At 39.7% G+C, this 131,185-nt stretch overlaps 10 protein-coding genes and 1 long non-coding RNA gene across 19 annotated transcripts; 4 read left to right on the top strand and 7 right to left on the bottom strand.

Moving 5' to 3' along the window:
* The first annotated feature begins 3,616 nt into the window (after positions 1-3,616).
* Positions 3,617-5,220, top strand: LOC137873982 (troponin I, slow skeletal muscle-like). Its single transcript, XM_068712523.1, has 5 exons — positions 3,617-3,661; positions 3,751-3,882; positions 4,004-4,093; positions 4,308-4,484; positions 4,884-5,220. The coding sequence occupies exons 1-5, from the start codon at positions 3,653-3,655 to the stop codon at positions 4,986-4,988; spliced, it is 513 nt and encodes a 170-aa protein (XP_068568624.1). The 5' UTR covers positions 3,617-3,652; the 3' UTR covers positions 4,989-5,220.
* Positions 5,221-11,206: 5,986 nt separating this feature from the next.
* Positions 11,207-17,279, top strand: LOC137873981 (troponin T, cardiac muscle isoforms-like). The gene is made up of 11 exons (XM_068712522.1): positions 11,207-11,224; positions 12,300-12,323; positions 12,471-12,492; positions 12,594-12,657; positions 12,759-12,875; positions 12,963-13,040; positions 13,293-13,394; positions 13,480-13,589; positions 13,680-13,770; positions 14,744-14,784; positions 16,821-17,279. Exons 4-11 carry the CDS (start codon positions 12,613-12,615, stop codon positions 16,858-16,860), a joined length of 624 nt encoding a protein of 207 aa, XP_068568623.1. The 5' UTR covers positions 11,207-11,224; positions 12,300-12,323; positions 12,471-12,492; positions 12,594-12,612; the 3' UTR covers positions 16,861-17,279.
* Positions 17,280-17,834: 555 nt separating this feature from the next.
* On the bottom strand, positions 17,835-28,083 carry pkp1b (plakophilin 1b). The gene is made up of 13 exons (XM_068712521.1): positions 27,796-28,083; positions 26,369-26,463; positions 25,104-25,525; positions 24,844-24,985; positions 23,619-23,826; positions 22,890-23,058; positions 21,475-21,592; positions 20,655-20,831; positions 19,924-20,094; positions 19,526-19,679; positions 19,121-19,307; positions 18,874-18,958; positions 17,835-18,460 (listed from the first exon to the last, which is right to left on the bottom strand). The coding sequence occupies exons 1-13, from the start codon at positions 27,989-27,991 to the stop codon at positions 18,386-18,388; spliced, it is 2,199 nt and encodes a 732-aa protein (XP_068568622.1). The 5' UTR covers positions 27,992-28,083; the 3' UTR covers positions 17,835-18,385.
* A 1,629-nt stretch (positions 28,084-29,712) lies between these two features.
* smpd2b (sphingomyelin phosphodiesterase 2b) lies at positions 29,713-37,930 on the bottom strand. Of its 2 annotated transcripts, XM_068712519.1 has the most exons (11): positions 37,712-37,930; positions 36,631-36,745; positions 36,433-36,529; positions 36,160-36,236; positions 35,627-35,720; positions 33,770-33,859; positions 33,596-33,678; positions 33,271-33,403; positions 32,351-32,455; positions 32,058-32,241; positions 29,713-31,167 (listed from the first exon to the last, which is right to left on the bottom strand). In XM_068712519.1, exons 2-11 carry the CDS (start codon positions 36,678-36,680, stop codon positions 30,743-30,745), a joined length of 1,338 nt encoding a protein of 445 aa, XP_068568620.1. In that variant the 5' UTR covers positions 36,681-36,745; positions 37,712-37,930; the 3' UTR covers positions 29,713-30,742. The 2 variants fall into 2 exon arrangements, with proteins under 2 accessions (XP_068568620.1, XP_068568621.1); XM_068712520.1 differs by lacking the exon at positions 36,631-36,745.
* A 1,066-nt stretch (positions 37,931-38,996) lies between these two features.
* On the bottom strand, positions 38,997-57,842 carry LOC137873977 (transcriptional enhancer factor TEF-5-like). 4 transcript variants are annotated; one of them, XM_068712514.1, is made up of 13 exons: positions 57,761-57,842; positions 50,507-50,571; positions 49,504-49,566; positions 46,274-46,285; positions 45,126-45,251; positions 44,938-44,978; positions 44,683-44,739; positions 44,166-44,221; positions 43,929-44,065; positions 42,868-43,041; positions 42,067-42,210; positions 41,751-41,903; positions 38,997-41,160 (listed from the first exon to the last, which is right to left on the bottom strand). In XM_068712514.1, exons 1-13 carry the CDS (start codon positions 57,765-57,767, stop codon positions 41,047-41,049), a joined length of 1,149 nt encoding a protein of 382 aa, XP_068568615.1. In that variant the 5' UTR covers positions 57,768-57,842; the 3' UTR covers positions 38,997-41,046. The 4 variants fall into 4 exon arrangements, with proteins under 4 accessions (XP_068568615.1, XP_068568616.1, XP_068568617.1 ...); XM_068712515.1 differs by lacking the exon at positions 49,504-49,566 and adding an exon at positions 49,294-49,356; XM_068712516.1 differs by lacking the exon at positions 44,683-44,739.
* A 46-nt stretch (positions 57,843-57,888) lies between these two features.
* LOC137873978 (uncharacterized) lies at positions 57,889-72,007 on the bottom strand. Its single transcript, XR_011103261.1, has 3 exons — positions 71,862-72,007; positions 71,404-71,564; positions 57,889-58,015 (listed from the first exon to the last, which is right to left on the bottom strand). It is a non-coding gene; the product is annotated as an uncharacterized lncRNA (long non-coding RNA).
* A 3,100-nt stretch (positions 72,008-75,107) lies between these two features.
* tulp1a (TUB like protein 1a) lies at positions 75,108-88,705 on the bottom strand. 4 transcript variants are annotated; one of them, XM_068712508.1, is made up of 16 exons: positions 88,602-88,705; positions 88,444-88,476; positions 86,628-86,715; positions 85,947-85,995; positions 83,799-83,931; positions 83,556-83,672; positions 83,329-83,460; positions 80,279-80,398; positions 79,976-80,110; positions 79,819-79,901; positions 79,541-79,705; positions 79,317-79,429; positions 79,117-79,225; positions 78,896-78,994; positions 78,344-78,515; positions 75,108-76,506 (listed from the first exon to the last, which is right to left on the bottom strand). In XM_068712508.1, exons 3-16 carry the CDS (start codon positions 86,672-86,674, stop codon positions 76,373-76,375), a joined length of 1,608 nt encoding a protein of 535 aa, XP_068568609.1. In that variant the 5' UTR covers positions 86,675-86,715; positions 88,444-88,476; positions 88,602-88,705; the 3' UTR covers positions 75,108-76,372. The 4 variants fall into 4 exon arrangements, with proteins under 4 accessions (XP_068568609.1, XP_068568610.1, XP_068568611.1 ...); XM_068712509.1 differs by lacking the exons at positions 88,444-88,476; positions 88,602-88,705 and adding an exon at positions 86,828-86,905; XM_068712510.1 differs by lacking the exons at positions 88,444-88,476; positions 88,602-88,705 and having other exon boundaries at positions 83,799-83,942; positions 86,628-86,637.
* A 12,248-nt stretch (positions 88,706-100,953) lies between these two features.
* On the bottom strand, positions 100,954-104,889 carry LOC137873976 (adenosine receptor A1-like). Its single transcript, XM_068712513.1, has 2 exons — positions 104,489-104,889; positions 100,954-104,219 (listed from the first exon to the last, which is right to left on the bottom strand). The coding sequence occupies exons 1-2, from the start codon at positions 104,815-104,817 to the stop codon at positions 103,562-103,564; spliced, it is 987 nt and encodes a 328-aa protein (XP_068568614.1). The 5' UTR covers positions 104,818-104,889; the 3' UTR covers positions 100,954-103,561.
* Positions 104,890-112,203: 7,314 nt separating this feature from the next.
* On the top strand, positions 112,204-115,136 carry LOC137873974 (adenosine receptor A1). Its single transcript, XM_068712512.1, has 2 exons — positions 112,204-112,670; positions 113,650-115,136. Exons 1-2 carry the CDS (start codon positions 112,315-112,317, stop codon positions 114,284-114,286), a joined length of 993 nt encoding a protein of 330 aa, XP_068568613.1. The 5' UTR covers positions 112,204-112,314; the 3' UTR covers positions 114,287-115,136.
* Positions 115,137-118,481: 3,345 nt separating this feature from the next.
* On the top strand, positions 118,482-120,701 carry rplp2 (ribosomal protein, large P2). Of its 2 annotated transcripts, XM_068712507.1 has the most exons (5): positions 118,482-118,567; positions 119,875-119,998; positions 120,086-120,134; positions 120,226-120,321; positions 120,575-120,701. In XM_068712507.1, exons 2-5 carry the CDS (start codon positions 119,876-119,878, stop codon positions 120,649-120,651), a joined length of 345 nt encoding a protein of 114 aa, XP_068568608.1. In that variant the 5' UTR covers positions 118,482-118,567; position 119,875; the 3' UTR covers positions 120,652-120,701. The 2 variants fall into 2 exon arrangements, with proteins under 2 accessions (XP_068568608.1, XP_068568607.1); XM_068712506.1 differs by having other exon boundaries at positions 119,875-120,134.
* A 2,859-nt stretch (positions 120,702-123,560) lies between these two features.
* On the bottom strand, positions 123,561-127,793 carry LOC137873525 (apoptosis facilitator Bcl-2-like protein 14). Its single transcript, XM_068711755.1, has 6 exons — positions 127,473-127,793; positions 125,967-126,580; positions 125,676-125,777; positions 125,280-125,341; positions 124,304-124,564; positions 123,561-124,110 (listed from the first exon to the last, which is right to left on the bottom strand). The coding sequence occupies exons 2-6, from the start codon at positions 126,568-126,570 to the stop codon at positions 124,072-124,074; spliced, it is 1,068 nt and encodes a 355-aa protein (XP_068567856.1). The 5' UTR covers positions 126,571-126,580; positions 127,473-127,793; the 3' UTR covers positions 123,561-124,071.
* Positions 127,794-131,185: the final 3,392 nt, after the last annotated feature.

Genomic DNA, 131,185 nt, shown 5'->3' with positions numbered 1-131,185 from the left:
TGATTACAGAGTATGCAATATATGCAGATAGGTTACCTAGGAAAAATCTGAATAAATGAGGAACATAATGCAGAAGAGTTCATCGACTGGTTTGAGAAGAATGAAAGTTATGTAAATCATGAGCTTTGGCCTTCGACGTCAACTCAGTTTAAAACCTATTGAAGAATTGCGAGTGACATGTTTGATTGGACTCTCCACCACTATCATCATCCTAATACCAAATGAAGGAATATATTTTGGAAGTATGTGCATCTGTTCAGTCAGAATCTATGCAAGGTGCAGTGAATCTGTTCTGCCCTCACTAGTAGCACGTAAAACACTTAAATTAAGTGTTCAACGGGAAAGTTCCTTTAAAGTTTTTAATGGAAAGAGTCTTGAAACTGTAAATATATGTATTGGATAGCGGGTTTAAAGGTGATTAAAAAATAGCATAGAAGTGCTAACGCTAATTAATGACGTACTAACCTACTCTGCTAATGTTAGCAACACTGATTTTTATAATGTTACATTTTAGAATCGTGCATCTCCTTCCAACCTCTCTATCACTATTACGCAGCGTTTAAAGATGACCAGCTGCACAAATACCAGCCTGAAAAAGATAAAAAATATGAACGATTGAGAGTCTGTGAATCAGAGCTGCTTAGTTGTCAGACCCTGTTCGGCGCTTGCCAACGCCACACTGTGATTGGCCAGTCTGTGTTGGAGGGCGGGACTTAGCGAAGGGCCAATTACATCTCTAACACAAACACAAACCAGACACAAGTGATTTTGTTGATTCATACAAGGCCTTGTTGCCCTTGCATGAGTGAATTGAGCACTTAATCGTGTGATCACATGAAACAAGACACATTCGTCTGTGTTTACATTCTGCACACACAAACTCCAAATACAAAGCGTGCACTCATACAGTACGAGACCCAAAATCAGAGAGTGGCAGCATCACATGGCCCTGCAATTTGTCTATGTTTAGTTGTTGGCCTTAGCTAAATGCATACTGGAAACTGCATTCCTGCCTTAAAACCACGGCTTAGCATCGTCTGCCGCTATTATCCTAATCAGACCAGCGGGGCCCTGCACTCTCATGGGGGACAGGGCACGTCTCCAACATCACTCTCAGTAGCCAAAGAAAATCTCAGATAATCATCTACAGCAACAAGACAAGCTGTTTGGCTGTGTGAAGTTTGCTTCAATATGGGGTAAAAAAAAAATTAAAAATCTAACTTGAACTTTCTACATACACATATAGCCGTCTGTTAGGATGAAGAAAGCTGGTGTACAAGAGTAAAGAAGATTCTACCTCGAGCTTTAAATAGTTTATACAGCGTGAAAGAGGAAAAACAGATTAACAACTGACTGAAGACTGCCGATGGGAAAGTCGTTTATCCTGTCCTGCCGCATAGAAAAGTTCACACACATTATTATAAAGAAGCAGAGGGCATTGATCTGTCAACACAACACAAGCATCAAAACCACTGCTAGCCCGAGACCACCCCTCTCATGTGTGTGTGTGTGTGTGTGTGTGTGTGTGTGTTTCTATTTAAGTCTACTTGTGATAAAGAGGAGGGACAAAGGGAAGCAGGAGATAAATATTCTGGTGCACTCTTCTCTCCATCGCTTTGTGTCTGTCTGCATCCACAGCATCCACACAGAAAGGTAAGGCTGAGAATCTCTGCTTCACTTCACGAGGTAAACTGATGTGGTATTATACTACATATTTAACAAAAAAATTGTATTTTTGTCTCATCGAAAGTCCAAAACCTTAGTTTACTATCAGAAAACACTGAAAAACGTCAAATATTCACATTTCAGAGGCATTTTTGATTAAAAAATTAATTGATTTTCTGTTGAGTAACTCATTAATTAATCAACTAATTGTTTCAGTTTCCATTATATTAAAAAGGTTTAAAAAGAAATTGCATTGCTACAACAATAAGGACTCTCTAAATTACCGTTAATTGGACCTAATAATCATATGATCACAAATCACTTAATTGTAGAACACTGAGTGGGCAATATAGATGCCATCTTCTATTTGCATCATATGTACTTTTATTTTTCATTATTGATGTATTATATTAATATAATAGTAACATTTCAGAAAAATAAACTGTTCATGGACAAAATAACCAGACAGAAATGTTTTTCGCAGTTTCATGGAACAGTATCTTGATTTGTCAGATATTCCAGCAAATTCATGTAAAAAATAAATAAATAAACAAAATTCAGTATTATCAACAATCAGTCATCTTCATTGATTTACAGCATTGCCTACAAAAAACATAAAGATATTAAAAAGAAAAAATACCAACGTATAAACGGTATATTCAAATCTAAAGTTGAAATGATAAGCTGCAATAAGAAAAAAATAATAAATGGTTTTGATAATGAATCAATAAAGTAATTTTACAAACAAAAAGTCAAACAATGACTTATTCCAGCATTTAAATTGTTAAGATATTATGCTTTTCACTGTCTATCTTTTGTATTTTTAAATTTTTTTGTATTTTTTTTTTATTTAATGTATGATTTACAAATCATTGTTAAAGAATAATAAAAGCCATGGAGTAAAAACTAACATTAGACAACAGCTTTAAAAGATCAATGTGTCTCTATATACACTGTATATTTCCATTCTTGTAATACTATACGGGCGACTGTGTGGTGGAATGTGTCTATAGTGGAGCTAAAAGGGAAACCATAGTTAAGACCCGCTGGGGGCTCGACCCAAGTGGTCCCCACTGTTGAGCACTTCAGAGGCAAAAGGTTTTATTTTTGTCTTCCAGGGGGAATTGAAATAGCCAAGATGCCTGAGAAAGCGTAAGTGTATTGTGTTTCTGTTATTGTTTCCATTTAGAGTATCATATAGCAAATAGGATTTATCTATAGAAACTAGGGCTACGGCCAAAATCTTCCACTACAATATAGGTCATTTCATATCTCAACAATATACTGTATATATCACGATATGTAGCATGTTTTCTGGTACTTCAATAAAACAAATAATCTATGAAATAACCACATGGTAGTATTTTTGTATAGTCCTGTGTGAATTAAAAACATGGCAAAGTACTGAGAATTACCTGAAGGGCAATATGAACATAATAATTTCAAGTCAAATTACAGAGAAAAAAACGAGTAAATACTTTCAGCTACACACTGACTACATTTACATGCATGCACGCAAATACAGAATAATCAGATTAAAAGAATAGTTTGACTTATACTAGGCTATTCCAATAAGCAGAATTAGCATCAATTCCGATTATCTGAGAAATTTTAGTTAATGTGCGTTTATTATATTTAGACGATGTAATTGGTTATCACAATATCTCAGAGCATGATTTCATCACGATACAACTCCATTGAAAGATGATAAAGTATCATATAGAAATATTGCATAACTGATCATTGAATGTGATATGCCAACAATCATCAAAAGTTTGTGCAATCTGCAATTGGATGCTAATGCTACATTTCTGTGTCCTCTCTTTATTTCCTTCCCACAGACTGGAGGTAAGACTTCACAAGACACTACTCACTAAGGAATTTAATAATATAACAGATTATCCCTGGACTACTAAAATGTTGCAATGAATTTTACAAATATCTATTTTGGCAGAGAAAATCTAAAATCTCAGCCTCTCGGAAGCTCATGCTGAAGGTGAGTCCTCAGGCCAATTGTCAATTTGCACAGACTGCGTCATCACAGCAAGTCAAACAGTGAAATTGACTTTGATGGTGGTGTTTCAGAGCATGATGGTCGCAACGGCCACGGAGGAGCTGGAGCAGGAGATGGAAGAAAAAGAGGAACAGAAGTCAAAGTACCTGGATGAAAAATCTCCTCCTATACAGATCTGTAGCATGTCCTTAGATGAGCTGCAGGTAGAAGATCACGTTCACCACAGAGTTGTTCATATTTGCAAGCTAAAACTCTAAAATAATGATGTTTTTACACTCAGGAGGTGATAAAGTTGACATCCACCTCCTCTTATTCTCTGTTTAGGCATTGTGTGAAGAGCTGCACGCCAAAATAGACGTGGTGGACGAGGAGCGGTATGATATTCAAGCCAAAGTCTCGCACAACACCAGAGAGGTAACTCAACGCCAGTTAACAAAAAAAGATAACAATGAACAGCTTTGATCATTTCCACAGAGACAACACAAAGATAAATGCGTGTTAAACAAGTAGTTTCTGTCCAAACATCAATACAGTTTAGTTTTAAATTGGCTGATTTTACAATGGGACGGTTAAATCGATGTAGAATCTGTAGAAAATGGCCGAGATTAACTTCCTCTCTTCTCCACAGATCAAAGACCTGAACATCAAGGTCTTGGACCTGCGAGGGAAGTTCAAGAGACCCAGCCTGAGAAGGGTGAGGGTCTCTGCTGATGCCATCCTGCGCTCCCTACTGGGCTCCAAACACAAGGTCTCTCTGGATCTGCGAGCTAATCTCAAATCAGTCAAGAAGGAGGACACAGAAAAGGTGGGTTTGGGGAAAAATATACAAAGATATGGAGATGCTTTCAGCCAAAAGACACAATCCTGATTCATTTAACGACACACAGCGTGCAGCTTTTGGCAGAGATGTTTCCCATGGTGGTGATTTATGTTGCACATTTGCACTTTAAGCCTTTGACTGATTGTCAGCCTGACAGAGTGTGACACTGACTCATGAGCTTACTCAGCTTTGCCAAAACAAAATGAAAACCACCGGTGCGAAGGTCGAGATATAATGTTTAACACAGATTCCTCCGTACCAAGAGTGTTTGTTTCATGAAGAGGCTCTGGCTGAATAGAAATGTCATGCATACAAATGTGCAGAAAACCTTCAGAGCAAACACCACAGTCTTTACAAAAACTCTCTGTGTTGCTCTCTGTGCAGGAGAAGACGGCGGAGGTGAGCGACTGGAGGAAAAATGTGGAGGCCATGTCAGGCATGGAGGGCCGCAAGAAGATGTTCGACGCAGCAATAGGCCAAAACCAGTAAACGTCTGTTAAAAGAAACAACTGTCTTTCATCTTACATGAAATACGATCGCTTGTAAACCAAAGAGTGCAGAATGCAGCACAAAAGATAAATGCATAAACTCTGATGCACTTGGTCACAGAGATTTTGGTTTAGGTTTGTTGATACTGTGTGTATCTGTGTGTTTTCTTTCATTATCACTGAAATAAACAAATCATTTTAGAGTCATAGAAGTGCCTGAATAAAGAAGCTGTATGTGGAATAAAAGACAAATAAATGAAATAATCTATTTCCACTTTTTTTTGGTCAATTCGATATTCCTCTTTATATTTTCAAAATTATTTTCTAGTCTTTTACAGATTAATCCTCGGACTGCGTATCTCATTTGCATTCACTCATGGTGAGTCCATTTGGTTGTATTTCTTTCTTTGAATATCAAAAGAGGTAAAACTTTGCATTCATTCACATCCATCAGCTGTCGTGATGAACCGTGATTTAGCCTCAAGTGAAGCTGCAGAAACACAGCTTACATTCTAAATGTAACCCAAGTCAGCTCTGAAAGTTGCTCAAACTACACTCATTAAAACAGCATGCAGAGTGAAAACTCAGTTTTCATCTAAATACAAGGCGTAACAGCAGCAAGTGAGCCAATAATTCACCAAAGATCAAGAAAACGCACATATAACGAAAGCTCAGCCAGTACAAAGAATTGGGTCACAATTACTACCAATGCAATAAGGTAGGCCAGCAGACCTGCACTCAAGAATATGGGATGTGTTGTGAGCTAGCATAAGTGGTTAATGTAGCCTGGTGAAGTGAAGCAGTGATAGATGGCATCTCCACGAGGAATACATCCTGTAAAGAGAGACTGGTATTTGCAAAATGTACAAACAAACCCACAACTGAAGAGGTAAATTGAAATATCATTGGATCCACATTGATGGCATTTTCTTATATTCCTTAAAAGAAATGATTTTGTATTTGGTGTCATGTCAAAATTAAACTAGGTTGGGGTTCGGGATGAATATTAATTCATCATTATAACTTTTTTTAAATCCAGGGTACAACCTTGTACACTATGCATGTATGTTAATGTTTACATTAATGATTGATGAATGTATAAATTACAACAACAACTTTCTCATATGATACAATCTTTCCAAGATGCACAAAGACATCGTTACTATCTATAATATGGAATAATCTGCTGGTTATTTTTTCAATTAATCAATCTTTAATAAAACAAAAACTTTTTATTCTCCCAGATGAAGTCTTCCAAGTGCTTGTTTTAACCTTCGGTCAGAAACTCTTAAGTATTCAATGTACAATGATACAAAATAAAAAAAACCTCACATTTAACAAGCTGGAATTGTTTGGTATTTTTGCTAAATTACTGAAACGATAACTCAGTAATTTAGAATAGTTGTCAATTTCACGAATTCCACTTCATCTTAGATTGTTTTCATCCTGCCTGCTTGTTTATCTAACTCTCCAGTCATTTCAGGTCCTGCCACTCACACCCTATCATCACTCATTCCCCTCACCTGGTCCTCCACGCCCATCTCACCTGCAGCCCATTCCCTCATTAGTCCCTCACTATTTAGGTCCGCTCACTTGCACATGATCCCTGCCAGATTGTCTTCTGTGTTACTACCAAGTGCTCAAGCGTTATCCTCATTCTACTATCTGATCTGTCTGTTCTGATCCTGTCTGCCTGTTTTCAATTCAACTAAATATTTCACCTATAATATTTGATCCAGCTATTTATTTCACCTATAATCCAATATATTTGAGGTTAGTTTTAGGTTTCTACAGTAGGTTACTATATCAATTGATAATTCTTATTTGTATTCTTTTTTTAAAAAATATTGTGAATCTGATATGGATATAAAGAAAATGACATACATATTATTAAGTAAGAAAGTGCAGGTTGATGTTTCCACCACAAGGTGTCAGCATCAGTTCATAATCAGTTTACTGAACAGGTTTCAGCTACTTCAGTTAAAAACTGGATCAAAGTATTGTTTGTGTCTAACTAAATATACAGCTTATTGTAAAGATTATATTATTAACAGATCTTAATAGAGACAGTGACTCTTGTTCGAGCTGATCATCCTTGTCAGGGCTGCTGTCATATCAAGATTTACTTGTATTAGTTTTAATAGCTTTCTCTTGTTTGTTTTAGTTGACTCAGGTGCCAGACGGGTGGGGTTTGCAACAGTACAGTGAGGAAGAGAAAGTTGTATTAAATCAAAGGAAAGTAGGTGAGGCTTAATACTGTGATTGACTTCCAAACACTTTTGATTTTGTTTCACTCCACTCAATGGATAAAGCAACACCAACTGTAAACATGTAATCACATACTTCTTTCTTTAAGGTGTTTTATTAAGGGATTGAAAATGCATCATGTGTAAAGCAGAATACCTGCATTACATATTAATGTCAAAGGCCTTTTCTGCTCATGAATGACTTCTTTGTGGGCTATTGTTGTGAATCAGTCTTAAATTACAAACATGTTGAAACAGAAAATAGATCAGTGGAGTATTTGTGTTCAAACACCTTTCGGCTTTTTGGAGCAAACCAAAGTTTATGTTTTCTCTAATATGTAAACCACCGCTGAACAAAAGAACAGTTCAGATATTTGAGGAAAAGATTCCACCAGAGGCAACACAGAAATCTATATTTAACACACTGCTGACTTCTTATATAAGAGAGAGAAGTGTCAGCATTGTGTTCATCTTATAATGTAAAAGATGCATTACTTCCTCTGCTTGCATATGAAAAAAACAGTTTAGCTCGAAACAAGACTGTAAAATATAAATGGTCCTAATTACAGAAATATTATACACCACAACTAGTACTTACCCAATTCCTTCATGTACGCTCTGTTGCATCGAAGTAGACTACTTTAAATCATTCAAACAAAAGCACATATCACCCAAAAACTAACAGATACACACACTTATAATAACAATTAATCGTTTCTAAATGTTTCTGGAAGCTGGTGCTTCCCTCGGTGGTGTTAAAGTGTCAAATAATTTGAGCTCACCCCACCAATGTGAGGGAGTTGGCAATACAGTAGGTCTCCAGTGCAGAGCAATGCATTGCTGACAATAGCGACAGATCAGCACATATTCTTTCATGTGGACTCAGCTGTCTTGTCTGGTAGTACTTAATAAACAAAATTAGGGACGTATCATGATACCTGCACATATATTACACATTTCTAAGGACCTTGAGTCCATGTGCGGATTATGAGTCAATGGGCTCCTGGTCACAGACATGCAAAAGGCCCCATCACCCCTGCTACATAGGCGCCTGGGCTACATAGGCACCTGGGCTGTGCCCTGTAGGCCCGTTCAGTAATCCATCCATGCTCGAGTCAATTCTTGCTCGAGTCAAGTCTTGCTCACATGATTAATTCATAAAAGTGAACATCTAAACACCTACAATATTTAGTCATGTGAAAACACAAATAACATATCTTTAAATAGAAAATGTTCGTTTAACACTATTCTGCATGTCAGCCTTCAGATATCAGATCCTTTTTTTTTTCTGAAGACTCGACTGATGTGACATGACTTTCAGTAGTCCAAAACAGCTTGAGACTTAGCTTTGGGACTTGCTTATACAAGTTGTGAAACTCAACCACCGAAGGCTTCAAAACAGCATCAAACAATCAAACAAAGCCAGAGTTTAGATTGGTAGAGGGAGAACTCCATTCAATCAGTCCCATTTTTGGCTCACCGGAGACATCTGATGAGTCATAATCCCAATTGTGGGGTCAGAGGCAATGTTAACAGCAAACACTGGGAGTATCAAAAGACTTGGCATGGTCGTAAAGGGTGTTGTTTATGGCACGTTATTGCATGTGAGGGCAGAGATTAAAGGCGAGGTGCAGGAGACGGTGCCATTTGAGTTATATTTTACTTCTTCCCATGGCAACCTGCTATGGGAATAATGCTCACTGATACGGTTGCCAAACAAATCCAGTTCAGGGGAAAACGTTGTTGCTGTTTTATGATGCTGGTATGTAATAAATGTGGCATTGATCTGCAGAATCATAATGACTGAATAATAAGTATCTTTGCTTGTAAATCAGAGGAGCTTGAGCCACCTCTCTGTGTATTTGCTGCACACAAGAGGTTTACAAGGATTATTTCTAACCTTCCTCTTGTCTGCCAGACTTGAGTTGCTGAAACCTTTTGAGAGGAATAATCCTGCGCTGTTCAGCCTAGGTTTGGCCGTGTAAAAATAGACAATGCAAGTCCATGGAGAATGCCTGTTTTCCCATTCTAGTTAATGCCATCTGCCATCTGTTTGCAGGTATGTGCCCACCCATTGTAGACATGGGTAGCTTGCCGCCATGTGATCCACTACTGGGTTTAAAAGCTTATGGCCCACAGAGGAGGGCACAGTACACAATTCCCCATTGAGCCCAGTCTGAAGCACACATCGCACTATCCGGGTAAGTCTGTGTGCTCTTCTTATGTGTTTTTAATCAGTAAATTGAGACTTGGGTTCATTTTAGCATTCATCATATCACCTCAGGTTGCCGTTGGTGCAGTGTCACTCCTTATCGTCCTTTGAATTTGGACTTACTTGTGCAGGTGCTGCATTCTAAACATGTCCGACACAGAAGATGCCACGAACGAGTGAGTAAATGGATAATTTCCGTCAAATAGAGAGTGATAATAACAAAGTGATGCCAGCACCGGTGAAATCAATTGTAACAGAATATTTTTGGTGTGCGTTTTTCTTTTTTTAGGGGTCAACGTAAGTCAGTTTCTCGGTTCAAGATGAGTCTTCACAGTTTGTATTTGAAATGTAGTGAATAGGCTGCAGTTTCAGGCAGCGGCTTGTTTATTCTGACTGGCTGGATGCTACACAGCTGCTTCACGTGAAAAAAAAAAGCATGAATATTGTGTCTATGCTGCATGTTTAACCTACATATCAGAAATGTCCATGCTCATGTTTAATATACATGTGAAGTACATTCCCATAGTTTACAACGATATTGTTGGTATGTACTCTAATACAAGCAATATCTATGAAAACTGCTTCTAAATCTAAACTTTAAGAGGCTGGTTGTATTTTTTCTGTGACTTTGTTACCTGCTTTACACACTTGAGCCTTGCATTTATCGTTGCTTAACACACTGCATCTGCTAAGCTGCTGGCTTCACAATACAGCATACTGTATTTTTGGCGCGTTGGTGCCACTGTAGAAGCAGCTGCTGTCCTTGAGCTCTTTGGCTAGATTGACCTTTGTCCTCTCAGTCAGTCCTCTCTATCTGAGACTGGAGACTGTTCACTTTGTGTAAACATCCCAGTGGATCTGTCCTTCCAATTCAAATGGTGCAACAGGTCGCCATCAGAGAGGAAAAGGGCTGTCCCTCTATTTCTGTCTCCTTTGTGAGGCTGTCCATGTGGACCACTGTACAGCCTGGCTGTCCCTGAAACTAAGCGGCACCTGTCCCCCCTCTATGTGGAGAGGGATCGCTGTTAGAGAGCAATGTAGGTCAGCTTATGTTCTCAATACGGGACCTTGGGGAAGACAGCGACACATGCACAATACCCACTTTCATTTTTTATTCCTGTTAGAGGTCCTCTAAATGCAGGTTGGCTTACCTTCTTTGCAGTGGAAAGAGGTTGAGTTACCTAAAGGGACTCTGACTAAAGGCTCTGTGTGACTTTTTCCCACAGAGGAGAGAAAAGTCGAGAACAAAAAATACAGAACTTTGAGTCCTTTGCAAATAGTGTAAAAGCTAAATGCAACTGTGGGAAAGCTGGTAGCAATTATTTCCCTACTTCAGTGATATCCAAATTGTTGAGATGGTTGGAAAAGTGTGTGGGGGGGGAGGCTAGAGTCAATCCCAGCTGACATTGGGCAGAAGCAGAGTACACCCTGGACAGGTCGCCAGACTATCGCAGGGCTGGACAAAACATCCCAGATTGAATTATATAACACAAATTTTAAAATACAATGAAAACATATGTGTACAAATGCTTTTTAATAAAAATATAGCTGTAGGTTTTAAAGGCACTGTCAAAAATACACAGAAATAATTTTGAAATGAATGCTGTATGAAATTTTCAAATTGTTTGCTTGCTAACTGTACATGCTTGCTTTGCACAGAAGAGGTGGAGGAGGAAGAGGTAGCAGAGGTGGAAGAGGAGGAGGAGGAGGTGGAGGAGGTGGAAGAGGAGGAAGAGGTGGAGGAGGTAGTAGAGGAGGAGGAAGAGGAGGAGGTAGAAGGTAGTATTGCTTATGCTAATATCTGTTTGCATGCCAGCTGTAAATAGATGACTTTATTCTTAACACACTGTTGTCAACCATGTAGTCTAATGCCAGTGTTAGTGTACATGTACAAAAATAATATATTGTCGCTGTCCAAGGAAAACCATGTTTCTCCAAAAACTGTTCATCAGGTGAGAAAAGCAACCTTGTTCCCACCTTAATGACAATGTATTTTAATGCTAAGCTGCACTTCACACTCTAATTTACTAAGAAATTCTTGTTTTTCACTGGACAGTGATGATGATATACAAGTCTAGGAATATAATTTGATTCTATCTCTCTGTTCTACTAATGTACCTTTATATCTGCTGAAAATTCAGTTAGTGTTTAAATTCCAAATTTGAGTTGGGCAGTTGTGGTATACTCAGTTAAATTCAACACTCAAATACAAATCCCAAATCATGCAAGTATTGCATTTCTCTGTGTCTTCTGTTGTTTGACTAAAGGACAAATGACTCTGTTAGTCACTGGGAGGGGACTCGGGTGGAGACAACATATAGTTTATCTGTGATGATAATCTAAAGCCGTGTCCTCTAAACACACCTGCATTCCTCTCTGGATAAGTCCATCAGCACTGAAAGGAGATGGTCGGCTATGTTGCCTTACAAAGCATTTGACTGAGGTCATTCCAACTCCAATCATTATTGACAACTTCCTTTAACTAGAGACCAGCAGGAATGCAAGAAGTGTCAATCAAAAATGACACTTCATTTATTGTATTCGTCGTCAAAATAAAAATGAAAAAAGAAGAAAAATAATAGCTAATGTAAAATATTGGTAACCTAATTGTTTGAATTACTGAAGGGATTCTATTAATTTTATTTTGTCTCTTATTACATTTTAAGTAAAATTTCCGTGTCATGATATTGTGGTGTTTACATCAAACTTAAAACTAATTTTGACAATCATATATACTTTTAAGATTTAAAATTTACATTGAGAATCACGTGTGTCCCTGTTCATCAGTGTCATAATCCTCTACATGTCAGTGTGAAATGTTTGACTCTGCACTGACCCTCTCATCTTTTCGCAGATACTTCAGAGGACAATGAAGCAGGTATGGACAGGTTATATAAGAAGTGTGTTGTGCAACAGTATAAAAATGTTGCCCTGTGGGTTTTTTCATGCGTTTCTTTTTTTTTTTAATACATTGCCTCGTAAACTAAAGATTTTACTTTGCTGTTTCTTTTTTATGTGTACATAGATGAGGCAAAACGCAGGTCAAAGTAAGAGCAGAGTTTATATGTATTCATATACATGTAACTTAAATTATAACTACAGTCTCTGAGAGATGAAAAGATTTCTATTTTTCCATCCTGCTCATCAGGCCTGGTTTTGTGCCCGGCATGGCACCTCCTAAAATCCCAGATGGAGAGAAAGTGGACTTTGATGTGAGTTCATCTCAGTGCTGATCAAAGTTGCACCTGCAAGTCTTTTTTGGAAGGCAGATTATTGGATGAACTCAGAATTCAACTTCTTGCTATAATTTTAGGACATTCATCGAAAACGAATGGAGAAGGACCTGACTGAGCTCCACACTCTGATCGATGCTCACTTTGAGAAGCGTAAGAAGGAGGAAGAAGAGCTTCTCAACCTCACAGATCGCATTGTATGTTTATATCTCACTCATGTATCACGTGTTTAGTCTATTGTCTATTGTTTTGGTCAGTAAAATATATTTTCCTTCCTACTTTAGGAGACACGCAGGTCAGAGAGAACAGAGCAGATGAAGATCAGGGCAGAGAGAGAAAAAGACCGGCAGAACAAAGTAAATGTATGTATACGAAGACGGATGACATCCATAGGACATACTGTAACTGTAGATCATCTTCCTTAACCCTGCTACCTGTCAAGGTAGCTGTCAGCCACTGCCTTTTAAATATGTCAAAGTACCATTTGGATGTCCTACCCCAGGCCAACCTATCTATAAATCTTTCTTACATTCAATTAAACCAAGTTCAGACAATGTCACACATCAAAATACTGTAAACTAAGTGATTAAAGGTACCATAATGTTTTCCACCAGGAAGAGAAAGCGAGAAAAGAAGAGGAAGAGGCGAAGAAGAAAGCAGACGTCGATGCAAGGAAGAAGATGATTCTGTCCAACTTGAGTTTCACTGGATACATTGTGAAGATTTTCTTTATCTTTAAAAATACACAAGCATACTGTGTATATGTGCACAAATCACTTCATATGCCCTCTTCCTTAACAGCAGACACAGCCTGGCGCGAAAAAACAAACGGAGAGGGAAAAGAAGAAGAAGATTCTTAATGATCGACGCAAAGAGTTAGATGTTGATCACATGAAAGAGGACAAACTCAGGTAAAATATAAACACAGTGACAAAACTATCCCTCATTTCATTCCAAATACGCTTGCACGATCGATCGCTTTCTTGTCTGTACTGATGCAGGGAAAAAGCCAAAGAAATGTGGGATTGTGTTCGCCAGCTGGAGGCTGAGAAATTTGAACTTCAGTACAAGCAAGCTAAGCAAAAGTACGAGGTAAGGTATCGCTTCATCATGTGTAGCATATATCACCAACCTGTTTTGATTCTGGGATGCAGGCCAACATATAAATAGACCATGACAAAGAGCTTTATGGGAACACTTACTGATGTTCTGTTTACACTATCTAAATGGCCTACCAGTTTGTCAGTTATCATAATGGGAATTTAGCCCAAGCGCACGTGTCTGATAAAGACGAAGCAGTAGAAGAATAATAAAAAAGTGAGGAGAGGTTTTATATACTATATAGCCTACCTAGACTGCTATACTGCTCCACAAAAGCAGAGAGCAGTACTAACAGAAACAGTGAGGAGAAAAGAGTTAAGTTTTAGGTGAGCTAGCCAAACAGTTTAACAGATAAGTTGAATATTAAATTAATATTCATCATCATCATTGCCCTTTATGCCTCCTGGCATGTAGAGCAGGAAAAATGGCCTCCAGGTTTGGGGGTTGGGCCCAGGGTTGACGGCTCTGTCCTGTAAAAAGAAGTATTGTTACGGAATCAGCAATATTTATATTAGAGAAGTAATATTAATATCTTACCTCTTAGTTCAACTAATAATGTGTAAAATTAATTAACCTTTAATTTGAGTCATTTCAAATATGTGATCTAAATGTGGTGCAACCATTTGAGACGGCAGTTATTGCTACTCTTAAGCTAGGCTAGTTTAGCAAGACTAGCTAGTTTAGCAAGTGTTGGCCTACTTTTTTTCCCTCCATCATAACGATGGGGTTCGACTGAACTCATGTATGTGGGATGTCAAACTGAAATACGAACATAAATCATCAAAATTAATTTCTCCATTAAAGATAACAGGTTGGGAATATGTTGCTAAATTTAGCTTCAGCTAACGCTAACTGTGGCTATCAAACCAGAACCTAAAGTCAGATTCTGGTTTGGCCAACTATTTGCAAAATTGTGGCTTCAGTAGGCTGAATGTCAATACATTTTTTAACATCATTTCCACAGATCACGGTGCTGAGAAACCGGGTCAGTGATCATCAGAAAGTGTAAGTTTATTGTGTTATGGATATTCACATGTTATGATTTGAAGTGCCTTCTAACACCTGTAGGCTACTGCATGAAAGCAAGAAGTAGTGCTGTGGTGAATTAATGCATTTTCTTTGTCTTGATTGTGACGAAATATCACTTCTGTATAGTCTATCGCCTCTTTTCAGTGAGATGGAAGTAAATACATTTAATGAGATAAATAAATAAAACTTAGCCCCATATTTACCAGTTGAAATATAAAAAAATAAACACATTTATGCATTAACAATTATAATCCAGTGATATAGTAAATATTATAAGTAGTTTTACCTTTTCTACTTCAAGTAAGTTTTGATGCTCATACTTTTGTCCTACTTTTGCTAAGTAAAATTTTTACTTTAACTTTACTTGTAACAGAGTATTTCTGCACTGCGGTATTGCTACTTTTACTTTCGTGATATATCTGAGTAGGCTACTTCTTTCACCACTGCAACATAGACATCTGACATCTAATATGTATCTTTGAAACAGGATGTTGTAGGATATGTCATCAAGCCTGGTAGAAATAAAAAAAATTGCAAAACCATACAGGAGAATTGAAAAGGCAGAAAGTAACGTTCAGGTAACCAATAATCAATGATTTCCTGATGACACTCATAAGTCTGCTCTGATATAAACCTTCACCTAGTGACCTCGTCAAGTCTCCAACTCCTCCTATTTCAACTTCCCCTCAGCTTCTCTCACTACACTGATCTCTGTTTGTTTGAAGCGGCATCAGTTGCAGCCTGTTTGTGTCAGCTGCCTAACAGCAGGACTAAAGTTTCCTGAATAGCCAAACAGGAACGGGAAAACAAAAAGGGGCGAACCCACGAGAGGTGTTTAAACAAAGGGCAAGCTGGGGTATCTGAACAACATACAGTATATGCACTCTATCTTGAAGGAGAGATGGGGGTTTAAATGCAGGTACAACAGCTGGGAGATCTTATAACTGCTATGTGATACCATCTGTGTTAATGTAGCTCACAATAAAACAGTGACCAGACCCTGCTGCCATCCAAATCATGTGGATCCTTCATTCCTGATGTAGTCTACAATCAAGGTTCAGGCTCTGAACAAAACTTAAACAGGCTTATATTGTTTTTCCTGCAGAATATGACATTGCTTTTGCAAACCAGTAATACTATAATTCTGTAACCGATCATTTCAAAGAGGAATCCCTATGAAATAGAGGCTTGATTTTATAAAAAAATTTCAGATAAAACAGCCCTAATTCATGTTCAGAAATTGTATCATGTCAAACAATACAAAAAAAACATAATTTGTCCCAGTTTCACCTAAAATGTATAAATCTATGTGCTCATAGTGAAGCTGCAGGGATCAGGTACCTCGGTAGCAACAGCAGATAAAGATAGCAGTCAACTATTTGGAAGCAAATCCCCTTACAACAGCAGACAGCTATGACAAGCTCTCAGCGCAGTATCTGAGGCCAGCAGCAGACCTCTGTGGAGCAGTGGTTCCCAACCTGGCGGTCGGGACCCCTGAAATGAGTCATCATGTCAAATCATGTTTATTTTTCTGTAATCTTTGCTATTTTAGAATTAGAAAAATTGTCACCTGAGAAAAGAAAATCTCCCTTTGATAGAACTTCTCACAGTGCGAGAAAACGTCTAATGGCCACGTTCTGAACTATGAGGATAAATTGCTGCAAATAAAGGGTTAATGACAATAAAACCATAAAGTTAAAACGTTTGAGAGAAGGCTTGTTTGTGGTCTTATGATGTCTGAAGTTTCCTTTCTGCGAAAAGAATTTCCCTAAAATAATTTAAATTTCAAATGAAGCCACAGCGACTTATTTGCATCACAAGAAATAATACAATTTCTGAAGTTCATTCGAATCAAAAGAGCAGTGAGACACACAGCTCAAATTAAAGGCTTCAACACTCAACTGCATTTACCATGGGAAGGAATATACAAGGTTCAGTGTGTTCTACAGGTTAGGCTGGTTGTGTGCTGGCTAATACGGCGACATATCTGCTGACTTTTTCTTTATTCTCAGATCAAAGGGTAGCAGAAGCAAGCGTGGCCTGAGGAAGTAACATGTGACGTCAACCTGAAGGAAACGGCCAACACCTGACAATAACCGCATCATAATGTTTTTCTAAATACTTGAACATGCATTTACAAAATTACAAATGCTCTTAAATATGGTATCTGTGAAACAAAGTGCATGCTGAGTTTATCTGCAGGAATGTAGCATTATAGTAGTAACAGACTGAGGTGTTACAGCGTGTGGTTATTAAACAGGGATTTGACAGGAGATGTGTAACTCATTAAAATGACTTTACTATCTGAAAGGATACCACTTTGACAAGATTTACAACGTAATCCTAGTTCTATGTCCTACCACTAAAACATTTTTAGACTACTAAAAGTGAAGTTGAGACTAATTCATTAGTTCTTTTGTGTACGAATTTGAGGTTGCAATGAATTAAAAGAAAATCTTTGTTTAACAAACCAGAAATGGTGGCCTCTGTCTCTTAAGTCTTTAATTCCTTCACTTACTCCACACACCTTCTTTAATAAGGACAAATTGTGTTTGCCAAATCCAGACAGCCTTGATGTGTGTTCACTGTTTTACCTATGACCAAATGATCCGGTACGAGACCATATATCTATCAGTGTAAAATTAGTTAAGGTGTCACCCATGATTCCAGAATTCCCTTTTGGCCGTTGGGTGAACTATGTAGTTTGAACTGTTCTAAGGACCAAAGTTCAAATCCGGTGAACAATTACATAATGCACCGAGTGTGACAACAGCTGCAGTGTCTGGCTCTAAGAACTTGTTCATAAGCCTCATAAAATAAATTATATGGGTGGAGTAAACAGAATTTGAAAGATGTGTTGCTAATCTGCCCAGAAGCATTTCAAACTCTGCAGCCAAAAGCCCAGAGGAGGTGTGACGAGATGTGAGCGAGGTCTAATGAAACTCTATCATTTATTCTGCACAAGTGACTTTGACAAATGACGAATAATTAACTCAAGTTCACGGATTTAGCGACACGGTTACAGCTTAAGGAGTAGAGCTCTGTCAGCTTTATTAATTACACTTTTTGGGGACATTACAAATATTTCATGAAACAATATGAAAAATAAATGGATACATCACCAAAAAAAATTGTCAAATGTAAACACACATCACTGCGTAAGACAAGGTCACTGATTGTATAGCAAACTCATAAACTATAACAGAAAATGTCCTCTGTTAGCTTTGTTCATTTTACATGATCATTTAAAACTTTTTTTTTTACATCCGGTCATGATGTTAAAAAAACAATCTGAGTGCAAAATTTAATCTTAACCCTCGAAAAGCAAACAATGACTGTCTAGTTGCTAACATGTTACAGCTTAGCCTTTCTTTCCTACAAATAAAAAACAACCTTACAGTATTTACAGGGATACTGCCAGTTGATGGAAGCATTATGTGAACACATTCACTATGTATTAAAACTGTAAGTCTTTGTGATATTAAAAAGGATGTCGCTCAGCCTCAGTGGATGTGCAGCAGACCTTCAGGGGAGTTTCTCTGTCAAAATGACTTCCAGCCGTCCATCTATGCTGCTGTTAATCGACAACTTGAACCGACTTGTGTGCCGCCGTGGTGGTGTCATTCACAAACGAGGACTTACTCATCCCTCGCTGCAGGACAAATAGTGAAATGAAAAATCAGTGCACCACTGCAGTAAACACACTGAACTTACAGCGAGTGACAAACCCGTGAACTTAACTGCACTGTACTCATGGCTCATTTCTCAATAACACACTTTGAGTTGGAGTCAAAAAGGGAGTCATGATGCATTGTGCTAATGTGAGGTCATACATGTGCCAACAGAGCTACTGAGCTACTAGATTCCTCGGCTGTATCACTTTAAGAGCCTTGATCACACTCACAGGGCATTCCCTGAGAACGTTGCCCAATCCAAACTTTCTCCCTCCGTTTCTCACAAATACCTGCCAGAGGCGTTGACACTTTTGAGTTGAAGGTGCAAAACAGAGAGGACACACCCAAACCCTGACAGGTCTTGTCACTCTGGGTTTAAGCTTCAACTCACCTTTTTCAGGACGCTTTGTAAATCTTTTTCTGACCACAGGTTGTGGAGAAGCAGGGCTGCAGCTTTGCTGGATTTGGGGAAATATCTTTATAGAGGGAAAACAACTGTTAAAGAGCCGTTTGGACTTCTAACATGCTGGAAATCTAACAAGCATGCAAAATATAAGTCATAGGTAATCCCTGTATCTTGAATAATCATATCTTTTCTTAAGAATACACATTCTCTCTCCGCTCACATGGAACCTTACCCGTTCTGGCTGAGATCTTTCAGTGAGTTAATCAGGTTGTTGTTTAACAGGTGCTTGCCCATCTCAGGTTCCTTCATAAGCAGGCAGTTGGTAGTCTGGCAGGCCATGGCCAGCGTGTCGTCAGACTCATTTCCTTCCTTGGTGCCTGCGCTGAGGATGCCCAGCAGCTCTGGGAGGGCTTTACGAGCTTCAGTATCAAGGCAAACAAAACCACAGGCTGTTTAACACAAGCAAACACTTGCAAAACCAAAAATGATTGTTTAAGGTAATGCATTTCAAGTTACTGACTCAGATCTGACATCAGCTATGAAGCACTGTAGATTCTAAATACATCTGAGTACTATGCTTAATCATATTTATGTTTAAAACAAGCAGGTGACATGGTTTTTGTGCCACGCGTCTTACCTATGGCACTGTGCAAGTTTGAGTTTTGGGTCAGGTTTCCTACCAAAGCCACTGCGTTTCTCTGCATGTTGACTTTCTTTGATTTTATAAGGGGACTGATAACTTGCAGGCCATTCACTTTCTGCACAATGGTCTGGCTCATTACACTGGAGACCTGTGAAGACAGAAAACCACGTGAATTCAGAAAACATTAGGCTGAGTGCAATATACCAATACATGCATATAAAAAGGTGACCTAGAAGTCTTACTGCTAGAATTTTTTTTTTTACAATGATAATTATAAGGTTATCCAAACTAGTCTCCATGAGCAACAACTGCTCAGATAATCAAATGTAGTTTGTTGTTATTTTTTTGTCCTGGTCAGTGTGTAACAAACAGCGCAATTAATTTTTTCTTACAATGCTTTCTTGTGCGGTGAGGTTCTGCAGGGCTCCACAACAGGCCTCCTGTGTTTCTTCTCGCTGGCTAGTCTCAAGCAGAGACAGGTAACTCTGCATAGTTTGGGAGTGGATCAGCCAACCGGCCCCACTAGGTTGAGGATCCTCAACAACCGGGAAGTCAAAGTGGTGCTGGACAAGAAAGGGGGCAGAAATGCTGAATTTGTGTCTGTGTGCAGGACAAGATGGAGGAAAGCTTCTGTTTAATGCCAAGGCAAGAGGCGATTTCTCAGTTGAGAATGGATGGATACTAATACATATTAATAATCAAAATTTCACTGTAGGATTTTTAGAAACATACGATGAATCTGAATGATTCATGGGATGCCATGTCATGTCATGGGAATGCAAACATGCAACACACTGACGATTTTTTTTAACACAAAGTGAAAGGTAACACCTACTGGAGTCAGAGCACAAAGTCTCGCACTGTCAGTTCAAGCCTTTCAAAAACTAGAAATGAATTACCGGCACAACCGCCATAATGTCGGTACAATTATTGGACAAGTCACGCTGAGGAGTAGGATTAATGAATGACAGACACACTGACAGATTCTGTCTAGACAAACTGAACCCTTTTAGGAAGTTTCGAAAAGTATTTTCACCATGCCGTCATAATTCAAAGTATCCCTTGGGCCCTGTTTTACATCGGTACATACACTTGTCTCTGTCGGGCACCTTCCTCGTCTCACCTCGTGTTCTGACGTTTTGCTCGGGGGACTGAAGCAGCCGGTGGAGCCGGTGTCGCCCTGGCTGGGTCCCTTGATGGCAGTCTTGGCCAGCGCCGTGATCCTGCTAAACAGAGCCGGAGCCTCGGCCTGCAGCTGGAACGTCAGGTTGTGCAGGATGCACACACAGTTTTCCACAGACTGTTTCAACAACACACGTTTAATTAATAAGACTCAGACACACAAATAGCAGGGAGATATTTCTCCACTAATAGATCTATAGTAACGTGGTAAAACATAAATAATTGATCAGAGAAGGAAAATGTAACATATTTTACTGCCTTTAGAGCACAGACACATTTCAATATCCCATTTTTGTCACAGGGAATTGATAATTACACAAAAGAGGCAAAAACATGATTTAAAAAAGCAAAAAAAAAAAGTTGTTGAATTGAAAAATATTTTGTGTCAAATGGAGCGGTCATCCTGCTCACTGGTGACCCGTTATCACAGCATTTTAATAATTCACAATACTGTACAATATTGAGCATCCCTAGCTTCCCTGTTCTGTTCAAATCGTGAAAGGCCACATACTACAGTAGGTAGTTTTCTAAGCAGCTGAGAACATTATGACTCAGCTGTGCCTTCTGTTGCAGTAGAACCGCTCTGTGCAAAACTACAATAGTAGTTGGCTAACTTCATACTGCAGCTCTGTGCTATTATAATGACTGTTTTTTTTCACGTTCCACTTGAGGGTGTGACATGTGAAAAGAGGGTGCAGACAGACAAAGAGACAGAGTGCAGTGTGAATACACATATTATTTTCTCTCTCTCTCTATCTTACCTTATCATCTGGTGATCCTGCATCCATGCAGTCTTTAACATAACTGACCAAAGAGTCGACCAAACCTCGACATTTTCTCATCGCCTGTCTGTTGCTTTGCTTCGTGCTGCTTAGGTTTCTGTTTGAAATTAAATATCACAAACAATGTTCTGATCCATGAAAGAGGTATTCTTGGCAAAGAACACACATTGTGTTTTATGACAACCATATCCACTACAGTCAGTGTGTATATGTAGTTATGGAAACACCTGGCAGCAATTTAATTGTCTGATAATAATTTCGCCCTGCCTTAAAGGTCAACAATAGCAATCTTGCTCACTCAGGGAAATGAATAAAACAAGTCAAGTCACACAACTACAGCTTTTGTTTGCTGATGTAGTAAGATAACTGACTAACATGTTAATATCACCTGTGGTTTGATTGATGGTGATGTTCTACATTTACATTAACAGGTACAAGTATTAAAACACCTCTGCAGCCGGACACTCCTGCAGCTTCTGTTTTTCTTTTAAAAGCATCAACTGTGACAGAAAAGCGTATTCATGGCTGCAGAAAGACTTGTAAGGTTTTGGAAAGACATTGAAGGCATAAAGGAATAAAGTTTATAAATAATATCAGTGGAGACACAAGATCAGTATAATGCAACACATACAGTCTCGATACAGTTCAACAGCATACTCTAAAATCACAAACTACATGTACTAAAATGACCTTAAAGTTCAGTCAACATCTCTGAAGGCTGGGCTGGTGTTTGAAAATAAATTAGTTTTGTGTGTTAATTAAGTGTACCTAATAAACTGGCCACTGAGTATATGTCTTACTGTGATGAAATTCAAACTTAGTAAAATATTACATGTATTTCTCACAGAGGTGACATAAAAACAACCTTCGACTGTGTTTTTCCAGAGAAAAATCTGCCTTGAACTCTGCGCACCTGAACATCACATTAACCCCACCCTTTGTAAAAACACGGCAGATTAAGAGAGTGCGACCGATGGTAGTAGTAGTAAAAGCAGTAAAGCTACTGCTATCAGTAAGCTAATAGTTTGCAGTATCGGTCAGTGTTCCAGTGTCATCTGTCTACATTTACATCCAATATATTGACTAATTCAGGCCTTTCATGCTGTTGGAGCAAACCGATACTGAACCAGTTTTTTACTGACCGTCCCTCATCATCATATTCATATGAAAATAAATCTCTGCAGGACATTCCTAAAAGCATGTTTTACACAATTCCCTGGTCCATGTTTGATATTTACAGCTGTTGTGATGCATGGACATCATGTATAAATATGTATTAATGTGTCTCCTGCTTGGTCTAGTGTTACGCATAAGCGATAGGAAGCTGAGCCTTATGACAGCTGAAGCAAACACACTGGCGTGATATCAGGTGCTCAGTTGGATCTTTTGCTTGCCTTAGACATCCGGTGGCATTAAAGAAGACCTCGGGGTCTTGGCTGTTACTGCTGGTGCGGTTGGGACCTGTTGTGTACGGCAGGATCACACGCTCCATTAAGACAGGCAGAGCACCCTTTAGCAGGTCTGGCTTCACGCTGTCTACAGAGGACAAATTCCACAGAAGACCTGGAAGGAACATGAAAACCTCAGCTGTTTGAGCGACACATCAATCAAAAATTAATTCACAGCATGTGGGAAAAATATTAAACATCATTGGGATGTCGACATTATAAGGTGTGTGAACATTTTACTTTTCTATTGCATGTTTAACTACGGGAAAACCTGAGTGTTGGCCTGGTAACTAAAACTTGATCTTTTTCGGATGTTTGCAATGTTCAGATTTAATCACAGTATAATCATTTAACACAGTTCCACCTAAAACAACATTTAGCTGTATCATTAGAACAGCAGCGAAGTGATTTTGGCAATATGCTTCAACACTTGGCAGAATGACAGCATTCAAGAACGGCTTAGTGAGTGACAGGAGGATCTAAACAGTATTACAGTATGTAATGCAACACACAAGTGGCTCTCTGTCTGACTTGTTTGCATGGATAGGTGTGGGTGTGTGTGTGTGTGTGTGTGTGTGTGTGTGTGTGTGTGTGTGTGTGTGTGTGTGTGTGTGTGCGTGTCTGTATGTATACACACATATGTGTCAGGTTGCATCTTGCAGAGCTAACTTGTACCTGTCAGCTGTTTCTGTATCTCTACAGAGTCCGTATCTCTGAGCAGAGCCGCAGCCTCCGTGATGCCACCCGAGCGATGCACCTGCTCCTTGTTATCGTTGCTTTTGAAGGACAGGTTACGGAGGGCAGCCGAGGCCGTCTGGCTGACTTGTGAACTGGAGCTGCGCAGCAGACCCACCAAAGGGTGGATCCCATTGAGCTTCAACACCTGCGAGACGAAAGGACTTCGAGAGTTAGCACAGTAATAATTTATCATAATCCAAATGATAGGGATTTGTTCAACATGAAGCCTGTATTTTCTATGAGGGATTACGACGAGTTCAATGATACTTCACGTCAGCAGCAAGGCTGCAATACAAACGGGAAAAAGAGAGCCACAGCCAAGGGGCCGGAGACCCCCAGGGACCAACAAAAAACCCAGGTTTACTGAATGTTAAAGATACAATCATTAAAAGGGACAGTTCGCCCCCAAATTAACAATACATATTTTTGCTCTTACCTGTAGTGCTAATTATCACTCTGTGAGTTGCCTAATTTGGGAGATATTTGCAGTAGAGATGTCTACCTTCTCTCGAATATAACAGGACAATATGGCCCTCGGCAATGTCTCTTTTCAGATATCATGAGCCAGTTACTCAAGATAATCCACACACCTTGTTGTGAGCATTTTCATGCAGGAACTATTTTTTTTTAAACCATAGTTTCTACATAAAACTGCTCAACAAATAGCACTACTGTTAAGAGGAAAGATATGTATTTTTGATTTTATGGATGCACTTCCCTTTAAGATTTTCATAAAACTAAAAAAATTAAATGAAATGTTTTTGTTCATATTTAGGCTCAGCAATAGCCCTTAAATACCTTTCTATCCTGTAATTACTTATCTAAATGTTAGTGTTCCCCGTTAGTGCTGGAGACATTCCTATGCAGGATTCAAATTACAGATCCAAGGATGAGGAGCTCATGGGAAAGCTCACATTTTATCTCACAGGTATCAGACGCACTGTTTACCATCACAGTGTCACAGCTGTATTAAGTTACTGCTAAATCTTCGGTGGAGTTTTGAATGACATGGGGTGAGTGGGCAATGACTGAATGTTCATTTTCGGCAGGACAGTACATTTGCGCCATTTGTCAAGATCTCCACACTGAATGTCAGATTAAAAATGATGAATGAAATGAAAGCAGTGTGTCAACATGACATGAAGATAACAAGACAAACCACCTCCTCTTTAGCCTTGTTGTCGATGAAAGTGTTGTGCTGTATGTAGGAAGCGCCACAGTGCTGATATGTTTCGTCATCGTTATAAAGATACTCAACAGCCTCCTTCATAGTGATATCAGCAACTCCACTGTTGTCGTTTGACCTGTAAGAAAAAAAAAATGTAAATGCTATTTAAACACACTGAGAGGATGCAAGAATCATTTGTTCAGTGACAAATTTGATTCATATGATTTGAAATTAGGAAAGTGTAGCCAACTAACCCAGAATCCCCTTTGCTCTTCGGAGCACTCTCAGTAACGGGAGACTTCGGGAGTGTTTTGGTCACGTTCACTTGGTTGCTTATGAACTGGCTGTTTGTTTTGGGCTGAGCTGGTCCATCCACAGTGTGCACAAGCTGCAGTTGAGGCTGGGATGCGGTTGTTGTTACAAACTGAGTGGTGACCTTATCTGTCTTGACGGTGCCCCTGTTGGAAAGGAGCCTCTGCGGAGGAACGGAGCGCTGTGTCATAAAGCGCCGACTGAGCAGATCAGAGTCGCTGCGGCTGGTGTTGGTTTGACCGACCGCCATGGAGCCCAGAGGGGCATAAACCTTCTTGCTCTGATAGGTAACCGTGTTCTTCTTCACACTGGATTCCTTAGTGTTGTTGACTACCTTCTGGTTGAAGTTTTTCTCTTGGTTGAGCTGCAGAGCCAAAGAGCACATGGGTTTGCAATGAAAGATAATCTTGTCTCGTGAAGGCATATTTCACCAGCAATGAAGCAAAGAGACAGAGTGACTGATATGAAGCTGGCAATGGAAAATGTAATTGTAATTGTGAAAGAAGGTTTTGGTGTGCAGCCCTGTGGGTTGGTTATATCACGGCTGGCAGCTTCTATGGGAGAGGCTGGTAAACAACATATTTTTGTGAGAAGAGAGCAAGTCTGGATGAATCTGGAAACGTAGAAAAAGTCTGCTGAGGACAACAAATCTTTGAGCCTGTTTCTTATTTTTGGTATTAGGCTGCCACAATATGGTAAATACAGGGCCGTACTAAAGTGACGCATCAAATAGTGGTGAAATAAAAACGCTTTCACTTTGATTCATTGGAAGTTAAAGTCAGTCGTAATTCACAGGGCAGGGAACGATTTAAAAAATATAGAAAAAAGGTACAAACTTAGTAATTCTTGTTCTGTAATTTGGACAAAACAAGCAATTTGAAGACACCATATTGGCTACTATAATGGGCATTTTTTCACAAATTTCTGACACCTTATAGACAAAACAATCATCAATTAATTCAGAAAATATTTGACAGCAAAAATAGTCATTAGTTTCTGCCCTAATCTATATCCAATCTATCTTTTGGTGTTTAAAATTTAAAAAATAATAAAAATTCTAAGATATTAACTTCTAATTAAGATCCCTCACAAAACACTGTAATTTGTGCAGTCTTGTAAAATGATTGGTAGCTACGGCCCTGCCTCATTACCTATACAACTAAAAATGAAGATAAACAAAACAATATTAATAAACTCCATAACCTACAGTTTTACAAAAGCCATTCCCCAAGAAGAGGCCTCCATTAGATGTGCTGGACTGTGGCTTCAGAGCTTCTACGAAAACGGAGTCCCACGAAGGAGCTGAGGAGACATGAGGAAGGTTATCAGCTGTTATCATATACACAGTTCATACCTGAGATCTTTTGTTTAAGAAAACTTATTTATTGGTTTATTTGATAATGGACATTAATACAAAATTGCTGTGAATGCGCTAGAGTTAGTCAAGAGGCTATTTTTCATCTGTAGTCCCAAGGCAGATGTTTGCATTCAAAAAAAATAGTGCCCATTTGGTATTAAAGAAAAACTTGAAAGCTAACAGCACTTTAGACTGGTAGAGAGCAGGAAACAGAGGCCCCAAAGTGGAAACATACAAGGGAAGGTATAGATTATTGCTCATTATACCTGTAAAGGTCACACTGCCAATCTTATTTCTATATTCAGCATTATTTGTTGTCCTTATGTTGTGATCAATAATCACTTGTGTCCTATATTGAGATAGAACTCTATTTGATTTAAATAATACTTTTTGACATGGTGGACATTCAAATAAACTCTACTAAATTACTGTTGTTAACCTAATTTAAAATGATTTCATCCCAAAAGTCAGATACAGACTGGTCTCAAGGTTTCAAGAGTATTTTCTTTTTCTTTAATAAATTATTCTGTAGGTCAGTTAATGCGATTTCAAAACGTAGAGGCCAGGGCCATAACTAGAATTTTAGAAATACGGAGTCCACCGACGAGCCCTCGCCACCATAAACATCTGACCACAAACCAAAAAGAGTTTTACAAAGTTTTGTTATTAATGTTCATATCTTATTTTTCAGCTCTCTGTTCAGTTACACTTCCTGTAAATTAAATATCCCAACACAAAAGTCTAAAAGGTTTTTCAAAGTCTTTTCCACACTGCCAGAGGGGGTGAAATGAAAACGTCCCCCAGGCTGTTGAAATACTCAAAACAAATTCACAAAAATAGATTAATAAACAAACAGATAAAGCAAGCTAAAGAGCAACAGGTGAAACAGGTGTACACAACCTCAGTATCCTGCAGGACCGTAGCCATATATATATATATATATATATATATATATATATATATATATATATATATATATATATATATATATATTTATATTTAGAAATAATCAGTCTTTCCACATTACTTATTTAGATTATTCTAAATTAGCTTTTAAATTATCATGATATCCACATTATATGTAAATGGAGCAGTTCTTTAAAGGAAAGTCCCCTGAAAATCAACAACTGCAACAACAAGAGCTTTGTCTCCATTTTCTTTGACCTGTAATTATTCCCAGATTGCATCACCCCCCCCCCCCCTAATGAATTGTATAATGTAAAACTCTCTTCAGTCCTGGGTTGTATGCAGGGCCCTGGTGTATTGGCTGCTCTTACATGTTGGAGACAAAGAAGTAGATCCACTCCTGCTGCTGCTGCTGCTGGACATCCTCGACCTGGTCCTCCGGATAGTCTGCACTTGTTCCATGACGCGCTGTTGGGCTGATCGACACTGGTGAACAGACGGCAGTGCCAGCGACGTGTCGTCCACATTCCCGATGGAAATGGCCGATTTCAGCGGATCCAGACTCATTTTGTTTCTGTACTGTCCGGGTGGTCCGACTGCATCCAGAGGAGGCTCGTGCTTAAAGCCAGTTAGCTGCGGAGTGTCGGGAGTTCCCAGAGGAAATAAAAGCGCACCTTGCCCTGCCCTGCCCCATTAGACCGCACCCATGCAAACACAATACACCACCCTTTACTGCACTTTCACTTGCAATAAAAAGCAACCATCCGCTCAAGCGAAACTATAAGGTACTTGTAACCTACTTGAGTATTTCTATCTTATGGAAGAAATAATAACAAGACAAGTAAAGTCCCACATTCAAAATCGTGCTCATTTAAAAGTACAGAAGTATTATCAGTGAATCTACATAACTGGTTTACTGTCAGGCCTATGACATAACTAGATGTTTAATCCAGATAAATCAATGCTACGCATTATTTCCTGTAGTAGCTGGTTGAGGTGGAGCTACTTTACTTTATATACTAACTCGGAAATTTGGTCCAGTGGTTCCCAATTCAGAGACAAATCTAACTTCAGATAATTATTGGAGCAAGACAGAGAAAAAAAGTTATGCTAAACAAATAGGAATTCATTTCATGAATTTTTCTCCTTTTTTTTGGCAGATATTGTATAATGTTGCCGCTTTGGGACTTGTCATTCAAAATAAAAAAAATAATAAAAAACACAGCTCAAAAGACACCTGAAACATTACATTTGACACAGTAATAATGTCGTTTTATGTAAATACAGAAGCTGAAAAGGCTACAACAGCCACAACGAATCACTTTAACTACCATTAATCAAAAAAAACCCTGTCAATAAACACACAACACACTAGATTAGGACAGATAAGGGAAAAATAACTCGAGAGGTGGAAATGTAGATAATAATCACGCAACCCAATCATAGTTCAGACCTGTTCACGGTGCATTTCCTTTCTTCTTACCTGCCATGACTGCAAGGGTTAGAAAATGATGCCATCACAAGACAGTAGTACACTGAAAGACCAAAAGGGGATTTGTTTCATGTATTTATTTAGCAAAAATGCAAAAAACGCTTAAAAACCATGCAAGACAAAGAAACAAGCCTTTTGTTGAAAATTCATGAGTAAAAGTAGGAAACAAACATACTTACATGAAAATTTGAAAGGCCAGGGTTGCACGAGAGATGTGTGGCAAATACAAAGTATTTCACCCAAAACAACCCCTCATTTAAATTCTATTCTGTTTACAACACACATTCATTATTCTCACCTTTCAAATAATACTACATCAATCTTTTGAGAAAATCCAATGACTGATTTCGGTTTGTGCAACAAAAGACTTAGCCTCAAGCTTACTTGCATTAGGTGTTGTGTATCCTACTTTGCATAGAGCATATGTGTGCATTGGGTTTAGGGATTGTGTCATGCAGTCTGAGATGCTTCTGCAACTCTACCGATTCTTTGGTGTTCAGTTTTACTGCAGGTAATGGAGCGGTTATGGTTAAAATGTTGGCCTGGGAAAAAAAGATGAAATATGTACCACACCCATGGGTGCTCTTGCCCCGAGGGCGTACCTGTGCCAGCTGACATGTGCGATCTGGCAAATGTCTCTCCCATGCTTTGCCAACTTTGTCTTGCAATTCCTTGTAAGAAAGCCAGTCGTGTGGCCCTGTTTGGAACGTTTCCCCTGTCACATGTACTTACATTGCTCTCTAGTGGTGAATGTGTAAAACCCATCACACACGGACTAAACACATTTCTCCAGAGCCACAGAGTATGAAGTCTTTATTATTGCTTTCATAATCATGCCTATCACAATTTTGGAATGAACACCAGGTATTATTTTAAAACCCATATCCTTAAAGTTAAAAACTATCAAGTGCTTTTCCAACATCGAGGTGAAAGATTAAAGTTTAAAAATGATCAGCCATTGTTCGGCCGTTGGTGAGTCATAATACTGTTTTACAGCCATTTAGATCATTAGGTCATTTTATATCTTACATAAAAGGAAGTGGTTCATCGGGTTAGTCAACTATGTGCACTGCACACTTTCTACAGTACACTTTCTACAGTACATGATACATGAAGACACTCTGCAGTGCAAGACAGTGAACATGAGACATGCCGATAAAGTTTGTCTCTTTCCCTTCAACACGACACTGAAAAGTGTTAACTGGTGCATAGGATCCTTGATTTTAAGTGCCACTGGAATCTCTCTACAATCGGTCCTGCAGAGAAAGAAAGGTTACTGACCAAAATGTAAATCTTCAACGTTCGGAGTGTCTGTTTCTTCAGTGCAGTGGAGACCACAGGGCTTCTATCTGAAAGTAAGTCAGCAAACAGTCTGGACCCACGACAATTCTGTCCAAAATCACAAAAGGGAAGCATGAAACTAAAAATAACAGAAGCAACTGGTCCCGCTGACACTACCGGAGGGTGGAATGCAGGTCCGACCTAAGGCTTAAGAAACACAAAGGGTCCCCTGTAAGACCTTTAGGAACAGCAGCAGCGCAGACGTTTGATACTATGTAACAGGGAGAGTGTTAGTTGAGGTGCACTGAGGGTAGGGGGGAACACGGATGAAGACAAGTATATAAAAAGTACAAAAGAGGTCAAAGCATGTGTCCCGCACTACTTTCAGAAACGTTCTTCGGAAACTCATTCTGCAGTGCAAATCTAAATCTCAAGAGCATACAACACATTCACCGGATAAAACCTCCTCAAACATCCATCTTAAAGCTCACTTCAGGGGCTTCTTACAGTGAGCCCCCCCCCCCCCCCCCCGGTCTGCTCCTGTTTTACTCCTCTGGGTTAAAGGCGCTGGGCTCAAGACCCTCTGGGGGTCTCCGCTGGGCGTTGTGGGGCTGAGCCAGAGGAAAACCCCTGAGCTTCTCTTGCAGACTTCCTACAGCCAGCCTCATCTGGTCCTCGGCCCCCTGAAGAGATTTCAGCTCCATGGTGTAGAAGACGTACAGCAGAGCGGTGGTGAGCAGGATGGCGAAGCACAACGCAGCCAGCAGGTAGAAGGAGGTGCGAGGGAAAGGTTGCTCTGCTCCCAGGGCCAACCAGGGCACGGCGGCGATGGCCAACTCCAGGAACAGCAGAGCCAGCCCCATCACTCCGGTGCGTGTCGCTGTGTAGCGCATCCTCTCAGCACAGTGCAAGCCCACTTTGACTTCAGTACGCGCCTCTGTCACAATGTCGACCAACTCAGCCAGCTTCCCTGAAGACATGCAAGGGAGGAAAGACGAGGAGAGAGTCAATGACGATGATAGACTTCAACACAAGCGGCACGGGTGAGTTTGAAGTTGAGCAGTGACGTACCACAGAAAAAGGAGTCTACAGGGTGTTAGCAGCTCTGTGAGGCTGTGTTTCAGCTCCATTCCAACAGGGTTAACATTACAATATAACATTAAATATTCAATGTGCTCTTTGTTAATTAAACTCATTGTTGCGCACAGTAATTTCTGTTTTAAAGCTACCGCAAGGAACTTTCATTTTGTGTTGATTTTGGCGGTCCCTGTGGACAAAAGTGGTAGTGTTTCCAAGCAGCAGATTCCCTTTAGAAAACCTCTCATTTTACTGCAGCAGGAATCTTGCATGGAATCTAACGTGGCATCGATGAAAAGCATTAAGAATAACTGAATAGAAAAATAGTTTTCTTGCCGATTGTCTTGTTTACATGTGGGTCCTATAGATGCATAAGTAATAAATTGAGACTGTGTCATAACCTGTTAAAAGTTCCTCCTTTAACCATGATAAAATAAAAATATGTGGACATTCTGCAGGACTAGACAAAAGACTGGACCGGTACCTGTAACTGACATTAACGGCCCATCTGATTTGCTTTTACGGGATCTTGCTCTCCTACTAACTTCAGTTTCACTTCCCTTTTTCCCATCGTCGTACTGGTTCCCAAATAGGCCTACACATATGTTGGTGTTAACATGTTTCAAACTGTTGGATTAGCAGTTATTCAAATTCATGCTGAGGGAACCATGAATGTCACAGCAATCCACCCATAACCGTTGAGGTTCTTCAGTCTGAACCAAAGTGATTGACAGACACTGGCATCACTAGAGCCCCTCAGCTAGCATGGCGTAGCAAACACACCTGCAGCAGAGTCCTGGTTCTTTGACGTTCTTTGCCGGTCACCGTCCGTCTCAGTTGGAGATTGTGTCTCCACTCTTAATCCAGCGGTCAGAGCCTCGTGGTCCGAGTACGGGAATGGATGGTCGGGGACGGAGCCTTTGGTGGTGGACATGAAATCACAATAAATGTCCGTTTTGGAAGATCCCTAGGAATTTAAAGAAAGGGAAATGTTGTGGGGGTCAAAACACATCACACATTCACTTGATGACTCTAACATATTGATGTGAACATGAGGGGATACAAAGTTGTCCCACCTTGAACAGGATGTAGTCGATTCGAATTCCTTTCTCAAAGGGACCGAGCTCCTTTTTACCGATGAAAGGGTTGTCAGCTATTAGAGTCATACCATCCTCACATCCCTGAAAAATAGTTTGTTTTTAAAACATTTATTAAAAACAAAACACAAGTTAAAAAGGCAAAAGAAAACTTTACAACCTGACTCTTGTTTTCATAGTCTTGACCATTATTACAGTTATGATGACATCTAACTTGCCATCTGACTGCTTGAGACATGAGGCCACAAAGACACTGCTCGATACAGCGTTACAATTTTGCAACTACTTTCTGACCAAGAAATGTTAAAGTGTCATCGATGATAATACCAGATGATAATATGGTCACCTGACTTTTACATACACATAAACGTTTTACAGAAGTTTAATTTAGGGACTTTTTAGCCATCCGTGCTGTTTTAGAGCCATCTACGACTGTTGTTACTTCCAAAGTTAAAAGTTATTAAAACCAATACAAATTATGGCCAAAACTCCAAGATAAGGTCCACATTAAAAACTTAATTTTCCTTGAATTGATATTAAAGTATTTTATCAGAAGAAAACAACCCTATTACCATTGTATTCAATAATGGGGTTGAACTATTTGGAAAAAAATAGGTAATTGCAATAATTTTTTACTGATATCGCAATTGTTAAATATTTTGTAATATTGGAGGGATTGATCTTACGAGGACCAGTACCAAACGGAAAGGTTTTCTTCAGTCCGAAGAATACAATGTGTGTGTCAGGATGCCTCTGTAGCATGACAATATTTAATACAAAAAAATTGTATTTTGACACACTTACTGCTTTTAACAAATATTTTAATTGAGAATTGCCGTCAGCCATATAGTGGTTTTGATAAAGTTTTGTTTAATTGTGCAGCCCTAGTCGCTACCTACGTCAAATTTAGCAGACTCTACATAAGAGTCTCGGAGTCCAGTGTAGGACATCAGCAGTCTGCTCCCGAGGTCCTGAGGGTGCATGTTGAGGTCGCCACCTAGAATCACCACATCTGCTCCAGCAGAGGTGTGGCTGATAGGCACAGAGGAAATACACTATTAGCACAGACACAAACAAGATGAAACTTAATTAACAAGTATTAGAAGTACACTTCAGTAACTCCAAACAGCAACAGGTGAAGTTCACCTCAGAAAAATATGCAAATATACTCCAGAGTAGACAAAAAGTTGCCCAAACTCTTTGTTCAGAATCAACAAACACTACCGGACAAACTGCTGCAGCTCCCAGGCCTGAACCACTCGGTGAGGTAGATACGAGTCCTTGTCTCTGCAGTACTCCGCATGCAGCTGAAATCAATACGCAGAGTCGGCAGCACATTGATCAATAACTGTATATAACACACAGGCAGGGCTGAGAACTGATGTTAGGAAACCTCACATGAGTCACGTAGACATTTGCAGTCAGGCTGCCGAGTTTTAGGACCGCCATCCCAACAGCTTTACCTCCGAACCAGTCGCCATGTTGAGCCTAATTATTGGGAAAAACACAATATGTTATGAGAGACAGTTTGCCACTCTGACTCTGGAGGTGATGTCTAAAGGTGAAGCTCTACATCGGTTGCCTGTATGTTTAAGAGTGGTTTTCACAGTTGTAATGATCTCCTATACGACAAGTATGGGACTGTGCCCAAATGCAGCCTGGGATCCCCTAATTGGTCTCTATTAGAGGCAAGCTGGCTCTTTATCTAAGAGCTGCATTTCTTATCTCTGCTAAGGAGGTTATGTTTTCAGTTTGGTTTGTTTGTCAGCAAAATTATGGAAAAACTACTGGCCCAATTTACTGAACAGAAAAGTTTGCCTTCAGGGGTTTTTGCAAGAAAAGGTTTATTATAACCTCAAACATGATCTTTTCCTAAACCTAACCAAATAAGTTAGTTTGGTACCTAAATCTAAGGACATTTCTGTCAGAAAGCACTGAGGGCAAACTTCTCGTATGTGCTAAATTGGTGGAAGAGTGTAGCACAAGCCGAGGAAGAACACATATCATTTCTCAACGTGTGTAAATATTGAGTTACTAAATCATAGTGGTTTGTATATGTATTTTTTAAATACGCCAATTTAAATTTGACTCAAGTAATTAATTCACCTGCATTTTTTCGTAACAACTGTTTTTTGATAACAAGCTGCCATGTTCATGATGCTGTTTTCTAGATTTAAACAAATGTATGTGTGATATTTACAATTTAAAAGTACTGTAAATTCCGGTATATAAGCCGCTACTTTTTTTCACACGCTTTGAGACTGCAGCTTTTACAACGATGCGGCTAATTGATGGATTTTCACAGGCTAACTAGCTTCCCGCCGCCAACACATTTAACCTCGTCATATCAGACCAATGAAATTACCGAACAGGTCACAGTGGACCAATGAAACTGTTTTGGCAAACTCACTCACACTTAATTCTTCAGATCACCCATTTTGCGCTTCGTGCACGCACCCTCATCATGGAAAAGACACGAAGAAATGCATATAATGCGGCTTTCAAGTTAAAAGCGATCCGTCTGGCTGTCGAAGAAGGAAATAGAGCTGCTGCACGTACGCTCGGCATCAATGAATCGATGGTGAGACGCTGGAGATGGCAGCAAAAAAAAAAAAAAAGCATTTGCGGTATGTATGTAGTTGTGGATGTTACCGGCATTTATTTAATTAAAAGTTTAAAAAAATCTTTCCTGTAACATCTTGCCGCGTTAATATCTCATGTTTCAACGGGGACACCTGCGGCTTATAGACAAGTGCGGCTTATTTATGTACAATTTCTTTTTTCTTTTAAAAATTAGCAGGTGCGGCCTATATATAGGTGCGCTCTATAGTCCGGAATTTACGGTACATAATAAATGCACAGCTGAGATTAGCTAGCCACAACCATATTTTGGCATAGTTCTAACAGTTTTGAAAATATATACAAATATATAGAGTGGTTGCACTTGCAGATTTGCATACCATTGGCTTTAGCAGAGTGCCCTTCTTGTCTGAATTTTTTTTTATTCTGTGCATTTACTGCCTTTGTTCAATCATCTGTTCAATTGTTCTTTATTGTAATCTTGTTTATATTCTATTGCACCGTGCATCTCTTGGTTTTATGAAGCACTTTATAACCATGTTGTGTAGTAGTGCTGTGTGAGAATCTTTTTGTGGCAAATAATGAGACTATCTTTTTCAACTCTTTTGTTCATCATTGTTCACTTTCATCAAGTCGTGTTTGTAATGTACATTACAACACACTCTCTGGACTCACCATGTAAGGATAACCATTCAGTGAGTAGCGATACAGAAAGGTCTCATGGATCCTGTGTTTGGAGAAAATGGCCAGTCCACTGCCGATGACTCCACTGAAAAAAAGAGAAACGGGACATTAAAAGAAGTTGCACGTTCCACACACCAGTTTTAGTAGTACGTGTTTATTGTCTAAAGGAACAAGTCACCACCCTGGTTCCCATTCAGATCTACATTATTCTGAAGTAAGTTTGTATGATCTGATGTAGATGTGAGAAGTTATCTACTAGAGATTACATTTTTGTGAGCAGCAAAGGGGATTAGAAAGGTAGGGCCTTTGATTAAGCTCAGTCTTGTGCTTTGGTATGGAGGTCAAGAAAGAATTAAGCCACTAAAGTTAATCCTTTAGGTACTGCCTAGGCTTCACTTATAATGTGGGTCTTTGGATCAAAGCAAGTACATTTTTTTTCTGACACTCACTTCAGGAGCCTTTTGATAATATGAAATGTTAATTATGAATTTTAACCTTGGATTGAAAAGAGAGAAGAAAATTACCTTTTGAAGTGATGAGAATGAGGATGACTACAGGCAAGTTTCTTTTTCAAGGAGAGGTAGTCTTTCTCACTCCACACCTGAAAGAAAGGATATATGTCACTTGAAAAGTAGAATATCAGCCATCTTTGCATAATTAATATTGTTCATACAAGTTTACAAGAAGATTTATGACTTATGGTTGGTCTTCATTGCAAAAATAAATAAATAACTGAGTGCACGAGCTGAAAAACTCAGTAGACAACTTTATAACTCTGAAAGATGGAATGCACCAACCTCTTGCAAGAAGACAATATCATGCTCTTCCTTGCACAACATATTTCCAATCATGGCATAGCGCTGAGGAGTGTGTTTGCTGAGGTAGCGGATTCCCCTGAGGAAGTAAAGGAAAACAGTGTTCTTGTATACATGTATTGAGACAACCAAAAAAAAAACCTGGTGCACTTAGAATCACTACAAACCACAGCCACTGACCAGCAGTTCAGAGAGAAGACCCGGACATTGAGCGAGTCTGTGTTAGCCATGCTGGCAGAGCAGAGGATCAGTAGATGATGGAGTGTCAGATCAGGTGAGATGACTGGGACAGCTCCTAATGCGACACGTGAAATGATTGTTGTTGTTATTAATAAGGTCAATTTTTGTTATCCCATCCAACACACATTAGGTGGCATGTCTTGAGTGCACAAAACATTCCAATGAATACACATATTATTGTAATAAAATTGGAGTAACTCAGCACGGAAACACAATTTGAGAGTTGGACAACTGGAACTTGCAGACGTTGTGTTAACTGACCCTGGCAGGCATTACTGTGTCATGCAGCGGGAGATGTTCAGTTGTTTTTCAAAAAGAGACAAAGTAAAGAGGCGGTTGCATTCCCTCCTTTCTCCTGGGAGTGCAACAATACACCGGTCCCACACAGAGTGCTGACAGGGCTTTACTGTCCGGAGAGAATAACGGGAAGCAGCAATGCAGTGAAAACCAAGCTGAAGAACTGGTTGTTCATTGTTTGTTCATACAGAAAAAGCAATAAATAAAATAAACACTTTCCTTACAATGATAAGGTTAAAGTTGTACAGAGCATCTGTCTGTGTTTACCTATAAAGGGAGTGTAGAGACAGTGTGTGTCGTAGCCATATTAAATGTTAATGCCACAGACACTGGACTTTAACCCGGAATGTGGTTACACTTATTGACACTATCTACACAATGTGGTAACATTTTGTCACGAGAGATTCCCTGGATGTAACTTAGCACACCCGAATCAGCATTAAATACTGCATGAGGTAGAGCACCCTATCGTTAGCGTGCAGACAAGGTGGATTACGTGTTTACGTATGTATTACCACATGAGTTCATTATTATGTTACGTTGACGTTAGCTATAATTTTCGACCGTTAATTACTACAGGTAACCAGTTCGACGACGGTAACTGCTGAACAACTCTAGCTTTGGCCATTTGACTAACGTTAGTCTCTACAACGTTAACGGCTCCGGTTATAGTTGTTACCAAAATGGTTCATTTATTTATTAGCTAGCTAACTATTCAACTCACCTCACGAACCTGTTGACGTCAGCTGAAGTTAACTGGACCGTTGGACCGATTACTGTGCCGTAATGTTAGTTTAGCTTTGGAGCCAAAACATTTCCTTTAAGCGCGCTAGCTAGCTAGCTATTAATGTAATGCTAGATAATTATTATCGAAGTCGGTTGGTCAGCACCTCAGAACACTAACTCAGCGGAGTTTGGCCGCTATGTGCGTTTCCTATCAGCGTAAAGTCAGCTGGGATAAAAAAGACATTTGTGATTGACCTCCGGTTGTGTTTTTCCCTCCAAAGTAAAACAGGAACTTGAGTCGCGTCTGTATTTCACCGACATTACTCCCAGAGTAAATGTATATATAACACATTTGTACTGAAGTGAATTGTAGCTGTGAATAAGTTAGTTTTTAAAAAAGCAACTCGATTTCAAACAAGCAATAATTTATTGTGCAAAACTTTAATTTGGAGGCTATTTTCAAACATCCGGTTTTATTTTCGCTAACATAATAGTCATTTCCAGTTTGATTTCGGCAACCGCAATTACCTCTGGGAGGTGAAGTTCTTTTAGTCAAACGCTTGGCACAGGCAAGTTAAAGTCCTTAATTCAACACCCTATTTAAGAACAGAAGTATTATTACCTAAATGTACTTAAAGTATACAAAATAAAAGTGTATTATTTTAAATTACATTATTAAATTGTCAATACTGAGTCATCAATGGATTTATTTTCCTTTTCTCACAGTTTAGAGAGGAAATCACGCTTTTTGTAACGAACTACAAGCCAAAAGGGGTTGTGAACCAAAGGTGTAATCTTCTGATGTAAAATGTTAATTGGAAAAGTAACCAGGAATTACAATATATGTGTCAGATGAATATAGTGGAGTAAAATAAACAACTAAAAAGTCCCTTTTTAATGTAGTGAAGTAGAAAGTAACAGAAAAGCTATACTCAAATACACTACATGAGTAAACATACTTGTACATGCACTACATTCTGTTACCTGATTATGAATTTTGGCTAGAAACATTTTATCTTACTTTAACACATAGCCAACTCTTGTGATTTCAGTGAACCAATATCTTTGGCCCTCGTGACACTAAACTTTAGCATCATGAAGCCACACCTGGGACTCCATGGGCACCCTGAAATAAATGTTACACTGCACCTTTCATTCAGTGAAACGGCTAAAAAAAAAAGAAAGAAGCACAAGCGAGATTATAAAGCTAAATTGTGAAAGCCAACACTAACACAATTTGCAGTTTCTATATGTCTCAAAGAAAAGATCCATCATGGACAAAACAAATTTACAAACATGTTTAATATGTTTTCTGGGGAAAAATGGCCCCAAAGGCACCATGCGTCTTTTATTGTTAGATACATTTGTTTGATTACATAGTCCAACCTCTACTTTGAAGTATAAAATTGCAATGCACAATGGTAACAAAGACAACAATAAACCACCTTAAACCAAAAACAAAACAAAAACAAAAAAACTGCCCACACCATTCAGAATATGACACATTAGATATCTCATTAATAATTATCAATATCAGCACAATCACACATTATTTTCAGTGAGGCATATGGCAAACACTGAAAGTCAAAAGACAACAGAATCAAAACAAAACATGAATCTTGATAATGGCGAAAACATGTCTGTATAAAAGATAAATTGAGAAACCTGCTAGAGGAGGAGTGTTATTGTATCTAGCTTGTGAAATATGACATCCAAAGCCAGGTGCAATTATCCCACCGCACAATATCTTAAATTTGAACTTTTATAACACAATTGTCCAGTGAACCACACAGAGTAGACACTTGTCGAGCAGGATCCACGGGATGACAGTTCTCCTGTCTCTAATATGAGTCCTGCAATACTTTTAACATCTCCATCACAGTGGAAAACGATCAATACATCTCCAGTGCCCCACCCTGCCCTCCCGCTAATTCTCTTCCAACCCTATAAATAACAATCAATGGTCATACTCCACAGCACAGAGACAATAGCTCTCATTCAAGACAATGATTTTGTTTGATTTTTTTAAAACTATTTTATGTTTAATGTCAGTGACAAAAAAGAAAAAAGTCTTAAATATCAAAACTGAACTTTAATCAACGAATGCACCTTCTCCACACATTACAACGGAGAAGGGTGAAGCAAATGAACCGACTTCACAGCATACAATCTCTTTTTTAAACAAAAGAAACAGTGATTAACTCCCCCCCCCCTCCCACTTAAACCATGGTCTCTGTGCTGAGTTACTTGAACACAAATATGAACAGAAAGTCCCCTCCCCTCCAAAAAAATACTCCTATGACTCACAGTACAGAAACATTAAATTTTTTTTCAATTGGGCTACATAACTCAAGGCAGAAAATAAGCACTGCTGTCGCTTCACCTCCCATTCTTGATCTTTTAAGTGCAACCAAGCACACGTCTTCAAACAGAGAGAATTAACAGGGGATCTCGTAAGGATGGCAAAGCCCTGGCTTTATGTCAGGCTAGCATTTTACAAGGCATCCCTAGTGTCAAAAGTCAGTTATAGATAGATGCTTGTAAGACCTGATTTTTGAACTGTGTAGTAAAATGTAAAAAGCAGAACCTTAATAGTACGGTAACACAATAGACCTTCTCCCGATACATGTAGACTGTAAAACTTGGGATGATCTTTATGTAAAAACAACAGGCTACATGAAAATGTGTTATCCCGTCCCATTCCACTGTGTGCCCAAATACAAAAAAAACGCCTCAATAGATGTAAATCTGAGAGGTTTCTTTCCAATTCTTTTGGACAAAGTACACCTGTCTGACTGTTTTCTGTTCGTTTAAAAACAAGAGGTAGTAAAAAAAAAAAAAAATGCAATCCAAAGTGGCAGGCAATGATATAATCTTTGGAGACAAGGCACTTGCTTTCCTAACAAACCTACTGCAACAGAACCACTTGGCTCTGGTTTTCCCCTTCCGTGGTCCTGTTCTCTCTATACTATAAGAGTCTTTTCAACACATTCTCATTCCCTCAGTAAAACATTTCACGCTCCATCAATTACCTTGGCAAAAAGTGACCCACTTCATCTAAAGCATGTTGAAACACATGGAAAATAGCTGGTTGTTTCGAAAAATCCGTAATTCTTCAAAATGTATTTGCGTGTCGGCACATTGAGATTCGCTCTTTTTTTTCCCTTGCAAACAAGACTTTTTAAAGCATAAAATGTGTCCATGTTAGTTCGGTCTAGCATTGTTTGAATGTCTGGTTTTTTTGTTTGTTTTTTCCTGGATGGTTGAGCTGGTCGAAGAGAGATTGTGTCACGCTTTATTTCTGGCTTTTCCGAAAACCTCCCTGAGGAGCTGTTAGTCTTTAACAAGTCTGTAGACGTGATACTGAGCTCCATGTTCACTGGTGGAAACCTCAAAAACAAACGCTATACAGAGCAAGGTCTCCTGGGTGTCGCGGTTCGTCACTACCTGAGGGGCAGAGGGAAAATGTCAAGTGAGAAACATGAAGCAGTGCCGTCTGTTTAGAAATACTATAGTGAAAAACTGTTAATCATTTCTTAATTTGTTAAAGGAATATTTTGACATTTTAGGAAATACTGTTATTGGCTTTTTTTTGCGGAAAGTCAGATGAGAATATTGATACCAATCTCACATCTGTGCCCTAAATGTGAAGCTAAAACCAGCAGCCGATTAGCTTAGCTTAGCATAAAGACTGGAAACAGCTAGCATGGCCCTGTTTGAAGGAAACTAAATCCTCCTACTACCACATCTAAAGCTCACTAATTAACACATTATACTTTGTTTAATACGTACTAAAACCAGTGTAAAAACAACTAATGTAGTTTTAAAGAGTATTATGAGCCGAGCTAGCTGTTTCCCCATTTTCAGTCTTTGTGCTAAGCTAAGCTACACTATGCAGCCGACGGCTGGAGCTTCTAATTGACCGTACAGACTTGAGAGTGGTATCTATCATCTCATCCAACTCTTGTCAAGAAAGCGCATGTTACATATATTTCCAGAAACGTCAAACTGTTCCTAAAACCGAGTGTTTGTGTTACCTGTAGGATAGTGAAGTTTTCAAGAACACTGTTCATCATGTATTTTTCAGGCAAGTGTTTGAGTTTGTGGATAAAGTTGATCATGTACTCGCACATAGGAGAGCGGTGGATCCTGTAAACACACCTTCCTCCCTCCAGGCGGGCGTATTCTGTCTGTAACACACACACACACACACACACACACACACACACACACACACACACACACACACACACACACACACACACACAGTCAAAAACAACCCAAGTAGTGAAAGTGAGAGGCCGTATATCAGTTGTTTGAGAGAAGAATACAGAATCGATTGCAAGCTCTTACCTCTACTTTCTCTACAACCTGCTTGCCAAACGAGCAGACTTTGGTTGACACAGTGATCGTCATGTTCTCGAGGCTGCTGTATTGGCTGCTGACGCCGTAGAAAGAACCGGGGCCGTCCTGCATGCCGCTGCTGTTCAGGTCGGCCTGCAGAGGGGAAACATTTAGTCAGATTGGTGGTGGTGATCACATACTTGGATGTAACTTAAATTTCCTCGTGGCACATGGATTGTGGGGTTGCAAGAAAACATTTTAAGGTCTTTTAATGGTGTTTTGTTTTCAGTGCAACGACTAGGTTTTTTGGCGAAAACATAATGCGTGCAGAGATGGTTTCCTAATATAGAGAAATGTACATGATGAAGCAATTCATTGTGAAATGCCTTCTGTATCTGTTTTATCTTGAGATAACATATTTCACTTTGCTAAGAAAACCAACTCTGTGTCATACAAAAAGGAAGTAGTTTGCATACTGTGGTTTGCATACTTTGCTGCCAAATTGTGAAGTTAATGGTTATAGAAAAATCTGCACTGGTCTTAATATAGGTTCAAAATGTTTATGTATTCTACCTTCCATAGCAATACTTTAAAAATCGTTTTCACAGTCAGTCATGTGATTTTAAAGATGGGTGTTTTAACTGATTACTGATTATTGTTATTGCCTCCCATTGTGTTAAAAGGTTGCACATAAAGATGTCACACTTTTCCGTATTGGGGTCATGTTAGGCATAAACCAGACAAAGTGATATACAAATGCACAAGAACAACTGATAACTGGTAGATGATAATACATAAATAACAACCCACCCAGAATTTAACTAGGAAGAAAGCATTCTGAGGGCCTTTCTCGTAAAGCTCTTTGAGCCCGCCCTTCTTCTCAGGGAACTTGTCATAGATCTGCCTGATGTCCACGGCCTCGAGGAGCGGGTCGCTGTACGAGGGGTTGGTCTGTCCAATGTGGACAAACAGGTGTTTGCTGTACTGTGGTGGACAGACACAAAAGAAGGGAGGACGTGGTTAACTTCAAGAACATCAGCTGCAGAGCTTAATATGACATGCTGTTCAGTTTTGAGAATAAGGAAAGAGGAGAGAGAGTATTGCATTGTCTACCAAACCCCACTGAATATTCTGTTGTTTTTAACTGTTTGTTGTACATTAGATATCAGTTAGTTTTACTACATCAGGACACTCCAGACGGGGTAAGAGATGCTGTCAATGCATGGCTGGACTGTGAGACAACAGGCCCCTGATCCACACTGACAATCCTCTACACACATATGCAAATTACTACAATGTTCTCTATGAAATATTACAGGACACGTTCAAAGGAAGATGCTGAGATGCTGGTTCTACTTTCTCAAAGCATATATGCTATTACTGATTGCGACTTTTACTGTATTTTCATAAAATGCTACTGTGGCTTCAGTATGTTGTGCAGCTGTACTACTTTAATTGGCAATAGTAAGCTAGAGGGCCCTTTCTGGCAGAAAGATTTTGGAGTAATAGTAATAGCAATACAAAAAGCAAAAAGTATGTGTAGGGAATATATGTGTGGAGGATGAATGGGTCACACTCAAGACTTACATCTGTGAGACTGGGGTTCAAGAGCTGTGAGAAGCTTGTACCAACACGAAGCTGACTCATTGCTTTCAGTTTTTTTTTTCAATTACATCTAAAACTTGATCAGGACATGCCTTCTTTTAAATGAGCTCCGTGACTTTCTGAAAGGAAATCTTTACTTTGATAAGGGGCTCTGGCCCAAAAGGCCCCCTGACCCCTCTGGGCCCTGGACCAATACGAATGGTAGGCCCTTTTAGTAATCCATCCGTGTCTGCATGTGAGAAGCCCTGTTGTACATTTTCACTCACATTGTCTGGGTCTCTCTGGACCTCCATGAAGGCTGAGTACTCCAGCATCCGCAGCTTAGAGGAGGCGATGGTCCGGTCCTGCCACACCGGCACAGCAGTAGCAGATGGAGGAGGAGGAGGTGCCAAGGGCTCATAACCTGGATGGCACACACATACACAGACACACACAAGCGTTTATAAAAATAATTTCTGGTTTAATTTAAAAAAAATTCTCCCAGGTTTTTACTTGATACTTACTTGGTATGGATGGTGGTATAGGACCCGGGTACGGGGGCTGTGCAAAAGGTTTGATACTGAAAGACAACGAATGGTTCAGTGAGACAATGAGCTCTACTTTACACAGATGTGCATGGCACATGGGTCCTTCTATATTTGTATTTCTGATAAATATTGTGAATAACTGTTAGTGTCAAAGCGTAAGTATGTGTTTTTGCACCAGCTAGGCGTAAGTCCACCTGCTTCAATGCTTCTTAAAGATGCAAAATAGCATCAATGAAGTCTGCGTTTACTGACAAATCTAAGAATAAGAAATATTTAGGTTTTAGTGCTTTTTTAGTGAACGCAAGACATCGAAGACTAGGAGGATTTATCTCCCCTATGTTTTTTTCTCAATCAAATTTGAAGCAGTTTGTTTGCCCAGTGGTGGGTTTTTTTTTTTAAAATCAGTGCAGGAAACATATAGTATAATACAGTGTGCAAAAAGAGTTAGTTCTACTTTGTGCTCACAGCTGGACCTCGGCTAGGGGGAACTTACGCATGGCTGGTGCGGCCAAGCCCAGGAGTCCTTCCCGGGTTGAGATCTAGAATCAGCCTGGTGTGCAAAAACGTGATCCGTTAAACATGCCCTGCAATACCCACCTGATGTCAAACCTAGGCCCCGCGCTGAATCAGTCACTCTTTAGTTAAGCTCTACTCATCTCTATCACATATCTCTGTTGTCGGATATCTAAATACGCCCTGATGTCACCCCACAAACATCTTGTGGGTTCAGTAGAAAGGGTTTACTTACTCCTGAGAGGGTCCAGGCTGTCCTGGGAGAGAAGGCCAGAACTGGAGAGCAAGAAAACATTGTTAATTGTCTTTGTAGGATTTATTTGTTGTTGTTTGTTCTCTAGGTAAAATCCGATGCAATTTTTATGACTTGAAAAAATTTAACGAAATGTGTTGTATTTGTGAGAAAATGAGTGGTGGGCTAACTCTGGGTGGTTGGTAGTGGGCAGGAGGCAGTGGTGGAAGGTGATTCTTTATCATACTCGGGGAGACGATCTGTGCAGATGACAGCGCTGCCATGTTCTGCAGGGCTTTGTCCTTAGATGCCTGATCCTACAGAATGAAAGAGAGGAATAACAAGAGTCAGCCACAAGGTGGCCCTGTAACCTAAACATGACCTAATGTTGAGTTAGAGAGTTGTGTATGAACTGCCACACTACACTGTATCTATTTGTATCTGTTTGATTAATACCTAAAACATCTAGATTCTGAAATGAATATGTTTAACAATCCTGAGGAGAGCGTTTAAGGGTTTTCTGATTAACTTCACAAACTTGGGTTTAGCTTAACAAACAATTAAAATGCTTATTCTAATTATTCTCAAAAACTTAATAAAGCACTTTTTTTTTTGAAAGAGCAGCTTGACAGAATGAAGCAAAGAGTAGAACGGAGAAGATGAAGCTGCACTGGTATTTAAGCTCAGGCCACGAGACTAATTGGATGTCATTATGTTACCAGGATCACCACCGGAAAAAAGAGAATAAAGAGAGTGCATTGGTTGGAAATGCAGATTTGCATTTGCGTTGCGTCGAAAGGTGTACATCAACAAATTAAATTACTGCTACGCGGATGAAAGCGGCACAATGTTGGTGAAATACAAAGCAAAAGATATACAAAGCCAACAAATTCCTATCCGTGGTGCATGACACATACTTCATGATTTACGAACACATTAAAAGCTTTTATTTTAATACACCAAACTATTCTAAAAAGCTTCCCCTTGCTCTTTTTTTCATGTTTGCAAAAAAATGCACTTAGGCTAATTCTGCTATGACTTTGCAATTAAAGGACAGATGTCTCAGAAGCGGGACCCCGAATCAAAGAGCGACACCTTAATGCAAAGCAAGCAAGACTTTGGCTTTCCGGTAGAGACTGAGGGGATTACACTACATCAGGCAGGGTGCGCATCAGTATTGTGTTCAAAGCGTGGCTGTTTCCTAACTAAGCATTGCTTACAGGGTAGTAATGGGGCAGGGACGCCATGCCAGCAGAGGGCCATAGCAAGGGGACAGTGCACTGGTGCTGCCAAACAAAGCGGAGGAGGGAAGCATATTGCACAAGTCAGATCCACTTACCAAATTCATCGCCTGAATCAAAAAAGAGAGAAACCATTAGTACGGTACAGTTTCTAAATGATGTGTTAAGATTAATTAATTAATTAAGTTTTGGTCGACAAAAAAATTGCCTCTTTTGTTTTTACACTCTTGGCAATAACATACGTTTGTTTAGCGGTCACAAGGTTCAGTAGGGGCTAAGGTATTTGAAGAATGCTTCAATACAGAATTATCACGGTATTTTTTAACCATATTGGGTAAAGAAATGTTGCCAAAACTTTTGCAATACATTGGGTAAAGTAAATTCATATACTATTGTATTATTTCATTGGAGAGCAGGTTGAAACAATACACATTCACACAATCATCATCAAATCATGTATGACGACTACAAAAGCAAAGTGTAAGGTTGTGTGTTTTTTTTGAGGATATTCTTTCAGTAAGTTCCCCATTAATTATCTGCACTGTATAACTGGGGAGCACATTGCTTCATAACACTGGACATTTCCCACAATAGAAGACCAACAAAGGAAACACATGATAAAAAAAAGTTAAATTCTTGGAGGTTCATTGCAGCACAAGCCTTTAGTGTGTTACGTCAAATGCACCACAGTATGTATATCCATTTTAGCCATCACATGTTTACTTCCTGTTTGTTCAGCTGATGCTGCAATTTCTCTTTATTCTCGAGTGGAAATGTCAGCCAACTGAATGTAGAGATTTGCTCGGAAACTAGTTAGTTGAGAGCGTTTTTCTCTCTGGCAAATAAAGTACTTTGGCTTGACTTCCTAGATGCCTAGATTAATACTTGAACATGGCATTGCTACTGCATGTACACTTTATTCATTGATATCTGACACTTAAAAGCTACAGGGGGGAAAAAATAAAAGGAACAACAGCATTGAAGTTCTGCCAATACTATCATCCAACTAAGGTGAACTCAGGAAGCATAAACACAAATGACTGAACTAAATCACATGTTGAGTGAACAGTTGAAATTTAAATATGTATTTGTGAAAGGGTTCAACAAGTATACGCACATAAGCATGAGGTGATTCAAATTATTCATATTAATTTTGCCACAAAATGTGTCGAGTCTGATATGTCATGTTGTGTGAAGGAGACGAAATTCAGATTGTTGTGTGTGCAAGAAAAGTAAGAAGTGAGGAGAATATGATTCACCCCTTCAAGCAGAGAGAATTGAAGTCACCACACGAGACGAGACATGAAAAACCTAAAAGCTGATTTTACAAAACTGCTGTCGGCAAATGTTTAAAGCGCAGTTTCCACAAAATATGTAAGACGAAGCGTGCCAATCAGATGTATGGTTTAGATATGCAGACCCCAACAAAACAACAACATGAAGAAAAGGTTTTTGGAAGAAGACGTTTAAAAAAACAAACAAAAAAGCAGAGAGGATAATGTGACGGCCTTTCTTTGACAGTCCTGTGACTTCACTGGTGAGGACTTCTAACTTATGAACAGTGGAGGGAAATTATGGCTCACTATTAGGGGTGGGGAAAATGGATACAGCATAGTATATATATATACATGTATATATATATATATATATATACATATATATATATATATATATATAGATATATATATATACATATATATATATACATACATATATATATATATATATATTTATAGATATATATATATATAGATAAATATATATATATATATATATATATATAGATATATATATATAGATAAATATATATATATATATATATATATATATATATATTTATAGATATATATATATAGATATATATATATAGATAAATATATATATATATATATATATATATATATATTTATAGATATATATATATAGATAAATATATATATATATATGTATCTATATATATATATATTTCAAGCAAAATTTTGCATGGCAGTATCAATATACTGATGCCAAGTATCAATCTTTTATTATGTAAACTATTAATATTGCACTTAAAGATTTAACCATTTGGTAATAATTGCTTTATCAATTCACTAAATTGCACTTTTTTTTGTGGACCAGTTTTTTTGTGGTGCGGTCTTAAAAAAAAGAATACCCAATACTTGACATAAAACAAAATGTATAAATCGTAATAGGATCGTATCGTGACTTCAGTGTCTTGATTATATCGTATAGTGGGGCCTCTGGTGATTCCCAGCCCTACTCTATAAGTTTGGCATTTGTGTCACTGGATGAACAAGTTGAGTCTTCCTTCTACAAAATAAGTTACTTGTGGATGCTGGTGTTCACTGCAGGATTAGTCTGCATAAAAGGGGTTAATTTAAGTTAAAGTTAGCACTAAAGAATGCCACGTTTTCTTTGATATTTACACAAGTCTGCATTATGTTACTATTATGTTAATATGCAAAAAAGATTGTTTTTTAAAAGCATGAAGACAGACCAGAGGGATTGAAAGAACTACAAGATGAAATCAAAAGGTGTCATCTGATGCAGATTAATGTGTTTCTTTTTCTTTTTTTTGTGAATGTTCAGTTTTATAAAACACATCACAAACAGACACATTAGAGGAACTAAAAGTATCAAAGTAGAAAAGAGTTTTAGGGAAAGAAGAAGTCTCAGAGAAGTACAGTCTGCTGCAGAGGCATGGCTGGCCCAGAGGACAGATACAGAGCTGGAGCAACATGCAGCTGAATGATCACTGGGCTCATCATAACAGCTTGTGTGGCATTCCTTTAAAGCAGCTACTATACTTTCACTACGGAGTGGTGAGATTAGTCTTACAGTTTATGCAACTCTAGCGGTTAAAATGCTCTCTCTGTTTATACGCTGCATGCATGCTACAGAAGCAGTACTATGGGTGTGTCAGAGAATTAACTCCTAAACAATGGTTATATTATCTGATTTATCCTTAAACAGTGTATGTCACTTGCCAAGCCCACATCCACTTATCTAGCAGGAACCGGCCTCAAAGCGAGGACTGATAATGATATGCACAAATAAGGTGGTTAGTGCAAAGCCAAGCCTTTACCAGACCCCGCCGAGCCCGCGGTGAAGCGCATACCTTTAGCTTTGACTGGATCTCGCGAGATTTTCTCCGGGCGAGAACCTGCAAGTGGCTAGAAACCTGCACAGAAGAATAGCCAAGAGGAGGGAAGAGGAAAAGGAGGCAGGGAGAGAAAAAGACAAGGGAAGAAAGAGAGAGAGAAGCCGTAACCAAAGAGGAAAGAGACGCCCAGCCAGTGTTGCCGGGAGGCAGGTTGGTTGTACCTACCTTTATACCCGCCTGGTATTCACGAACTTTCTTCCGTGCTAACACCTGTATGTGACTAGACACCTAAAGGGGTGTGAAACAGTTTTTGAGCATAAAAACAACATGCACTCACAGATGCAAGCACACACACATGCAATACGCGTGCGCACACACACACACACACACACACACACACACACACACACACACACACTTACAGTGATAACACACACTGTGAGAGCTCTTAAAAGTTCATGCAAACAATAAAAGAAAATGAGGCTGGCCATATTCTATACTATTCTTATTAGCAATAAATCCCTTGAAACGACCAAAACCATCAATGAACTGACCCTACCAACATGTACTGCCTGTGTAGCCTAAAATATCTTATATATCCTCCATTGTTGACAAATGGAGGATGAATTCACATGAATGAGCCTCACTGTTACAATGGGTGATATGTTTCATCATTATTATAAACATTAGCCCTTCAGTTTATTGTGAGTCAATCCCACATACACCAACCTGCTGCTATAAAGATTTTAATCCAGGGGGGAATTCTTGCTAAAAAATTACAACAAAATAAGAAGAATAATAAAAGTTGTGTATTAATCCACAGCTGAAAATAGTCCCCAATAAATGCACTATATGTGCTAAAAACTACAATAACAGCTGATAGGATACTGTGATGATGCCACATCATCAGTTGCTATCTGTTGAAAGACGAACTATCACAGTGTTGTTTTTTGTTTTTTTCATGGGATTTGTTGACAATGAGAAATATACATATATAATAAAACCAGGCTTCATCTTTTAATTAACTAGTTATCTACTTTTATTTGAAATTAGGCATGACATCAGGAGCTACAAATCCCTAATAAAAGGATATTAGTTATATAAAAGTTATTGCTGTTATTAATGGCTTTCGCCCATCTGGTGTTGTATCTGTTATGTCTTGTACTGTCAGTAACTAAAACCAAACTCATGCGTGATTATTCTGATCCAATCATCAAATCTCGTTCACCTGTTTTCTTGTGCGGGTTTTGCCCGTCCTCAGCTTGATGTACCTTGCTATCAATTCATTGCGACCTGTAAGACAAAACAAAACAATAAAAAGAAAGGTCACAAACAAAATAGACTACATGACAGAGGATTTCATATTTGCACATATGTGATAATACCCTGAAATGGCCAGAAGGTGGCACTCTTGCCATACTCGTATTTCAGCAGCGTGACCTTTCCCAGAGCTCCTCAGACCCAAGGCAAAAACACTTTTGTCACAGGTCACAGGCCATAATAACACCTCTGTTTCCTACAGGAGACCGTATTTAAAATTCTCCTTCTTCTTTGAAATAAGGCCTCTTATTAAAAGCTTGATTTTCTTGCTTTACCCCAAAGTTTTCATTAGCTCGTTTCACACCTACTTATCGTCTGCTCACGTGGCCCTGAAGCCTAATTATAGAGAGTCGCTTAGAAAACAGAACCGTGTTTTTCATGACACAACATCTACTCTCGACATTCTGCACAAACAGGTTGTGCAGGGAACAGGCTTCTATTCAGGGCTTTCAAATGGCCCTCTTTACATTGAGCGCCGTGCACAAGATTTTCAGCAAAGTTCAACTAGGATCAAACAAAAGTCATCTTCAGGTTAAAAGAAGTGCAAAAAGCATTACTATGTTGTCTCCAAGGCAAATCAGTACATCAGTCTTTTTCATCTCTTGTCTTTGCCAAGTCCCGTTTACTGGGTTTCTGTGGTTTAAAATTGGGCCAAAGGGAGAGGTTGAACCGCGGTATCATTACGAATAATGACCGAAGCTCTCCTAAACTTGCTGACAGAAAGTTTAACCGACAAAAACTGGTCAAGATATGCCTTCTTGAACACAATAGACTGTATGTCTAGGAAGTTTAACAGCCTTTAGAGTATCCAGACACATAATGACAGGAGAAATAAGTCCTGTTTTTTCACACACTCTTTAGCACTTGGCCTCCAGAATGCCCTGGTTAGTGCAATTACCATAAAAGTACTGCAGACCATCTCCAGCAGGGTTGCAGCGCTCACCGTACTCTCAAAGCGGTCGACCCGGCAGTCGGCCAGCAGAGCAGAGCTGAACTGTCTGCCGATACTGAGCTAGCCCGTCCCCCCCTCTGCCCCGGGCCAAGGATGGACACGCCCGCTCCAGCGCCTCCGCATTCCTAGCATTCCTCTAAGCCTGTCACATCTGTGCTAGCCAGTCTGATTGGCCTGGGCCAGCGAACACAGCCAGAGCCTGGGCGAACACACAAGCACTTCCAGCTCTGGGAGAAGCATGGGGTTAGAGCTGGGGTGAGGGCCATTAGGTTGGGGTAGGGGGTCGTCGGTTAGAGGGGGCAAAAGGGGCAGCTGATGCTGTAACTCTTGGAAGAAACACAAAGCCATAACTGTCTCTGCCAACAACTGCCACCTGGCAGCAAAGCAGGCCCCTTCTCCCAAAACAACACCACCGTGTGACCCTGCACTCAACGGACAGCAGCACCTGCTGCCGGCCATCCCAGCAGAGGATGGCAGAGAAAGAACAATGCCAGTTCGACCCCCGCGCAACTGTCACTCTCAATCTCTTCAGCTGAGGAGCAGAGGGGGGAAAAAACATTACATCGTCCCGACCACAGAGTTCTGCACCGGATTTCACAGATATCTCGTTGCTAAGTACTGTAGCATGAAGTTTGAGTAAGAATTAAAGAGATAAGAACTTCTCTGGTGAGGTGGTCTCGGTGTTGATGGTCAAACTGTAAATTCACAGTAGACCTTCAGGACTCCCCACATTGAGGTTCACTTAACCCAAACTAAATCTCTCCTTCACAATATTATGGAAATTATTTTTTATATAAAAGCAGACCATTAAATGTTTTTGTAACTTGCTTTATAACAGAAAATACATTGTGTGGTATATCAAAAATGTCATCTGTTAAACAGTGCAGTCCTGTGGTTGCGAGCTGAGATGATATCTCCACTTTTTCTCCAAAACATCTGGTTGGTTTCGTGATATTTCAAATTGCAGCTTTTGTTTTATGCGACATACTGTTTCCTGCAGAGACGCCACTTTGAAGCCGGTCGGACAAATAACACCAGTGTTTGATTTCAAAGTTTCAAATAAACTTTTTTATACAGTTGAATGTTAAAATGAATTGCAAGACATTCTCAGGCACTACTTCTTCTGCTTTGTGGAAGAACACAAACTGGATCATGACATTGTTGCAACACAGCCTTGATTTTTATCTGTTTGTTACATCCATAAACACGCTTATTTACAAAAAATAAGAGCTGGCCAAAGGATTTTAGAAACACTTAGGTAATCGGTCCCAAATGCCTCATCCTCCACTTCACACCATAGCATAAAACACATTTTAAGGGGAAACAAGCACTCAACAGAATGTATTCAACCGCACTCTTTAAGGCACAAAAACAACTGCTGAACAGAACTCATTCAACAGGCTCTGGATCACTCAAATCAGGAGTTGATGCCTGCAAAAAAAAAAAAAAAAAACTGTTTCTGGATGTGATTTAATCACAACATGACATAGAATATATATTTAAAAAGTCAGGTCTTCCAAGCAGCAGCCGCATGGTGTGTGCACATGCACATTTTTATGTCCTGTTTTCCGGGAACAGTGACCCAGTTATACACACCGACTGGTTATATCAGTCGGTCGTTTTTTTAGAGAGAATACAGAGGACATGATCTCTGTGGTTGTTAATGGCAGCTGCAGCCGTGGCAGACGAGATCTGCTCAGACTTGACGTGGTGGAGGTCAGAGAGACGGTAAAAAAAAAAGGGCTGGTCCTCGCAGCAGCAGGGGGAACATGACAGGTGCACACAAACAGACAAGCATTCACAGCCTCGCTTGTCCTCGGCCTCTTCCTGCCCCACAATGGCCGTCTCTCCATCCCTCTACTCTCTTTTTGAGCTGCTTATGATCCCCTTGTTGATTGCTCAACACCCGCTCAGATCGCTGCAGGCTTCCATTCTTAACCTCTTCCCCGACAGGACACGCCTATCTTTTTTTCTTTAACTACATGACCGCTGGAATTTTCCACTTCCACGCTAAGATAGTGAGCAAAAAGGTAATCTCTCCTCACTCTCCCCGCCCTCCTCCTCCTCCTCCTCCTCCTCCTCCTCCTCCCTCTCTCCCGCTCTGTCTCCCTCCTGAACCCTTTCTCCACCCATATTCTCTCCCCACCTCCCTTCTCATAACATTGAGGTAATCCTAAATTGCTAACATACTGCTCAGCCATGACTGAAAACATTCCTAACATCTCAGTGAGGGGGCTGACAGTGAAGGCCTGCTCAGTCATCATTACCCGGCGCTCAGCCCCCTCTCTTAGACCTCCACACACATCTTTTCGCACAACTTTTTTTTACACATCCACTGAACCTACCGCTAATTCCTAATGCAACCTTCAAAGGTCAAACAAGACATAAGCCTCCCACCCAAAATCTATCTCTTTTTTTGTACCCAGAATGCTTTGCAGTCGTGACTGCTGCAGGGCTGAGAGAGAGGCCTTTGTGTGTGTGTGTGTATATGTATGTGTGTGTGTGTGTGTGTGTGTGTGTGTGTGTGTGTGTGTGTGTGTGTGTGTGTACCTGTCAAAGCCATAAAATGCAAGGGAACAACATGTCAGTACAGCCCCAAAGCAAAACAAGATGGACAACATTTCTTTTGACACACAAACTTCCTCTTAACTTCGGTTGTAAAAATGTGCCAACTATTCAATTTCACAAGGACCGAATGCCTCTGAGCCGCAACCATTCTTTGGATTTCGAACACAATGTGTAAATGACTTTCTGAAAGAATATGAGCCGAAAATCAAAGGAATCAATGGTTTGACGTTTTTTTAAGTATGCAAGTTTGTTTTTCTCACAGAGAAGATGGGTACCACTCTCACATTTGTCTGTTTAATATAAGGCAACACCAGCAGACAGTTAGCTTAGCATAAACACTGTAAACAGGGGGAAACAGCAAGCCTGCGTCTGTCCAAAGGAATAGGAAAAATCTGAATTATAAACGTTTCATCTTGTTTATACCAGATAACCAGTACATAAACCAAAGTTTAAAAATGTAATTTTGTGGTTTTATGGGTAGTATGTATCGGGTTATTTCTTGGCAAGGGATCCAGCACAAGGAATGTTGAGACATTAATTTGGAGATAAAACCGCTAACATTAGTAAGAAATAATCCTTGCGAAGATGACAAACGGGTAACTGAAGTTTTTGGTGGGTGGCAGCAAATGTTACAGACTCTTTATCTTAATCTTTGTCATGATTTACATATGTGCTAGCTAATAATATTGGCTAGATGACCAGTGCAAAATAAATCACTAAAGCAAACTGAAGGCATTGCATCATACAGTCAAGATGCAGTTTGGTTTAAAGCTATATTTGATAACTATAATGAAAGTACCTTTGTGTCATTTCTGCTCAAACTATTACTATTATCTTGAAAGTAGTACATGAGACCTGTGAATAAAAAAATCATCACTGCATTACTTATTTCTAAATGAGAAAGTTTGCCATGACCTTGTTTTTACACGGTGTACAGAAGATGTAACTTGTTAATACTACATATATCTATTCTACAGTTTCTTTGAGTGTTGTTCATGTTCTGGAGTGATTATTAACATGTGTGACTTATTAAAATAAAGTGTTTCTTTGAACTCTTTGTCACCCCTGAGCCACGTACATGACTGGTAATGCTTCTGGGAAGTCTAGACAGGTTTGAAGAGCAAAGAACACACATGTATCGAGAGTCATCTTTCTAAGGCAATGGAAATTTGCAAAAGGTTTCCCACCAAATGAAAAAAGCCTGGCAGAAAAAGTGGAATTCCCAATGGGAGGGATGACTTGCCTTCCTTTAGAGGCCACTGGGAGTCTGAGACTGCAAGGTAGACAGTATTACACAGTGCAATCGTTAACATTCCCCCAACCTCACGTCAGGGCAGCTTTTAGATGTCTGAGGTAATCACCTTGTGAGACGGCTTCTTCTGGGGCATGCCTTGGCCCTGCCAGCAGAGCCTCAGATGACTTATTGTAAACGGAGAGGGTGTTTAGTGCTCTTGAAAAAAACAGGCCTCTAAAAGGGGTCCTGACAGTTTGTTGCTAAGGGTGCAGGTTTGTGCACGGCCGGCCTCTTTGTTGACATTCTCATGGCAAATGTATGGAGCAACACTGCACTGCTAAACAGGCCTGAAGAGTTACTTAGGTACATTTAGAGATGCCTGTAGTGATTTGTGCTGAAGGTCTATGCACCAGTTAAAAGCATGTTGTGAACTAGTCATTCTGAAAAATATAGAATAAGTTTACTAATACTCTTTTAAGCATGTCCCTTAAGTCTGCTTAAAGTTTCATCAGCATCATGACATCAATAGTTTAGTCTGTTTTTCTTTCATGATAGATTGATCCGTCAATTCATTTTATAATTAATTATTCTTTTAGTCTACAAAATGTTAGAAAGTAGTGAAAAATGTCTGCCTATCCTTGAGCCCAAGATAATGTCTTAAAATGCCTTGTTTTGTCTAACCAAGTGACAATAATCCAAAACAAAGAAAAGCAGCAAATCATCATATTTGAGAAGGTAGAATCGGCAGATGTTTGGCATTTTTGTTTGATAAATGACGTAAACAATAAATGGATCAGAAAAAAACAAGTTAATTTTCTGTTGTCGTTCAATCACTACTTGTTTTCTAACTACTACTGCTCCTTAAGACGCGATCAGAATAACAGAAGCTGCAATAATGGCTGAGTTATCTCAGGTATGCGCTTGTCCTTGAATATCCAAATCTGCCTGACGAATGAGTGAATGGGATTCAATCTCATGTGAATCATGCCGAAAGAATTTCATCTGACGTCAAGAGCAGAAGAAAAACACCCAAAAAAAGAAAAGTGATTTAAAAACAAACACTAATGCTTCTAAAATATACAGCCCGACTGAGACTTCGGTGGCAATGATTGATGGTTTTTATGGCCGCCCTGAAGATGGAATCAATTGCAAGTTTTTAAAACATGGTGGACAATAATTAAAGGGAAGAAAAGTCTTTACAAAGCATGAGCTTGAGGGAGTTGAATTACGATGGTGAAAATAACACAATTTCACAAAACCAAAAAGAGGTTTGTTGAGGACAACGGCATGTAAAACAGTAAAGCGATTCCTGTCAATCAACATTTGTTTCTGTTCAGCAACATTCCCAGCTTCAAATGCTAAATCTAATTAGGAGAGCGTGCTCTGTCTGAACAACAGGAGTGGGAAAGTGGGATCAAAATAATGAAAGACAAACACGTTCAAATCCCTACACCTGGATGTCAGTGATTCTACCAGAGACCTTGCCAACATATCCATCTGGAGTTTTTCAGGGCATTAAAGGCTCAACACCTGCAATTTAATGAACACGCTGCAGGAAACAGCATAACTATTCTGAAACCATATGGATGTTTAAAATCTTCAACATGCCAATGTGATGTTTTTGTTCCTGAGTCTCCATTCACGCTGTGCTAATTATTGCCAATTTAACCGAGCCGTCCGGCATCAAACGCAGCACTTTTCCAGAAACCGGCTCCAACTGGTCACATACAGGCAAAAAAAAAACAACCTCTCCCAGCGATACCGGTTTGTGGGGAAACATTACGTTCAGCGATAAAACACAAAGAGTAGGTTTTGCGACTGAAAGTGCAGCGTGGAAGAGAGGAGGCCGTAAAACTGTGAGCATAAAAAGCGGGCTGTAAAGAAAAACACTGGAGAAAAAAAAGACAGGTGTAAATCAGACGGAGAGGAGCGGAGATGCTCTCAGGACAGCAATAACCAGCTCCGAGAGCACTGGTGCGACTGGAAGAACCCGCCCCTGGGTCACAACTCAACAGGTACAGACTTGAGAGAGAGCTCTGAGTGGAAAGAAAACACTCACCTCTGTGTCAAAGCTGTGACAATGAGCACAAGAGGAAGGAAAAGTATTTTTCTAATTTTTTTTCAGGGCACTATATATTGTTTTAGCCACAACTATCAGTGGAATGTGTGGTATTCTAATTTTTTTCCCATTCATTATGGGACTGATTTCCATTCAGATGTTCTTTTGTGTCTTATATATTTATAATATTTACTGTATTATATTTTATATCTTTGTATAGTTACAATTTATTTTTCTTTCTTTTATGGAGTCTCCCAGCGAAAGCCCTTCGCACGATTGAACTGGTATAACCGGAGTGACTATAAACATCTGGACACTTGAATCTCTGGCTGTGATCCAGCGTACTCACCATACATCTTTCCCTCATCCGACAGGATGATTTTCCTCCTGCCACAGGGAGGGTAGATGGCGAGGGCCTCCTGGAAGCTCTGCTCGATGTCCGGGCTCCACACGCCCTCGGCGTCCCCGTCAATGGCCTTGTCCTCGTTTTCCCCATCCAGCCCATCTTCTGGGCTACCGTTGGCGCTCCACTCGTTGGACGCAATGGTGGCGGCTCCCCCTGGGCCCGACCCCGAGCCCCAAAATCAAAGGATCTGTGGGAGACCTGCGAAATAAGGATACATCAAGTTGCTCAGCTGTTTTTTATTTCATATTGATTTGAATTCTTTTGCAAATGTTCATCATAATTACACACTAAACCCAACAACAGTGTTAACAGTTTGAAACTTGGGTAGTTCAGCCTTCTTCACCCAGACAGCGTGTTAAAGGATTTCTTAACATCAAATCCCATGACAACACCAAATCAACAATGCATGGACAAATAATGTCTGTGCAGCCAAAACCCAATGTAACTTATTTGTTATAGAGTGGTACAGGAATGAGTCATAAAATCCTAAAATGAATAAGGCTTTTTGGATTTCCGGTTCCCTTGGCTTAATGTTTTATTTTTATGAGTTTTGTTTAAATGCCTGAAATAAGGTCTGTGGTTAACACAAGTTTAAGAGATTTGAAAGTTTTGTTCAATGACATAAAATACATCAGCAAATAACCCTCTTGTGAATTTTGAAGAAAATCCCATTGGCTTTATTTGTCGTGGGAACCAGTGCGCTGCTAACTTCTGGTATTGACCTACAATAATACGTCATCTCTTCACCACTCTACAGGACTCTATTGTTGTCTAAGTAAGGGATAATGTACAGCGAGCCGGTCATCGTTGAGAAATAATCCCAGACAGGATGTGCAGGGCCTCAATATAAAGCAGTTCATTAGTCCGCTTATTACACAGCTACTTACAAAAGAAAACAATTGTTTGAAACAAAATATTGATTAAAAAAATATCCTATTTATTTAGAAATAATTTTATTGCTTCCGCCAAAAAAAATAAAGTCCTCTCGCTGTTTGCAGAGATCTGAACTGCTTAGACCATAGAATTCCGAAGAATCGGAATCGAGAATCGAGAATTAACAAAGCTGTATAACAAAATCATTTAAAACATCTTCAAACATCAGTGAGCCACATCTTCAATCCAACACACACTACCCAGGTGATGTAAAAATACTTTGCATCAATTCTGTATTGATCCGCAGCTGCAAATAGTCCCCAACAAATGTGCTCTTTACTCCTGTTTGAGAACCATTTTCTAAAAACTACAGTGCCCAGCTGTTCTAGGAAATTCCTTAGTCTTATTTAAGAAGGAAACTTTATATGTGTGACCCATTTTTTAGGATTTATGCCTCGAGTAGGACTAAATGGGCTTGGGTCTGAGTGCCACAGACAGTTGTGAGAGACCAACTGACGCATTGTTGGTTTTGGTCCGTTCATGTCATTTGTTGCCAATAATGATACAAATCTTCATCCATTAATGCTTACATTGTTTATCTGATATGAAAACAATCACTACCAAGTAAAAAAGCATACTGTATTCAACCAAAATTTCATATTTAAAACCAAATTATGTGCAGCTTTGCAATCCTACTAAAGTCAGTCAAAGTTATTTCTAGCCGGCAAAATGATCCAAACTATTGTATCAATATCGGTCTTGAAGCCACAGTTGGAAATGTGGGTCATGTGATGCCATCTGGCAAACAAACCCATTATTATTACAACATGTAAAACAAAACACACTCTTTCATTAGATCGATCATAATGTATAATTACAAGCCACCATGTGTCTTATCAACACATTATCTTTGTGACATTCATGTGTGGAGGAATCCTGAAAACCTTTATTGGCGACACTGTTGAATGAGCAAGTTTCATGAATCTTAAAAAGCTGTTTTCAGACTGCATCCACTGCTGTTTCACTTTCATCTCATCACACTGAACTGGAATAACCAGTCAGCAAACATTAACAGGCCAGCGCACTGAACGGCTTTCTTATCGTTTCCTTGTTTTAAATGTATGATTCAACGCCTCCGACATTCACATTTCAACTGGATGCTTACCGGAGCAATGAAATACAAGACAATGTGGATTTCACTAAAATTAAATAATATTTCGTCTCCAATTTAAATACCACCTTCTTCATTGAGTGAACTTAATCCCTACTAAGTTTCTCTACTGTTTTGCTTCCTCTACATCGGTGACAGCTGCGGCCAGAGGCGTGACATTTTCAGGTTGTCCATGTCCATTCTCGTGAACGCGATATCTCAGGAACGCCTGGAGCAAATTTCTTCAATATGCCACAAATGTCCTGGACTCAAGGATGAGCGCATCAGATTTTGGAGGTCAGAGGTCACTGTGACCTCACAAAACACATTTTTTGTCAAAACCAGGGGGCAACCTCCAGTTCTAAAAAGTGAAGCCATCTCTGGCAATCAGAGGAAGACTCCTCTGGTTGCGAATAGAAGTCTGATTGTATAGAAGTCTATGAGAAAATGACCCTACATCTCACTTGATTTATTACCTCAATAAACATTGTGAACAATTGCTAGTTTCAAGTCTTCTTCAATACAGCATGATGTTCATTTAGAAAACGATGATCCCATATAGAGTCAAATAGACCATAAAGCGGAGTATGCTTTAGGGCGGGCCACCTTGTGATTGACAGGTCGCTATATCAGAGCTGTATACCAGCGTCTCAACGTCACTCCTTCAAACAAAGTCACTTCCGCTCACTGGTTGCAAAAAACCAAGATGGCGACGGCTAAAATGCTGAACTCAAGGCTTCAAAACTGCAGTCCACAAACCAATGGGTCACGATGACTACGTTCACCTCTCATTTACAGTCTATGGTCACATGCTATCTAAGAGGATAAAATGATGGCATTTAGGACGGACATGGTTGTAAATTGCAGCGTTACTGGTTGGCGGAGGCATACAACCACGAGGCGATAATTCTACTCTCCTTATAAATATACATACAGTGAATTATTTGTGTGTCTGCAAAGAAGGCCCAGAGCTGTGTGAGTTCATGTAAAGCATAATGAGACTGGAAGAAGGAATGTCATTCATCTATAGGTCACTACTTCGGCTTTCTTTGACATTTTGTTTTTTGCAGTCGTTACATTTTTATGAATAAACAATGCTAACTGTAATTATTACTGTAATTCCTCAATTTTATTCCTCTGAACTGGCCAAATGAATTCAAGCTATTCCATAAAACGAGGTTTAAAGACCTCACTAATCAGCGCTGGCCTCAAAGAATTCTTGTGGTCTGGGAACTGTGTCCCAGTGTGGTTGTCTTATGGCTGACTGCAGGCAAAGATCCTAAGTATTTTTCAAGCTGCCTTTTCAGCATCGTATTGTTTCTGAAAGGGAAGTCTATGAGGTAACCACGAGCCTCCCAGGATGCTTGTGTTTCTGCTTTCTGCATTTCTGCAGATGCAGACAAAAGTAAAGTATAACAGATAAATACAGAGACTTTTATTACACTTACATCGAGAGTTTATATGATAGAATGATTCGTTACATTATCCTTTTTCAGCTGTTTTTCTTCAGTATGAGCAATATTTGACCTCTTTTATGAGGTTTTGTACAGTTAGGTAGTCAAATAATACCAGTATGGTTCTTGAGAAACAAAAATCAACCCAGAAATTAAGTTTCAGTCTAGAAATGTGATTTGTAAAATAATATCAAGCATAAAGAAAATATCTATACAAAAATCAGTGAAACTCTTGTTCTCAAGGTCACATAAGTCTGTGTGATTATCCACTGTGTAATTACACCGAAGCTGTGCAGCCAAGAAGTTGTTTTATTTTATCTAGATATATTTATGATAATAGCGTTGAAATCTCTTGGTTCATCTCTCAGTACGTAGAAAGAATCATACTTTATAATCGCTGCGAGAACCACAAGGTGGAGAAAAAGCAGAGGTGGAGGATTAGCAAAGCTTCCTTTCTCTTCCTGTCGTCATATAACGGGAATTAAAAAGATCAAAGGCGAGTAGATCATATTCTACCACACGCCACGTACAACATAAAATTCATGGACGTCACTGAACTCAAACGAGAGTTTGACAACTAACCACAAGTCAAGCTGCTAATTTTAGCTGAGAGGGTATTGGTTATGGCGGACCCTTTGCAACAGGGTCACGGTGTTAAAACTCAACACTGAAACTCAGCACTCATCAGCAGCTCAAGTGATCCACGTCAGTCCTCACAGATCGCTCCCGATTAACAACATACGCCTAGAGTTAGGGTTAGTTTAATCATTATCTGCACCAGGGTAGAAAATTAAATAATTTTCATAGTGGAATTTTGGGCTATCTTTGCCCCGATGTTTTAATTTTGGAGGGACTTACATACACAGTCACACAATGTTATTTGCCCCATCAATTTGCTTCATGGGGAAAACACCTTGAATTTGGGAGCAATTTTGCCTTATGCCCCTGATTATTTTTATTTTATTTATTTTCTGATGCTGACTTGTAGTGATACTTAATACAAATCGGTCCCCTAAGACAATAACAAAAAATAAAGAATTTTGAGTAAATAAATCAATAATAATAATAGAATCAGAGCTGCAACGATTAGTAAATGTGTCGATTAATATATAAATTGGTATTTTTCAAGAAGGCCAAAAATGATCTTGTTCCAGCTTCTAAAATGTGAGTATTTCCTTTTTAATTTTGTCTTGTATTATAGTAAACAGAATATTGTGTTTTGTTGCAGAAGGGCTGTAACGAACAATTATTTTCTACAAAACTAAAAAAGAAATTGAAAAATTCCAAACATCATTTCTAACAGCACAATTATTATTTAATTATCAAATTAGTTGCAAATAATTTTATTGACTAACAATTGTAATATGTCACCTTCGACTCTTTTTCTCAAGGCCCACATAAACATGTGTTTAAATGGTCATAACAACATTTACAGCTGCCTGTCAAGACATCAGCCATAATTATTTTAGCTTGATCTTGTTTCATTCTCCTGCTGTCAGCAGCCGGTTTGTTGGTACAAACTAAAAACCGAAACATCTTTAGGCACAAAGAGCCATTGACATCAACCAAAGTGTAACCCTTGAATAAACACTTCATTCTCAGCCCCGAGTGCAGCAGATGTCCTTTGTGTGGCCTGGTGTAAAAATGTATTTCAGGCGGCCCAAAGTATTTCATTAATGAATGCACAGGTGCTGCAGGGCAACGGCTTCAGTAGAGCCGGGGCAACAAATCAAAGACTGGTGGCACAGTGAAGGAGTGAGGGAGGGGCGGCCGCTCTTTTGTTTATCTCCAATTATAGCAGAGAAAACGCTGCAAAGCTCCTCTGCACTGCGAGCTGTGAAGCCAGCGGCGTCCGGTGCAACGCGCGAATCACGACGACCCCCGAGGGCTCACGGGAGAGCGTTCAAATGAGGTGCTGCGAAAAGAGAGGCTCTTCACTGAGAGAGGGGCCTGAATTCCAGACATGTCCTTATTAAGAAAGGGCTGCGAGCGCTCACTGTTTCTCCTCCTGCCTCCCTTGTGTCAACCCAACGCCCTCCCTCCTCTGCCACCCCCAACCCCCTCCACCCAGCGCTCAGAACGTCTCTACCCAAATAAGGACAGGAGACCAGGGATGCGTGTATGGGAGGAGTGGGTGGGTCGGTTGGTTGGTTGGTTGGTTGGAGAGCAGAGGGGGGGAGGGGGGGAGGAGAGGGGGTGTGTATGTGGGGTGGGGGTGTTGTCCAATTTAGGCGTCCACTTTGGGGTCTGGAAAACAGTGGGATTGTTCCAGCTGGAATGCAACATCAGCAGTGAACACGCTCAGAGCTCAGACTAGAGGCAGGGCATTGTCAGAGGAGCCGGTTTTTTTCAACACATCCTCTAGTGGAGTCACAGGATTGGAAATCTGGACGATAGTCGTGATAGAGCAGTAAATAAAGCTAGAAAAGACAGTTTAATGGACTCAAATGCAACAGCTTGTTTGTCTCAAGATGGAGGCCGTTGGGATTCGGCTCTCCGACGCAATTTAATTTACTGCCAGCACGTCATTTGAAAAGAAGAGCTGTTGTAATTAACATATTGATTACATTAGAACAGCTGTTATGAAGACACTGTATTGTCTCTTTGAGCCAAGTTTGGTTGAGGAACTCACAACAGAGTAATGACTCACACAACAAAATAAACTGCAGATTACACCGAGCTGCTCAAGCCAACACATACAATCAATGGAGAGAAAATAAATCGTTTTTTAGCTTCTCAAATGGAGGATTTCTTGCTTCTCTCCTTTTTATTTGATAATACATCGATTATCTTTAGGGTTTGGGGCTGATGGTCAAATTAAAAAAATAACATTGATGACACAAATTAGCCTTTAGAACTTTTTTCACTGTTTATGTACAAAACCCAAATGAGATTAATCGAGAAGATAATCTCCAGATTAATGGATAATGAAATCAATTGTTGGCTGCAGGCCTCGTCCCAAGCACAAACCTGTGCGCGAGATTGCCAGATGGGAGGGGTTTATGGAAGGATCTCTAATGAATGACACGCTGTTCCCACATTTAAGACAAAAGTCAGGGACACACCTCCCCTCCTGCTCTTTGGGAGTCAGGCCACGGGAGCAACATGCTACAGAATTCCAACGTGCAGCAGGAACAACGCTGCAAAGCTTTATGCGCCTCGCACGTTCATTCAAACGCCACCATTCATGCAGCACAATCCCTCTTCTTCCCGTGTTCCCAGCCCTGAACAGAGCGATCACATTGCGGTCGGTTTTCAGGCTTATCTCCGCTCCCGACTCCATCCACGAACCAACCAACCAGAGTTTATTGGCACCGCACTCAGTTTCCCTTTTCTTTTTTTTCCTTTTTTAACTTCCTAGACAGGATTGTGTGCGGTGAAATGTCCCAATGAATTCCAGTAATTCTTCTGAGTCACTGTGAGGCTGCCGGGTCACATGGAGTAAATCTGTATTACCTAAACCAGGAAAGGGATTCCATTGCAGGCATTTGTTAAAAGGTGCCACAGAATGTAGGAAATCCCTTACAAACACCTACAGGCAGGAAAGCAAACAAGAGGCCGTGTGCTTCAGCAACAGCTAGTGGACGGCACGACATTCAGGAGTGGGCACTTATTCACTCAGAGAGAAAGGATTTTATTTTTTTTTCTTCACATTGCCACATTTTTATTCCTCACTTTTATCTTCCACTGAACATGAGATCATCTTGGTGCTCTCAAATGCACCAACCAGATGGGTTTCTACTTACGCAGTGGAATTCAAAGACGACAGTGGGGGCAAGACCTTCAGTCAAAACCACTCTGTCATGTCTCGTCGTTTTTTAAGGCCTGATGGCAACATCGCGTCTCCAGTCTTCTGGTGAGAAGGGCAGATTTGTCGAAACTCCCGACGCTTAAGACCAAACAGGATGGATCGTAGAAATATATTCAGAGACTAAACATCCCACCGTGGGAGCCAGTAGTACGAGAAAACCGTATTTGACAAACGTTTGATGTTTTTTGCTGTTAATTTCACTCGCACATTAATTGTTTAGTTCTCAAAGTGATTCCTAACTTTAACTGCCGTTTCTCAAAGCAACTGAGTGACCCTTTCTTGTGAGCAAAACAAAAGTCAGAGAAACTTGTATTTTAATGAAAAAAACATGGCCTTTTTTGATGTTACTTGTAAAAAAAATGCTGTAAATACCAAAAGGCATGTCAACAAACAAACACAGACAGAAAAGTTGGTGCAGAAAAAAAAAGTCTGGTGCTTTTTGCATTGCGGGACGGAGCAGGAGCATCAAATGACAAACGACTAAAAGAGGCCACCGTGTTTGTGCACCTGGTCCGTCGGACTGAAGCAGTATGGAGACACATTTGGTGCTTGGTGGTAAACAGAAAACTGATACAGTCATTGGGGAGCTAATGTTGCTCATGTCTGCGGTGTCTCTCGAGGGCTTTCGAGTGCGCCAACTGTGATCGAGCAGCTTATCTTTGCTCTACTGTACGTGTACTCGAAACAAAGTAGTAACCTGATTTAACAAGTTAAAATAGTTAATATTAGTTTTATCTGGAAATCAGGCAGTGTAGACTTGTAGATGTCTTGAAGTCCTGGTGGTAGTTTTTTCACTCTATCATGGTTTTTCATTGACTGATAGATAAAATTGGACAACTTGAATAGTTTTCTTTCCCTCTTCTTTTAGCTCTGTTTTGGTCTCCACCAACACTCGAGGGAAATATCTGTCTCTTTAGCTGCTAAATGCTCCGTCATGTTTACCAGTCAGTTGATAACTGTGTCTATCTGCTATTTGGTGTTGAGCAGGTCGCATACACTGAGTTTATCAGAGCTCTTTGCTAAGAACAACGCTGATGAGAGGATTTAAACTGAAACAAAACAAGTTGCGCGCGGGTCACAGAATCAAAACAATGAACTCAAAGACGTTCAAATGTTTCTGCAAAGCTACGGTGATAATCCTCCTGTGGATTCTTCACTACAAAGGAATCCTTTCATGTTACACAAAGTCATTAACATATAAACATGCTTTAAGAATTAAAAGTATTTCAGAAACAAAACATTTCTGTTACCAAATCTTTAATGTTATTTCTTGGTATAATGGTAGATTTCTGGTCATATCAAACACGAGGTAGAAATCAGCCTCCCTCTCTTGTCCGTAACTCTGAACGCCCGCGTTACCATGACTCAATTCTACTGACTCATGTCGCAGATTGTTAACAGATTCCCTTCAAATCTGTCTCTTCCACCGTGGAGCCATCAAGCCTGTTTGTGTTTGCCTCTCCATCACATGCCTACTGGCATAATGTTTGTACCTCCGTCTGTTTGTTAACCGATGCGCTACGAGATTTGTCCCTTGTCTTTAAAAATGCAGCCTTTTGTTAGGCCGCTGCTTGAGTTGGGACACTTGTTGGCAAAGAACAGACCCCTGCTGGCAACCGAAAGCCCCCCCCCCCCCCCCGCTTTAGCCGAGAGTTAAAATACACCTCCACCAAACTTCACATTTTATACACAGCAACAGATCCTCAGCCTGAAACTCCTCCACACGTCTAAGGTTGAGGGGCGCACAGATGTCACAGAGAGACATCCCCCCATGCACACACACACACACACACACACACACACACACACACACACACGGCGACAGCCACACAAACACACTCTTGACAGGGGAAACAACAGGACTTGGTGGCAGCTGCTCTCTAGGGTCAGATTACAGATAAAGAAAACATTTTAGGGTCCAGGCCAGGAAAGCTGCACTCTGACGAGAACAGGAGACGCTGCCTTATTCCTCCTGACACAGATACACACTCAGATGTATTTTCAGCAAAAAATGCAAACGTTAAACCTTATCACTGTTCAGAAGAAATTAAAAGTGGCTTGAGTGTCTGCTCAAAGTTTGCCGCCAGTGCCTTCTTCAGACTCATGAAAGCATGAGCCCAATCTCCCCCCAAAGAAAATCCCCACCCTCCGTCTCTCCCTCCCGTGTCTGTGTTTGGCCCTAATAAATTCTCTCCAGCTCCTCCAATAACTTCCTCCTACTTCCTATCTGGCACAGCGCTCAGGAAACAATCAGAGCTGAGAGCGAGAGGAGGGCCGGACGGCCAACAGCTCACACGGCAACAAGGCAGAAAGAGAGACGAGAGGGAAAAGTTGAGACGAAAAAAAAACACACGCACACGCACGTGAACACACGCCACATGCTCCCCTTGTCAAGTCAAACATTTGCAGTTTGATACCAGCTGCATGCCCAAGAACAACAATAACGCTCGGAGCGACGCCTCGCATGCAAGAAACGAGGATGTGTGAAAGCGATCCCAGTTGGAAGAGTCTGACATATATTTTACGCTATAAAGCTCACCGCAACTGATTTCTATTTGTTGTTTTTTTAGTGAACAAATCTCACCGCGTGGAAACAGGCTAACTCACTTTGAGGTGAGGAGAGGCTACTGGTTTCCCCAAATGAGTCACTGATGAATGGGTACCACACGTCGAGCCAGAGCACGAACCCAAGGCCCGGTTCATTCATTCACTGTTCTGTTTGAACGCCTATGTGGTCCACCTTGGATCGTCACACTTTCAGAGAGTTAAGCCTGAATCCAGCTGAGGAGGGAAAGACTGACACAAAACGGTTGGAGTGCGCCAGAGTGCTTCTCTCTGTTTTTTTACTTACATCCTGAATCAGCATTTTATTCGGAAATTTTCCAGAGAAAGCAGCAGAGAAGCCATTCTAGCCTGAATTGGTCATTTTGTGGTGAGGGGAGCGGTTTGAAGCCATAATCTGTGAAACCTTTAAGACATGCATAACTTTTGCAGCAGAATGCGCCAGCCAATAACTCATCCCACCATATAAATCGTGGAACAAGGCGATAAAAGCAGCCACGGCTTTGATCAGGGACATATAGAGGAGACTTTCACGAGGGAAAATTATGATTAGACATAAAAAATATGAACCGGACAGAGGAGACTCGTTGTACTGTTGCACATTTAATGTATGCCCACGGGCTCATAAAGGCCCGGTCACCCACAAAATCACTCGGGACACCTGTGTCGTTTTATATTAGGAGCAAAACAAATAGCTCTGTGCTGCAGAGGGAGATCATCCCCCGGCCCAAAACACTCTGAGCAAAAGGATTAAAGGGGTTTCACATGAGTGCCCTTGGGTCACTGGAGCTCCAGTGCGACAAACAGGCCTCACACACACACACACACACACACACACACACACACACACACACACACACACACTCGTCTCTGAAACAACAGACGTGCTCAGTGAGCCTCATGTTATCTGTAATGGAGGCTGGAGGAGCCACAGACGCTGGCACACACACACCCCACACAGACATTTCTTCCTCTTTTACAGAACATTTGTGTGGAACATCACTCCTAGCAGTCGGTCGCCAGAGAAAGAACAACTACAACGTTTAGCAACTTGGGGACAACCGATACAAAGACCATACTGTTCTAGGCCACTCCCCAGCTCCTCCCCTGAGTGGTCCGAATAGCAGGCCAGGAAGCTTATCGGTTAAAACCTCATGGTTTGGAGGATATGTCAACATGTGCAGTGCATTAACGTGAATACAATGTTGATCGATTGTGATGGCTGAAGAAACCGGTGTATGTTTAAAGATATATCTGGCTGGTGCTTGAACATGCAGCATTTAGGTTGTATCCCCTTAATAAACAGCTCGAAGCGCAGCGTGCTCCTCGACGACACAACTTTAACACATCCGCTGCTGGTTAGCGTCAAGCTGCATATTGTCCTCCAGATTGCCATCGATGCCCTTCTGCCGAGAGCTGCAGGCTCTTCTCTGAGGCCCTCTGTGTGCTCGCCACGCACACATAAGTGGTATTTGTTCAGATCTGGGCTGACAGAGGGGCAAGTGTCCACCATTTGGACGAGCACTTCTGGGGATGGTGCTAAAAAAAAAAAAAAAAAAAAGCGGCCAACGTCTGCACAAATGGGCAAAAGCTCATTAGCCGCCCTTCTGTGGGTTTAACACAAACGGGTGAAGCCGCTTCGCCGACAAACGGTCAACAGACCTGCAGCCGAGCAAACACTCTGCAGAGCAAAGAAGGGATGCACCCTTTGCTGGAATCGGCAGAGCGCCACATACGACTTGAAATACCTTCGGCGTCTCTACAGATTGTGGTTCAACTTTTTTAAAAAGCGTAAACATCGGAGGATAACATATTTATTTTCTCCTCCTCATGAAGAGCGCACATGCTCATTAACTCTTCCTTTCCGACAACGGCCCCAAGGAACACAGCTGGGGAGTAAGAAGAGAGAAAACGGCCACTTTAAGGGGATATTACCCCGAGTAATCTAATTGACCTCCATGACATGAGTGGAGCTGTAAAACTTTCCCTTCACATTTAACTCTCACACGGCGTTCATGCTGAATCCACAACGGCTTAGGAACATAAAGTGCGTTCAAGGAGAGAGAGAGAGCGAGAGAGAGAGAGAGAGAGAGAGAGAGAGAGAGAGAGAGAGAGAGAAAAAGATGAAAAAAAAGAGACCACATTGTACATTGGGAGGCCTGATGCATTCATGCTGCATGAAAACAATGAAGGGGAATCTGTCGGAGCAGCAGAATGCTTAATCCTTTCCAGATTTACCCATCAGCATCGAAATCTATTATTAGGCGTCTTGGCGTGTCTCATTTACCAAAGACACATTGTTCGGTGGTTCTGGTTGGTCGTTTCGTCTCAGAACATCATTTCCACATGTTGATAGAAAGCTATAGCTCTAACTGTGGATTGTTTGCCTCTCAACCATGGCCTAACATGACTAACAGGAACAGAAAGCTTCCAATCCGATAAGTGATCATCCTCTTCGTCAGCGCTGCATCGAGAGATTGTGTCTCCGACAACACCGCCCGCCTTCAGAGGACCTCGTATTTACACTCACAGCCGTGAGCTGTGAAAAACTGTTTCCACACATAATTGGTGAAAATATTTTCAAAATGTAGGAAATATGGAATGAAAATACTACATTGCACAACATTACAAGGAACGCTGCTGCAGGAAAAGAAGACAGTAAGAGGACGACAGCAGAGGAACTTTAACAGGTTTTTCTTCTTGCTGTGACGAACCTGACGGACTGCATTCTGTTGTTGTGTAAAACCTGATGACGGGCAGTGATTGAACTCTCTGGCTTTACAAACTAGCATGTCCCTTTTTAGCTAATATACCAAAACATTTAGCTTGGTCTACCCAAGCCTGAACTAACAACACAGACTGAGAGCAGGTGTAGCCGGAGGTGGCACTCATATAATTATACAATTAGCTCGCATACATATCCATGCATCTCAAATCCTCACCTCTGAATTATGTGCTTAGTAGGACTTTGCAGAGTATCACCACTTCCTCTGTTTGTTGGCACGGAAGACAGAAGTAAAAAAAAAAAAGATAGATAGATTATAAAAACCTCAACATACTATTATATAGCTATTAATCAATGCAAAGGACATTATGTTTTGTGTAATTCACAAATGTTTTTACATAACGTTAAATGTTTGAGTCTGTCACATATAGTTCTTATGGCTTCAGAATTTCTTCTAAATTGACAAAAGTCTCACTTTATCAGATAAAAAACTAATACAGGAGGTTTGGTATTTCTTAATATTGACATAATAGCAGTGATGTAACAGACATGATGTTGGGAATGCAGAAGTGTAGTCACTGGTCTACATGCTGGCATCCCTATATGTTTCTCATTTGTTTGTGTATTTGTAAATCTGCTGATATTCTGTGATTTTAACTTTATACTATTGAGTTTTGGGTCCATAAATGAAGTCTGTTTAAAGAATTGAATATAAAACTATAGAATGCAAAAAAGATATATATTTATTATTCATTAAATGACTCTTGATAAACAAGTCTGTCTCTAAAAGAGCTGGAAATGTTGTAAAAATGGACATGTATTTATTAAATTAAAATATCATCAAAAACTAAAGGGAAAGAACATCTTCGTTGAAACAGATTATTTCATAATTTATTTATTTTTTTGTTGTAAATGTGTCTTTTTCTTTGTCTGATAAATGCATGTGTGCCGTTAGCTCAGGAGCACTTCCCCTTCACTTCACGATGCTGACAAATTCAGAAGTTGTCTTACCTTTGGGATGCAGAGGTCCAAACCACACTTAAGTTGTGTATTCCTCCAAATGGATTTGTGTGCGCGTCTCTCTCGCTCTCTCTCTCTCTGTTCCTGTAGGTAAAACTGTTGGATTCCTCTTGAGGAACAAGGCTGGAAGTGTCGGCTGATCCAGGTATGAACTGAGCGAGACAGAAAAGAAACATATTGGCCCCACTTCTCTGCTGTCAAAACGGACGCTACCGGTCGAAATATGATTGTACAGAGCCTGTCAAAGATATCCATGCACACTGGGAAAGTCAAACACAATACACCCTCAATCTGCAAATGTTTTCTTCCCTCCCAACGCAGGGAGCTCCGCGGAAAAATGTAAAAAATGACAATGATCTGAAAACTTCAGCGAGACGAGCGGCATGAAAAAAACTCACCCAGAAAAAGGGCTCTAAACAGAAAAGAGGGAACATTAGTGGAGAACTTACCTTTTTTATTTTTAATCTGGCAGTCACCTTCTTCTTCTCAGTGAGAGCAGATGATCACTTTAGTTAGGTTCTTTTAATTTGGCGCCTTGTTTTTTTCCCGTAATATTTCTCAGAGGTTTGACAGTATAAGTGGAATGTTAAGTATGACTTTGGTATGAAATCAACGCACTACACTGGAAAACGAAGGGGGAGGAAAAAAAAAAAAAAGAGTCGCGAGGAGGAGCCACTGGTGCGCGTCAATCAACAAGCTTGGGGGGCAGGGACTTCCCTCCAGGCCCCGCCCACCAAAACCCTGCAGATCGAGATGCAGCTTCCTGTCCCAAAACCAGCCTCTCAATACACAAACACTACCAGCCTCTATATCCCTAAATCTAAATGCATCTCCTGAAGTATTAACGAGCAGTTTTTAAATACTGGTACTATCATGAATTTTAGACTTTTGCAGTGGTGGAAGATCTTTTTTTAATTAAAGCAAAAGTGAAAGTGTGTAGAAGTACTCTGTTACAAGTAAACGTCCTGCATTTAAGAGCTAAACTATGAGAATCAAAATAAACTTAAAGTACCAATAGTAAGATGATCCATCATGCAGAATGACCCATTTCAAAACAATGTATATTATATCACTGACTGTAATTATTTATACATTTATGAGTACCTCTATGTAATGTTACAGCTGGTATAAGTGGGGCTTTTCTTAACAAATGTATATACTGCTCTTTAATAATACATCATAATGCATTTGCTAATTATATTTTGTATTACTAATCTGAATCTGCAAAGTAACTAAAGATATCAAATAGATGTAGTGGAGTAAAAAGTAACAATAATTCCCACTGAAATGTAGTAGAAATATGTATCACTGCAGTTTTTTTACAAACATTGCTCAAAACTGTATTTAGGGTAATGTGTATGAAATGCATTAGTGGAAGAATTACTTAGATTCTTGAATAAATAAATAGTGTTAACATATTCAAATTAAAAGTGAAAGAAAAGAGTTATTAATTAGCAAATTGTGCTGTTCGTATGGAAAGTAAAAGATACATATGTATATGTGTATATATATATATATATTTATACATACATCTATAAATCATATGTATATATATATTATAAAGTAGCATTCATTTGGATTATAATTACCTTAAAAGTGTACTTAAGTACAGTTAATGATGATCAACAAATGACCATCCACATCTCAGACCTGTTCAGACATTCAAAAACTTAAATTAAATGGTGATTAATTCTGATTCTCCAGCTGCAAGGCATCTAAAATATTTGCATTTGATGGAATAGAGCAGCAATAAAACTACATGTTGAGTAGTAAAGATCATATAGCTTAAATAAGTGGTGCAACAAGCAAATAAAGAACAGACACTGTCAGACAGTGTGGAATACAATGGGTTTTTTTAATCTTAGAGCTACTTAAATGGGAATAAAAGGGTCAAGATGTTATGGTTATCTGGGGTGTGGATACTCATTAATATACGTGATTTTATTTAAAAGGTACTGAGCTGTAGGTCAAATCCAAAGTCGATGGAGTAGCATCATTAACTGCTGAAATATTTTAATAATTAAGCACTCTGAAAGGGATGATACATCACAAAGGTGACTCACTTTGCTAATGAAGTACTTTGAAATGACAGGTATTTCACTCAAGTAAATATTTCACCGACTTTAACTTTAAATGGAGCGTTTCTCTATTAGAACACTGCTACGTGAATCTATTTTCCAGCACTGTGTACGTATGACTCAATACTGAACTCACTGTGGGATTATTGAATTGAATAAATATGATAAATACTGTAATTATTGTTACTTCATTTTCGGAGGGAAAATCTTTAACGACTGAGAATTCCTTCGTCAGTGTGAACAATATAAACTTAGAACCTTGAACACATGTCCATCCTGCAACAGCTCCTTCTGTTGGTCAACAGCATGGTTGCAACGTTTGAACAGTCGGCTATTCATCTACCACTGAGACACTAAAGCAGAGCTGCTGTACGTGCAGATGGTGTGAGAATGATTCACTGGTATAGTAGATGTGTTTAAGAATGTCAACAGTGTTTCTTGGCAGTTGTTTAGCCGGAATGCACGTTACAGGAAAAGACAATGAGGGAAGAAGAACTCACCTTGCAGCATCTGTCCAGAAGAGCCGCCAGCTTTAGGCTTCGTTTAATCTGCGAGTTTGGACAACTGCCTGAGCAGGTTCAGGCAGAATACACACCTCTCACTTGCTCTCGAGGCCCTCGGCTCAAACAGGTTTTTCATCCTGAGTGAAGCTCTCCTCGCAACATGTCAGACAACTGCAGAACAGCGTGGGTGTCTTTCATAACCTGCAACTGGAAGGAGTCTTTCTGATTATCTGCCAGCTCATAGAGGATGTTACAGTGCTGTTGTAAAACATATTTTAAAGCTGTTTACAACAGATGACGAAAACCTACAGTGTAGTATGGGGATTTATCCAGAAATTATGGGTGATTTTTCTCTTAAATTTGTCATTTAGCACTGACTGTCTACAAAATCCATGTTTTTCTTTTGTTTAAGGTTTCTTTTTGTCTTTATTTGAAAAGGGACAAAAGAGAGATATACACAGGACATGCAGGGGGAGAGAGGGATGAAGTGCAACAAAGGTCTGTGGCTGGATTCAACCGGCAGCCAATTCTTAACCAGTTGGCTGCTGGAAGCCTAAAATCCATCAATTACCAGCTGCGTCAGTAACGTTGGCACTGTCTTATTGTGATTGAGTCATTATGACAAAATGTGGTCCTGGAGACACCAACTGAGAAACCTGCTGAAGAGGTTTTGAGTATTTTGCCAGGTGTTTTGATTTAAGTCTGTCCGTCTGTCGACACATATTGTCACCGCAATAGCATCACAACCGTGCAAGATGCAGTTATGAAACTTTACAGGTGTGTAGTTGAGATCAAAATGAAGGATATGATCGAATGTGTGTGTGGTCCAGACAAGGGCGCCGGAAGTAGGGGTGTAGGAAGTGTGCCCCTGGCCTGATTTGGCATCACAACTGGTGTGATCCCACGCTGGTCTCTAGTTTCTATTACTGTAACATTTAAGCATTTTGTAACACTTACTAAGTGCAACAACGAAAGGTTGACAGAACATGTATGTATACAATGAATGTTGACTTCAAGAAAATTAATTTCATATATATGTATATTAGTTTATATTATTACATTTATTTGACCATGTACAAAAACAATCTCATACAAGGAGAAGAGATGTACCACATTCAGCTGCAAGCTAATTTCCATCTGCAGTGCCTGGGCAGGTGGACACGAACACTAACAACTAACGCAGTTAAAGGTGCAGTGTGTAAGATTTGGCGGCATCTAGCGGTGAGGTAGCAGATTGCAACCAACTGAAACTTCCTCCGAGAGGAAAACTAAGATGGCCGACACCAAAACACAGAAAAGTATAATGGTCCTATCTAGAGCCATGGATTGGTTTGTCCGTTCTGAGCTACTGTAGAAACATGTCAACCAGCTCCTTGAGGAGGACCAGGACCAGATATAATATACTTATAATATATGTATTAATAGTATATTCTATCTCTGTCAATAGATCCTCCCAAATGCTACACACTGTACCTTTAATACAAATATAAGTTCGAAAGTTCACATGCTTTCTTAAATAAGCCTAGAAATGCAACAAAGGCAGTGTATAGAAAAAGAAATACATTTTATAAAATTTTGGAACCAAAAAATACATAATAGAAAATCCTACTGGAGCTGAAATCATCTGCGATAGCAGAGAAATCTTCTCTATTTAGTCAAAATTTCACATTAACACCAGATATAAGAACTAAAGACACTCCTATTCTTAAATATTAAACTTCTGTGTATGTCACTCTAACAATACCTGAAACCTGGAATTTATGTTTTGATAATAAACAATGAACAGTTGTTTAAGACCGCTGACTTGAGACTTGAGACTGTTTTCCTGAAGTTTGACTCTTTAAATAAAATCAGTTTTGTACCTTAAAATAACAAGACATTCTCATCCTGACTTAATCTTTGGTGTGCTTTGCCTCTCACAGTCACATGTGACACAAGACATTATAACCAATTGGTGTTTTAAGTACAAAGCAATACAATACAGCACAAAAAACTAAAAACACAACACAGTTTAACATTGTTTAATGATGTTAGGAACCTTCATAATCCAGGTGTAGCATCATCCCCTTAAATTCCCTTAACTCTTCAGTCACTGGGGTCCTTTGAAATGGAGTGTGTCTTTCTGTGATTCACAGAAATCCTGACATTTCCACTGAAGTTACCGAGACAAAAAACCAGGACTCTCCTGCGTCGTGCCGTCCAAGATCAGATGATATTAGGAGACCGGAGAGCAGCAGCAGGTATTGTCACGTTCAAGGAACCGTCATTCGTTATCGCCGCCAATCACAGGAAGTGTTAAAGGCGAGTCCGAAGTGTTGTTGTGATGTGGGTGTGTTGCATACTGGTTTCAGTGTGAGAAGACAACTGGGAATCTTTCTATTATTCACAGGCGATTTTGCCGTCAAAGCTGGAGAGTGCGATGGCAAAGGCCTGCGTGGCACACATCGGGTAGTTGAAGTCCAGCGTGAAAATGTCATCCGCTATTCGTCCAAACTGCATCACAATGTAGTCCACTGAAAAAGGCAAGGAAATGTTTAAATAGGTAGGTAGATAGATATTGAATAACAAATATTAATTTGTTTCAATTCAAATATTATAGGATCATATCAAGTGAAAGTTAATATGTAAGACGACTAAGAGTCCACAGTCATGCCGGCAGCTCTGTGAGGCTGTACTTAGGCACATCACTGCTTACATCTAAACAAACTCAGACACAAGAATAATAATAACACAAATACTTGGTTAGGTTTAGTAAAAGACCATGGTTTGGATTAAAGTAAGTACTTTACTTTTGGTTTCACACAGAACACAAACATCAGTCTCCTGGGTGAAAGTCTCATGTTTGATCCAACCATCCACCCCATCTAAGGAACATGAATGTCTTCACTAAATTTCATGGCAATCCTTCCAACTGTTGTTAAGATATTTCAGTCTGGACTAAAGTGGTGGACTGACTGAACTTGCCATCCTTAAAACCATGCGATACTATTAACCAGCACATAAACATTATGTTATTATCCTTTGTGCCGTAACATCAAAGTGAGCTCTCATGGAGGCCCAGTTATTGTTACATACATTTTGTTTAATGCCAACAACAACTTCATTTTCTGGAAGCCTTCAGTCTGTCACTTATTTCTAACTGGGCCAGAATTCCTTCTAAATTGACCCAAGTAAGTAGACTCTTAGGAATAAGGGTTCCAAACGGGTTCTTCCTGACATACTGAGGTTCTATCCAGAACCATTTGCTTCAACAGAACCCTTTTTGGAGAAAGGTTTTTTATTAAGGGTTCTTTGTAAGACGTTTGTAAGCGTTAATTAAGTACCCTTTTCACCCGAAGAACCGTTTTTGCAGGGAAGAGTTTTATTAAGGATTTTTGAAAGCATCGGTGTTAAAAGGGAATACACACAATCCAGCCCATACATCCTCGAAAACTAGGATAGTAAAAAGTGATTGTTGTGGGTTGGGCTGCACCACATCAGCCCCGGTCCTTTAGGGTTTGAAATGAAACCCCTGGAATATAGCAGGGTTCTAAGTAGAATTCCCTGGGTGGGTTCTTGTTAGTACTCCTAGAAAGTGGAAAGCTTCTGGATAAAACTTCCAAACAGGGTTCTGGGTGGAACCATTACCCACGTAGAAGGGTTGACTGTGGAGTTTCTGGGTGGAACCTTCCCCAGATGGTTCTAGATATTGTTATATATATATATTTTATATATATATATATATATATATATATATATATATATATATATATATATGTTATATATGTTGGGTTCTAGGTAGAATAATTTGTAAAGGTTTAACCTGAAACCCTTTCAAAGGGTTCTATCAGGAATCAAAAACGGTTCTCCAATGAGGACAAGCCGGAGAACCCAAAGTAGCACCTTTAGTTCTAAGAGTGTAGTTATGTAGTTAGTGAATTTCATGTAGTGTTTTTTTGCTAATAAACAAGGGGTTATTTCTAAATAAAACCTTTTGGCATAAAACTTAATTTTTGGTATGCAGAAGTGTAATACCAGATCTGTTAAGCATCACACAAACAATGGTGAGAAAGGACATGTTTTATGAATGAGTGCTTTGATAAACAGCCTTCAAATGTTTGACCCCATGTCTGTATCTATGAGACATTCAAATGTTATGAAAATAGTTGTTTGTGGTCCTCTTATAGATTTAAATCTCCTCATTTCCAAACAAGACTAAAGAGGAAGTACATCCACATAATCAATCTTTGTTATTTTACAAGGTTGTAAATTGTTGTGAGGTTCTGTGACTTGGCAGTAAACTGCTTTGTATTTCTTGGTCTACTAACATCGAGTTGTGAAGACAGATAGATAGAAACTGTGGATACTCACAGTCTTTGCTATGGACTATCTGGAAGTTCTTGATGGAGGCCTGGGTGACCCTGCCGTTGAAGTTGAGCACATGAGATGCAGATTCGTCATTCCACACCGGCGTCTTGTTATGAAGCTCGATCAGATTTTCCATCCTTCTATTCTGGTGCCTTGTCAACAAGCCGTCACATTCCTGTGCAGATTTGGACGAAACATAAGTTGGGAAAACAACAGCAAAGCGTAACAGTATTTTGTGTTGCTCCCATGATAAACAGACAGCATATCATAAAACAAGCTGTGAGCAGTATGGATATAATCTGTTGACATGTTGCATAGCAGCAAAGGGATTCTGGGATGCCTGTCTTTGCTAATGAGTCATCTGATGGTTTTGCACACAAGAAATAAAAAATATCCAATCTGAGAAGCCAATTACACATTTTTATATAAATACCAAATTATGAATTGTAACACACAGTAAGAACCCGGTGAGCTGGTCTGTTCAGTATGTCATTCTGTTCATTTTGCAGTTTTTATGTTCTACTCCGAGCAATAAAAATAAAGTGAAATTCTTGCATTTCTTGGTCGTAGAGGTATTCGCTCGTTGTCCTTGTCCATTCCTGGAATGATAATCGTCATCCTTCTGGGTCCTTTCATCCCCAAGACATTTGTTTCCTGATGCCAGAAATAAGTTAAATCAGGATTGTACCACTTTGGTTTTTAACTCAAACGTACACTTAAACTGCATTAATTTAATTCAACGAGGATAATTTCTGATGAGCTGTGTCATAACTTACATAGATGATGCCTGCTAGCTCCTGCCGTGCGTTAGACATGTCTGGAAGAGCTCTCTCTGGATTCAGAGCGTTGTCAAATACGGTGAACTTAGTACCCATTAAATTGGACCTAGAAAATATAAAAAACAAAAAAGTTAAATAGTCCTTACACATTTGGTATGCTACTTTTATGAAGTTAATTAATAATTTTTGCGATGTACCTCAGCTTTCCAACAAAATTCTCTCCACCTCTCGATAAATCTGTGGCATCAATGGAGATGAGGTAATTTGAAGTTGCGCATTTCTTTCTTTTCCTGCCGGCCAACAGGAATGTCTACAAAGAAAAAACAAGAAGACGAGTAGTCTAGTTAGATTTTTAAAAAAGAAAACAATGTGATGTATACAAATCCCTGAATGTACACACGAGGACTCCTCATTGCCTGACCTTCTTTGCGTTGTCGAGGTGAAGGTAATACGTTGGGTACAGGCTCTTGTCCATCCCTCTCTGGTCTCGAGTCACTCTGCATTTGATGGTCACGCCCTGCGGAGCCGGCTCCAAAATAAACTTCTCCAAGTTGTCAAACTCAATCTCAGGTGACGGAGATCTCTCCTGGCCATAAAGCAATAATAAGTTAAAGTTTACTCTGTCACACTGAAGTTAAATGTTGTCCGTGTGACACTTCACAAAAATGTCTTTTTTATCTAAAGGGAGATTTGAGATACCTTTTTCTTCTTCCCTTTGCCCTTTTTCTTCTTCGATTTTTCTTCTTTTTCTGAGTCGGAATCATCGCTCTCTTCTGCCTTTGCTTAAATATACAACAAAGATAGTTAGATACTTGTCAGTGACTCAAAAGTAGAATTAATGTGCTGGTAAACATGCCTTTCTTCTTTGTTTTCTTCTCTTTTTCCTTGTCTCCTGATGTTTGGAACATGGACAATGAGGCGGCGGTCGATTTCTTCTTCGATTTGGTTGACTTTGTCTCCTCTTCACTGTCATCACTGTCTGATTTGGCAGCTGCTCAGGAGACACAAATAAAGATAAGATTTTCATAAATCTGTGAGAACTCAATACAGCACACAGTCTATTGTCAGCTAGGATGCGAAGTTTCATTCTCAATAAAGGAGGTTAAACAGCTTAGGAAAGAGCCAACCATAAAGTTTTGACAGTTCAAAATGTAATCACCTTTCTTCTTGCTTTTTGAGTCTTTTTCTTCAGTTATCTGGAACATTGAAGCTGGTTCTTTCTTCTTGTCTTTCTCCTTTGACTTGGACTTTTTTTCTTTTCCATCAGAATCTTTGTCCTCTGAAAATTGAGAATTAAAAAAATGTTATCCGTCCTTGAATGTGATACCAAACATAAAGAATTATGTGAGCACACACCAAGGAATTTAATCTATTTTATTTTTCAAAGGCAAATAATTTAAATCTCATTCCTTTGTGTATTAGACAGTGATACCGGGACTGACTTGTAAGAGCAGCATTTAGTGTGTGCTCAGTTTGAAATTTGCTCCTGTTTCTTCCTGCTGTTTTCTAAAATTCTGAGCACTTGAGAAAGTGAGAGGGATTCAAACTTCACCAGGACCTGCCCACATCGGACTGCTTGGTTTATGTTTGGGTCATATTGTTTTAAAGACAGGAGAAAGCTGATGAAGCACACTGGAAGGTAGACTGACATCACTGGCAGATTTTTGCTCTGCTATCACTCTGTGTTTGCATGCACAGAAAATAACGGAGAGCACTTAACTCGGACGATATCGAAGCAAAAGATGCCAAATTATTCACTCGTGTCCTCAAAACCTCGATTACACTCACGATACTGTCAACGCTCACTCTTTAAACCTGCTCCTCAAAGACAAATCTGCCCAAACATGAACTCATATCTTGACTTGCTGACTGATCACTGCTCAAAGTGGTGCCTGTATATTTTTGGGATAAATGGACTTACGGAATTGAAGACATCTGGTTAAATATCTGCTTAGGTAAGCGCTTAAGCATGGCACTAATTTCTCAAAATATGTCAAGTCACTGGTTAAAATAGCCTTGACTGGTTTAGTCTAAACGTTAACTAATACTTTTTCACCTTCAGCTAAATACACAGTGACTAAAATTAAAATACAAGTCTGAATTCACAAACATAAATACTGTTATTGTAAAAGAGACTTACTAATAAAAAAGATATTACCATAGCTACCATAAAATAGGCTTCTAATATAATAAAATCCATTTACATAGTGACAAAAAACTCGAGCACCTGGCTTTCTTTTACTCTACAAAAGTAGCAAGGAGCCACAAGCTCAAGTTGCAGCAGGTATTACTGAAATGACTGACGGCTGATCTGAGGTGAAGAAAGGTTAAGTTCAGCTCAGAGGCAAAAGCTCTGGAAACGATCCAACCAAAGTAATAGAAAAGAGCAGCAACACTCTGGGCTCTATCATATAGTAATGCAGTGTTGAAGTGACAATCAAGTTGTATCTCTGCACTGATAAGTAGCTGATTTTAGCTCAAGTCAAAGAAGTAATGAGAATCACACATCTAAAGTTGTCCCTGCCCACACTGTAAAAGACAGGTGTGTCATGTTCAGATAGTTTTTTTCCAAATGAATACTTAGTGACATTAGATTTAAATCTTTAATCTGATGTACTGGATTAATATTTCAGGACTAAACTGGTCTACAGCCATGCTAAAAGAGTCTGTGAGGCTGTAAGTAGGCACAGCATAGACTGTAAATAAGAAGTGGATGTAGTCACCATGACGTTTGGTTTGGGGACTATCGAGTTGACGCCTCGATTTCGGCATTTTAGCTGTAACCATCTTGGTTTATTGCACCCAAAAGGGACACGAGAGGGTGGAGCTAAGTACAACTGAACGCCGAATAAGACATTTTAATTTTAATTTACAATTAACTTTCATGAACTAAAAATAACACTGTGAAAGGGTAAAAGTTGTAGGATAAAAACACAAACAACTCCCAGACAGCACAACGCCCTAAAGCATACCCTGCTTTATGGTCTATTTTACTCTAAATGGGACTATAAATTACTAAATGAACATCCAGTATTGAGAAGACTTGGACTAGTGATTGAGACCACAAACTCATCTTCAGAATGTTTTCTGAGGTAACAAATCAACTGAGAAGTCGAGTCATTTTCTCATAGACTTCTATACAAAGAGATGTATTTTTGCAACCAGTGAAGTCGCCCCAGATGACAATTAGAAAGAAGGCACTTCCCATCGGCTTTTCAGACCCAGAGGTTACCACCTGAGCCACTGCACCGTTTTGAGCTAAATGCTATTGTCAACATACTAATGTTGGTGATTTTTAACAGATGTAATGTTGACCATGTTCACCATCTCAGTTTATCGTGTTAGCATGCTAACATTTTGTAATTAGCACTAAACACAAAGAACAGTTGAGCATGACCAGCGTGTCATCAGTTTGGAAGATATTTGGTCATAAACCAAAGTATTGGACAAATAAAAAATTTGGACCGGATGATGCCAGTTGATGAAAAGTCAGAGGATATCACCAAAGTTATCACAATTCCCTCTGATGGGAAACATGGTTATTAAACCGAATATCAACCTCATGGTGGAGCTACAGGAAAGCTCAGGGATCAACAGAGTCGGAAGAACTCTGGGGACCACAAATTTCTGTACTAAATTTCATGGCAATTTATTCTAAAGAGCTTAAGAAATGCTATTGGAACCTACAAAACAGCCGCTGTATGTAGTCCTCTTTCAACTCCAACTGACACTAAAGTGGAGAAAACCACGGCTTCACATTTCAGCTGAAAAAAGACTCATGGTTCACTGAGACATTCACAGTCCTCAATTATTCCTCGCCAGAGTTATAAGTTAGCAAGTTTGTTGGCTAATCAGTGTTTTCTAATTACGTTTTTACTAATTGAGAATGTATTCAACAATTTGGAAAGAAACTACTTTCTCCAGATCTCCTGCACAGTAAAAGTGCTACAAAAGGCCACAGCAGTCTGGCCAAACACCATTGTTTGTCCATTGTTAACTAAAGCAGAATAGTAGAATCGCTTAAGGGCGAGCTAGTCATTTGATTAAAGTGTTTTGTTGCCTCTGCCATGAAGTCAGTGCTTCCACTCACTCTCCATTACACAATAAAATCATTTAATCCTCTTAACAACATTAGCCTGGTCTCATAACTGTTGTTTAGATCACGCTGCTAATGCCTTTACAGAACTGTTTTCCTGCTTCTTGCCATACCTTTAGATTTAGATTTCTTTTCTTTGGCAGAAGTTGCAGATGGTGAGCTGTCCTTTGTTGTCTTTTTCTTAGCCTTTTTTTTGGAGGTGTCTTCATCATTGTCATCGTCGTCGTCGTTATCTGAGCCTGAACCTGCAGCGATGTAAAACATATTCAGTGGTATTTTCATTTCCAAAACATATTTGGTTCATCGTTTTACAGGTTTTCACATGCCACCAATGATGTACCTTTCTTCTTTTTTGGAGCACTTTTGGCTTTCTTCTTTGGCTCTTTCTCTTTTTCTTTTTCCTTTTCTGGTTCGTCTTTATCTTTTTCTGGTTTCTTTTTCTTCACCTTTTTTCCATCTATAATGTGGATAAGGAAACAACAGTTAACCAATGTGGTAGGATCAGAGTAGAGATAGAGACTTTGTTATCTGATTTCTTCTTAGGAAATGCTTAAACTATCATAATCTCTTTAAAGTTCCTCACTTTGGATGGCAGGACTGTCCTCGTCGGATACATCTTCATGTTTCTTAGTCTTTGTTTTTTTGGGCTTAGCTTCTTTCACAGTCATCTTGGCTTCTGTTGTGCCATTTGTCTCCTCTTTCTTCTTTTTTAGCTTCTAAAGATTTCCTGTAAAAATTAAAAAACATAATAGAGGCTCAAGGAAGAAGGACAAGAGAGCAGATAAAAGATGACATGGACTGGAGACACAAAAAAAACGGTGAAAAAAAGAAATATCTTGGAATAATCACGAAAAATAGATCCATTCAAAGATCTTCACAATAATAACTCACCGTTTCAAAGATAGATGTGCAGGGGAGCGAGGGGCCGAAAGCAAAGATAAAAAGAACTGTATTGTTACAACTTCTACAGCTATTAATATTGTTGTTCTAGTATAACATAGAACTTGTCATTTTTTGTAGGACCAATGATGCACGCAAACCTGGATTTTCTAGAATTGAATAAGTATCTTTGATAACACAGTTTCGTAACACAAGCAAAAAAACAAGTTACACAACATTTTAATGTAATTTGCTCAAGCCTCCTCCTGAGTACTAAGAAAACAAATCCATCACAATCACAGTGAATCAAAAAACACACTTTACATCACACATATTAGAGGACACAAAATGGCAGGTCAATCCCTTTATGAAAGAAATCAATGAGGTGCAGCCGGGGAGGAGGATATATGAATAAATGAGTTAATCACTGAGAAAAATTATAAGGAGAGTCAGAAAATGTATCTATTGAATCTTTCTTAGAGCTCTTTCTGTTATTCTGTTTCTAAAATAAACTGTCTTCTGTGCATATTCTGTCTAAATGTAAACCCTCTCTCCAGGTTGCTCTTCTTTCTTCATCCCCTGCAATATAAGCTTTCATCTTGGCCGTCTAGACACAAGCTTAAGGTGAAGTCTAAAGGGGGCTCAAACCCCTGAACCTTAGTCCACCTACATGTATTTGTCTATATGAGGATTTTGATATGCCGTGAAATAATCTAATGTATCCATGTTAGAAGTGTGAAGACAGGAACAATGTGTCACTGAGCCGAGACACAAGGAGGTCAGTGTGATTGCGTCCAGCAGAGACAGCAAAGGTAATCCTATTAGATGTAGATCCTGCATCCATGGACGTCTATTTGTGTTCTCACACAATCCACAACTCACAGTTATGGCAGCACATTTGGCATTTGTCACATTGTAATGAATTGTTGTGTTAAAGTTGTCAAATGTAATTTTTCACTCTACCCAAAGGAGCGATTGAACATTGATCATTGTTTGTAGAATCCTTCAAAGACAACTTTTAAAAGAAATGTTACAAAGCAGTATGTGGGTCAGATATTGTCAACATAATCATTCCTTTAAATGTCTTTGTTTCAGATATAAATAACTGAAGTATTCTACATCACAAACTGAACACACTCGTGGATGCTTCGTACCCGAAGTCTAAATTCTGCATTTGTAGTCCAACTTTAAATATTGAAATAAATAAATACATAAATATTGTTGTGTGTAAAAAGTAAAAGTGTTATTCAACCATTTATCCATTTATCCCATGGCTCTCTCTCTAAATATCATTTCATGTCATCACACATGTAAGCACATCATATTTGAAAGTTAATAAAAGAAGAATCCACAAAACCACAACCCCACCCTTTTACCTTCTCTGCAGACATGGCGAGGCCTCTGGCTTCAGCGCTACCACTGCTTTTCTTTGTAGGTTAGAAAATTAAAAAAGCAGGCTTCTCAGCGGAGATAATGAAAGAGTAAGAAAGCCCTGTATTCACTGAGTCTCCATCAGCAGAAAGTTGTTAATAGGATTTATGTGTAAAGCCATCTGCTCGGTAGAAACACGTCAACGGGAGAAACCAACAAAGGCTCGGGAGGAGGGAGAGGACTTGTTTATCATGCGTGGCCACTATCCACAGACCAAAAACTCATGTCTGCATCAGGGATAGTTATGCGAGCTTCAGCACAGCTGTAACAAGAAGTTTGTCCCTTTGTCTTTCCGCCTCCCCTACTGTAATGCAGGTCAGACGGCCAGCAGTATCCGGAGCTAAAGGTTAACATATGTTTTCACTGTTTTCAGTTTTAATAGAGAGATTATATTTTTTTGAAATTCAAATAAAAGATGTACCTGAACTTGCAGCTGCGGGGTCGGCGCAGAATCCTCAAGCTCTTGAATCCTGAGGTACAAACAAGTAAATGTGTATGTTAGTAATGATGATGGTAACTTAGCTGTTGTTTACAGAAATTCCATTGTGTCATTTTGGTGTCGACAAAATACTTAATGTAGGTAATTTGCTATATGTGATCACATGTGTGATTATGGAATAGGACGGTAACAAACAATTAATCTCATGGTCAATTCATCTATCAATTTTCTTGAGCCATCGATTAATCGTTTGGTGCGTAAAATGTAATATTCATATTCACCAAACAATATCTAATTTCATTCCATAGAAGACAAAGAAACCAGCAAATATTTTCCTTAGAGGCTGGAGTGAATTTTAGGCCTATTTGCTTAAAAACAATTCATTGATTGTAATAAAAAAAAGATGCGGATTGATTTTCTGAAGCAGGTCTGCCTAACAACCAGAAAAGCTTTCCCGTGGCAGTTATTGGTTTAGCACTACTTGGCTAGTACCAGCGGAAAGTGGGTGTGGTCAAGCGAAATAACCATTCAGAAAGTCGCAGGGCTTCAGGTAGGAGTAATATGAGGAGCATATCCAACACTTACATGGCCTCATATGAAAAATGCTTGGACTACACATACATTTGCAAAGTTGTGTGTTGTTGTGTGTTAATGTTGACATACCCATCTTGCGTCCAGGCCTCTTTCACGATGTGATCGTGGAGGGGCATGGCTGATGTGTAAAGAGGCTACAGCACATCCAGATTTTGGTCTTTACGAGCAAACACGAGAAACAGAGCGTCAGACAGAAGAGCATCCAAAGCAAGTCACTGCATTTCAACCTGCATGTACTAGTAGGAACATACATGAATACAATCCCTCACCACGTATGTTGTGGTTTTTCTTGGCAGCAGTGTGATTGTCTCTATCCAGCTTGAGAATGTTCACAAGGTGCCCGGTAGCCCACAGAGGGGTCACATGACCCGACTTAAGAGGCTTTTTAACAAAGCAACAGGTCCCCCCCCCTCCCCCCCCATAGGCCACACAACCGGTACGCCCGACCCTTCAACTGGGATTACTGTAATCAGCCCCTCACCATCTGTGAGCATTTCGGTGGAGGTTCGTCAAGAAAGAGAAATACTGGGGGAAAGTGAAATGAATCTAAACAAGGATAAAAGTGCACAATGCACAAATAGCCTTGAAATTAAATGTGGTTTATGACTAAAAGGTCGATATTTGGATTCCAGACAAGCTGGGAAAGAAAAGGTGAAAAAGAAACGTTCACTTTACTGGCCTGTATTTTTAAGTGTATAACAGTGTGAGTGGATGGCAGGGTGATGTTACAAAAGTGTGATTTCCTCAGTCAACCACTAGATGCTGCTGTGCCTCAAGAGACAAAAAAAAAGCAAGGCAAGAATCCTCTGTGAGACACCAGGGGGCACATGGAGGTACATAACTGGCTAAACTTCCAACAGTATTATTCCAAAACAGTTCAGAAAACACAGTTTTCTGTCGTGAAAGGTGGTTCACTACAACCACTACTATCTCAGTCCTGCCTGGTTGCAGCCTCAGAGCTCACAAGAGGAGTTGGAGGAGAGCATGAAGTGAACAACAACACATGTGATAGGAAATAAAGAAGGAAAAGCGATGTGTGTTGTAGTTTTAAAAGCCCGGGCCTCGTGTTTCTCCACATCACTGTGCTGTTCACGCTGTCCAGTCTGCTGACTGTTGAAAAGGCTCCAGACTAATGGCTTTGCTGGCATTTCTGCAAACGCTTGACAGTAACATGGCAGTTGGCAGGCGGCCTAAGGAAGGCCAGCGACCTCAAGGGAACAGCGGAGAAGCCATCGAGATCTTAAAGAGACAGAAACCACAGTGTGTTTCTCACCATACGTTGCCTTTCCGATCCACTTTCGTGTCACATGTGTTTTATTACAGCAAGCAAGATGGTAAACATCGCTGAAGCAGCGAGAAGCAGCAGGAGTATACCAGAGAGGCCGTAAAAGCAGCTCTTACTACACCAACAACTGTAACAACAAGCCTGAATGAAATGAAAACACATTAATCAAAGTTACGGTGAAACGGGGACCATTCAAAGCAGTTGTACAAACACTAAATCAGGAAAAATTATGTTAAATACATAAAAGGTAGAGCTTTCAGTGGCGTGGCCTGTGTTGGAGAAAGAGGCCGGTATGACGATGATATTTTAGTTCACCCATGGGTTGAGTGATGAAACAGCACATTGTTGAGGACGTGAACCCGGTGGCACTGTAAAGCCAGGTGAATCATCAACTCAGAGCGGGCTCGTATCTCAGGAAGGACAAACAATGCGGACGAAACAGGAAAGTCTGGGTTAAATGAGTCTGTCCCCAGTGGAGGGATTGTTCGAGGAAGGTGGAGGGGTGCAAGAGAAGACAATGGCAGGAGGTGTCGTCCAGTCATTATAAATGAAGAGATGCTCGGCAGGAGTCTCTTGGGTTGAAGATAAAATGAAACTCACAATCTCACACTGTTGATTCAACAAGGTCACATCCTGCAAAATGGAGAGACGGGGTTACTAATCTTAGATTCTTCAAAAAGATGGATTTAACATTCTGAACATGAATGTAGCAGCAAACAACTATTTGCTATGTAAAGACATAGTGGAGTAATGTCTACCTGATCGGATAATTAAGTTGTTCTCCCTCTGTGTGTGTTGTCATCAGAGCTTCTCCGTGCTTTGTTGATATAACCGGGCCGACCCGCGTGCTTTTAGTGCATGTTAGTGCACGTGAGCGTGCTCCACTGGTTAGCTCATGGCTCTGCATTGCCCTCATACAGCGGTTACAGCTGATAACTGATAGGGCCGTCCCCACAGACAGCGTCATCATGGAAGCGTAGCACCAGCCCTCCTAAACGCTGTGAGCTCTGTCAGCCCTGTTGCCGTAGCTTGCACTGTTAGCACAGTGAGCTATGAGTCGGAGGCTCGCGGTTGACATGTTGAGAGAAGTTGGTAGGCAGTCGAGATGATCACAATTTCGGATCTGGCACCTTTAAACACTGGTGCCCAAAACAGCATACATGTCGGCCTGAAGGTGGCGCTAGCAAGAAGGCCCGAATCGAAATCAGAATAAGCTCGTCAGGCTCAGCTCTGACCTGTCAGACTTGGCTAAATTTTAATTAGCGTTACTTTCTTCAACGTCAGCTAAGATACTGGAAATGTTGATAATGTAAATAACTCTTTGCTAACAGTAATTAATCACGCGTATTGAAGCTATTGAGCTATTGAAAAGCTGTTTCTTGTATATGCACCAGTTTTGATGGCACCGTTGCACCACAGCCACCACAGTCAACCATAGTGCATCATGACACCCACTGCCACCCACTGGCCAGCCATTGTAAGTGCACACAAATTTCAAGATGGACGGCCAGAAACGCTGAGCAGCTCGGGAATACCTTGTCAATCCTTTTATAGTATATCATTTTATTCAAACTCTTGCTCTTATAGCATGCATATAGTGGGTTAATATGAATTGTATCACCTTGTGGATAAGTACTTATGTTGACGTATACTGTTTCAGCATGCTGCATGTAAGTATCAATCTCAAAATACAGAGGCTGATGACAATGCGTCCATTTGTTTTAGAGGTACCCTTTGATAAACTGAGTTGTTAAACTAGAGGGATTTCTAACCTGTTGGTGACTCTAGATGACAAGACCAAAGTCTTCAGGGGACCATGCAAGTCTGAAACATTTTCCATGGCAACTTCACATGACAAAAGAAAAAAATAAGTTGTACTAGGACAGGGTTTCCTAAATATTTGCACATGTAAGGCCTCAGTACTGTATTTCATACAGTTTAGTTATGGGATGTAGTTTGGTAAAAACAAAACTTAACAATTGTTCTTTCTCCGTATGCTGGTGAAGTGAAATGTCTAAATTAAACTGCACATAAACATAACGCTTAAATGAAACGACTCCTCTTGTACTTGTGAGTACAGTCCCCCCTGAAGGGACCCTGGGTTTCCAACTTTGTTAACTGTATTAGAAGTTTCTGCTGCTGTCTCGGGGACTAAGATATCAAGTTTCTATTCCTCTCAACACAAAATGATCTCTTTACTTGTACACATGTGGTTTTCACTGGACCGAAGGGTAGGCTTGGTAAGAAGATAGGAGACAGCAGTGAAACAAAAAGTTCCCCATGAAGGCTGGAGCAGCAACGTCCTCGAATCTAATAAAGAGCAAATTGAGAACATCCCTTCACTCACTTTGTTCCTTGTTAATAAAATCCTATCAGCAACATAATAAGGGATCATATTATGGCTGTACACAGTGCATTGCTTGCCCTTATTAACCCATAAGAGAGAAACATTGGAGGGCCAGTGAAATACACGAGGGCTGTATATATATATTTTTTCCTTTTGTAGGATTTCAAAGTTTATTAATTTGGTGCACTTTGGGAGCAAAATTAAATGGCTAGATCTACGACGAACGTTGTGCTCTTGTAAACAAATTTGTGTTCATAAACACATTGGTTTTATAGCTATGAATTGTAACGACAGGGCTAAAAAAGTCCCACTCACAAAGCATGGTCAATGAGATGGGGGTCCATGTGTCAAGACGGGTCGGGTGGGAGACCCCTGACCCAGTCGTGCTATATTGGAAGCAGGCTCTCAGCTGGACGGTCCCAGTGGACATGCCTACGTGGGACCACGTACACTGTCACCCATTGTGATGTATGGGCCTTTATGGACTAATTACATCTAATATTTAATGTATTAAACAGCTGGAAGATAATGTTTTCACATAGTATTCAGTGCTTTTGGCAGTGTCCTGCATGTAACTTGTAACCTTGTACAGTATGTTTACTGAGAACTGTATTTGTATGACCTCTGAGAATGAGCAGTTGTTTCTTGTCGTTTTCACATCTTACAATAGGCCATGTGATCTTCACACCCTTCTGATTGTGTGGATAGCTGTGTGAAGGGTCAGTGGGTTTGTGAAGTACAGACAACAGTCGTCTAAACCTTTGTAGTCGAGCAACAACCAGAGAGGAAAGTGTAAATAATGTTTAACTTTTGGGCACACTGGGGGGGGGGGGGGGGGGGGGGTATTATTTCACACAGATGTCCTTCCTGCCTGTGCACAGCGCTCAGAGATCTGTGTCCTCCATGCGATACCTGCACAGAGAGGCTTTACAGTAAAGTGAGAGGGAGAGCTTACCCTTGTAACATGAGAATAACACTAGTGAGGGTTAAATAAAATGTGAAACCATGGGGTTGCGTTAATACAAACCTACTTTTGTGCCCTTTCTATCATTAAGTGCATTATTCTTTTTAGTAAATGTTGCAAGGAAAAGCATGGCGAAAGAAAGAAAAAGCACATTTGAAGTGTCTGGAAGGGAGCAGCGTGGAAGGTCAGATGAGATTCCCTGAGCCACAAATGAATGGCAAAGCAGCCAGAACCTTGTGCGAACTGTAACACAAGCAGCGCTGAGCCTCGTGAGAGCTTGACACACATTCTGAAATGGAGGACAAAGTATTCAGGAAATAGTGCTGTAGCTTGCATTTCCTATTCTCTGGGCGTTTGCGATGGAGACCAGCAAGCGGATACCTAACAGACCAACAGATGCCCCAACGGCTGAGCTGGCACGAGGTGGCATTACCCTGAGAGGAGAGTAAAAGTCCATGGGGGCGGTCACTGCTCCGAGTCCCAGAGAGAGAGAGAGACAGAGAGAGGGTGACAGGAGAGGGAGTGCAAAGAGCCAGCGCTCCCCTCTCAGACTTGTCCCCTCTGGGTTTTTTTCTAAAACAGGCAGTGCTCTTTTGAAACGGTGCCAATAGAGGCTGACCCAAATCCTTGCAGCTGAAACTTTACAAGCTCGGCGTTCGTGAGCAGGAAGAGAAAGACAGAGTTAAGATTTGTTTGCAGCTCCTCTCCTCTTCTCTCCTTCGAGCTGCCTGAGATGTCAGCACACCGATTCCTGCTTCTTCTTTTTTTTCTTGCACTTAAAACTGACACAGAACATGTCCTGAAAAGAAGACAGCACGGGGAGGGAAAGGATTTAAAGTATTATGCATGGACATAATTGCTTTTTTTTTTTTTTAAAGAAAAGAGGAGTTAGTGACGTCACACAGGAAGCTGTCTTGGATATTGCCTGAGGAAAGATACTAATGAGTGTCTGTGGCAGTCTGTGGCATGGAAACATTTGAACATTTCAGTGTTGTGCTCTATTCAGGACTCGCACATTGGATTATTTTAGTGTTTTTCCTTATTTCTTAGTGATGGCCCACACTTAACATCGTCTTTGGATTTGCTTTTTGCCCAGAGACCCTTTCCCTGCCCTTTATTTTCAATTCAGAGCTCCATGACACAGTTTGCTACTTGAGGATGTACCACGGTAAACATCCCACAGCACTCGTTTGGTCTGCTGTATTGACAGTAAACACTGATTTCCTTTCACTGCAACAGTCAAAATTAAATCACAACCTCAATGGGTTTTTGTTCTTCTCTATGGAAGGAACAGCAACACAGGCAGGTGCCGAAACAACTAAAGACGTCCGGAGTGACTACCGAAAATGGGAACTATGAGGCATGTACTACCTGGGAACGATGCCAACTGTTGACAAAAGGCTTTACTGCACGATTCTGAGAGAAGCCTTTAACTCATTTGCTCTGAAATGCTTCGGGAATATCTGGCACCGAGTTGTTTGGCCAACTTTTGGTTAAATCTGTCAAACCTTTTGGCTTGGTAACAAGACGTAACAAGTAAGTACTCACTTCTGATTTCTTTACCTGGGCTCATTCCCCCCCCCCCAGCTCTTAATCCTACTGTCAGGTGAGATGTCTATTATTTGATGACACATAATCTACAGCTCGTGTGACTGGTTATGCGGTGAGCTGACTCTGTCAACTTCAGAACTCGAGTGTACTTTCAAACACCATCCCGGCAGATTTGGTATTCTTAGTGGGACGGCGTGAGCACAGTTGTGTGACTTTGTGATTTCTTTTCCTGCCTCCCTTTCTCCTTGCCGTCTCTCTCCCTCTTGGCAGCGGGGTGAAAGTGGGCAGGGAGAGAGGAGGGCATGGCCCACAAACGGCTCTCAAGCCCCAGCCCCTGTTCAAGTGGGGCTGCTCGCTGGTAGAACTACTCAGCCTGCAGGAAGAAAGAGAGGGATGTGGAAATGCATTCTTGTCTCCTATTCTAATCCGCCTTTTTTTTTCGCCTCCACCATGGCCTAATTCTCTGCGGCCTGACCTGTACAAAAAAAACCTCACCTCCAGGTATTTCAAATGTTTGATTCTGCTTCTGTTTGGGCCTTGATGTTCCTCTTTGTGCTGAAGTCTCCCTTTATGCATTTCTTTTGCACTTTTACACTTCTTTGCCGTCACCTTCCGCATTGTACGCGTCTGCTTTGCTCGCACCAAACACGATGCCTAAATCTCCACCGTTTCTGTTGGATCGACACACGGCGGGATTTAGTTTTTAAAATGATGTTGTTTCTTGGGTTGAATGCATTAAGAAATAATGACCAAAGTTTGTATATAGTTACCGTAATGAGCAGTCTGTTTACATAGCTCGGAACGACTAAACACATGCCTTGAATAAAAAGACATTTTAGTGGTTGTGTAACTGCCTCTTAAAGTAAAAGACTAGTAAAAAGCAACATGTAAGTAGAATTCACTGCAAGTCAGAGCCTAAAGACACTCGATCAAACAAATCCCCCCCCATCAAAAGTGATAATTACCTTTAAGTTTCAAAACAGGGAAATGTCGGAGATAAAAGGCATTTCGCCCTTTTAATCAAACATTTTGGGTTCTGTCTTGCATGGTTGCCACGAAGGTGCGAGAAATCTACACCAGAGGCAACACAAAATAACCTTCTTTGCTATTGTTCGCCCGTTATTTGACCACAAAATGTTAAAAAAATGTATCCGATATAGGAGGAATAAGCATCTTGAAAGAATGTGTGCTTTCATATGTGCTAACATACAAGCAAATCGTAGTATTTTCTGATGTGTTCTCGAACGCTGCGGTTCGATGGACCTGTTCACAAACCAGTCTGAACCAGATCCCCCTGTTGCAAGCATTGTTCCATACATGCTAGCGTCGCGAGATTGCAGGGTCTCGGTTTTAGATCCAGTCTTATCGGTTTGTGTTGCAAACGCAAGAAGCACGAAAGCTATAAAAACATGGTACATTTACAAAAATAACGTGGTTTTTTCGGGGGGTTTTCTTTAGATTACTCTCCTTGATGAACCAAAGTTATTGCGAACTGACTGAACTGTGTGAACATTTTGGCACATGCTGCTTGGTGTGCAGCTGTGTGAGGTTTTGTTTGCATACCGTAATCGTGATAACGACAGTCGTACAGAATGAAGAAAAGAAGCGGGGAGGGCTCAGTGATGATGGGCAGCAAGAGAGAAAATTAACTTATTCCCCTCCCTCGGTTCTCCTCAGATGAACTTGCTTGATGACATGTTGTTTGGAAAGTCATATCCTCTGCTATTTGCGTTTCTCTCCTGTGGTTACCAGGATCAAAGTCTGCCTTTTTTTTGGTTGTTGCCTTTATCGGGTCATACTGCATACACACACTCGGCTCTTCCTGTTTGTTAGCAAATATCTCTTGGGTTACAAACAGCATTGGATCTGATTCTTTCACATAAACTACCACTGTAGAACTGTTCTGGTTTTGAGAAAAAAGCCACGACACATCCATCTGGAGATTAACATCTGGAAGGTCCAGATGTTCAACCAGTGTCTTTGCATTTATTTTAATGTGTGGAATATTGGATTGGCAGGTTTCCCCCGTGACAAGACAGAGCCACGTATGACAACTAAATTTCCCTCTCACTCTCCTGAGATCATCTAAACATTCAGGCGCTCACTGTATTGACATCAAGCTGCTAACATTGAATACAACAAACCATGAAAAGTATTTTCTTTTTCACCCTGGTCTCTTGAGAGAGTCATTGTGTGTCTAGTAAAGATCCATCTGTGGTACTTGAGTGGTAAACATAGCAGCATACGGATATGACACACACACCCAGAGACAGGAGGTTTCCACAGCTCGAAACAACATACACACCACGAATAAAACTACAAACATAACATGAACATACCTACAAAATACACAGTGGCATTGCCCCTCTGATACATTGTACTTTGATCAGAATATAATGAAGTGAGTTATGAAGATAGTTTCAATAATAAACTGTCATATTAGTAGCAATTTAGATATTATGATGCTAAGTGTATTAAAAAATAGTGTACTGTGACAGACACAGTACAGTACAGCGGCGCCAACCATTTAAAAAGTATTTTTGTTTTACTATTTTGTCAACCTGCATCACACTTAAATAAATGAAAAAGGTATTTCTAATGCCCACCACCTTTGGTTTGCACATTGCCCTTTATTCAACGAGCATGAGGTCATGAGGTAGAAGTGGCACCAGTATATATATATATATATATATATATATATATATATATATATATATATATATCATCGTAGAAGTGGCATGGTAACTCAAGACTAAAATCAAAGGCTGCACTAAATGCACTTCATCAGCCACATTCTCATTTCTACAGACTCATTCTCTTCTGCCCACTGAGGTTTGACCTGAGGCCCTAAAGCCAAAGCCAGTCCCTCTAATGACATCCTAAGGGGCTATTTTCTTTCCAATTGGGACCAGATATTAAATAGTGCAGTGGTTCCCAGCCTGGGGTCTGAACCCCCAAAAGGGTCGTACGATTAGAATCCCAGAGAAACAGAAGTTAGAGCGTCTTTAGGTTCTGTACTGCGAGTATCCCCTAGTGAAAGTATTTGTGCCGTATACGGTTACAAGAGGGATTTAAATCAAATCTCTTGCCTCCGATTGGACCGCTAAAAAGCAGACAAGCTTAAAATGTAAATGTAGGTTTGTTGATGGATGAAGGTCATGATAGTATTGGTTGAAACTGATTTACATTAGCGCACGTCTTGCCTTGTTTCTCAGGAAGAAAAAATGATTGGATTTTAATATAAAAATACAAAAAAATAGATTTTTTTGTAAAAATTAAAGTCAGTTCATAAGCAGAATTACTTATCTGAATCAATATGCGTGTGCTTTTGTAAGAAAATATATAGTATTATAGTTCAGTTATTTTATGCTCGATTAGTGTGGCCAAAATAATTCACAATAATGATATTATCGCGATATCTATAGAAAATGTAAAACAAACAAACAATATCATCAGTTAAATTTCACTTTAACTTTGTATGTTGTGCATTTTGTCCCATTTCAAGCAAATGGATTATACTAAAAATAATAATATAATATATACTCAAAAGTGTGAGGAGGTGGATTGAGAGTCTGTAATCATAACTGTACAAAAATAACAATTACACTAACGGACAGTGAAAAGGCAACCATATCGACTGATGAACAAAAAAATCCACAAAGCCTAACATCTGCCACCATTACATCATCGTTGTCAACTGAAACAAAATCATTAAGGGAGGGATTATTTACATAGTATTAATATATTTAAATGAATAAATACCACTGTTATAGTCAATATGTGTAAATTGCGACACCCCTTATTGAAAGTATAATTAATTTGTAAATGATATTCTGAAATACAGACGTCGGCCTGCTAGCTGGCGGTAACCTCCTGCTGACCTGAGTGTATTGAACAGGGTGCATCACAGATGAAGAGACTCCACTGAAACCCCAAGCTCGTACAAAATATAACCAGTTGCCCAACATATGGACAAAGTGTGCTTTGGGAACAAAGGACCTTTCTCAAGATGCGCGAACACCTAGCTCACGTTGCACTGAGCATCTGGTGGCAGGCTATGCCACCATACCTTATTGTGTGGTATCATAGCCCCTTTTCTGACATGGCATCCTCTCATTGCTCGGCTGCCAACACTCTCCTCCCCCCTCGGTGGTGGGTTCTGCAATGCTGCATCCACGGCATCACCCCCCTTTCTTTTCTTTTTTTGTCTCATTGAGATTCAGCTTGGCACGCAGACAATGCCCATTTCTTGGCACCAAATATTGGAGAGAGCTGCTCAAGAGAACCAACCTCAGTCTTTTTCCCTCACAGTCGTTACTCCGTCGATCATCATGGACCGACGCCAACTTGTAATGGGTATATTTTTTTTTGTGCCTTCATCTACTAAATTCGCAGTTTCTTCGCCACCTGGGCATTTAACAACACGGACATCTTTGATAAGTTGAACCTTCGCCATTAAAACGAGTTGCCCTTGGCACTGAAGCAGCAGTGAACGACCGTGTTGACTGGCACAGTGGCTGTTCTGAGTGAGTCTTACATGAACGTCACCATTAATAACATTACTCCTTCCTTATACTCTGCAGCAGAGCAGCCATTTTCTTATCAGCAGCTTGCGGATATAGCACGAAAGTCAATCCATCACTTCCGGGTGTTAAAAAAAAAAAAAGAGTGTTTGCTATAGTTCTACCCATCCACCCAATGGATCGTAATGGAGATACTAATTGGTGTTTACCTCTAGTTCAGCAGCAGGATATTTGGAAACAATCAAGGTAAGAATGGACGCTTGAATCAGACTGACTATTGATAATTTAATGCAACAATGCAAACACTTTACTTGTGTGTGTGTGTTTTGATTAGTCTTACATTTGTTTCATCGGTTTAATTACTGAACATGGATAAGCAAGTATCACTCCTAACAAATAAATTATTCTAGAAGTTATCAACCACACAGCAATGGTCCATCACCACAACTAAATTTAGTTTGAAGTCCACACAACTTCTTTTTGTACAAAAAGTTGAATGGCTTCACTCCATCCTCTCTGCGTTGGCCAGGAAGTGAGAGGAGTTTGATACCATTTACCGTCTAATTAATTCAACATCTCAATTAAGGCCTCCCACTCTCTGATGCCCTTGTGCCTTTTTCATTCTGCCCAAATGAGCATGCCCTGGCACCGCAGGCCGCACACCCTGCCAAAACATTTCAATCACTGTCGGCCTTAATTAGGCCAAAGAGGAATTCAGAATGTTAACGAACTGCCCAGCCGCTTTTCAGCCACCGTGGTTCACATGCTAATTTATGCAAAGCGGCCCGGCCTTTGCATGGGTTGACTATCGTCGTCTACCATAACAGTGTCTGGGGCCAAAGTGAGGCTCTGTCGGGGCCTAGACAGCTCTGCCCAGCTGTCCCAGACTAGCTGGCACAGCAGACCTTTTTTTTTCTTCAATGGACTTGAAGTGGCTTTCACACTGAGCAAAAAGGGCAATAATCTGGAGTCAAACCTGCAGCTTCTCTATTAAAACTCTGTGAATCCACAACAATCACCTCTCTGAAATTATTCATGGTCGAGCATTTCCTTCAGCCACTCGTAGCATTATTTGGAGGTCAACAAACAAGTCTATCTAATGGATGGGGATTGGAAGGAGGGGGCAGAAGTTAACAGGTTGCACCACAGATGTTGGGTTCGGGTGCCAAACGACTCCCTAAAATGGCCGAGGTACTGCCATTTTCCATCTTCCTCCCTTCGCTCTCTGGTTGTTGAGACAGAAGGGACTGAACTAGGGGGGAAAAAGTGCTTAAACCGAGCTACTTTTTCAGTCTGTTGGGAAGCTCAGCTGGAAAGCCAAGTTTAAGAGTGAAATAGGTACGAGTTCTTGGCACAGCTGCCCTTCTTTATAAGCCAGTTTCCATGAAACTAAGCTCTCTGCGGTGACAAATAGTATTTCCTCGTTAATGTGCGGGTCATTGAGAAAGCAGCATTGTGTGCAGTGTATCCGTCACCTGTAGTTCTTTAACACCGGCCAGATATATTCACACAGACCAGTGTAAGTGGTCCGATGCTGAATAACACTTACATTAACACGGTAGCACTGTCAGGCTGGGGAGAGTCTGCTGAACCAAACCTTGATTTTACAACTCAGGCTACAATGTGGTGAGTCTGGAGAGGAAATTGCTCCTAGAAGATAATTCCTGATAAAACTGTTACCAGACAGAGGGTGGGGGGGGGGTATTAGCATTTTCAATGCAATTCCAGTAGCTTTCTGCAAAAAGTTACAGGAAATTCTTTGCTGCTACTACAGATAATCTAAGATGATGACATGCTTCACATGTCGGTCCCAACACGACTAAACAAATATTCAACTATTGTTTGCCCCAAGTGGAATAAAACCTCACCTAATCTCTCTCTATTTTTGTCTCACAGTTCGACCTACAAGCTTCCACTGCCCCCTGCAAAAGCGTCTGTCCTTAAGGCTGAGGTAGTAGATTGAATAGTTGTGGAGTTCCTGTCCTCCCTCTGAGATAACTATACAGTCTACTGTCTTTCCTAAGGAGACAGGTTGATCTGCTGTGGAGATGTGCTCTGGAGGCACTCGGCAGGCTCCGGGAATAGAGGAACTCACAAACACATGGAGTAAAGTAGATTTAAGAGATAACCTGATCCCTCTTTTTTTAATAGTTTTTAGTATACAGTAACTATCTGATAATTGGTTATATGTACTTGCTGTTATTGTTATGGTTTAGGTTGTTGTAGTAATTTTTCTTAAACAAAAACAAAAAGCCTGCTTACTAAAAATATAAGCAATGATCCATCCCTCACCTCTGAGGATAAGACACAACAACGACTTTATATACTTACGAGGCACAATGATGAACTGGTCTCTCCTAACAACATGTACAGAAGTTGGCACATATTGAGTTGTTTTTAAGGCCATTTATTGGTGCCTGAAGTTGAGCCTAGCAAGGTGAGGTAGTAGGTTGTATAGTTTGTGGGATGGAGTGAATCCTACTCAGGGGATAACTATACAGCCAATTACCTTCCTTGAGAGGTACAATGAGTGCTTGGAATGAAGCTCACTCTCACTGTATGGATGAGTGGTGTCGGAGCCACTCTGATGCCATCCTGTGGCCAAAGACTACCATCACTCTGGAAATTGGAAAAAAAAATCACTCTGGAAGCTTTGGGAACGGTGTATCTGCGACCATATTCACAAGACATCCTTGTGATGAAAGTAGCTCTGAGCTGGCAAAGTTAGGAGAAACTCCGAAATATAAAAGGTCAGTCTTAACTTTAGGACTCCTAAGTTTTGTCTTAGAGAAGTTTGAGGTAGTCCAGAGTACTAAGATCTACGGTCATTACTGTGCTGCTGGTAATGTGTTTCATTACAAAAGTGTTTTACGAAAACAGAATAATAATAGTTTTAATGCATATTTAAAGATGGTATTTGATGGCGGCAATTTGATATAATATTAGATATAATTTGATGCAACAACACAGGGGATTACTGTGCACAACTCAATGCTACTTGGACAAGTAATAAACTTCCAACAGCCATACCAGTTGTACCAGTCGTACCAACTGCTTTACCTATTCATTGTTGGGTATTTTATTCCATTTTATTTTGTAATATTTTATTTTTCAGTTCTAAATTGTTATAATCTTGGTTCAGCCATGTAAGGCACTGTATACGTTTTGTTTTTGAGAAGTTCTGCATAAATGAAGAGAGACATGGAGATGGGGATTCTTAATGTAATTGTATGCAAATCAATAAAATTGTATTGGAAAAAACCTTCACAAATGTGGGAGTAGCATTTTATTAAGTATTACATTTTAATTTCTTATGAACTGGACAACGAGAGATACCGGTCAAGGCAGTTTGGAATTATGACTGAGTAAAGGTAATAAAATGAATCACCCGATAAACCAAGTGGGTAAAAAGTTAGTTAGTAAAGACAGCAAAAGAAGTCAGATTAAATGATTGATATTAGATTGATATCAGTTTATTATCTGTTAGACAGTTGTGTCAAACGCGTCAGTCTTACACATGCAGAAATAAGAAGTGAGAGATTGTGGTTTAAGATCTTCTAAATAATGTACTGTTATTGAGCTGCATTATGGAACGAGAGTTTGAATGTGCACCAGTGTAGTTTAAAGAAATTCATTTTTACATACGATGGCTGATAATAGTGGCTTGTACATAAACTACATAAACTATTTACGACAGGCAAGTAAATGCTCACTAAAAGACTGTATTCATTGACAATAAGCACATGTTTAATTTGACTTCAGATTCATGACATACTGTATGTACAGAGGAAAATAGTGTGGTAAATACAGTAGATTCTGAGGCTGCTTTACTTGGTCCGGCTGAACTGATCCCTGAAGCGTTAACCCCCTTGGTGCAGTTTGCAAGACTCGGACTCGGATCAAACAACCGATCTCTGGTCTGAAAGACAGAGGACGTCTCAGACCGCTATCAAATGAACTCTGGAGCAGTTCATTTCTGGTGTGAAAACCACTCCAACCACTCACAGGAAGCATAGCGTTTGTGTCATTTTATTGGAAAAGAAATGTTTGCTTTCTTGTTTTGGTGACTGTTGAACTAGTAGCCTATTTGCAGATTTGTTACCACTGAATTTCATACATTTACTGTTTATCAGACCACAAATGAAAAAATATTTAGCTAGCTAGCGCTGCAGCTAGGAAACAGCAGGGAGTGACGGACGGACTGTTTTGAGCCAGCAGCCAGCAGCTCGTTGTTTGGCTCATTCTCTGTAACTGGTGTAGCATGAAAGCATGGTGGAATTAGAAAGCTAGTTAGCTAACTCGCTATCTGCTAAAGAAGTCACATTTAAACAACTTTGCTTCATCCACACACTCAGTGTAGGAAAGTACATCGCAAGCATCAAGGAAACTTTTGAGTCGCACAAAGAGCCAACTATATCACCTATAATCGATATTTCTCCAAACACAACCAGTTGGAAAATTTAAACAATAGTGTTGTGCAGGAATCTTAAAACCAGGAATTTGCAGACATGTTTGCACTTTAGTTCCCTCGTGTCATAGTTGGAGGACGTTTAAAATGGGTTTTTGGTTAGATGCTTGAAATAAGGTCTGCAGTTAACACAAGTGGCTAAATGAGACTACAAACGTCATCACGCAGACTAGTCCGTCTTTACAGCCTCGTTGTGTACACTCACGCTCATGTGATCTTTGATTGCAGCCACACGTTAGCTTTTTATTTCTGGCAATACTTTCGCACTTCAAAAATCCTAAAAGTAGTATCTTGCTGAGCAAAACATGTAAGTATCATACATTTGTGTTGGTCACAGAGCTTATTTTCTGCCATAATACAAACTTTTTAATCAATTGAAATACGTCATCCCTGCAGCTCTCTATGTATCCTTGAAACTGGACTTTTAGGTGTGAATCCTCCCTCAAAGTGAGGAAATGAAACAAGGGCTAACACACAACTAACTATAAACCTGTAAAGATCTCACAATAAATCAACATACAGTCGGCTACCTAGAGAAACAATGAGGAACTTCAACAATTTCTGAAATAAGAACTTAAGACAAACAAACGTCAGCATAATTAAATAAATAATGAGTCAAAGAAAAAGTTGTATTCATCTTTGAATAAAAAAAATAGATTTCAGGTTGGATTTTTTTCTTCAATTTAGTAGACATGCATGAATGTCTCAAAGACTTACACTTGAGATTGCTTGTTAAAGATACATCAGTAGCTAAGTATTTCATTATGTATTGCTGATATTGAAAACACATTGACCAGAAAAATATGATCATCTGCACAATGCAAATGCCATCCAACAGCTCTGCAATAAATGGTAAATAGACTTGTCCATTTCTAGTCTTCCGACCACTCAAAGTGCTTTAACGCTACATGTCCTTCCCCCATACACACCCATTCATACACTGATGACAGGGGCTTCCATGCAAGGTGCCACCTGCCCATCAGGACGACTAACCAACCATTCACAATTTGGAGTAATTTGGGGTTAAGTGTCTTGCCCAAAAACGCATCGACAAGGATCGGGGATCGCACCGCCGATCTTCTGATTGAGGGACGACCCGCTCCACGTTCTGAGCCACAGTCGCTCCAACTAAACTCTACCATTGTGAAAGAGAGATTAGTTAACTCAACTCTTTGGTCATCTTTGTGGCTGTATTTTGTGGTGTTAGACTGCAATGTTTTGAAATTGTTTTGTTTTTTCTACTTCCTTTTCCACAGGAGAACGAAATATTATTAACAGATGTCTGCCGTGCAGCTCACAGCTGTCCTGACCTATACAACATTGTACTTGGGTTTCTATTTTTCTGGTGAAGTGGACACGCAGCGCAACGAAAGTTACGTAAGTGACAATCATGTTTAAGATTACCTCTAGTGTAGAGGTTGTTCTCTATTTTTAGTGAAGGTGATTTCCAGCAGTGTTCTTTCTGTTAAAAAGGACATGAAGAACTGGAACAGAAACAGAAAAAAACAACAGTGATATGAAACTAAACTAAAGCTTTAAAGACAAGTGGAAGTTGCTCTTTTACTCTGCAAGACAGCTTTTTCGCAACAGTCACACACGCATGCTCACCCTCATGTGGAGGACACACAAACATTCCTGAGCAGAACAGATAAAAGAACTTTCAGCGCAAACTGCTGTGCTTACTGTATGAACACACAGAGCATCATCCTTGTCAATTAAAAAGGAAGCTTTTGGATTTCAATACACTTCACATACTGTAACTGCCTTCTTAAACTTTCACACAATGTTAATATGTTTAAATGTTTCATTATGCACGAGAGTTAATCAAACCTGCTCCTTAAGCAAACAAACAAGGAAATCTTCCTTCACTCTTTTTTGGCCACGCTGTTCATGTTACTGTTACTGGGATTGTTGTCTGTCGTCTGGCTTGTCTGAGTTCCTTGTTTTTCTTCTCCACATGCGATAAACTCCCTCCAGAGCTTCAGGTACGCCGCCTTGATCTTTTGTATTTTGAATGCGTACACGACTGGGTTTACAGCCGAGTTAGCGTGAGAAAGCAGGATGCCAACATAGAAAGCTGTTTCTGGTACATCGTTCGGCCCACCAAAGTAAACGATGCAGTTCATAACGTGGAGAGGGAGCCAGGACAGGGCAAACAGAGCCAAGACCAGAGACAGAGACCCGGCCAGCTGCTTCTCTTTCTTCAGGTAGTTCCGAGACTGTTTTTGGGGACCGTTGCCTGGTTTCTCTCGAAGGTTTCCTCGTATGGTGCAGAAAATGTAGCCGTACAATACAGTCATCACCAGCAGCGGTGTGAGGGTGCAGAGAAAGAAGTTGAAGTAAACCAGGTATGACATGGGGATCACATCTATAAACCGGCAGACAATAGTAGAGTCGACTGACTTGGAGAAGGTTTCGTAGTTGTACCATCCGAACATGGGAGCAAAACTCAGTGGTATTGCAACAAGCCAACACGCTGCTACCACAAGCCGAGAATGTGTCTGTGTTACTGTCCTTTTGTACCTAAAAAGAAAATGCTACATTATTGATATAACCAATTGTTTATTCAGAAAATGCATGGTGCAAGTACAAACTATATAAAACCATCATGAAGTCATTGTTGTGATGTACAGTAAATCAGTGCCTTTATAGTGTAGGCCATGCAAAAAAAATAGGTCAGAAATGAGGTTGAGATAACACGGATGGAAATATAAACCTTGTGATTCAAAGCCATACTTAGCAGCCCTATTTTACATTTGTCTGCACAATAAACAATCTAGAAAAAGTCTCACCTGAGTGGGACATACACTCGAAGGAAGCGGTCCACTGCAATAGCCGTGAGACACAAAACTGAGACGAGGGTCAACAGGACGACCACACAGCTGATGAAGAGACAGCCGTGGAATGAAGTCTTCAATCGTCCGTCCACCACCACAGCCAGCGGTATGGCCACACAGCCAACCAAGAAGTCGGCCACAGCCAGACAGACAATGAGGCAGAAGGTGGGCTGTTGAATGCTTTTACTGGTCCACAGCGCCAAAACAACCAGCACATTACCAAGACAGCAGCTAACAGCGATGAGCACCTCCAACAACGTGTAGATCACTGGTCCCACATCCATTGTGCTTCCTCTCAGGTGGATGTTTGATAGCGAATGGCGTAGCGAGTCTGAGTCTGAATGTGCTGTGCTGTGACACTTATCATTCATCTCGGTATTGTGAAACCATTGAGGAAGTCCTTGGTCACCCTTGTTTTTTTCAAGTTGTGATGACACTCCAAGATACTTTGTCTGCAAGCCATGCGTCTGAATTTTTTGCAAGCTTATGTAATTATACTTGTTTGTCATTATATATGTCAGCATTTTTTAATCTTTTTAACTGACAAAAAATAAATGAATAGAATCATCATATTTTGGTGCATTACAATCAGGAATTAAAATAGATTTTTTTTTTTTTTTGGGGGGGGGATTTTATGTGATGCAACTACAAGAAAATTGTCAAAATAAAAAAATCGAATTTTAAGAAATAAAAAACTTAAAAGTGGTGTGTTCATATGACTTTGCTATGAAGCCCCTAAATAAGATCTGGTGCCTCAGATCTTCAGAAGTCACATAATTAGTTAAATGAAGTCCACTTGTGTGCAATTTATGTGTCGCCAAAAAGCATTTTGGAGATGTCAAACATGTCTTACTTTTTTCTTTAAGCAATGTCTTTTTTTCTGGCCACTCCTTCATAAAGCCCACTTCCTAAAGTGGTCCTGTACTGTATAGATACTCCAATCTCCCCTGTGGAGCTTTCCAGCTCCTTCAGGGTTGTCTTTGGCCTCTGATTACTGTCCTGCTTGCCTGCTCCGTGAGTATTTGGTCCTCTCTTGACATAGCTTGCATACATGTGGATTTATTTAACAAATTATATAACTTCTGATTATGTAGCACTAGACCTTATTTATTGGCTTCACACCAAAGGTGGATGAATCATGTAATCCCCTTTTGGTGTGAAGCCCCTAAATAAGTTCAAGAACCACTTTTTATGTTCGTATTTTCTAGGCTTTTTGAAAATATTTTTTTTTTCACTTCACCAATTTGTAATATTTGATGTACTATAGGTCCATTACATAAAATCCAAATAAAAATCCAATATAATTTTAGGTTATAATGCAACAACATACAGGCAGGTGAATACTTTTGCAAGGCACTGTTCTTTTGTCAGGAGGAAATGATGCACGGAACGTTTTGGTAACTATTGTTAGAAATTTGTCACAGTGTTAGGAAGTCCTTCTACCACTCTGAAGCCCGATAGCTAAGTTAACCGCAATCACATCCTGAAAACATCACACAAACTACTTTCTTACAGAGGCAGCAGCACAGCTATAATACTAACTGCTGCATTGCAGTCATCTGTCATGCTGTTGTGCCCGTTAGTTTCAGTTAGATATAGCATATAGCATCACATCTTGTATAGCAACATGACATTTAGTCAGTTTTCTTATAAGCACCGGACACAGTCTCTGAGAAATAGCCTCTGCTTCTGTTACCCTGATCCTATCTCATGATCCAATCTCATGTGGTGTCTTTGTGCTGTTGCTTGTAGTGGTGGTACACGTGTCATCTAATGGCACACAATTAAGTGACATAAATAAATGTTAACAACTTCCATATGAGAGTTCAGAATATCAGAAAGAATTGTCTCAGTTTTCAAAATCTAATTCCATTAAAGATGTCAGTTATCTCTGCCTGTCTCAGCCGAAACAGTAATGAGTGCAATGCAGTATATATTTTCTTTCAAATATCATATGAGCCTAAATTACACGCATGTAGTTTGTTTATGTTTATAATTTTCAAAAGTGGTTTACATAAAGCTATTTGATTGCACCGGGAGCGTGTGCGCCGCAATCTGCCCCACCCAGAGCGTTTCAGAAGCGGAGCGCTCGAGGGCACCACCCGCGAAAATCATGAGATTCCACAATAATCTGCGTAACAACCACGGATGTATAAAGAGAACAACAAACACATAAACGGTTACTTTACCTGCACTTGAACTGCTGTTGATTTGGTCATGTTTCCTTGTTTTTTGAGACATTTTTAAGCTTGGATATATAATCTTACATTATTGTGGTCAAAGCAAAATATAAGAAGAAGAGAAGTGTAGAAGAAGAGCAACGACAGAACAAGCATAAACCCGATCCATGGGCTCTCTCACGCCCTCTTCTTTGAGGCAGAGTAGTGTTTGCCTCTCTGTGCTTTTTCACTGCGGTTTAATGTCAGATCAGCAAGACTAAATATGTTCTACACAGACGTGAAATACAGTACATATTATATGTAAAGAAAGGACATATAATAAAAGTGTGTACAAATATTACAGAAGTGACAAACAATGAGAAAGCAAAAGGCATGCGCTCAACCCAGTTTGTGAGGCTCTGCCTCACATGCCTCCCCTGACCGCATGTCCCTGGTGCAAAGAAATCTTACTATGAATATTTGTAATTACATTTATTGGTTTCTCTTTTTATTTTGCCTGTTTTTTCTTCTTTTCTTTTCTATTTTTGAAAGAATGAGTATTTAGGGAGGACAGCTCTCTTACAATATATATAAATGTCATAGTGCAGTCTCTTGGTAGTATCGGACCGATCAGGTGATGACTAAAGGTTGTTTACAACTGGCACGTTTAAGAGAGTGGAATGTTATGATTTTGTGAAGTAATTGCTGAAAAGGTGGAGGTTCACACTGACACAGATTTCTGGCCTGACATGTGCCAGTACTGTGTGATCAAGTAGCCTAATTACAAAACGTGATTACTGTATACAAGCTCATAAGGGTCACATGGGTGTCACCAATTCCACTTCCTGTCTCAGCATGAATGGAGTATTACTGAGCTGGCATGACAGAAAAACAAAAAATATGTGCAAGCAAAGCAAACAAAGATTTTCTCCAAAATGCACCATGTATGAAAGTGATGATAGCAGTACAACAAGGAACTGGGTAGATATTGCTGAACATGCTTTTATCAAGCAGTTTCACCCCAAACAACACTCAACAAAGAAGGAAGCACGAGATCAACCACCATCCACACACTTGTTGTCCTGAGACCTCAAGGTGACACGTAAAACATATCATCTATCACAATCCATTCAAACACTATAAAACTATAATTAAAAAATAAATAGCATTGGCTCTTAGTATGGTAATCTTGTTTTAATCCGTAGTATATGCCAATTCTGAGAGGTATTCTGGTAGGCCTGAACCTCTGCTGGCATAAATTACACCACCTATTGACAAGGGGTTTAGCCACCATGTCAATACTAGTGAGAACGAAAATTGAGAGTTAAGAATAATGTGGCCATTACCAAAATCATACAATCAAAATTGCAAACCCTCCAGAGAAAATAAAATTGCCTAAAAGTTACTCACTGAGACAATTACTGCCGCAAACAATGAGTATAGTGCATTTTATCCGTTCAGCTCGACAAAATGGAATCACAATTGTTATTTTCACAAACATAGACACAGTTTAATCTAAATCTTTTGACCCGCTTTCAGCTTGAACTTGAGTTTTTCGAGGTGGGAAAGGTGTGCAGCTAACGCTAGCATCTTGTCTGTTTTAGCATTACATTAGACATTGGTGGGAGTTAACGTTAGCAACGATACCACACTGTAAAAAAAATACTTCATTACAAGTATAGGCCCTGCATTAACAAAATTTCACTTGGTAAACGTATAAGTGTAATCTGGAAAAATATACAAGTTTAGGTCCTAGCATCCTAGCATTTTACTGTAGTAGTTGATTAAGGTGTAACTAATTTGTATCTATTCTATATAGGACTGCAATTATACATATCTAATGATGTATTCATCTGCTGATTAATTTCTTGATTAAGCAATTGATTATTTGGTTTGTAGAAATTAAGAAAAATTGTGAGAAAGAAAATCCATTTCCATCTGAGGTGTCCTGACAGAAACAATGAAAGCAATGGAGCGCATGCAGGAAACAGTTTTGTATCCAGTGGAGGGCAACACAGCTCTAATGGGCTGTGATGCTCTTCAACAACATGTTTAAGTTGGTCAACATTTCAGTGACAGACTTGATCGTATGTTCACTGTTTCTTTTAGTTAGTTATGGAGTCATCCTGTCCCCAAATAGTCAAGAGTCATTTAGAATAAACTTGCAACAACACTGTTTAAACATAAATGAAAAAAAAAACACACCCAGGTGACATAAAATTGAGTTTCCACTTATACCCTCACTTCATGTAAATGCTGTTCCTGTCTGACATCATGTGACCAAATACAAGTTGTACCTCCAATCAGCTTATTCATTTGAACACTTATATTCTTCTGGAGGTTGATCAATTAATATCGACACAAAGGGAGACAAAGTAGCAGCGGACTCATTATGTCAGAGTGAAATTAATTCTGCAGTAAGCTGGGATGCTCTGTGAGGATGTTGAGAATAATTTTGTTAATTGGAACCGGTAATAGAAGCCCTACTGTCGTGTAATCCCTGTGGCACATGCGCCAGCGGATCCTTGCGAGGCCATAATTAAATGCATTACATCTGTTTATAGATAATGTTATGTGGTGCTACTAAGGGGAGTCTTCTGTAGAGGAATATCAGTGGAAGAAATGATGATGGTAATCTATGATGGCATATCTCTAATGCAGGGGTAGGCACGCGGTCGTTTTACAATGGCGCTCTAGAAATAAAAGCGCAAGAGAGTTTTTTGTAAATGCTGAAGTGCATTCTCATCCACATGCCAAATTACCTCTTTCACATTGGCAGTGTGCGTGGCCTGTTATTAATAACATTAGTTTGATTGATTTGTTTCCTTGGCCGCATTTTACGAAGACGCACCCTGCTCTCTCTCTAAATGACTTCTTTGCAGAATGTTTGATTCGGTTTATTGCTGATGAACAGGATTGTTGGAACGTTGTTAATGATTTCAACCCAGATTAACTCATTATATAAGGATAGCAGCCTTCTTGTTTAGTGCTGTCACATAATTACAATGTCCTGATTATGGGAGGCACATTTTTTTTTAGAAATATTGCTATGCATGTTGCCTATAATTGTGGAATACATTTGGTTTGGTGTCATAATTAAACTTAATGTTAACCTTAATGATGAAATGGCACAGTGATTAAGAAAATGTATTGCACTTTATATCAAAAAGGTAAATGTCTTTTCTTTCATTTTACAGGTCAAAATAACCCTTATTTTGTGTGGCATAAAACCATACAAGTGTGTATTAACATGTTTCTATCTGTAGCAAAATCAAAGGGATATGCCGATAATTGACCATCAATACTTGGTGGAACAAAGTAATGTAATTCCTCAGTCATGTTACATTCATTGTCAATATTTAACCACAGGACTACAAAAGAGACCTTTTACATTACTGGATCGATCCAAGAGGGGAAGAAAAGAAACAAACTGGAATGAAGAAATGGCAGCAATAACAATAGAAGTGCAACAAATGCCGTGTATAGTTTTCAAATGCTGAACCAATATGTTTGATGCGGCAGTACTTTTTGACATTTATAGCCATTGTGTTTTCAGATTAGAAGTGATAATGAAAGCCACTGGAGCTAATGAGTGCAGAGCCCTAATAAAACTGATTCAGTGTCAGCTCATGAACCCTCTAATGCTTAGCCCAGAGCCTGAGATCAGTCATGTCCTAAAACAACATCCTGAGTCATCGCTTTCTTTATGAAAAAAAGAGTATATTTACTGGCAGACATTGAATTTGCTTCCCTAAGCGACTGAAGACCATCTCATTGATTGCCTGCTCAGTGATACTTGCTGCCAAACTCTTTTCATTCTCCGATAGATAATTTTTTATCGAACATTTGGATCTAATTCCTACCTGCAGTTTACTCTGCAGTGTCCAAGTTATAGAACGGTTGGAGAGAAAAAAATGCGTCATTGAAATTGAATGCTGTCACTGTGACAGTGACTCTAAAACATGTATTAAAGAAGCACCACTTAAATGTGTCGATTAAATCATCATAACATGATGAAAGCATTAAAGGTTTTTGCTGCAGATGTTACTGCACTGAAATATGAATTTGCTAATGTTAGTAGATGTAATAAATTATGAATTGAACCTTAATCGCCATATTAACTCCAATTTACCCATGAGTCTCTCTTATTGATTTTGCAGTGGAACATGAGTGCACTTTAGGTCTTCAGTCATACTAAAGAAGATAAAATCCAACAATAATTGACTCACATGAGAAAGAACAAAGAAACATTCATAGTGTGATGAAACACACAGATTACTCATTTTATGTGGTTTTATAGTGGTTTGACATTTTGAAAAATATTTTTTTCTTGACAAGCGTTAGAGGATTAATACTGCTCTCATATACGTCAATCAAGTACAAGGCTACCCAGCAACTGGTTAGCTTGGCTTAGCGTAAGCAGGGTCACACAGCTAGCCTGGCTCTGTCCACAGGTGACAAGTAAGTAGTCAGTCAGTAAGTCTCGTAAAAATGACATTCCCATTCAACGAGACTGCGCTGTGAATTCGATTTCAAGGGAAACATATTTTGACGTGGATTACATTTGCTTTTGACCTAACACAAATAAGTTTCAAATGAGTCAGCCTGGAGGAGGTCAAGGTGGTGGATGGGTTAAAAACACTTTGCCTAAACATAACCAAGTTCTTTTGTTGTGTTTTTGTTTTGTTTAAATTTTGTGGTCATATAAAGCCAAACCATATTTTTGTTATTTTTTTTACCAAACCTAACAAATTAGTTTTGTTGCCTAGCGTAGTAGTCTGTTTTTTTTTCCACGTGTTTCAAACTGCGACCATAATCCGGGAGGAAACACGTTTCCCTCTAAACAAAATTAAATGCAGTTTAGTTGTATGGGGATGTAACGTAGAGTACGTAACGTAGGGTACATCCCCATTACAAACAAAACATTTTTTAATGGATCCCTTAAGATTGGTTCAGGACAAATTGTGACAAGGACGAGCAGGACATTTTAGCTGAAAATTAAACTGGTCAGTGCAGTCAGATTTACAAATTTCGACTCTCTTTCTCAAGCATATCTTTTTTTGAACTTTCATCTACTAACTTGCATGCTGATACCAATGAATGTGTAATAAGATAAAATCAGCTTTAGTGCACATCCTGTAGTTGAGAGCTTTTTATTATAACACCCGTTTAAAACTGCATCCTGTCATTTATTACGTAGAGACCTCAGCATGCTCTCAGAAACCACACACATACAAACGCTTAATGTGAGCAAAACTATTGCTGCAGAGTACTGCATGAAAGCAAAGTCCCTCCCCTCGATTTTATGGAGCGTGTTTATGACGAGAGAGAGAGAGAGAGAGAGAGAGAGAGAGAGAGAGAGAGTTAGGATGTAGAGGAGAAGTGATGGGCTGGAATCCAGTCTTGCGCAAAGCTTGAACAAAATGCTAAGGATTAATTGTCCAACATCCCTTCAGGAGCACAAGAACAACGCATTGTTGTGGCAAAGAGAAAAAGCACTTCTTTCAGCTAGAGAACACACATAATGGAAAATGTATTTTGCTAAAAAACACTCCAAAGTGGAGGCAAGAAGTTTTAACAACCAATTTTGATCTGAGCCAAGGTAAGCTGGGAATTGTAAAAATGTCTTCTTTTCCTGGTATCAAGCGTCGGGAACATGTGGACATGATGTACATCTCCATTGAGACAGCTATTGCCCTGGCCTCTGTGGTGGGGAATGTGTTGGTGGTGCTGGCTGTGTGTGTGAACCGGGCTCTCCGCAACACCACCTTCTGCTTCATTGTGTCTCTGGCTGTGGCTGATATCGCTGTGGGGGTTTTGGTCATCCCTCTGGCTATTATTCTTAGTCAAGGATTTAAAACTCAGTTCTACACCTGCCTCTTCCTGTCCTGCCTGCTGCTGATCATCACCCAGAGCTCTATCCTTTCCCTGCTGGCTATCGCCATCGACCGATACCTGCGTGTCAAGATTCCCACCAGGTGAGGAACTTTTGTTAAACCAGTCGGTTATAGTTTCACTTTAAAGGGGTGTAATATAGTTTTCTCAGGATTTAGACATATTGACAGAAAGTATAAAGGTTAGTTTGGTTAGGGTTAAGTTGGATGATGAATGTGGTGATGATATTGTTTCGAAGAGTAAGACAGTATCAATTTGCTGTAATTAGTGACGGTCTGTTTATGGTAAGAACAATAAAATATTCATGATTGAGAGCAAAGGGAAGCGGATGTCATTTTCGTGCACATAACTATGACTGGTTGGGATTGCCTGTTCCAGTATGTTGCAGCTTTCATGATAGAAAATAGCCTCTGAAATATATTACTGGCATAAGTGCTATTCATTCACAAGCCTGTTTTTCGAATTCTATTAATACCTCATTACACGGCATGTATCACATGCCATACAAGTCAAATTGAGTATTTAAATTTTTTTTTTACCCATAATTACAAAATTGTCTCTTAGAATCAACATATTGGTGAATTGAATTCCTTCCTTAAACAGCAAAAGCCCTCAATTTCCTGATTATCCTTCTATATCTAAAGTTACCCTGATAGTAGTAACAGTTTCTTTTTTCATTGCTTTTAGCATCAGAGAGCTAAAGGCGTGCTTTTACAACAGAGAGTCAGTGTCTGACATGGCTACATATATCCTTGTCTGGTTTAATGCAAATCAATGGGCTGGACATCAAAAGCTTTTAAGCAAATGAAAACGTCCCTGTCTGCCTAAATAACTGACATGGGCACAGTTTGTTAAACGAGTTTGGCAGTCACCCATTCTACTTTTTGTTTGCTGATGCTAAAAGCTGGCACTTGAGAAACATCCTTCTGAACATTAATCTATGGATGGGCATACTAAAAAGAAAACCCAATTCTAATGTAGAAGGACAGTATGCATGTATGCATTTAAGTTATATTAAAAAAAAAAACTTGTCTCCATTTGTGTTCCAATAACTCTGTTCAGGTACAGCACCATAGTGACCCAAAGGAGGGCATGTGTGGCAGTTTGTCTGTGTTGGATCCTCTCCTTCCTCACTGGATTGGTTCCAATGATTGGATGGAATAACCGCCATGTTCAAGGAAACTTCAGCAGTTCCAGCGACATTGTCTGTAAATTCACCACGGTCATGAGGATGGACTACATGGTGTACTTCAATTTCTTTGGCTGGGTGGTGGTTCCCCTGTCCATAATGATCGCCTTGTACACCGAGATCTTTAGGGTGATCCGGCGACAGCTTAATCAGCGTGCTGAGGCCACGTGTGACGGAGAAAGGTACTATCGAAAGGAGCTGAAGCTGGCCAAATCTCTGGCCTTGGTGGTCTTTCTCTTTGCTGTGTGCTGGCTGCCAATACACATCATGAACTGCATTGACTTCTTTTGTCCAAAGTGTTCCATACCCAAGTTTGCCTTGTACTTCGGCATTTTCATGTCCCACGTGAACTCAGCGCTCAATCCAATGGTGTATGCATTCAGGATAAAGCCGTTCCGTGTCACGCTGATCAAGTTCGGTCGCCGGTGCATGTTATGTAAGCCCACGGAGCCCACCCCATGTCCCACCAGCACACCGGCCCTGACGGAGAAAGTGGATGTACACCTGTAACAAGGACTGGAGCACCACTGTGGCTTACAGCGAGATGGTGCACCAATGACACTCATGGGATTGTGTGATATTTTGAATATCAACCCATTCACGAACACAAAAGCAGAGTCAATGGACAAGTTCATTTCTGACCTATTCTAAATTCATTGACACTGTTTGATTTTAAGAAAATTTGCCTGCAATCAAAGGAAAAATATTATTAACTTGCATTATTTGTTTTCACTTAAGGTTTCCGTAATTGATTCATATTGAATTCTAATAAATATGTCAACATAATAAGTGATGGAACAAACATTTCATGTTCAAAAAGCTTGTTGGGAAACACACCAGAATAAACGTGCATAACGGCTTCACTTAATATGCTAATGTTTCATTTACAACAAGTCAAATACATTTTAAACAAGACTAAGAGTCTACAGCTATACCAGCAGCTCTGTGAGGCTGTATTTAGGCACAACGGTGCTTTGAACTAAATGCTAACATGCTGAAGCTAAACAGGTATAATGCAAGCAGCAATCTCCAGTGCTGAGAAATGAAGCCAATGCTAAAGTGCCAATAAATGCAGTTCATCAAATGGCAACTTGAGGCTGGCTCCAAAAGCGAGCCCCATGTTAAAAAGCCAAACTGTACAGCAGAAATCAACATGTTATTTAGGCTTAAAGTTGGGCATAATTAAGGCGTGGCTGCTCTGAGTGACAGGTGGGTGCTGTCTCAGGACGCTATCTGCTATCAGTCTGCTCTGCTGCGTCACTGGACCACCCACAATCCACTTTTTCGCTCATTTTCAGAGTTAGGCTGTTTCATCACTGCCAAGATGGCGACGGCTAGAGACACCCACTTTGAGCTTCACAATGGCTCTTCAGAAACCAATGTGTGACGTCAAAGAGACTTCGTCCATATTTTATAGTCTATGGTATTATGTTAACCATCTTAGTTTAGCGTGTTAGCATGCTAACATTCGATAATTAGCACTAACTAACATCTGTTTTGCAAGAATTTGATCATAAGCCAATGTAATTAAATTAGTAAAATTAGAATTATTATAGTTCATCCTGAGGGGAACATGAAGTTCTGTATCAAATTGCATGGCAACCCATCATGGACACAGAGACATTTCACTGGATAAGTGAAAACTTTGACCTGCCGGTGGCGCTACAAAAACAATGTCAGGAGATCACCAAATTCGCTAGGATTCTCCCTCTGCGCCACATATGTCTATTTATCATGACAATCCATCACACAGATACACGGATGTTGAGACATTTTTATCCGGATCAAGTGGAGGACTGATTGACGGAAAGACTGCTAGCATAGCTAAAAGTGCGATTGGACTTGGCACAAAAAACATTATTGGATGTTTGAGTCGTCACGTGAAAAACAAGCAGAAGAGTCAGTATGGAAATTTATTGGATAAAATCAATAGAGAGGACAGTGTGTTCTGATGAGAAGTGGAGGGGCCCTGCCTAGAATGCAAATTAACAAAAAAATCGTGAAACCAAATGGAACAGGACTCTGGCAACATTAAAAGCAATCTGGAAATTAGTCCTTATCACAGGATGCCGGCATCATTTCAGCTAATTCAGCTAGCTTCAGGCATATTTCAATAGCTATGGCAGACATTTGAGTAAATTACCCAGAGAGCTTTATGATGAAGTGATTTATTCCAACTCTAAAGCCAAAGCTTTGTTTAAAGCTGTGTCAGTTCCGCTTTGTCATCAGTTTGACTTCTGCCTTGTTTCTGTCCATGTCACACCACTTCCGCTCACAGATCTTAATGGAAGACAAAGAAAAAAAGAGTCTAATCTGAATCTGGTTTAGAATATGCATGTCTGAATGTTTTTTGTCATTTGATATGTGGGTTTGGTGTGGATATGGTAGTGAGGCCCACGGAGATATTTATTTTTCTCATATTTATGCTGCGCCCACCTGAGATGTTCACACATGAACATGCTGGCGTCATATCAAAACGTATGTCACCATCTGTCGCCTTCATCCTTGATGAGGGATTTGAAACTGCTGAGTGTGGTCTAATCCTCAGCCCTCGTCTTAGTAAGGGAGGTGCTGCAAAACCAACCGGCCTTTACCACCTTCGCAACACACACTCCCGTGGTTGGTGGCCTGTCGAACGCTGAAGGGGCACAAGCATGGTGTAGCTGTGGAGACAAAAAAGCCAAGAGTCTCAATTTTGTGTCAGCATCTTATCTTCTTCCTAAACTAATCTTCTTTGAGGTAAGACCCTTCACATTCATCCCAAAAAACAGCTGCAAAGCAAAGATTTTTGAAGCTTCATATATCTGTATTTTAGTCTCCAAAAGCAATATATTTTTTTTTATATATCTTATTGAAATTCTCAGACAAGTGAGGGAAAGTTGCAGCACCGAACCACAAACAAATGGCTGACACAGACGGAGCAGATGGGGGCCAAGACCTGGAGGCTCCGGAGGAAGAGCTGGATAGCGAACACACAGCCCTGATACACTTTGGTAAATACTATGAAGCCCAGCGTGCGCTACCTTGGGAGCAGTGGACCTTCAGACAAAAGGCAAACTTTTGTATGGACCGCATCTTCCTCTGGTTCTTGGTCATTTTTGTCATCATGTTACTGGGAGAATTTGGCTTTAAAATGTGGTATGTGATAAACGTGCAGAAGATTGCAGAGTTTGTGTCAGATTCGGTGGTCTTTCTGTTCGAATGGCTCTTCGCCCAGGAAAGACAGGAGGAGTTTTTTGAATTGTAGGTTATGAAAGGGTGACCACTTCATGGTATAATCATGTTTTTGTGTTTTCTACATTGTGGTACTACAAATGCCCAGTAAATAATTACTGCTCCATCTTAGAAATACAGCAATGTATTGGGGATGATTTATAAACTATGTTTTGATGATGAATTAATGGAAATAAATAATGCAATCAATTGAATCATTGTTCTGTCATACAGTATACGGCACACACCATTTTCAGCATCTCCACCTGAGTGTGTCCCTTTTTTGTGTATTAATACCCTGGTTAGGATGTCCCGTTCAAGCTGATGACATTGCAACATGCATTGTAAAATGCTCAATCAGTGTCAAACTGTATGTGTGTTTCTTAATAATAAAAAAATAATTTAATTTAATTATAAAAATTGATATCAGAGTAGACACAATATATAATATTGGCATGCAATGTACATTCCCAGATTTAAAGCCAATTGCGGGACAATTTAAGGTGAAATATCAGGTTGCAACTTTAAAGCTATTTTAGAGGCACATATTGTAGTTTTGGCTCCATTACATTTGTTTTACACCTAGTGACCACTTACTATTATTTGCAAAAAAAGATATATATTATAGTAGATCATCCAACCCAATTGTTATAACATCCATCTTGACCAGCTACTACTATCAAAATGCTACAAAATGCTTCAGTAATAATAATCCTATAATATAATATAACATTCTAAAAGGGACTGCATAATGAACTATTATGATACTTAATGTACAATTTACCAGGAATATTTGTACTTCAACAATATTATGAATGAAGAATTTTTACATTTAAAGTTATATTTTTTCATTGAGTTGTTGCTCTTTTCACTTTAATAAAATATATTAACACGTCTGGCACCACTGTAACAGATGAAATACAGTTTCTCTTCAGAGATAGATTGTACTGTTAATATCAAATAATTATGAGATAAACTGTTGACATGCAGTATATTTTGCACCATTTAACAAGCTGACAGAAAATGGATTTGTGACAATTTTAGTTTAAGTCATTTTTAGTGTAACTATTAAGAACATTTGACAGTTCCAGCTTCTCAAATGTGAGGATTTGATTTTCCTTTAATGTACTTTCACTTTTAATACTTATTTTCAATGCAAGACTGAAAGTATTTTACAGAATTACAGTGTTTACCAACCTACCTAAGTAAAGGATCTGAACTAGAAGTACACACTTGCGGATTATTTTATTGCATTACTTACAACAATAATGCAAAAACTAGCAATAATATTAATAATAAAATAAAGCAATTGTTTTAATAACACACTATTTATATTCAGAAAGTTGTTATTAAAATACTGAATAAGTACAGTGTTACAGTAAATAATGGGATAAATGGATACATTTCTTTAATCCATGTAATTACACTCGTTCATTGGTTTATCTAACGGATGACGTAACGTCAGTGTACCAATGAAATCAACATGTTACAGTCTTCCATAACTTCCGGTTTCTCCTCTTCCTCTTTTCCGGATTTTTACTTAGCGTGACCGACGTTTCGTGTCTGTTTAGACTTAAAGTAAGTCCGAATTTGAATAATTTTTAACGTGTGTGTAAATTAGTTGGTGTCAAAACTGTGTGTTCAATGCGGCATGTACTCGGGGGTTGGTTTTAGTTCCTGAAATACGTGGTGCTGCTGAACAAGAAGCCGCTGTCACTAATGGAGGGCAGCTGTAAAAACACGTGCCGCCATGCTTTTTCTGTTCGCTCTAAATCACAAATACTTCACAGCGGTACAGAGTGACACTGCTGGAGAAATAACGTTACAGCTCAAAACAGTGAAACTCTTAACGCCGACCTTTGGTTGTCTTCCTGTCTGTTTGATGGAAGTCTAAGCATAATTTCAATATACCAAGAGCTAAAGCTAACAGCTAACGGTAGCTAAGCTAACAGCTAACGGTAGCTAAGCTAACGGTAGCTAAGCTAACGTCAACCTGGGCTCCTCTCAAGCGTTTCACTCGCTTATATTACATGCATGCATTTCATCACACTCGAGCTGATGCAAGAGTGGGCTGCATCAGGAATAACCGCATGATAATACTACATTAGGATACTTTTTAGAAAATATATTTATTAGTTCAAGAATCATTCAGTCACTTTACATGATTAGGCCGCTGTCGTTCATTAAGTTATACCACAGTTCGACCTGAAGTGAATAGTCAATCACGTAGTAAATTGGCAAGAAATAATGAAATGAAAAAACTGAATGTGTCTGATTTGTTTACTAAATAAGCAATCTGAATACATCATCTTGGGCTTTCATGTGCATGTCATATTCCAAACTAGCCATAGGGAAAATATTCAGCGGCTTTATTGATAATGGAATTATTAATTTCACAATTCATCATTTAAAAATGTGAAAATGGTGACAAATGGCAATCACAAATTAATTGACATATTCACACTGCTTATTTTGTCAACAGTCTAAAACCCTAAGATCATGACAATGATTTGAGACAGGAATGACAGCATCTCCTCATCAGCTTATTTATGATTTGAAAAGCTGGAACTGGGGAATGTTTGGCAATTTACCTTGAAAGTCAATAATCGGATTTATGAAGATATATTAATAATTTCTCCTCTAAATCATGGAATTGGCTAAAGGTGAATTCAGCAAAAGAAATTAATGTTGTCTTTAGTTATGTGCGGTGTATTTTAACATGTATTGGGGTGGATTAAGTACCAGCTGGTTTTAACACATGCAAGCCTGTAGGTTGAGATGCGGGTCGTCTTTTTGTTATTTTGCACTCTCTGATTTGACGTCAGAGTTGCATAACCTGCATAGTCACAATTTGTTAATTTTGTGCGTCTCGCCCGTCCATACAGAATGCGTTACGTGGCCGCTTACCTCCTGGCTGTGCTCGGTGGAAACACCAGCCCTTCTGCAAAGGACATCAAGGCCATCTTGGGCAGTGTAGGAATAGAGGCCGATGACGAACGCTTAAACAAGGTATGCCATTTAACGACGTCATATTATGCAATTCCCAAAAAACGTGATATTGTTGTGGCTGAAGTTGAATCTTCTGTTTCTCTGCAGGTCATTAGTGAACTTAATGGGAAAAACATCAATGAAGTCATGAACTCAGGTAAAGGCCACTTAGTGCACATGCACTGAAGCTTTCAAGATGTTGTTCATGGAAGAGTGCTAAAATTAGTATTTCTTTCCTTTGTCCACAGGCCTCTCTAAGTTAGCCTCCGTACCAGCAGGTGGTGCTGTGGCTGCTCCTGCCGCCGCTGCTGCTGGTGGGGCCGCTGGGGCTGCGCCTGCTGTTGGTATGTGCACACCCTTCATTCTTGGCTTCAATTTGATGAATGTTGATGTTTTCAGTTTCTGGAGGAGAATAGCTTTAAGTTCTAAATTGCATTATCATATTGTTGCATTTTGATAGCACCCACAAATGACTCTGTGGCCGCATTTAGCAGTCCTACAACAACATTTAGCTGGATTGGTCATGAGTGCTGCTCAATATTCTTCCTGACGTCTGTCTGAAGTGTTGACTGTTGTCTTTCTCCGTCTTGTTTCCAGCGGAAGAGAAAAAGGAAGAGAAGAAAGAGGAATCAGAAGAGTCAGACGAAGATATGGGCTTTGGACTCTTTGATTAATCTGTGTTCTCTGTTTGAAAAGCAATAAAAATGTAAAAGGTTTACACTGATCACATTGTCTTTGTGTCCTCTGTGAAAGGTTTCATCAGCTAAAAATAGTCCAGACAGGGCTACCTGTCATCATTAGACAATCTGGACCCTGCATGTGGTCAGCCTGTCCTGCTGTTGGCCAAAACACACATAATGGCTCTGGCTTAAAGGGACCAGCCATGATCCAACACACAGGGTCCCACCACAATCCAAAAACCTGCTGCCAGTTTGCAGTTTATGGACAGTTTTGTCATTTCATGTATTTAACAGCCAATGTTAATGTATTGTAATGTTGTTTTTGACATTGTTAGTGAACATCAGTAAAACCGTCCTATTTAAACAAATCAGAAGAGAAACAAAATGCCTTTTTTCATTTGTAATTAAGTAGTTTGTCACTAAAGTTTAGATGTTTAGACATTTCTCAATTTCCTTATTTCCAGTCTTACAAAGACTCACTTATGCTGAAATGTATTTGGTGAGGTTATTAACAAATAAAATAGAGGTTAGGGTTCCTCAATAAGCAAGGATTTATGTAATCTCCATTAGGACTTTCTCACGGTGAAAATGTACTTTTTGATTAACAATGGATGCAGTCCAGCAGCAGAGCTGTCATTAACGTTAATAATTACACCTGTGCTATGACCAACAGTCTGCTTTGAAATGGGCCTATGATAAAGAATTTGAGCTGATATGATAGTCAGGACTCTGGATACGTGGTGTATAAATTATGTGAGTCATCAGTCACATCACAATTCATCTTTTGTCATTTCCTTTTAATTCAACTTTGAATGTATGACAGCTTTTTTAGTCACTGAACTCGTCAACACCCTTGACTAATCCTGAATCGTTACCATCATTTTTCCACGAACTGTTCCTCTGCACTTCCTGTTCCTCTGCACTTCCTGTTTTTGTCTTACCTGACAGCCACCTGAATTTGTGTCAAAGTAAATAGGTTTAGGTGAAGACGTCACTTTTACTGTTATGAAAAGAAACACAACTCTGAGCGTAAAGAAAAAAAGACACGTGAATGTATTATGAATTTAAACATTAACACCAATTTGCATTCACATGGCAGCGAATGAGGACGCGAGAACCATTGTGTTTATTGAGCAGTCTCTTCATCTTTTTCTCCATTTGCTTCTGCCCCCCCCCCCCCTTTTCCCTCACATATGCGAGTACAAGTGTTGCATAGCACTGTGCTGCCGATTATACAAGAATCCCATGTGAGCCCATTAGTTATGGCCGGGTAAAAGCCTGCAGGGAAACCTGTTCCACAGGTGAGAGCCAGCCATCACTGCATGCTTCAAGCATGTAACCGACAGACTGTCACCTATAATTACATTACAGCTCTACTGTAGATGTCAGCAATCTCTACAAATACAATACACACAAACGCGGTTTGTTAAGCTGATCAACCCACACTGTGCATACGGCTGCAGCAGTTACTGCCATGACATGTTCATTTCAGTCTTGCAGGAATGTTCTTGTTTTTTAGTTTTTTTCAACATTCATCTGTGCAGTTCAGAAGGTGTGTAGTAAGACTACAGAGGTGTGGCAGAGTCAAGGTATTGTTAGTTCCATTACACAACTATTATATAACAGCAGTACTTCCTAACCTTTTTGATGTGTGACCCTTTAAAATGTTGCTATGCTAGCAACCCTTGGTTGCATGTACATATATATATATGTGTGTGTGTGTGTGTGTGTGTGTGTGTGTGTGTATGTGTACACAACTCAACCAACACTAACAGCTCTATTAAGGGATACTCCCATCCAAAAGCAACTACAGTATTAGCCTCCAGCTGTTTGACATAAGTTTAACTAGAAAGGTGTGTCTGCAAAGACCACTGCTGTATTGTGTGACTGAATGAATATAACCCTGGGCTGTAAGGCCTTGTATAACACACTTCTTTCAAACTCAAACGCAAGGGCCAACGTTTGCAATCGGCTTGAAGTTATCGCATAAGACACATACAATCTTGCCAAAATCTAAATTAAACTCACCAAGCAGTCTGTTGGGGAGACGAACTCTGTTAGCTGTTAGCCAAACACACAGACCAAAACAAAACACTAATAGTGAGCGAACTGTTTTCCCCCCACTGTGTCTCTCGGGCGCGAAATAGTAATCTCATATTCTTATAAGTAGAACTGTTTTGTGTGCGATATGCTTGCATCATGAGACTTGTGATCCATGCAGCAGGTGACTGCCTGCACCCATATCCTCTTGTTCTCTGTGTTGGATAACAAGTACCTATTGTATATTTGTCATGTGTTCTATGCCTTAAGAATACAACGTGTATATATATATATATATATATATATATATATATGTGTGTGTGTCTGTTGTTACACAGATAAAGCACCTCTTATACTTTACTACCACGGCCTGCACAGCCTGAAACAGGATGTTCCAGTACACAGGCCCCTGCCCTTGATCACTCTTGTATATAACTCAGTGTGATTTTTACTTCTGGAGTGCACACTTCTACAGAGTCTGAGTGACTCTGTGTAACTGTGCCTCTTCTCTGCCAGAGAATAAATACTTTTAAAAGAGAAGTTCTGTTTGACAATGTTCTTCATTTCAGCTTAAAAAGACTCAACAGCGGGTAAAATCATTTTCCCACCACAGTCAGTAGGCAGCCGATGGCAGTATAAAACAGGTAATAAAAGGTGTTTCGAGAAGGTCTGAGTCACCGCAACCATGTGAGGTCCTTGAGCATGCATACAGCAGAATGGACAGACACAGAGGTGCACACTCGCTCACGGACACACACAACAAGTAATCACGGGATTCTCCTGGCGGAGATAATATTTACCAATGAACAAAGCCTGACATTGATATATAGTTTCATAGTGAGAAAAAAACACAGATTTGAGCATTAAATTAAACATATTTTATTTGAGTATGTAATATGAATGCCAGCATTCATATCAACAAATACTACACTACATTTCAGTGTAGCTTCTATTAACAATTCTAGAAATATATAATACAAATATTGCACTGAGTCTAGCTTATATACAACACAAGTTATTGCATTGCATGTTTTTATCACTACAAATCAATGGAAATAACTTATGGAATTCAATGGTGGACTTGTAAAATCAGCTTTTCTCAAATATTGCCACATTGATCTTTCAGTTAACACTTTTGAAAAGTAAACATTCAAATCTACCAAATTCTTCAACTGACAACATCCCGTTACTACCACAAAACAGTACAAATCATGTAAATGAATACAAGCTTAGAATGTGTTAGGTGTGTTTGTGTTCTTAAAAGGAGAAATTCATGGTTGCAACACATCCTTAACCACATCTGTGGTGCTGAGAAAAGTTGAGCACTTCACTTGCAGCAGTGTATTCTTGTTTTTGTTTTTGCATGGTTGCCTCTTAGTCATCACTGTCAGACCCTGGATGATCTGAACACGCCTGAAAATGACAAACAAAAGCATTTTAAACCAAACCTCTTGGTGTGCCTATTTGTTTTGGTGACTGTTTAAATGCTGCACCATTTTTACAGATATGCTGCACATTTTTATACACAGAATCATTATGCGGATTACACATTTTTATGAAAAGAGCACCAAAGCTGTCTATCTCGAATGTAAGGTCTGATTCTTACCTGTTGGTATTCAAATCGGTCGTGTAGATAACGGTTCCCCAGGCCAGTAATGTGACCTATGTGCTGTTTGGAGAGCCCTACTATTCTGGCTGTAAAGTCGAGTGTAAAGGCCAACTTGACCAGCTCCGGTGCCGTCGGTAGGACAGTGGGAGGATTGTGGGTCGGCGATGCTTCCGTCTCCAGATACGCATCGGCCAACTTCTGAAAGGAAGAGTACGACATCCCTTTGAAGAAGTTGCTCAGGGTGGGGTTGTCTTTTAGCTGGAGGAGATGAGGAGAGGAAGGCCGTCAGTAAATACAGGACACTTTGACCTATCGGGGATTTTACTGCTGATAAACACGCACTGTAAAAGGACTGACACACCATGGGATCGCCTGTAATATATTTCTCTATTTCCATCATTACAGCAGGTGACTGACCAAACACTGTTTTCTTTTATTTTCAATTAATCTGCAGATTATTTTCTCGATCAATCTTAAAAACGTTGAGAAATAGCGGTGAATCACAAGTTCCTTAAGCCTGAGGTGATGTCATCACTCCTGTTTTGTCTGATCAACAGTCCATACGAAGCAAGTCACATGTCTGTGTTTTGATAGCAGGCCTTGTGACTCTCACTGTTGCACACCCTCCCTCTGTCAGAACGGTGATGAATGATTTGACTCGAGCGAAGGTAAAGAGCAGAACAGGAAAAGCTGTTGCACCAGAAAATGTCTCACTCACTCACTTGTGTCATGGAGTTTGTACTTTTTATGATCTGGACTTTATGACACCGTTTATGGTTTATTGATGTGCTTTTGCTTCCTGTAGAAACTGCTGAAGCCCCAAAATACTTCATACGTACATTAACCAATTACGTAATCTCATGAATAACCCCACTCTGTCCGAAGCATTTAAAGCAAATTATCATGTAAATATTCAGAAATTGTTAAACGCTACACAGAGTTTCATCAACTCAGAACAGAAATGAATACCAACCTTGTAATCTATGGCATCGCCCTCCTCCTTTGTCAAAGCAATGATCCTGTCGATTACGTCCTCTGAGAGAAACCAAAAACAAGGGGAGGTATAATCAATATGCTGAACATTTTATGAAGTTATGGGGATTCATTTCATCTTTGAGTTATTATATTGATGCAGAACTAAGACGCACAGCCAAGAGAAATAATTATTGATACAAAACTTTCACTGCTCATCACAGTACACACTGCATTTATCAGAGAAATGCTGTTTATCGTCTGGTGTGCATTAAACTGCATGGGTTTGTTTTTATCACAATATTTTCTGTCAAATTAAAACAAAAGCCTTTTAATGATGCTTCAATAATGCAGATAAACGAAAGTGAATTGAAATTGAAAAGAAACTGTTCCTCACCATCAGAGAGAGGTTCCTCTTTTTCTTGGACCTCGTGTATAATTTTCTCCAGTTCCTCCGATACCTTCTCGTAGTAACGGTACGTCGGTTCCACGCTGACGGCTGGAAAAAGAAACCATCAGTTTACTGTCAATGCACTTCTGCAGGAACAATAATGCCGTTTAAGCATCTTTACAAGAGATTTCCACTGATTGTGGTCAACAGGTATTTTAGAATTGAATCATATTCATCATTTCTTATATCACACAAATAAGGTAAATTTATCCAGACACGTGTAGTCATTAAACTTACCTTCAACTCGAGTGATGTCAGCATGGTTGAAATCTATAGGTTTTTTCACAGATTGCCGCCTTTCGGAGAACCTTCTTCGAAGGGATTTACGTCTCGTGGACTTTCTTTTCTGTGGATTGACTCTAATTGTGGGCAGGCAGGTGGTCACAGTGTCAGAGGCCTCTGCTGCCGAGGGGGACTCGGGTATCTCCGGTGGACTGTCCTGCTCTTCATCTTTCTCCTCGGTAACCTTTCGAGAGAAAATACCCAGGAAGCTTTTCCAAAGTGAGGGCTTCTTGTTTTTCTTTGACTTTTTCACGGGTTTCTCGGATTCCTCCGGACGCGTCTCAGGCTGGTCTGCGGTGGGGACCGGAAAAAATTTACCAATCTCCCCGTCGTTTGGCTCATCAGCCAGGTGAAGGCAAGTGTCGCTGGAATGTCGTCTCAGCTTTCTCGGGTTCGTCACCCACTTTTCTTTCCCCCCTGCCCTCTTATCCCCCAGTGTCCCGTCATTGAGGCTGAGGCTGCGCTTGACATACACCTCCAGCAGACGTATTGTATCCTTGTGAGGCACGTAAATCAGCTGGCCATTGCTAGGCTTTTGTGTTTTTGTGTGTGTTTCCATGGTAGGACGACTACAAGAAAGAGAAAACATCACACATACGGTAGGTTAACAAGATTGTTTTGCATACCAAGTCTGCCATTTTCAGTCAGAAAATACTTGAGCTCTTTGGAAGAAGCCTTTGAAGCCAAAACAATTAGTTCATTAATCATTAAGTCAATCGTCAGAAAAATTGCTTTATCCCAGGATTTTCTGCTATTCCTTTATTATGTGATAATAAAGTGAATACCTTTGGGATTTGAAGGGTTGGCCGGACAAAACAAGCCATTTGAAAATGCCAATTCGGTTGTTTTTTAAACTATTTTCTGACATTGTATAGACCAAAAGATTAGATAATAATAAAATAATATAAACCATCAAGTTAATAATTAAACAAGTTAGTTAATAATACAAATAATCAGGAAAATAGTCAGCAGATTACTTGTTAATCAAAGCAATGAGTCACAGAGGTTGCATCTAAATATTATTTTTTTATTATCAATTCACTTGACAATTATTGTCTTGTTCAATCAATTTGGTCTTAAAAAATGTCCATGTCTAATTATTCAAATAGCTTGTTTGTCTGACAAGCAGAATAAAAACCCAAAAGGTATTCAGGTATGTATCACAAGAGGAGCTGGAACAACTTCAGCAAAATGACTGAATGCATAATCAAGCAATTATCAAAAAGGTTACCAACTAATCTCGTAGATTGATTGTTGATCGTTTACAACTTGTTCATGGACCAGAAAGACTCCTGCATTGTATTCTATTAAATTGCTAGTCTGTGAATGTCGTAGCTGTAGAAACGTCTTCAAACTGCTCTAAAATCAGAGGAATATGAGGAACTGTAAAACGAAAGCAATAAATAAATGGCTGTAGCCATGAAATGTTTCTGGATGAAGCTGCTGTGTCTCTCAACTCACCTCGTCTCCTTCAGCAGCAGCAGAATGCTTTAACTCCCCGCAGACATCCGCTTACAGTAAGTACACAGAAGTCATTCTTCTCATGAAGGGACTCTCCGCAGCGCGTCTACCTGCTCGCATTCTCCGCCCATGTATGGACACGTCTCTGCCGTCCTACCTCACCTGGAGCCACCTGTCGTCAACGTAACTAAATGAGTGGGCGGAGGACGGGAAAGGAAAACGCTTCCTGCTAAATTTGAGCTCACAGACGTCATGTTGTTTTTACACTTGTGTTTGGTTTCGTCGGGGCTCCTCAGCTCTGCTGTAAAACTTCCCCTCGCGGTCGTCTGGCCACGTTTCACAGGAAGTAAAAGCTGCAGAGGTCATTTCCTATTAGAGGCTGGCTTTGAGTCTATTATGCTATTATAGGCTGTAATAACCCATATAGCGATGCAACTAGTGACTATTGTCTCGATTAATCGACTAGTTGTTTGGTCAATACAATGTCCGAAAATAGTGCCCTCAAAATGTCTTGTTTTACATATTCAGTTCATAGACGAGTAACGAAAACAGAAAATATTCACATTTAAGAAGCTCAAATCAGAGAATTGTTACTTTTTTCCTTTAAAAAATCACTGATTAATCGATTTCTAAAATAGTTTTTAATAGCAATTAATTAAAAAGTTGGCAACTAATCAATTAATTATTGCTACTGTACCTAAATACATTTAGGAGTTTGCTGTAACAACATAAGCTGCATACAATATCATCAATAGGCATACTCTGTAATATCCGTGTTCAGTTAACAATGGTCAATAGTCAACACTGATTGATTCATTGATTACCTTCCCGGGGGGAAATTGGTTTGCAGTACTACAATAAAAACACATACACAAGGTACAAAAGAAAAACACACAAACAAAGACACAGTCTGCACATGGCAGAAGCCCAAAGTAAAAAGCACAATACTACTCAAGATGCCTTCAATAAATAATGTAGCCAGATGCTTTTTATTTTTTGGTGTTGTACTGAGGAAGAGGCTGTCATGTATTGAAGTGGACAAAAACAAACAAACAGCAGTACCTTCAGAGGTTAGAGCTTGTGTGGTAAGGTGTCAGGTTATAAATTAAATTGTAATTGAGCTATTGATTTGCATTAGCTGTATTGATTTTACGTTACATGTTTTATATCTGCCTTTCAACATCTTGTTGGACCATATTGGATATAATGTTCAGTGTTGAATAAAGTTTTACTTCACTCACTTCAACATCTTATCCCTTGGATCAGAGAGCTTTTGTAGATCCATAAATAAATCAAATCAAAAGGCATTAAGAACTAGAATAGGCCTACGGTCTGAGAATAGAGCCTGTGTGTTGAATTTTGTTTTGTTGTTTTGATTTCATGGTCAACTCAGATGCTGCAGATCAACAGGGTTGCATAATGCTGGGAGGCGTTTCCAATATTTTGTCCACCCTATTTATTTCAATGAGTGAAGACCAAATATAACACCACACAGTACACAATACAATAACTTACCTGTTTATACATATACAGGTAAAGAGAGAGAGAGAGAGAGAGAGAGAGAGAGCAACATGCCAGTGACTGAATGGACCAAGCTATTATGACTCAGACACGTTTTACCAACATTTCGTAATCACTGTTTTTCTCTCCAGCCTGCAGATATGAACTGGATTTGGTCTCGTACAGTTGTAGGCTGAGAGTTCCAGGAAGTGACTGTAAAACTCAGAGTAAAACTATTTTCACAGAAGGAAAAACTACCTGACCTTTTATTTTCCTATCGATGACTGATCTCTTATCTGACTTGTTGATTGGAAACATGAGACGTTTTCTGTAACCGAAAGCAACATGACCAGGTAGTCGCTCAGCTTGAGGTGCAGCTGGGTTTCGAGTTAATAAAGCCGCTTCTCTTTGTTTGTGCTGCGTGGTCTGGAGAAACAACAGCCGACTGTGGTGTGATCAGTATGAGTGTGACCTGTCGGCCTGAATACTCTTTATCATATTGCTGATTCTTTTTTTGTCATTAGGGGAAACTCAGGTTTTAAATTGACTTCACATACTCCTAACTATGTTGTGCTTGAAGAAATTTTCTGATCTGAGGTACAAATGATTGTTTTTTCACATGTATTGCAATATTGCAAAATAATCCTTTCCTGTATGTAAGCCAACAAATGTACACAAAAGCAAACAAATTAGTGAACATCTTTCACCAGTTTGCTTATGTGTACTACCACAATTAAGCCACAAGGTGTCATGCTAAACACTGTGAAACAGTGTTGTCTCAAATCCAATCCTCACCCCATAAAATCAATATATATCAAACATGTCACTTTAATAAGCAGACGTGGACTATAAACAAGTACATTTCACTGGAGTATTTCTATTTCATGATACTTTATACTTCTACTCTACTACATATGTTGTACCTTTTACTCTACTCTGATTTTTACTTTACAGTAATACAAAACTGTCATACATAACAAATGGTGAGTGTATACAATTTGAAGCACTATATCTAACTAGTTCAAATGACCTCCACAACATTAAATGTCACTTTCACATTGATGCATCACTAATAACATAAAAATATAACAACGCTTGTTATACTCACAGGGTTAAACTTGTGATACTTATGTGCAAATTATTTACTTTTAGCTAATTGAGATTTTTAAAGCAGGTCATGTAATCATGTATTTTCATGCTGCAGTATTGGTAGTTCTACTGAAAGAGTAACTGCACACTTAAACATGTTTTTTTAAAGGTTTTTCTAAACTAAAAGATATGATTGCAATTTGATCAATGCTGGTGTTAATATTGATATTTCTTACCAAACAATTTTCATGGTTGAAAATGGCTAAACATTTCATCTACTGTTTAAATCAGCCCCAATCCTGTAAGGCCAAATTTGAAATAGAGTTTTGGACTAATCATGAAATTAAAGAATGTTAACGCCCTCTTGTCAGACCTCCCTCCTCGCCTCCAATAGTGCTAACAGCACAAACAGTGAAACAAACGACAACAGTGCTGACAGAGCTAACAGTGCTTACCTGGAAGGAAGAGGAACCAGAAGGTGGGTGCTATCACATCGTTTTAAGCCGTTACCGCTGTCTGAGCAAAGAGCAGAGCGACGGCCATTAGCTAGCCATCGGGGCACGCTAACATGCACTAACATACATGCGTGTCCGACCCGGCTATGTCAACAAAGAACGGAGAAACTCGGATTACAATACACACTGAGTGGCTTCATTCTCTGCTCAGGTGCCACTATATCTTTACAAATAGTTGTTTGATGCTTTATTAATGCTCTGAATATTAAATTTGGCACTTATAAGTAAATTATCTGAATTCTTTACTTGCCTTGCTCTCCCAGTTCATTTTGAGATTTTAAATGAACCTTAGAGAAATTGTATACATGTTTACGTGAAATGTAAGTAAGATAACAATCCAGTTAATAACTTAATATTTAAATGAATAAATCTCTTCATTCTGGAAGTTTTTGTTTACGTACAGCAGTCTTTTCCATTGTGAGAATAATGAAGGTAATAATTATCCAGATTCATCTTTGTAATGCACTGCAGCTGGATGACCCTCACGCACACTCGTGTTTCTCTTTAAAACAGTAGTTGCAAACATTTTTGTCTGTCCCAGATGTGAAGGGCAGCCTGTGTGGTCCCGGCTGATACTTCAGGTCACCTTGTTCATTTTTCATGGGCGTT

The sequence above is a fragment of the Cebidichthys violaceus genome, unplaced genomic scaffold (genome assembly GCF_023349555.1).
Source record: "Cebidichthys violaceus isolate CVI_PGR_0920_01 unplaced genomic scaffold, fCebVio1.0.p SCAF_17, whole genome shotgun sequence".
In the NCBI taxonomy this organism is placed as follows: Eukaryota; Metazoa; Chordata; class Actinopteri; order Perciformes; family Stichaeidae; genus Cebidichthys; species Cebidichthys violaceus.
The sequence above is the reverse complement of the archived record's forward strand: the minus strand, read 5'-3'. Positions and strand labels throughout refer to the sequence as shown.

Coding starts and splice junctions, on each gene's coding strand:
- LOC137873981 (XM_068712522.1), top strand. CDS start 12,613: ATGGCACCTCCTAAAATCCCAGATGGAGAGAAAGTGGACTTTGAT. Junction 12,658..12,758: donor GAGAGAAAGTGGACTTTGAT/GTGAGTTCATCT, acceptor CTATAATTTTAG/GACATTCATCGAAAACGAAT. Junction 13,395..13,479: donor TGAGTTTCACTGGATACATT/GTGAAGATTTTC, acceptor CTTCCTTAACAG/CAGACACAGCCTGGCGCGAA.
- LOC137873977 (XM_068712514.1), bottom strand. Junction 44,740..44,937: donor CAGCCTGGACCCTCTCAGGA/GTAAGTAAACCC, acceptor TTTGCACACCAG/GCTGATTCTAGATCTCAACC. Junction 43,042..43,928: donor TCCAGAGAGACCCAGACAAT/GTGAGTGAAAAT, acceptor TGTCCACCACAG/TACAGCAAACACCTGTTTGT.
- smpd2b (XM_068712519.1), bottom strand. CDS start 36,680: ATGGCTAACACAGACTCGCTCAATGTCCGGGTCTTCTCTCTGAACTGC. Junction 36,530..36,630: donor GTCTTCTCTCTGAACTGCTG/GTCAGTGGCTGT, acceptor TTACTTCCTCAG/GGGAATCCGCTACCTCAGCA. Junction 32,242..32,350: donor TCGACTACATCCTGTTCAAG/GTGGGACAACTT, acceptor TTAAATTCCTAG/GGATCTTCCAAAACGGACAT.
- LOC137873976 (XM_068712513.1), bottom strand. CDS start 104,817: ATGGATGTGGGACCAGTGATCTACACGTTGTTGGAGGTGCTCATCGCT. Junction 104,220..104,488: donor CGAGTGTATGTCCCACTCAG/GTGAGACTTTTT, acceptor TTTTCTTTTTAG/GTACAAAAGGACAGTAACAC.
- rplp2 (XM_068712506.1), top strand. CDS start 119,876: ATGCGTTACGTGGCCGCTTACCTCCTGGCTGTGCTCGGTGGAAACACC. Junction 120,135..120,225: donor CAATGAAGTCATGAACTCAG/GTAAAGGCCACT, acceptor CTTTGTCCACAG/GCCTCTCTAAGTTAGCCTCC. Junction 120,322..120,574: donor TGGGGCTGCGCCTGCTGTTG/GTATGTGCACAC, acceptor TCTTGTTTCCAG/CGGAAGAGAAAAAGGAAGAG.
- tulp1a (XM_068712508.1), bottom strand. CDS start 86,674: ATGCCCCTCCACGATCACATCGTGAAAGAGGCCTGGACGCAAGATGG. Junction 83,461..83,555: donor TGCTCCAAAAAAGAAGAAAG/GTACATCATTGG, acceptor ACATCGCTGCAG/GTTCAGGCTCAGATAACGAC. Junction 79,430..79,540: donor ACCTCGACAACGCAAAGAAG/GTCAGGCAATGA, acceptor TTTTCTTTGTAG/ACATTCCTGTTGGCCGGCAG.
- pkp1b (XM_068712521.1), bottom strand. CDS start 27,991: ATGAGTCTGGATCCGCTGAAATCGGCCATTTCCATCGGGAATGTGGAC. Junction 25,526..26,368: donor GGAATGGCTTTTGTAAAACT/GTAGGTTATGGA, acceptor TTGGCTCTGCAG/CTCAACCAAGAGAAAAACTT. Junction 19,308..19,525: donor AAACTTGCACAGTGCCATAG/GTAAGACGCGTG, acceptor TTGATACTGAAG/CTCGTAAAGCCCTCCCAGAG.
- LOC137873982 (XM_068712523.1), top strand. Junction 3,883..4,003: donor TGTCCTTAGATGAGCTGCAG/GTAGAAGATCAC, acceptor TTCTCTGTTTAG/GCATTGTGTGAAGAGCTGCA. Junction 4,094..4,307: donor TCTCGCACAACACCAGAGAG/GTAACTCAACGC, acceptor TCTTCTCCACAG/ATCAAAGACCTGAACATCAA.
- LOC137873525 (XM_068711755.1), bottom strand. CDS start 126,570: ATGGAAACACACACAAAAACACAAAAGCCTAGCAATGGCCAGCTGATT. Junction 125,342..125,675: donor AGAGGAACCTCTCTCTGATG/GTGAGGAACAGT, acceptor GGTTTCTCTCAG/AGGACGTAATCGACAGGATC. Junction 124,565..125,279: donor GCGATGCCATAGATTACAAG/GTTGGTATTCAT, acceptor CATCTCCTCCAG/CTAAAAGACAACCCCACCCT.
- LOC137873974 (XM_068712512.1), top strand. CDS start 112,315: ATGTCTTCTTTTCCTGGTATCAAGCGTCGGGAACATGTGGACATGATG. Junction 112,671..113,649: donor CGTGTCAAGATTCCCACCAG/GTGAGGAACTTT, acceptor AACTCTGTTCAG/GTACAGCACCATAGTGACCC.